The 126,381-nt window shown below is 50.5% G+C and overlaps 10 protein-coding genes and 1 long non-coding RNA gene across 38 annotated transcripts; 6 read left to right on the forward strand and 5 right to left on the reverse strand.

The window, feature by feature from the left end:
- Positions 1-138: 138 nt before the first annotated feature.
- On the reverse strand, positions 139-10,187 carry FUS (FUS RNA binding protein). Of its 4 annotated transcripts, none has more exons than XM_086374816.1 (15): positions 10,103-10,187; positions 8,523-8,547; positions 8,281-8,435; positions 7,425-7,566; positions 7,046-7,227; positions 6,639-6,843; positions 4,969-5,003; positions 3,423-3,455; positions 2,751-2,854; positions 2,123-2,252; positions 1,768-1,869; positions 1,510-1,633; positions 896-996; positions 636-783; positions 139-342 (listed from the first exon to the last, which is right to left on the reverse strand). In XM_086374816.1, exons 1-15 carry the CDS (start codon positions 10,113-10,115, stop codon positions 303-305), a joined length of 1,539 nt encoding a protein of 512 aa, XP_086230942.1. In that variant the 5' UTR covers positions 10,116-10,187; the 3' UTR covers positions 139-302. The 4 variants fall into 4 exon arrangements, with proteins under 4 accessions (XP_086230942.1, XP_086230941.1, XP_086230944.1 ...); XM_086374815.1 differs by having other exon boundaries at positions 7,425-7,569; XM_086374818.1 differs by lacking the exon at positions 4,969-5,003.
- A 22,553-nt stretch (positions 10,188-32,740) lies between these two features.
- PRSS36 (serine protease 36) lies at positions 32,741-41,526 on the forward strand. 3 transcript variants are annotated; one of them, XM_086374821.1, is made up of 15 exons: positions 32,741-32,937; positions 33,233-33,268; positions 33,457-33,492; positions 33,871-34,033; positions 34,469-34,749; positions 35,206-35,372; positions 37,886-38,135; positions 38,245-38,374; positions 38,720-38,976; positions 39,063-39,226; positions 39,492-39,729; positions 39,842-39,983; positions 40,247-40,512; positions 40,590-40,711; positions 40,975-41,526. In XM_086374821.1, exons 1-15 carry the CDS (start codon positions 32,901-32,903, stop codon positions 41,251-41,253), a joined length of 2,568 nt encoding a protein of 855 aa, XP_086230947.1. In that variant the 5' UTR covers positions 32,741-32,900; the 3' UTR covers positions 41,254-41,526. The 3 variants fall into 3 exon arrangements, 2 of the variants coding, with proteins under 2 accessions (XP_086230947.1, XP_086230946.1); XM_086374820.1 differs by having other exon boundaries at positions 32,758-32,937; positions 33,200-33,268; XR_015154529.1 differs by lacking the exon at positions 39,842-39,983 and having other exon boundaries at positions 32,758-32,937; positions 33,200-33,268.
- Positions 41,527-44,462: 2,936 nt separating this feature from the next.
- Positions 44,463-49,032, forward strand: PRSS8 (serine protease 8). 5 transcript variants are annotated; one of them, XM_086374826.1, is made up of 6 exons: positions 44,463-44,779; positions 45,079-45,096; positions 46,795-46,960; positions 47,190-47,461; positions 47,549-47,715; positions 47,848-49,032. In XM_086374826.1, the coding sequence occupies exons 1-6, from the start codon at positions 44,695-44,697 to the stop codon at positions 48,169-48,171; spliced, it is 1,032 nt and encodes a 343-aa protein (XP_086230952.1). In that variant the 5' UTR covers positions 44,463-44,694; the 3' UTR covers positions 48,172-49,032. The 5 variants fall into 5 exon arrangements, with proteins under 5 accessions (XP_086230952.1, XP_086230953.1, XP_086230954.1 ...); XM_086374827.1 differs by having other exon boundaries at positions 46,798-46,960; XM_086374828.1 differs by lacking the exons at positions 44,463-44,779; positions 45,079-45,096 and adding an exon at positions 45,811-45,923 and having other exon boundaries at positions 46,798-46,960.
- A 42-nt stretch (positions 49,033-49,074) lies between these two features.
- On the reverse strand, positions 49,075-58,762 carry KAT8 (lysine acetyltransferase 8). The gene is made up of 11 exons (XM_086374822.1): positions 58,531-58,762; positions 57,247-57,321; positions 56,997-57,172; positions 53,213-53,266; positions 52,949-53,113; positions 52,127-52,216; positions 50,297-50,437; positions 50,103-50,196; positions 49,865-50,015; positions 49,588-49,742; positions 49,075-49,250 (listed from the first exon to the last, which is right to left on the reverse strand). The coding sequence occupies exons 1-11, from the start codon at positions 58,739-58,741 to the stop codon at positions 49,186-49,188; spliced, it is 1,377 nt and encodes a 458-aa protein (XP_086230948.1). The 5' UTR covers positions 58,742-58,762; the 3' UTR covers positions 49,075-49,185.
- Positions 58,763-61,233: 2,471 nt separating this feature from the next.
- BCKDK (branched chain keto acid dehydrogenase kinase) lies at positions 61,234-65,488 on the reverse strand. Of its 2 annotated transcripts, none has more exons than XM_086374824.1 (12): positions 65,379-65,488; positions 64,420-64,789; positions 64,225-64,293; positions 64,019-64,129; positions 63,688-63,735; positions 63,488-63,607; positions 63,310-63,408; positions 63,043-63,116; positions 62,579-62,707; positions 62,400-62,489; positions 61,779-61,937; positions 61,234-61,686 (listed from the first exon to the last, which is right to left on the reverse strand). In XM_086374824.1, exons 2-12 carry the CDS (start codon positions 64,612-64,614, stop codon positions 61,542-61,544), a joined length of 1,239 nt encoding a protein of 412 aa, XP_086230950.1. In that variant the 5' UTR covers positions 64,615-64,789; positions 65,379-65,488; the 3' UTR covers positions 61,234-61,541. The 2 variants fall into 2 exon arrangements, with proteins under 2 accessions (XP_086230950.1, XP_086230951.1); XM_086374825.1 differs by having other exon boundaries at positions 64,946-65,488.
- Positions 65,489-66,483: 995 nt separating this feature from the next.
- On the forward strand, positions 66,484-69,975 carry LOC147345091 (uncharacterized). Its single transcript, XR_015154534.1, has 2 exons — positions 66,484-67,106; positions 68,324-69,975. It is a non-coding gene; the product is annotated as an uncharacterized LOC147345091 (long non-coding RNA).
- A 4,577-nt stretch (positions 69,976-74,552) lies between these two features.
- Positions 74,553-76,757, forward strand: VKORC1 (vitamin K epoxide reductase complex subunit 1). 2 transcript variants are annotated; one of them, XM_086374850.1, is made up of 3 exons: positions 74,553-74,742; positions 75,755-75,864; positions 76,326-76,757. In XM_086374850.1, the coding sequence occupies exons 1-3, from the start codon at positions 74,570-74,572 to the stop codon at positions 76,532-76,534; spliced, it is 492 nt and encodes a 163-aa protein (XP_086230976.1). In that variant the 5' UTR covers positions 74,553-74,569; the 3' UTR covers positions 76,535-76,757. The 2 variants fall into 2 exon arrangements, with proteins under 2 accessions (XP_086230976.1, XP_086230977.1); XM_086374851.1 differs by lacking the exon at positions 75,755-75,864.
- Positions 76,758-76,874: 117 nt separating this feature from the next.
- On the forward strand, positions 76,875-83,846 carry PRSS53 (serine protease 53). 6 transcript variants are annotated; one of them, XM_086374841.1, is made up of 13 exons: positions 78,729-78,816; positions 79,041-79,109; positions 79,753-79,773; positions 79,880-80,042; positions 80,360-80,418; positions 80,533-80,625; positions 80,764-80,918; positions 81,077-81,296; positions 82,077-82,227; positions 82,312-82,556; positions 82,643-82,776; positions 82,980-83,196; positions 83,496-83,846. In XM_086374841.1, exons 1-13 carry the CDS (start codon positions 78,759-78,761, stop codon positions 83,513-83,515), a joined length of 1,605 nt encoding a protein of 534 aa, XP_086230967.1. In that variant the 5' UTR covers positions 78,729-78,758; the 3' UTR covers positions 83,516-83,846. The 6 variants fall into 6 exon arrangements, with proteins under 6 accessions (XP_086230971.1, XP_086230966.1, XP_086230969.1 ...); XM_086374844.1 differs by lacking the exon at positions 79,041-79,109 and having other exon boundaries at positions 78,611-78,816; XM_086374839.1 differs by having other exon boundaries at positions 80,360-80,625.
- ZNF646 (zinc finger protein 646) lies at positions 83,771-93,402 on the reverse strand. 5 transcript variants are annotated; one of them, XM_086374836.1, is made up of 3 exons: positions 93,328-93,402; positions 85,663-91,091; positions 83,771-84,384 (listed from the first exon to the last, which is right to left on the reverse strand). In XM_086374836.1, the coding sequence occupies exons 2-3, from the start codon at positions 91,007-91,009 to the stop codon at positions 84,263-84,265; spliced, it is 5,469 nt and encodes a 1,822-aa protein (XP_086230962.1). In that variant the 5' UTR covers positions 91,010-91,091; positions 93,328-93,402; the 3' UTR covers positions 83,771-84,262. The 5 variants fall into 5 exon arrangements, with proteins under 5 accessions (XP_086230962.1, XP_086230961.1, XP_086230959.1 ...); XM_086374835.1 differs by having other exon boundaries at positions 93,208-93,389; XM_086374833.1 differs by lacking the exon at positions 93,328-93,402 and adding an exon at positions 92,957-93,095.
- Positions 93,021-102,499, forward strand: ZNF668 (zinc finger protein 668). 2 transcript variants are annotated; one of them, XM_086374837.1, is made up of 3 exons: positions 93,021-93,168; positions 99,702-100,370; positions 100,812-102,499. In XM_086374837.1, the coding sequence occupies exons 1-3, from the start codon at positions 93,143-93,145 to the stop codon at positions 102,022-102,024; spliced, it is 1,908 nt and encodes a 635-aa protein (XP_086230963.1). In that variant the 5' UTR covers positions 93,021-93,142; the 3' UTR covers positions 102,025-102,499. The 2 variants fall into 2 exon arrangements, with proteins under 2 accessions (XP_086230963.1, XP_086230964.1); XM_086374838.1 differs by lacking the exon at positions 93,021-93,168 and adding an exon at positions 93,496-93,566.
- A 301-nt stretch (positions 102,500-102,800) lies between these two features.
- Positions 102,801-121,222, reverse strand: STX4 (syntaxin 4). 7 transcript variants are annotated; one of them, XR_015154532.1, is made up of 11 exons: positions 120,912-121,222; positions 120,623-120,724; positions 120,410-120,509; positions 120,199-120,273; positions 119,403-119,473; positions 117,632-117,740; positions 117,472-117,548; positions 116,762-116,899; positions 115,752-115,862; positions 112,387-112,674; positions 102,801-104,028 (listed from the first exon to the last, which is right to left on the reverse strand). XR_015154532.1 is itself a non-coding variant. In XM_086374847.1 (10 exons), exons 1-10 carry the CDS (start codon positions 120,939-120,941, stop codon positions 112,633-112,635), a joined length of 855 nt encoding a protein of 284 aa, XP_086230973.1. In that variant the 5' UTR covers positions 120,942-121,222; the 3' UTR covers positions 111,368-112,632. The 7 variants fall into 7 exon arrangements, 3 of the variants coding, with proteins under 3 accessions (XP_086230973.1, XP_086230972.1, XP_086230975.1); XR_015154531.1 differs by having other exon boundaries at positions 102,801-104,135; XR_015154530.1 differs by having other exon boundaries at positions 102,801-104,247.
- Positions 121,223-126,381: the final 5,159 nt, after the last annotated feature.

Below are 126,381 nucleotides of genomic sequence, written 5' to 3' on the forward strand. Positions count from 1 at the left end.
AGTTCCTGCTGAGCGGGAACAAATTTATTCCAGTTCCCACAAGGCAGGTTGGTTGATATGAATAGAGGAAAAACTCCCCACGTTCTTGACCTGGACATTCACGCTCCAGGAGAGTGAAGAGGGGGAAAAGGAAGAAAATTTAACTAAAATGATGGTTTTTAATGGGAACCAGAGGTATGGTTACAGTTACATAGTCCGACACAAAAAACCCGTGGGTCATCAGGAGGTGGAAGGTTACAAAATAATGCGGGTAGTAACACTGGGTACAGGAAGAAAGCTGATCCAAGGCCTCAGGAGCCAGGCTAGTACGGCCTCTCCCTGCGATCCTGTCTGTGCTCACCCCTGCAAGAAAGAGCATCCATGAGGTCTGGGTTCCAACCTCTCTACCCACCCTCCCCCAAAACCCAACCTGCCCTGCTACCCACCCCGAGAGACAGCTCATCTCCCTGGGCACAGAGTGCACGTGGGCATCCAGACTAGCTCCCCCAGGTAAGTTTCCTTCCCTTGTTTCCTACCCAAGCGTTAGTCTCAGCTTTCCAACCCCGCCCTCAAAATGAAACCACGCTCCCCAAACCCTGCAATCCCATGACCTCTGGTCAACTGCTCTAGTTCCCTTTCAATTTAGTCTTACTTACCTGGAGTCCATCTTGCCAGGGCCGAAACCACCTCTGTCCCCACCACCCCGGCCCCCTCGGAAGCCCCCACGGTCCCCTCCTCGGCCTCGGTAGCCACCCCGATCATAGCCTCCTCTGCCACCACGACGATCATCTCCGTAGTTACCCCCTAGGAAAAAAAGAAACATGATTCAACCCTCTATGACATCCCCCAGACCCCTCCTCCCTCCCCTTGTCTAGCCTCCCTGCAGATCCCAACACCAGCTCTGCCTCTTCCTTACCCATATGAGAGCCTCCTGGTCCCCCTCCTGGGCCATCTGGTTTAGGGGCCTTACACTGGTTACATTCATTCCTCCAAGAGAAGTTCATGTTCTCACAGGTACTGAGGAAAATAAGACAATGTGTGTGGGTGGGGGGTGGAAATGGCCAAGACCTAGAATTATGAAGATTCCAGTGACCCTAGGGATACGTGAGGAGAATGAAGCCTCGGAAAAGCAAAGAGGCCTGTTTCTCAGGAGCGGAGACCAAGACTGCAGGTTACTGAGCCCAGTCTAGATGACTCCCGGCCAAACCTGTCCCCGTCAGCATAGCTTTGACATTAGTCAGAAACTACAAACTGTCGTAACATCAAGGTGGCGTAGTGCTGAAGAACCTGCCTGCCAATACAGGAGACATAAGAGGCTTGGGTTTGATCCCTGGGTTGGGAAAACCCCCTGGGGAAGGGAATGGCAATCCACTCCAGCATTCTTGCCTAGAGAATCCCCATGGACAGAGGAGCCTGGCAACCTGCAGTCCATGGGGTTGCAGAGTCAGACAGGACTGAAGCAACTTGGCACATAACATCAAAGGGCACACGTACAAGAGGGCTGAGGAAAAATTAAGCCGTTTCACTCACGGATTAGGACACTTCCAGTCCCCTGCTCGCTGCTGTCCTCCTCCACCGCCACCGCCACTGGGGAATCCTCCTCGGCCACCGCCGCCGCTGCCACCACCTCCATAGCCTCCACGGCCCATAGGTCCTAGAACAGAGCCAAGAACAGGTCTGCTCCCCTTCCAAGTGTGGTTAACCTATCTTTGCCACACAAGCCCTTACCATCCTCCTTCCCTCTTCTCTCCCCATCACTTCTTTACAGCAGCAGAAAGAGCTCCTCACCTCCTCGCCCTCGGCCTCCACGACCATTACCACCACCCCGATTGAAGTCTGCTCGCCGAGTAGCAAATGAGACCTTGATAGGATTCCCAGAGAATTCTTTACCTAAAGAAATAAGGGAGGTATAAAAGAGACTTCTTATTAAGACCTATGACCTGTGGGTCCAAAAGTATACCTGATACAATCAAGAGAAGACTCTGCCTTCTTACAAATGTTAACAATCTCATGAGACATAAGTCAATGTAAGACTACACCAACAGTGTAGTGCTATTAAGTCTTGGAAGACTCAAAGAAACCCTCAAAATGCAGCCTGTTTCCCCAAGCTAGCTGCCCTCTCCCCCAGCCTCCTCAGACATACCATCAAACCAGTCAATAGCTGCTTTGGCGGAAGGTGGGTCATCAAATGATACGGTGGCCTCTCCCTTCAGCTTGCCTGTTTCCCTGTCTGTGTACAGATTAATCATGGGCTGTCCTGTTTTCTTATTTGTCTGAAGAAAGCAACACGAGATCACATCAGTCTTAATACAGCACTATCAAAACCTACCTTCCTATTTCCCACATAACTTGAAAGAAAGCCATCGACTGTTAACTGCTTCTCCCTTCAATATTAAATGATAGAGATTACAGACTACAAACTCAAAAGTTGTAATCACCTTTTTAATCAATTGTGCCTTTTTATGTTAAAATGTGATTCCCTTTGGAATGGCAACAGTTAATGCTTTTTCCTCAACAAATGAAGCAGGCAACCATTAAGACTTCTAGTTTCACTAAGGTATGAAATCCCAAAGCCTGAAGCACTGATACAATGCACCCACTCTGCTCCAGAAGTACCTTTCTTTGGTCTTTCTTTCGGGGCTGGGGGGGACACAGCCACTTTCTTTTGGGGCTAGGGGATCTTAGTTCCCCAATGAGAGATCAAATCCGTGCCCTTGCAGTGAGAGGGAGAGTCTTAGCCACTGGACTGCCAGAGAAGTTCCCATAAGTACCTTAATGATACCAATCTGCTTGAAGTAATCAGCTACAGACTCAATTGTAACATTCTCGCCCAGCCCTTGCACGAAGATGGTGTTGTTGTCTGAATTATCCTGTTCTGCTTGCCCAAGACAGCAGGAAAAGTGGAGATAGGAAACAACCAAAGATACAACAAGTCAGTGACACTTAATAACCTGAACTTTGATACTTCTTAGCTTTCAAAGAAAGAAAATTTCTAAACCAATTAATATAAAGTACTGGTGGTGTAGGTCTGACAAATCTCCAACTCTACTTCATTATCTGAGTGCCTGAATGCTAGCCGCTTCACTAATTAAAATTTAGTTTTACAACTACCCCTTAAAACATGCTGCTATTCATAAAAGAAACCAGGGCTCAGGAGTTAATTGCCCAAGACCACACCAGTGTCATCAACTTTCAGTTGAAGACCCCGAAGACACTAATTTTACACTAAAATGCAGCATACAAAATGATCAAAACAAAAAGGACACTAAGTGCTTCCCTGGGTCTTTTCTGTTAAATACGCTGGTAAACACAGCTACTCCTAAACTCTCTCCCCACAGTTTCCTTCTCGAGCCCAACTCTTCTTCAGATTCCCTTAAGTTTGAACATCCAAGAAAAGTCCTGCTACCACTTTAGCCTTTCTTTCCCGCCACCTGTGGACTTACCAGAGTCATGACGTGATCCTTGGTCCCGAGGGCCTTAAGTGACATAGAAAAAAAAAAAACAAAAACAACAAAAAAACAAAAAAACAAGGAAAGAGGAGCCGTTAGTTAAGAGGCTGAGAAAGACAAGGAAAAAAATTAACACCAAATCCAAACTTTTGCAAAATATCAGGTAAGTGCTCACAGCCAGCCTCACTCCAAACCCTGTTCTGGGTTGCCTGCCCAGAGAAAACCCTAGGCAGGTCTGGCAAAGACACAGGCCCCTTTTCTTAAGGTCTGCATGTAACTTGAGTCCCCACAGGGACAACTCCACACTTCAGAAAATGCTGCCTCCCCCAGCTCAGGCTGGGAAATGTCCTCAGCACAGACTGGGAGGGCTAGGAGGGAGACCCATTGAAGTTAACAAACCAACTCATAGCTTGGCCCTCTTCTCTCGCCCAGAGAGAAATGGGCTCACCACCAGCAATGTGATATGCATCCATACAGTTTCTCCAAACTTTAGCACCAAAGACACTTATCCCTTGTGGAACAATTTTTAATGTCATCTTTCGAAACCAGTCTTAAAACCATGTTGTTTCCCCAAAAACCACATGAAAGTAAAAATCATACAAAATAGCTATTGTAGGTTTTAAGCATGTCCCAGGGAACAGACCAGAAATCTTATTTCCATAATGCAGCCTCTATTTTTTTTTTCCAGAGACCATCTTCGCCCAAAGTTTATCTGAATTCACCATATATAAATGTTGTACCCACACTCAATGACACCTAAATCATGAACCCAAGCCTTTGGCTTTACATGTTGAGACAAATCAAGAAACCTTTTGTTAGTTAACCAGACCAGAAAAGTTCCAGCTTACTAGGAGACTTCTCCAATTTGCCATTTTTCCATGAATTCAGTTTGTGCTGTTATTAAGACCTGATTATTTCCCACGAGCCACACATGCTCCCAACCTTTCTTGGAAGCAGTTCACACCTTCCTGCCCAGAGCTAGTTGCTATTTAGCCCATCTGAGTTGAGTTTAAATACATGTATGTAGGATTGCATTGACACCATTCAGTATTTAATACATAAATATGTACCAACTTCACCATCCTCAGGGCAGGGCAATACTTCATCCCTCGTCCAGAATTAAAACGTTTGGAGATTGTTACACATACACTCACATACACACAAGCCTCAGACACACTGATCAAAGGATCGATCCTAAAGCCAAGTTGGCACCACATGTTCCAGCACACTCTCCAGTTTCTCATAACGGTTGTCACTAAGTGCCGGTGTGGCGACACTCCTGTCAAGAGGCCTCCTAAACACCTCTTATTAACCTGGGTCAAACCAATTTGGTACCAGACGACTGCTGAGTCTTACTCCCTGCCTGCCTCCAGGTTAGCACACATCTGGCAGCAGGTGGCATTCCACCCCACCCCTTTCTGGAGGTGGTTATGGACACTCCAAAACTTTTGACACTTAAAACACGCTAAGACAACTGCAAATGAACAATCAGACAAAGCATTGCTGGGAGTTGGGAATTTTGGAAACTCTGTTCACTTACCACCAAATTTATTGAAGCCACCACGGTCACTTCCGCTGGAGAAGACAAGTTAGAAGAAAGGACATGAAGCTTCCAACGGCTACAAAAGGGCGGTTTTTGGTTTTGTTCAACATTCCCCAAACATAGGTAGGTGTTTCGGGAAAATGATAATGCAAGTTGCTACTAAAATACATTCCCCTTCCTGACCACCCCTTGTCTGACCTGTGAGCATGTCACACACACGTGTGCAATTTCTCAGACACAATTATTAAGGATTTTGCTTAAAAGTTTATATATCTATTTCCTCTAGGAAAAAAAAAAAAAAAGACCCATTTTCCTTGGCCGTTCTTCCGACGTAGCAGATGTTTTTCCTCTTGTCGCAAGCAGTTGCCAACCCAGTAGTTGGTTTAAAAAACCCTACCCCGTTTACCCAGAAGACACTTCACACCAGGCTGGGGTAGCCCTGAACACATTTTTGTGATTTTTTTTTTTTTGCTTTGAAAGCAGCAAGCAGACCCAACCCCATTCCATAAAAAGTCAAAACCAAAGGCAATTTCCCCTTAAAGCGAGACAAAACTTAGCTAAGCCCTTCCCTAACTACTGAGCTGGTTTTGATCTCTCCCCACCCCCGGGGTCACCCCTTCTACACTGCGAGAAGAGCGGAGTATTTTGCAATGTCACCTTTCATACCTGTGGCACATAAAATGCAGAGCAAGTTAACAGTCACATAACAGTTGCTTTTCTTTTTTTAAAGTTTTGCATTATAAACACACGCACACAACAGAGTTTTCCATATTTCTGTAAGGTTTTTGGCACTGCCCCCACCCCCCTCTGAATACTTACCATACACAAACTCTTTTTAAAAAACTTACTTTTTCCCCAAAAGGAGTAACACATTGACATTCCTCCCCTTCTCGAGAGAGACAGAGAAGAGTGCCTCCAGTTGTTATTTACCAACAGACTTGACAAATGCTCTAACATCAAATCTAAGGTTTTACTTCAGCTTCAGCAGGAAGGGGAGGAAAGAAGGTCCAGCTGGACAAGTAACCGGAGGAAGGGGGACAGTGGAGCAAGTGGGTGGGAGACCACTGTCGAGCGTACTGTACTTTGTCCAAAAGGTCTGCACACTTCAGAGAGCCCCATGAACCAAGTCACACACAAAATCATTACAGTCCGTCAGATTAGTACAAGTCAAGTTCGTGGATTCAAGTGACTATAGAATACAGGAAGAAAGAGTAGCCAATTCCTGGAAGCTCAAGTCAGGTTAACCATTGACAACTCCTTTAGAGGACACATGGGAATACAAGTAACAAGTTTCCCTATCACCAGGAGTGGGATCATCGGTTTCCCTTGCAGAGAAAGAAGCCTTTACTTCCATGGTTCTTGCCTAGGATTATCAATGACTCCAATCCACATACACCCCTACATTTCTCCTTTTTCTTTAGAGATGAAAGTTGTCAGTACTCAAATCTCTGTACAGAAGTGTGGGTAGAAGTTCAGGCTCCCAAGTTCTCACAAAAATAAAATGGGGATGGATGTACGAAAAAGAAACAGTCAAGATCCCCAATCAAAGCCCTTACAAATTCCCAGAATCAGACTAACCATGCACTACAGGACTAGGCTTCAAGGGAGACTCATGCAACCCTCCTCCCTTTCCACTGATGGTACTCCCTGGCTCACAAGACACCTACCCCATGCCGCCTCTGCCTCCACGGCCACCTCCACGACCTCTGGGTTCGTAGCCACCACTGCTGCGGTTGTAACCACCGCCACCGCCCCGGCCACGGCCCCCACGGTCCTGCTGGCCTCCCCCGTAGCCACCACTCTGGTCCTGGTTGCCATAACCACCACCACCGCCACCACTGCTCATGGAGGGCTGATCTTGGCCATAGCTACCTGTCAGGAAAGAAAAGTATGCCTTTAAAAAGGACAAAACAGACTGTGAGGTGGCATAAAACAGTTCAAGGGTGCCAGGGAATAAACGTCAATAGAAATACAGATAAAGCTAGGGTTTTTAAGAACCCTTTCAGGGTAACAGCCCAGAATACAATTTCTTGCGAAAAGCAGGGATGAGACAGAGCAGAAGGAAACCTCTCACCTCCGCCACCCCCTCCGCCGCCACCGCTACTGTTGTACTGGTTCTGCTGCCCATAGCCCTGAGGCGGGTTATAGCTCTGCTGCTGTCCATAGCTTTGCTGCTGCCCACCATAGCCAGACTGCTGGCCGTAGCCTCCACCCTGGGGCTGCCCATAGCCGCTGCTTTGAGAACTGCTACCGTAACTAGGGGAAAAGAAAAAGACAAGAGTCACAACGCCAGTGTGTCCAGGACTTCACTTCTGGTACATCCCATTCTCTGTCCCCAACAGAGACCACCTCTCCCCCATTACCCCTGATAATTACTCCCACTGCTAATCACATTATCATTCCTTACGGATTCACCCCTCATCTTTTCGGTCCTCTCCACACCCACTCCTTACCTTCCTGAGGTGCTGCTAGGAGCTGGCTGCTGGCCATAGCCAGGATACGAGGACTGTTGCCCATAAGATGACTGAGAACTCTGGCTACTGCCATAGCCACCAGCTGAGCTATATCCCTGGGGAGCTGACTGTGTGCTGTAGCCTGCTAAAAGGAAAGGAAAAGGAAAGTCACAAAAGCTATGAAGAAAGAACAGGCAGGGAGTGCACTGAGAACACTACTACGCTTCCCGTGCTTGATAAGGCAACTTCTTAGAAGGTGCTTGGCGATCTTGCAACTCATAGCTAAAGACATTACCTTTCTACCTGAAAGCTTTCAACTTCTATTCAAGTTCTGAATTCTAATCTCATCCCACACACCCCCAAAGCCAGCCTCCAGGACCACCACTAGTCACAGCCCAAGAGATCTCTCTTCACTAACAGCATTCACCTGCCCGACGCGTACAGAACAAATAAAGACAACGCGTTATTATTTACACTTCAGGGACCTCAGGGCAAATTCCACCTCCTGGTGTATCATGTGATGCCATCTGACTTCAAATATCTTCAAGCAAGTCATTTTCCCTCTTTAAAAGCCTAAAGCATTTCTCCCTCTGGAATATTCCTCCTGCCTTCATTTCACTTTCATGCTTTAGAGGAAATTGGGAAAATAGCAGCATAAACAGAAAAGTAAAAAGTCAGAAAATAAAAGGAAACAGGATTACAAACCAATTAAGCCTTTTTGTTTCAAAGGACTCAAAACATCAAAGAGCTTTAAGGGTCAAAGACTGGTTAAGGGGACTGTTTCAGCACTGCTTAGGTTTAAGAAAAGCAACATTCACAAAGAGCAGAAGAGGTGGAGTGACCCACTAAGACTCACTGTTCTGGGTCTGTCCATAAGAACCACCGTAGCTGCTCTGGCCATAGCCCGAAGTGTCCGTAGACTGGCCGTAGCCACCGTAACTCTGTTGCCCGTAGGGTTGATTGCTCTGCTGGGAGTAGCCCTGCCCAGGCTGAGTTGGGTAGGCCCCGTAGCTAGAGAAAAAAACAGTGCTCTCAGGAAAAGACACCTTAGCCACCCACGCCCTCTACAAACTCTGGAAGCCCAAAAGCGACACTCACCTTTGGGTTGCTTGTTGGGTATAGTCTGCAAAAGAAAAACAGGATTATATTACCTTCAGCCATTCCTCAGAACAGACTAGAGCTAAAAGACTTAAGCTTCGGGGTCCCCAGATAAGAAAATCAACAAAGGAGGCATAAATTCCCTTATGAAACTCTACTGGAGAGGGGCAGTCTGTGAGACCCGTCAAGTTTTCTTACAATAGAAAACGCAAAGAGAAAGCGCATTTCCACAGAACCAAAAGAGAAGCCTTAAGTACCTGAAAAAGCAAGAGTGCTAACGGACAGCAGCAACTGTCCGCAACTTCAATCGATGTCAGGAACTGCAAAGATCTACACACATTTCTATCTCACGCCCCCTCGAGGAGGAAGACACCGCCAAGAGTTAGGCTGAAATCACACAGCTGTTTCAGCAGGACAGGTTTTTAATTCAAGCCAGAGGCAGAATTGTGCCGAAGGGAGCCTCCGCTTTCTCAATCGAAACAACAAGAATGTCTTACAAAAGGCCACGCTTCACCCTTTGCCCAATCTTGGAGCCTGGAAATGGGAGCTTTTGGTGCAAAGCCAGCTAACCAAGGGAAGAGAGCATTCTGATCAGCACGCTGGCTGGCACTCAAGCCCCCAGCCCTGTGGCTCCCAAATGAGTGCGTTTTCCTGTCCCTCTTGCCTAACTCGGGGCTGCGGGAAGACTAGGCGAATCCAAAGAAGCGAAAGTGCTTTTTAAAGCGCCACATGGAAGACGCACGGGCCTGATCGGCTCATCTCCTCGATACAGGAAACGAGGCGCTTCCCCCGCAGTAAAGAGCCAAAGCACCGAGAGAGGGTGTGGCCTCAGGCGGCCGTTCTTTTCAGTTCCCACCTCTGTAAGAGGAAATTAGGCGGGATAGGCCCCGGGCCCAGTCCTCAAGACCGTTGGACCACTCCCCAGCCCCCTACCCCCAGCCGTTAAGCGGGCGCGCGGCCCAGACCCCGAGCCTCCGCCTCCGGCCGCGTGGCAAGCGAGGCGGGAACGAGGCGGTTCCGCCCCTTCCCGAAGGACCCCGGGGGCGCAGCCCACACCGGACGCGCGCCGCGGAGCCTCCAGCCGAGGGTCTCGCGACAAAAAGCAGGGCCGACAGGAGACCGGGGGGGGGGGGGGGGGGGGGCGGTTCGCGCCGCCAGAAAGGGGAGGAGGGGCTAGCAGAGCGCGTGCGCGCTCCTCCGAGTGCCCGGATGCAGCACTGCGACAAAGCGGGCCCGAGCGCGGGGCTGGGGACGAGGGGGGAGAAGAGGGTACGGAGACCGAGCATTTCCATCCGTGCCTCCCATTCCCAATCACTAAGCTGCGTCCCTCCCAACCCTCACCTCAAGGAAGGGGGCAACGAAGGGACGACCTCCCGCCCCACGCGAGGCGCCAGAGGAGCAAAACAAAATGGCGACATCGGCCTCCCCCTTCCACCCCTCTCCGCTGCTTCCAGCCAGTGGTGCGAGGAAACGATCCTGCACTCTACAGCCGCTCGGGTCCCACCGAAAAACAAAAGCCGGACTGGGAGGGAATGAGATCCGGGGCCGGCGCGCCACCACCGCCTCGCGCCCTTACATACCGTTTGAGGCCATGTCCGCGCACGCGCGCACAGGCCGACAAGCAACAAGGTTCCAACACTACAGAGCACCGACGCCTCGAGGACTGAGCAGCCCCGCCTCCTGCGTCGAGGTTTATGTAGGCCTCCCCGCCTACGTCTCCCAGGGGAACGTACCAACTACGGAAAGGAAAGGGGGAAACATGGCCGGACTCCTGGCTCTCTTCAGGGAATATAGAGGATCCTAGCAGGCAGAAAGGAAATGTATTAACTAAAAACTGTTCAGATCATATAGATAATCCTGTTTTTTCTGACAAAGAAATATTTGCTTTGCAAGACTAGCGCACGTTTCAGATCCGCCCCTAGGATGGCATAATGGTATGATCCGATTAACCCCTAGGGGCGGGGCAAGGGGCCCAGGGCTTCTGCGGGCGGAACTGTAGTCAAAGCCGGGAGTCGTAGGGCGGGAACCGAAATTCCTCTGGCTGGCCCCTTTCACTGGGCCTCACTTTCACTCGGGGCGTGGAGTTCCTGCGTTCCGTTCCCCTTACCCTTTTTCAGACGCGAACTCCCTCCGGCACACCCTCCCTCTCTGGCTCTAATGTTCCTCCCAAGACAACAGACACAGACCCTCTCTCAGCGTCTCGTTTTCACTCATCGTCTTTCTGGCTTACATCTCTTGAGTCCTTATCAGGGTTTGTAGATTGTGACTTTTGACATGAAAGAAATAAAGCAGGGAGTTTAGCCCGGACCCTTCGGTCCTAGTCTGATCAAGCACTGATCGCCCACCCAGCGTCCTCAAGGCTTGGCCCCTGACTAGCTGTTGGACGGGAAAGCCCAAACACTCCGGATCTCAAAGAGCGTTGAGATTAGATGAGGTATCTCCCACCCTTTCACAGATATTTTCCTGAAACTCTATCAAGAAACCAATGTGGAGATCCAGTAGTAACTGATATTTGTATAGAGCTGAAGTGGTTTCAAAATGCACAATTAAATGCTTTCCCAACACAGTCTTATGAAGAAAGTAAGCTATCCCCATTTTATAGATAAGAAAAATAAGACTCGGGCCAAGTACAATCCGTGATTATAGAACAGGTATCCTGATTTGAATCCAGGTCTGTGCAGCTGCAAAACACTCCTTTTGTTGGTTATATGAACACTTTGCAGTGTTCTGAAGTCTTTTTACTCTCTATAAGAATGCGGACAAAACGTGAAATTCAAATTAACTTGCAACTTGCACTCTAGTCAAAGTTCCTAGAGAAGGAAATTTGAAAGTATCTACTAAAACAAGACAAAGGAGGTTATTCCTAGTACATGTGCCATACAGATTTTCCCTCCCAATTTACCTTTGACCTGAGTTACCAGAACTTTGTTTGTAGACACGTTTTAGACACTTTTTTCCTAGAAAAATACTTATGGAGTAGGCCTACGAACTTCTAAGTTTCTGATTTAGGCCCTAACACCCTGTCACCCACCCCACCCTTACTGGAAGGGCACTGTAACACTAGAATGAGGACAAACAGAGGGATTCCATCACTCATTCATTCATTGATTCTGCAAATATATAAAAAGTATCTACAGAGTTCCAGGGACTGTTCTGAGTAACAAGGATGCTTTAGGGTGCAAAATAGATGAAGCCATTTAATAACAAAGATAACATCTAATAATAATAATAATAATATTTACAGGGTTTCCAAATCCACCTGCCAAGCAGAAGATACTGATTTGATCCCTGATCTGGAAAGATTCCACATGCATCGGAGCAGCCAACCCTGTGCGCTGCAACTATTGAGCCTGTGCTCTAGAGCCAGGAGCCATAACTACTGAAGCTGTGCGCCCTAAAGCCCATGTTCCACAACAAGAGAAGCCACTGCTGTGAGAAGCCCACTTACCCTAACTAGAGAGCAGCCTCCACTCGCCACAACTAGAGAAAAGCCTGCACACAGCCAAAAATAAATAAATACTAATAATATTTATATAGAGAACATATTTATAATAACATAGCACTTTGATAAGACTTTTTGAGTGTTAAGCACTGTTCTGAGTGCCGAGTATAGCTTGTTTAATTTTCTTCTTCACAGTAAAATGTTGACCTGAGGATTACATTTTACAGATGAACAAATAGGAATGGAAAGGTTAAAAACTGTGCCCAGGGCTACACAGAAAGTGGAAAAGCTAGGTTCCTAGCCCAGGCAACCTGGCTCAGAATTTCTGCCCTTAACTCCTGTGCTTTAGCAAACATCGCTTGAGCATAGCATAGTATGTACCAAGCCTGGGGCAGACCTAGAGAGGGAAGGATTAAAAAGGACCTTATAGCCTGTGGGTGAGATGCAGGTGAGACCCACTGAATCCAAAGTGTACTTGGATCAAATGTGGTAACTGATGTAACTTGAAATCAAGGACTGTGGAAACTTCCAGGAGAGCGAGTCATCCATCAAGTAGACAACCACAGAAGAGGAAAGAAAGGTGGAAACACTGAAGCCAGGGTAAGGGGGAGTTCACGAATCAGCCCAGGAAGTGCTGGAACAGGCAGAAGGGATGGCAGAGTCGAAGCCATGGGTGGGGAAGAGCATTCATAGAGCAGCCACGCTAGGGAGTAACAGGCTCAAACTGTGACTTCTGAAACGCTCCCTCACGTGACTCTTTCTCCAGGGTTATCTCTGTCAGTGAACCTCTTCTGAAACAAAGGGGCCTCTCACTTGTCTTTCAAAGCCTCCTTACTGGCCATCCCTGCTCCCCCTCCCACCTTTCCCTTTGGCCATTTAGCTTCTTCCCTGCCTTCTCCTCCTCTGCTCGCCCTGCAGATAGCAGTGAACCCCAGTACTTCAGAGTTCTGTCTTTTTTTGCTTCTCCCTCAAAGCCCCAAATGCAGTCTGGTAGTGTGAAATGCAGCAGCCCTCAGACCGGTTCTCTGTAGCCTACATGTTGTTTTTAATTTTTTAAATATTTACTTACTTGGCTGCACAGGGTCTTAGTTGCAGCACTTGGGATCTTCAATCTTAGTTATGGCAAGTGGGATCTAGTTCCCTGACCAGGGGCCTTCTGCATTGGGAGTAAGGAGTCTTAGCCACTGGACCACCAGGGAAGTCCCTCAAGCTTGACTGTTAACTTTCTCAAAAATGTAGTCACCCCCTATTATAATCCCTTTCTGCTTAAACTAAAATAAATCATATCATCTGCAACTAAGAACTCCGATTTATACCATTGCCACTGCAGCAGGGTCTATATATCAAAATATTAGAAACCACCTAAATGGTTATCAACAGAGAATCTGGTTAACTGAGTTATTATACAGCAAAATTTCTCAGTCTCAGCACTATTGGCAATTGAGGGCAGATAATTCTTTATTGTGGGAACTGTCCTGATATTGTTTCAGTTCAGTTCAGTTCAGTCACTCAGTCGTGTCCAACTCCTTGTGACCCCATGGACTGCAGCACACCAGGCTTCTCTGTCCATCACCAGCTCCCAGAGCTTGCTCAAACTCATATCCATTGAGTCAGTGATGCCATCCAACCATCTTATCCTCTTTTGCCCCCTTCTCCTCCTGCCTTCAATCTTTCCCAGCATCAGTGTTTTTTCCAATGAGTCAGTTCTTTGCATCAGGTGGCCAGAGTATTGGAGTTTCAGTTTTAGCATCAGTCCTTCCAATGAATGTTCAGGACTGATTTCCTTTAGGATGGACTAGTTGGATCTCCTTGCAGTCCAAGGGACTCTCAAGAATCTTCTCCAGCACCACAGTTCAAAAGCATCAGTTTTTCAGCATTCAGCTTTCTTTATAGTCCAACTCTCATGTCCATGACTACTGGAAAAACCATAGCTTTGACCAGATGAACCTTTGTCGGCAAAGTAATGTCTCTGAATTTTTAATATTGTTTGTTGTTATTTACTGTGTAATGTTTATTGTTGTTTAAATCCTAAGTCATGTCCAACTCTAGCCTGCCAGGCTCCTCTGTCCATGGGATTTCCCAGGCAAGAATACTGGAGTGGGTTGCCATTTCCTTCTCCAAAGGATCTTCCCAACCCAGGGATCAAACCAGGGTCTCCTGCATTGCAGGCAGACTCTTTACCATCTGAACTACCAAGGAAGTCCTGTGTCTGGTGTGATATTTAGCAACATTCCTGGCCTTTACCCACATTGGATGTTTGTAAAAACCCCAGTCCTAATAACCAAAGTCTTCTCTTGACTGGAGAGGGCAGGATACAAAGTCACCCTAGATTGGGAACCACTGTGATACAGCTATAACATGAGATTAAGAGAACGAGGTGAGGGACTTCTCTGCTAGTCCAGCGGTTAAGATTCCACGCTTCCATTGCAGGGGGTGCAGGTTCGATCACTAGTCAGGGAACTAACTAAGGTCCTGCATGCCTCACGTCATGGTATGGCCAAAAGTTAAAAACAAGAAAGAAAGATGGATCTAAGTGAACAGACACCACACCTTGAGACTTTTTTTTTAATGAGGTGGATCTAAACCCACAGATATAAAGACTATTTAATCTCTATTATTAATGGTGAGGGAGGAGCAAGTACTAAATAATACATGTGTAATATGTTATTTAGGTTTTAAAGTAAGGGGGACGCATTACTGATTTACATGTTTGTTTATGCATAAAATATCTATGGAAGAAGAAAAACAAACTAGTAACTGTGGTTATTTCTGGGAAAAGAATATGTGAAACTTGGGATTGAATGTATGAAGAAAACTCACTTTTCCCTGGATCCTCCTTCACCTTTTAATTTTTAAAAATGTTATTTATTTATTTGGCTGCACCAAGTCTTAGTTAGGGCATGTGGGATCTAGTTCCCTGACCAGGGATGGAACCCAGGCCTCCTGCCTTGGGAGTACAGAGTCTCAGCCGCTGGACCATCAGGGAAATGTATATTGACCAAATTGACTCTTACAAAGTGACAGTGGCAGTACGTGGTAAGAGGATATTGTAGGGTGGGACCAGTACTAGCTTCCCTGGTGGCTCAGATGGTAAAGTGTCTGCCTGCAATGCGGGAGACCCGGGTTCGATTCCTGGGTCGGGAAGATCCCCTGGAGAAGGAAATGGCAATCCACTCCAGCACTCTTGCCTGGAAAATCTCATGGATGGAAGAGCCTGATAGGCTACAGTCCATGGGGTCGCAAAGAGTCGGACACGACTGAGCGACTTCACTTTCATAGGCGGATTAGTTTGGCAGTGGTGTGGAATGGATAAGCCTTCCATGATGACTTTTCAGTTGGGAGTTTATCAGATGAACAAGGCATTTATCAGCCCAACAATGACAGGAACAGAGGAAGGGGGAGGAGCCAACTTGACTGAGAGCCTGTCTTCTGCGCACTGTGGCTGGGTCCCTGACTATAGGGTCCCAGCAGAAGAGCAGGCAACATCTATCTTCTTAGGGACTTTGATAGGTATGGAGTGGGGCTGTGGGCCAAACCTCGGCACTTCTCACCTGCAGTGCATCTTTGTGTGAGTTGAGAAGGCATCCCTTCCTCCAGGCCAGTACAGGCCATTCTGGGTCCAAGGCTTAGGGAGTAAAGTAGGAGCTGAACTTCACTCAGGGTGGGACAAAACCCTCACCAGCCTAAGCAGAAACCCTGAGGTGTGAGAAGACCCCACTACTTCCTATAACTCAAGGTAAGAATGAAAGAAAGTGACCTGGTAGGTCTAATGTCAATATCAAATGATATTTCCACCCGCAAATCACCTGTACCTCGGCCTAGAACATAAATGCATGAATAAATGTCCTTTTTCTCTCTCAGACGTCCTTCAAGATGTCTAGCTTCAAGGCTTCCCTGGTGGTCCTGTGGCTAAAACTCCAGGCTTCCAATGCAGGGGGCCTGAGTTCCATCCCTGGTCAGGGACCTAGATCCCACATGCTACCGTGAAGATCGAAGATCCCACATGCCAGAACTAAGAAGTAAGAGATAATTGCTTTATTATTTCCTTGGGCAATGCCCAGGATAGGGCATGTCTCTGTTGGCTACTCTGGTTTTGTATCTCCATAGGAAGTTGTCATGGTAAACAGTTGCTGTTGTTCAGTCACTAAGTCATGTCTGACTCTTTGCAACCAGCTAGAAAAGGGCCCCATGGTTCACTGGCTATGAGCAAGAATGGCAGAAGGCCTCCGAGGAGGCAGAGCCAGGAGGCAGAAAGGGCACGGGGTGAGGAGTTTGGTGGTTATGGTGGCATGAAACGACACGACTGTCCATTGGAGTGGCACATCCACTTCCAAAGGGGTTAGAGGTCCCTGGGGAACAAACCAGCCAAACCCAAATACTGGTCCCCGGTTCATGAAAATGAAACACGAAAGGCTCTGGTGGGATTTCCGCATCATTGCCTGTCAGGAGGGTCTCTCCCTCTGAAGACAAAGGAGAAAAGAGAAGGGCCAACAAAAGGCAGCAGGACAGGGGCTTCCGGAGAAAGAAGCAGAAACTCTAAAGAAACGGGTTTTTGCTTGACTTGTTTGTGCAAAGACCTGAACCCTGACGTGCCAAATATATTTTTTTTCCGATTCATTTGCATGTTTTGACAGGAAGTAAATACAAGTAAAAGTTCTCCTTACTTTCTTTGTAGGGCAACTAAAATGAAAACTACACATATAAAAATATATCTCTAATGAATGTGCAAAGGAACTATCTAGAGCCTTAAGATCCGCTTCTGTACTTTTAAATTTTCTAGGCCACATTTTAAGAAGTAAGGCGAATCAGTGAGCTATTCTGCACTATTATTTTTTCATCCTGTCTTCAGACCTAGTGGGTTAGCACTAGGACCTAGGCAAACTGCACTTACCAAGAATATACAAACCGTCAGACACACACACGCACACCTAGAAGGGCCTCTGTTATAATTTCCACGAGGAATTCTATTTCCTACTAAACAGCTTTTCTTTAAAATTCTTTTTAAGAATTTTACTCTAAGGCTGTCTCCTCTTAGCTGTCTAGAAACCAGAGAACTTAGCATCTCCTTTCTTTAGTGAAAGCTTCATATGAAACAACTTAGGAAAGTCTTACTTAAAAAAAAATGTGGAGACTTCCTGGTAGTCCAGTGGCTAAGACTCTTTGTTCCTATGCAGGAAGCCCAGGTTCAATCACTGGTCAGGGAACTAGACCCTACATGGCGCAACTAAGACCCAGCCTAGCCAAATAAATATATATCTATTTTTAAAGTGTGAAAAAAAGCATGGCATAATAGAATTAGATTTGCTTCTCATTTCAGGGGGTTTCCATTTTTAACATGCAGTTCAGTTCAGTTTGGTTGCTCAGTTGTGTCCGACTCTTTGTGACCCCATGAATCACAACACACCAGGCCTCCCTGTCCATCACAAACTCCCGGAGTTCACTCAGACTCACGTCCATCGAGTCAGTGATGACATCCAGCCATCTCATCCTCTGTCGTCCCCTTCTCCTCCTGCCCCCAATCCCTCCCAGCATCAGAGTCTTTTCCAATGAGTCAACTCTTCGCATGAGGTGGCCAAAGTACTGGAGTTTCAGCTTTAGCATCATTCCTTCCAAAGAACACCAAGGGCCCATCTCCTTCAGAATGGACTGGTTGGATCTCCTTGCAGTCCAAGGGACTCTCCAGAGTCTTCTCCAACACCACAGTTCAAAAGCATCAATTCTTCGGCACTCAGCTTTCTTCACAGTCCAACTCTCACATGCATACATGACCACTGGAAAAACCATAGCCTTGACTAGATGGACCTTTGTTGGCAAAATAATGTCTCTGCTTTTCAATATGCTATCTAGGTTGGTCATAACTTTTGTTCCAAGGAGTAAGCATCTTTTAATTTCATGGCTGCTGTCACCATCAGCAGTGATTTTGGAGCCCAAAAAAATAAAGTCTGACACTGTTTCCACATCTATTTCCCATGAAGTGATGGGACCAGATGCCATGATCTTCGTTTTCTGAAAGTTGAGCTTTAAGCCAACTTTTTCACTCTCCACTTTCACTTTCATCAAGAGGCTTTTGAGTTCCTCTTCACTTTCTGCCATAAGGGTGGTGTCATCTGCATATCTGAGGTTATTGATATTTCTCCCGGCAATCTTGATTCCAGCTTGTGCTTCCTCCAGCCCAGCGTTTCTCATGATGTACTCTGCATATAAGTTTTTAACATTATCTGTTTATTTTTGGCTGCATCGGGTCTTAGGTGCGGTAAGTAGGCAAGCTCTTCGTTGGGGCGCTTGGGCTCAGTAGTTGTGGTGTGCAGGCTCAGTCCCCACCTCCATCCCCTACCCCAGCACATGGGATCTTAGTTCCTTGACCAGGGATCAAGCTGGCATCCCTTGCATTGGGAGGCAGGTTCTTAACCACTGGACCACAGGGAAGTCCCTCAAGGGTTTTCTTACCTGCTGATCCCTACTGAAATAAGACATTTCTATGGGTAAATTTTTTTTTTAATTTTTGTACTTTACATTTTGTTTTTTTGCTGCACTGGGTCTTCATTGTGGTGCATGGGCTCTCTAGTTGTACAGCTTAGTTGCCCCGTGGTATGTGGGATCTTAGTTCCCTGATGAGATGGAACCAGCGCCCCCTGCATTGCAAGGTGGATTCTGAACCACTAAACCACCAGGGAAGTCCCTCTGTGGGTAAATTTGGCTTTAGCAGTTTTTCAGTGGAGCTGTATTTCTTCTCTGCAGTAGAAGAAACACACCATTGCATCACCCAGAAACCTAACCACCGTGGTATGTAAAATTGGAGATACAAGCATGGTCACCCAACTGTATTTAATTGAGGCTTGTTACTTTTTTTTTTTTTAACAGTTTCTCCTTTTGATGAAGTTGTTTTTCTGAATGTATTGCTGGTCAAGAGTCAGGTTTTCTAGTTTCAGCAATTTTTGTCATAAAACACCAGGAAGGACCTTTCCTGGGTGTAGTATCTGTTGTCAGAGGGTACACAGATTGGAAACCTGTTGAGGTCACATTTGGGTGACAAGAAGAGGAAGGAGGAAGAACTCTCAGAAGCTTCTAATCTAAAGTCTACATGTCATGCCTCAGAGCAGCTAAGCCCATGGCCCACAGCTGCTGAAGCCCACCCACCCTAGAACCCATGCCCCACAACAAGAGAAGCCACCGCAATGAGACGCCCCTGCGCTGCAACTACAGAGCAGCCCCTGCTCACTATAACTAAGAGAAACCCACTGCAACAAAGACCTGCAGAGCCTTCAGGGCTCTTCTCTGGTCTCTGTATGGGCCACCAAAACGTTAACCTAAAATAAACCCACTGCCCGATATTTTTCCAGCAAAGATGGGTTTATTTAGGATCAATGGCTGCACTTATCTCACATGCTAGTAAAATAATGCTCAAAATTCTCAAAGCCAGGCTTCAGCAATATGTGAACCGTGAACTTCCAGATGTTCAGCTGGTTTTAGAAAAGGCAGAGGAACCAGAGATCAAATTGCCAACATCCGTTGGATCATCGAAAAAAAGCAACAGAGTTCCAGAAAAACATCTATTTCTGCTTTATTGACTATGCCAAAGCCTTTGACTGTGTGGATCACAACAAACTGTGGAAAATTCTGAAAGAGATGGGAATACCAGACCACCTGACCTGCCTCTTGAGAAACCTGTATGCAGGTCAGGAAGCAACAGTTAGAACTGGACATGGAACAACAGACTGGTTCCAAATAGGAAAAGAAGTACGTCAAGGCTGTATATTATCACCCTGCTTATTTAATTTATATGCAGAGTACATCATGAGAAACGCTGGGCTGGAGGAAGCACAAGCTGGAATTAAGAATGCCAGGAGAAATATCAATAACCTCAGATATGCAGATGACACCACCCTTATGGCAGAAAGTGAAGAGGAACTCAAAAGCCTCTTGATGAAAGTGGAGAGTGAAAAAGTTGGCTTAAAGCTCAACATTCAGAAAACGAAGATCATGGCATCTGGTCCCATCACTTCATGGGAAATAGATGGGGAAACAGTGGAAACAGTGTCAGACTATTTTGGGGGGCTCCAAAATCACTGCAGATGGTGACTGCAGCTATGAAATTAAAAGACGCTCACTCCTTGTAAGGAAAGTTATGACAACCTAGACAGCATATTGAAAAGCAGAGACATTACTTTGCCAACAAAGGTCCATCTAGTCAAGGCTATGGTTTTTCCAGTGGTCATGTATGCATGTGAGAGTTGGACTGTGAAGAAAGCTGAGTGCCGAAGAATTGATGCTTTTGAACTGTGGTGTTGGAGAAGACTCTGGAGAGTCCCTTGGACTGCAAGGAGATCCAACCAGTCCATTCTGAAGGAGATGGGCCCTTGGTGTTCTTTGGAAGGAATGATGCTAAAGCTGAAACTCCAGTACTTTGGCCACCTCATGCGAAGAGTGGATTCATTGGAAAAGACTCTGATGCTGGGAGGGATTGGGGGCAGGAGGAGAAGGGGACGACAGAGGATGAGATGGCTGGATGACATCACTGACTCGATGGACGTGAGTTTGAGTGAACTCTGGGAGTTGGTGATGGACAGGGAGGCCTGGCGTGCTACGATTCATGGGGTCGCAAAGAGTTGGACACAGCTGAGCGACTAAACTGAACTGAATGACAAATTGCAGTTCAGGGTCGGCAACCACTGGGAGCCACATACAAGTCCCTGTACAGCAGGAGAAGGAGAACTCTTTTTCTAGAGGGGAAAAGGAAGTTGGGAGGGCTGTAGTAATCAAAGAACCCATGGCTTTTCATTGACTAAGTCTTTGCCAGAAAAGAAGAGGAGTCTTTCTTCTTTCTGATGGGCTCTCTTTCCTGTTGCAGACTCCTCTGGTCTCCCAACTCTATTTAATTGAGGTTTCTGTTTATTTTTTTAAAACCTGAAATAATGTGCTTGTTCTTTATTAATATAGTCTGAATGGGTTTCTGTTCCCTACAGCTTCTCCCCTCATACACACTCTCATTTTGTATGTTTAGAATTCAGAAAACCCAAAGAATATACAGGAGAAACATCTGCTCCGGTATGATTACCCAAGGTCCCACCTTGCTTCATCCCTCATCTTCACAGAAGGGTCCAGTGAGCTTTCAAACTCAGACCTCCAAGTCAAGGCCTTGTTGCCATGGTTGCTTCTCAAAAATCTTGCCCTCGGCGCCTCCCCCGTCATCTCCTGGCCTCCTCTCTATCCTCAAGGGCTAAAGCCCGCTCAGCCACACCCATCCAGTTTGGAGAGCCCCACAGCTGCTCTCCTCAGTGGCGGAGGATCTCTCTCCCAGACCCCAACCCAGATCCTTTCCTCTCTCTCAGAAACCACCCTACATGTGGCATATAGCACATCTCACTAAAACGAGTACTCTTGAATTAGGACTGCTCGTTTGAGACCAAAGTGCTGAGTCCTGGGACAATTTCTGTCTCCAGTACTCCTCGGCTGCTTGGGGGCTATACTGGAGGCAAGGATGGGAGACCATGGTGGTGACTTTGTGCCAGCGTGGTCCCTGGAGACCAGGTGATAGAGGCAGAGGTGGGAGGGGGTGTGTCTGGTAGAGTGAAATGGAAAGCAGAGAGGTTATGCTTTCCTGCCACAAGGGGGAGCTTCAGGATACTTCTTGACCATATTGTCAACTTGGCTTCTGGTACAGATTGAAGTCAACCCTGTCAGACTTGATTAATGATCTTTCAGATATTCTCACTCAGAGGAACACTCCATCCAGAAACATGGTATATGCATTTTAGAACCCACCTCCAGTTATTTTGGAGCACACTCCAGAAAGTCTCATTCTTCCGAGAGGCAATAATGCAGTAACTTAGCAAGACAATGTTATAGCCAAAGGAATAGGGTTGCCAAATTTAGCAAATAAAAATGCGGGATGCCTAATTAAACCTGAGTTTCAGGTAAACACAAATAAGAATTTCCTGATATTTTATGGGACATAGTTATACAAGAAATTACTCATTGATTATCTGAAATTCACATTTAACTGAACATCCTCTATTTTATCTAACAATCTCACCAGGGGTTACATCTACTTTTAACAGTTTTCCAAACTACAAAATGTTTGCAGCCTTGCTTTGTGATGGCACCCTTCTGGTGTGTGTTAGAGCAGACAGCCCAGATTCTTTTCCAATTTTTGCACTTCCTCTTTTCACAAGATGATGTAGCACTATCTGGCTTAGTCACATAGTGTATGTGGCCCTATCCTTAACCTGTTGAAACAACCTCCTGCTCCTTCTGCTCAGTTCAGTTCAGTCGCTCAGTAGGGTCCAACTCTGCGAGCCCAAGGACTGCAGCATGCCAGGCTTCCCTGTCCATCACCAACTCCCAGAGCTTACTCAAACTCAGGTCCATCGAGTCGGTGATGCCATCCAACCATCTCATCCTCTGTCATCCCTTTCTCCTCCTGCCTTCAACCTTTCCCAGCATCAGTGTTTTTTCCAGTTCTTCGCATCAGATGGCCAGAGTATTGAAGTTTCAGCTTCAGCGTCAGTCCTTCCAATGAATATTCAGGACTGATTTCCTTTAGAATGGACTGGTTGGATCTCCTTGCAGTCCAAGGGACTCTCAAGAGTCTTCTCCAACACCACAGTTCAAAAGCATCAATTCTTGGGCACTCAGCTTTCTTCTCAGCACCTTTCAAAAGCTTGGCTGACAGAAACAATACTTTTTTAAAGATTATCTGAAGAATGTCTTTATTTTTCTAGGTCAGTGATTATCAAGTATTTTAGTGAGAACACTGATTCAGAAAAACAGTAACTTGTTACCAAATTTTTAAAAAGAAGCTATCTTCTTTATCAGGAATGGAATATCAACGACTTTGTTTTAGTGTGCTTTTATTGTTTCTCCAGTCACTACAGGGCTTCATTCTTTTGGTTAAACTTTCAGAAACTGCATGGTATGCCAGCTCTGGTGTATCTAATGGAATGCGCCACCTTTTACCAAAGTCCATGGTCTAGGCAAGAATTTTTGGAGCTGGCTCAGTTGTTTTTCCTTAACTGACCCTGGAACCCACTTAATTGTAAAATGTGTTTTGTCATTGTTTATTCAGGCTAAATGACCATATAGTAAAATTGCATAAAGTGCGCTAAGTTTAAATCTCGATGAAATTCTACATTTGTATACATCTGAGTAACCACCACCTAGATCAGGATATAGAACTTTCCTGCACTCCAGCAAGTACTTTTGTGCTCTTCCTGGTCAATACTTCCACCAGAGGTCACCACTATTCTAACTTCTATAATCATTGATAAGTTGTGTTTATTCTGAAATTGCATATAATTGAATTCATACAGTATGATACTGATATTCACTGAACATAGTTTCTGAGAGATCCATTCATGTGGGCACACAAATCAGTAATTCATCCTTTTTATTGCTGCATGGCATTCCATTTTATGACAATATCACAGTTGATTTACCAGTTTTCCTGTCACTGGGCATTTATTTTGGTTCTCAGGTTTTGCTCTTATGAATACAGCGTCTACAGACACCCTGCTATGCTCACGTTTCTTGGTGCACTCATCTCTTACATCTAATTATAAGAGTATTGTTATTGGGTCATGATAGAGGTACACGTTCAGCTTTACTGAATACTACCAAACAATGTTCTACCCACCCTCCCCACCCCACAGCAATGTATGAGAATTACATTTGGTCCGCATGGCTTTTTTCAATTTATTTGGCTGCAACCGTCTTAGCTGTGGCACATAGGGTCTTCAGTCTTCCTTGGGGCACGTGGGATCTTTAGCTGTGGCATGCTCTTACTTGCAGCATGTGGGATCTAGTTACCTGACCAGGGATTGAACCAGGGCCCCCTGCATTGGGAGAGTGGAGTCTTAGCCACTGGACCACCAGGAAAGTCCCTATTTATTTAATTGAAGTATTTTGCCTCCCAGATGGCATAGCGGTAAAGAAGCTGCCTGCCAACGCAGGAGATGCAAGATTGTTCAGAGTTCAATCCCTGAGTGGACAAGATCCCCTGGAGTTGGAAATGGCAACCTACTCCAGTATCTTACCCAGAAAATTCCATGGACAGAGGAACCTGGCGGGCTACAGTCCAGCGGGTCCCAAAGAGTCAGACACAACTGAGCACATGAACATGAGAGCACATATCTGCTTTACAGTGTGGCGTTAGGTCCAGGTGTACAGCAAAGTGACTCACTTATATATGTTATATATAAAATATATATATAATATGTTATATATATATAACACATATAACATAATATATATAATATATATTATAATATAATTATATATTATATTATTATCATAACTATATTATGATATATTATCATATATAATTATATATTATACATAATGTAATATATAATATATATAATTAATATATTAATGTATAATTATATTATATAAATTATATATAATATATAATATAATATATATAATATATACTTAGATTCTATGTATTATTATATTATATAACAATATATTATTATATAATATTGTAATATATATAATTACTATAATATATAATATATTATTGTATAATATAATTATATTATAATTATAAATATAATACATTTATAGTTATGATATAATTATATTATTATAATATATAATAATATATAATGTATTATATAATAATATAATATATAATTGTGCTATTATATAATATAATATATAATAATATATTATAATAATTTATATAATCATATATATAATACAATGTGTGTATCTATTATATAAGAATATGATAATATAATTAATTTATTATAATTATTGTAATTAATTATATTAAATTTATATTATATATTAAATATATTATATATTAAATATTGAAGCAGAATATGTTTTTAATTAATATTTATTAATATATAATAATATGATATATATTATATATAAATGTATATTATATAGTTTATATAATGTGTATATATATATAAATATATATTTTGTATATTATGGTATATATTATATATAATCATATATAATGTATAATATTTATATATAACACTGAATATATATATATATTCTTTTTCAGATTCTTTTCTCTTATAAGTTATTACACAGTGTGGAGTATAGTTCCCTGTGCTATACAATGGGTCCTTGTTGTTTATCTGTTTTACACATAGTAGTGTGTGTATCAGAGAAGGCAATGGCACCCCACTCCAGTACTTTTGCCTGGACAATGCCATGGACGGAGGAGCCTGGTGGGCTGCAGTCCATGGAGTCGCTAAGAGTCAGACAGGACTGAGCGACTTCACTTTCACTTTTCCCTTTCATGCATTGGAGAAGGAAATGGCAACCCACTCCAGTGTTCTTGCCTGGAGAATCCCAGGGACGGGGAAGCCTGGTGGGCTTCCGTCTATGGGGTCACACAGAGTTGAACACGACTGAAGCGACTTAGAAGCAGCAGCAGCAGTGTGTGTATGTTAATCCCAAACTTCTCTAATTTATCCTTCCCCCTCTTTGGTAACCATAAGTTTGTTTTCTATGTCTGTGAGTCTATTACTGTTTTGTATATAAGTTAATTCATATCATTTTTTAATGGGTTCTGTTTTAAGTTACTAGGTTTGCAGATAGTTTATTACACACCAAGAGATAACTGAAACAAAATATTTGCTCTTTTTTTTAATTGCGTTGTTTTGTTTTTTTCCTTAATGATCCTTAAGGATTCTTTAAAACAAGAGTTTTTCCACTGCAAATAAGACACACAGTCATATCATAAAAATCAATGCCCTTGGGACCTTCCTGGTGGTCCAATGGCTAAGACAAGGGGCCCAGGTTCAATCCCTCATCAGGGAACTAGATCCCACATGTTACAACTAAGAGTTCACGTGCTACAACTAAAGCCCCGGTGCAGTAAAAAAATTAAAAGATAATACAGTTTCCCACATGTGTGCATTAGCTGTTTCATAAGCCATCCTCCTAACCTCCGAAATGCCTGGAATGAGTCAGTATGTTTTCATAGCCTGCATGATCAAGAAGTGCAGAATTAGGCTAATATTGGTGTCATGTGAATCCCAATTTCCCCATTGAATATCTGGGACTTCCTAATATTTGATCTTAGAATACATTGGAAAGACAAGTGACATAGTGGTCACCACTTCTCTGGTTGTGGTAGTCAGGATAATGGACCCCAAAGAGGTGAGGTTCACACTCTAATACCCCAGAAGCTAAATATTTTACATTACATGGCAAGAGAGGCTTTATAGATATGATTAAGAGTGAGACTTTGAGGACTGCCCTTGTGGTTCAGTGGTTAAGACTCCACACTTCCACTGCTGGGGACACAGTTTCGATTCCTGGTCGGGGAAATTCCACATGCAATATGGTGCGGCCAAAAAAAAGAGACAGTATGACCTTTGAGACGGGGAAATGGTCTTGGATAGTGCAGGTGGAGCCAGTGTAATCACATGAATCTTTTTTTCTTCTGGTTTTACTGAGATATAATTGACATACAGCACTGTATAAATTAAAGGTGTACAGCATAATGTACACATGAAACGATTATCACAATCAGCTTAGTGAACATATCCATCATCTCTATAGACACAAAATTAAAGAAATAGAAAAAATACTTTTCCTTGTGATAGGAACTCAGGATTTACTCTCTTATATTTCACATGTAACACAGGGGAGTGTTAATTATATTTATCTTGTTGTACATTACATCCCTTGTACTTACTTATCTTCTAAGTGGAAGTTTATACCTTTTGACTACCTTCATCCAACTCTCCCCACCTCCACCCAATCTCTGGTCACTGCAAACATGATCTCTTCTTCTATGAAAAGTTTTGTTTTTGAAGTATAATTGACTACAACACTATTTTAGTTCTTAGTACACAGTATAACTGGACTTCCCTGGTGGCTTAGATGATAAAGGATCTGCCTGAGATGCAGGAGACCTGGGCTCAATCCCTGGGTCAGGAAGAGCCCCTGGAGATGAGAATGACTACCCACTCCAGTAGTCTCACCTGGAGAATTGCATGGACAGAGGAGCCTGGCAGGCTACAGGCCATGGGGTCACAAAGAGTCAGATATGACTTAAGTGACTGACACATCTCAGAGGCAGCCTACATGAAGTCATAAGGTACTTGTCTTTCTCTGTATGGCTTATTTTACTAAGCATAGTGTCTTCTAGATCCATCCATGCTGTAAATGGCAAGTTTTCATTCATTTTTACGGCTGAGTAATATTCCATTGTGTATATATATATTACATATATACATTTTCTTTATCTGTTCATCTACTGATGGGCACTTGGGTTGCTTGCTATCTTGGCTATTGTAAGTAATGCTGCAATGAACATAGAAGTGCGTATATCTTTTCTTTTTTACTTATTTATTTATTTATTTTGACTGCCCTGGGTCTTTGCTGCTGCATTCAGGCTTTCTCTAGTTGCGGTATTCAGGATTCTCATTATGGTGGCTTCTCTTGTTGCAGCGCACAGGCTCTAGAGCATGGACTCAATGGACTCAATACAGCCCCTGCAGCGCAGGGGCTTTTTTGCCCCGAGACATGTGGAATCTTTCCAGGCCTGAGGTTGAACCCATGTCCTGTCCACTGGACCACCAGGGAAGTCTGCATATACCTAGTCTAATTAGTGTTTTCACTTTATTGGATAAATACCCAGGAGGAGAACTGACGGATCATATGGCAGTTCTGGGCTGCCCTCGTAGCTCAGCTGTTCTATTTTTAATTCTTTGAGGAATCTCCATACTGTTTTCTATACTGGCTGCAACAATTTGAATTCCCACCAACAGGGCACAAGGGTTCGGGTTCCCCTTTCTTTACATCCTCCCAAATCACATAAGTCCTTAAGCTCAGAGAACCTTTCCTGGTTTTGGTCAGAGAGAAAGATATGAAGACAGAAAAAGGGTCAGAGAGATGCTACAGTGCTGATTCTGAAGATGGAGGAGGGGACCCATGAGCTGTGAATACAGCCTCTGGAAGCTGGAAAAGTCAAGGAAGTGGGTTTTCCCTTAGAGCCTCCGGGAAGGAACTCAGTCCTGATGACCTGGTGATTTTAGCCCAGAGAGAGCCCTGTCAGACTTCTAACCCTCAAAACTGTAAGGTAGCAAATTTGTGTTGTTTTAAGCAACTAAATGTATGGTATTGTGCTACGTCAGTAGTAGAAAACTAACACAATAGCTGATCTAAACGTTCACTGCCCACCAAACACGTCAGCAGTGAACCGTGTGTCCATATGCTGCCTCTCTCACCAGAGGCATCCCCGTATAATCATTTTATTGATGATATTTGATCATGGTGTTATTCACTGACATTCTGCCATACTATAAAAGTCAACCTTATGAAACTTCTTGCTGTTTTTGCCAGAATGATACTATTGAGGGAGATTTCCTTACACCAAAGTGTCCTCTCCATGAGGACCTACAGGAGAAATTTATATTCTGCCCTAGTTGCTTGGGTTTCCCTCTTTGTATTGGCTATTGGGAAACTTAGAGCAGCGATTCTCAAGCTAGGGCATCTCGGGGTGGAGGAACTATCAGAATCACCAGGGCAGCTTTTGCAAACTGCACTTGGACTCCAGGAAATTCTAATCTGTCTCCCTAGAGAAAAATGTTCCCTCTACTTCCCACAAAATACATTGCTTTGGTGAGTTCCTGTCCTATTTAGAGAGGTAAGTTCTATTCCTCAGGCCTTTGGGGTTGGGGAAAGGGTAAGAATTATTGTCTTTTGGAGGGGGTACATCCTGTGTCAGAGAATTTTAGTTCCCCACCCAGGGATCGAACCCACACCCCCTGCATTGGAAGTGTGGAGTCTTAAACACTGGACTGCCAGGGAAGTCCAAGAATTAGTCTTTTTTTTTTTTTTTTAAGAATTATTGTCTTTAAGCAGCCTTTCTCAAGTATTCTTGGTAACCCCTGGAGAGACCCCAAGACCCTTTCAAGGGGTGTCCAAGAGCAAAACTATTTTCATGACATTAAGTATACAGTGTAGGTTTCCAAAGGATTCTTGACAATGATAACCCAATAGACTGGATGCAGAAGCAGATATGGGAATCCAGCTGTATTCTATTAATACAGCTAAAGGAGACACTAAAGGGAATTCCACACAGTCCAGTGGTTAGGAGTCTGCACTCTCACTGTTGACAGCTGGGTTCCATCCTTCGTCAGCCAACTAAAATCTCACAAACTGCCCAGCGTGACACTCTTATTAAAATCAGCTCTCAGTGGCTGAGCTGTTGCCAGGCAGGGAGAAAATCTTTCTTCCTCTTGCTGGGGGGTAGAAAAGTAGTGTCACTTTCTGCTGGAGATGCAAAATACTCTAGTGTCTCTTCTGGCTGGGACCTGTACAGACATCAAGGAGTGTGTGCGTGGGGCTTCCCCGGTGGCTCAGATCATAAAGAATCGGCCTGCAATGCAGGAGACCCAAGTTCGATCCTTGGGTCGGGAAGATCACCTGGAGAAGGAAATGGCAAGTCACTCCAGTATTCTTGCCTGGGAAATCCCATGGACAGAGGAGCCTGGCAGGCTACAGCCCTTGGGGTGGAAAAAGAACAAAAGAGTTAGACATGGCTTAGTGACTGAAAAACAATAACAAAGTATGTGCGTGAGAGCTCTCCCTTCTGGCCTCCCAACTCCATTTCAGTGAGGTTTCCCTTTATTAATGTTCATACCACCTCATTTACTTTCATTGCCAACCATGGATTAGCTAAATTTAGCAAGATTATCCGGAGAAGGCAATGGCACCCCACTCCAGTACTCTTGCCTGGAAAATCCCATGGACGGAGGTGCCTGGTGGACTGCAGTCCATGGGGTCACTAAGAGTCGGACATGACTGAGCGACTTCACTTTCACTTTTCACTTTCATGCATTGGAGAAGGAAATGGCAACCCACTTCAGTGTTCTTGCCTGGAGAATCCCAGGGACCGGGGAGCCTGGTGGGCTGCCATCTATGGGGTCGCACAGAGTCAGACACGACTGAAGCAACTTAGCAGCAGCAGCAGCAAGATTATCAGTTGAATCCAGTCAATTTTGGGGTCTCTGTATTTGCATTTCCTCTCCCTGATCACTTCTCATTTTCCCTAACTCTTGCCACCCTGGGATTGTACCTCCCAAAAAAGGAAAAGTACTTAGGCTTTGCCTAGACCTCCCAAAGAAAGGCAATGCCAAAGAATGCTCAAACTACTGCACAATTGCACTCATCTCACATGCCAGTAAAGTAATGTTCAAAATTCTCCAAGCCAGGCTTCAGCAATACGTGGAACCGTGAACTTCCAGATGCTCAAGCTGGTTTTAGAAAAGGCAAGGGAACCAGAGATCAAATTGCCAACATCTGCTGGATCATTGAAAAAGCAAGAGAGTTCCTGAAAAACATCTATTTCTGCTTTATTGATTATGCCAAAGCCTTTGACTGTGTGGATCACAATAAACTGTGGAAAATTCTGAAAGAGATGGGAATACCAGACCACCTGACCTGCCTCTTGAGAAACCTGTATGCAGGTCAGGAAGCAACAGTTAGAACTGGACATGGAACAACAGACTGGTTCCAAATAGGAAAAGGAGTACATCGAGGCTGTATATTATCACCCTGCTTATTTAACTTATATGCAGAGTACATCATGAGAAACGCTGGGCTGGAAGAAGCACAAGCTGGAATCAAGATTGCCAGGAGAAATATCAATAACCTCAAATATGCAGATGACACCACCTTATGGCAGAAAGTGAAGAAGAGCCTCTTGATGAAAGTGAAAGAGGAGAGTGAAAAAGTTGGCTTAAAGCTCAACATTCAGAAAACTAAGATCATGGCATCCAGTCCCATCACTTTATGGCAAATAGATGGGGAAACAATGGAAACAGTGGCTGACTTTATTTTTCTGGGCTCCAAAATCACTGCAGATGGTGATTGCAGCCATGAAATTAAAAGACGCTTACTCCTTGGAAGGAAAGTTATGACCACCCTAGACAGCATATTAAAAAGCAGAGACATTACTTTGTCAGCAAAGGTCTGTCTAGTCAAGGCTATGGTTTTTCCAGTAGTCATGTATGGATGTTAGAGTTGGACTATAAAGAAAGCTGAGCACAGAAGAATTGATGCTTTTGAACTGTGGTGTTGGAGAAGACTCTTGAGAGTCCCTTGGACTGCAAGGAGATCCAACCAGTCCATCCTAAAGATCAGTCCTGGATGTTCATTGGAAGGACTGATATTGAAGCTGAAACTCCAATACTTTGGCCACCTGGTGCAAAAAGCTGACTCATTTGAAAAGACCCTGATGCTGGGAAAGATTGAGGGCAGGAGGAGAAGGGGATGGATGACAGAGGATGAGATGGTTAGATGGCATCACCAACTCAATGGACATGAGTTTGGGTGACCTCTGGGAGTTGGTGATGGACAGGGAGGCCTGGCGTGCTGTGGTTCATGGGGTCACAAAGAGTTGGACACAACTAAGATACTGAACTGAACTGAACTGAAGACTGCTGTTTTTTTAGGAAAATTGGACAAATTGAGTATTTTTTAAAATCTATTTATTTGACTGCACTGGGTCTTAGTTGCGGCACACAGCATCTTTTAGCTGCATCATAAGAACTCTTATTTGCAGCACCCACACTCAGAGTTGGGGTTATGTGGGATCTAGTTCCCTGACCAGGGTTCGAAACCTGGTTGAACTTTGGGAGAGAGTCTTAGCCACTGGACCACCAGGGAAGTCCCTGGACAAATGGAGTATAGTTAGTAGTGTTATTAGTTTATATTATTGATAAGAAAATAGATGGATGTGTGTGGATACTGTTTGTTTGACCTTCCATTTCCACTCCCCATACTTCTCCATCCTGATCTGTCCCCCCAGAGGGTGACCTTTCTGGGCCACATCATGGGCTGTCTTGCACTCTGACTTCCGGTAGGTTTCAAGTAATGGGAGGAGCCGGCAGGTGACCAAAGTGTAAAAGAGTGAGATGGGGATTTTCCTTCCTCAGTTCCCTCCCTGCTGAGCCACTGGTTGATAAAGGTTTTTGTTTCTCCCCTGAGGTACTCCTATTGGCTGATCCTCTCCTACAGCCCAGCTCTCTCTTTCCCAGCTCTAATATCTGCTCCCTCTCTCTGCCTCTTCAGGAGGGGTTCTCCAATATTTCTGGCCCCCAGGTGCTTCACCATCCCTGATGGTTGCCCAGTTCCCTGCCTACGCATCTATAAATAGTTCCTTCCTTAACTGTCCTTGATTCCCCTTTGAAGCATCGTATTTCTTAAGTCGACTCCTACTGTACCTGGGTTGAGTGACTTTCCTAAGGTCATACGAAGTAAGTGGCACAACAGCCGAGAGTACTTACGTTAACACAAAGAAGGGTAGAGCCTTTTTCGGGCCCTACCAGCCTGCCCAGCCCCCTCCCAGAATCCTCTGCCCTGCCCCAAGCTGCTGGAATCTGTGATCCTTTTGTTGGGATGGGATTGAATTCCCTAGGGCTCCGGTCCCAGACCTGGCCGGCAACTCCAGTAACCAGAGCTGTGTGAGAAGAAAAGGCCAAGCCATTTGGGTAGCCACACCCCAAAGAGAGATGAAGTCTCAGGTGAGTCACGCCACTGAGGGGCCACCTTCCCTGTCCCAAGGGCCACTGCTGACCTGCAGCCCTGCCTCACCAGGGACCCAGGACTTTGGCCTCCCAGCCTCTGGCCGTCCTCCCCTTCCCCCCTTGGGGGTTCTCTGCTCTTTCCTCCCCTACCCAGTAGGTGTCCAGGAGCTAGGACCTCTGCCTCCCACCCCCACCCCAGGCCTCTAGAGATGTGAGATGCACATGGGGCTCTGGGTGGGGCCTTCAGGCTCCCTACTTCCTCCTTCCAGCCCCAGATCCACTCAGATTCCCAGAGATGGGCTCCAGCCAGGGAGGGCGGAGTTCTTTCTGGACCCTCAGGAGTCACGGGGTGCCGAGGCAGAGACAGAGCTATGTGGCAGGGAGTGGATCTTCACCCATCACTGCGCCTCCAGCTGATTCAAACGGACCATGTCCCAGCACCTGCTTCTCCCGCTTGTGATCCTTGGTAAGCTCAGGGGACAGGGCATGGCTGCAAATGGCCTGGGTCCTAGCCTCTGGGGAGCTGGAAAGCAGGACTCCAGGGGTCCACCTGGGGAGTAGGGTGTCAGAGGAGGACACCAGAAGAAGATGAGAGTGAGGTGTCGGGAGGGGCAAGAGGAATAGCCTATGAGAAGAAGGGGCATGGAGGTCTGGGTGCCATGGGGAGATGGAGTACTTGCAAAGTTTTGGGGGAGGGGGCCACGGAGGGCACATCGTCCTAACTGTAGGTCTCCAGCCTCTTCCTGCCTCCATCTCTCCAGCCATCAGCCCCATCCCGGAAGCCTTCCAGGACTCAGGTAAGGCAGTGCGACTGGGGGAACATCACTGGCAGAGGCAGAAAAGATGGGACGGGTAGCCTGGGTGCTGGCAGGGCGGCTGAGAGAGCAAGGAATTGGGGAAGAAGAGAGCAGGAAGGTGAGAGCTGGGCATTGTCAAGAGCTGGAGGTCACCAGTATTTTCCTCTCTTTACCCCTCTGACTTCCAGCTCTCAGTCCTACTCAAGAAGAACCTGAAGATCTGGGTAAGGAATGGGAGTGGGGAGGAGCCTCAGATCTTGAAGTTAAGGTTGGCTAGGCAATGAGGTTAGAGAGTATCACCAACTCAATGGACATGAATCTGAGCAAACTCTGGGAGATAATGGAAGACAGGGAAGCCTGGAGTGCTGCAATCCATAGGGTCGCAAAGAATCAGACAGGACTTAGAGACTGAACAACAACGAAAGGTGGTAAGCGAGGTCGAAGTGATCAGAAACTTAGAAGTGCAAAACTTCCGTTTGTTTCTTTCGCGGGGGACAGGGGGCAAACTAAGGGGAGTGGGCAATGGGGCTTTGTCCTGAGTTACCTGGGCCTCCGGCGTGGGGGGCGGGGACAGGCGATGACCTCCACGGTACCCCTTGCAGACTGCGGTCGCCCCGAGCCCTCTGCCCGAATCGTGGGGGGCTCCGACTCTCAGCCGGGCACCTGGCCGTGGCAGGTGAGCCTGCATCATGGCGGGGGCCACATCTGCGGGGGCTCCCTCATCGCCCCTTCCTGGGTCCTCTCGGCTGCTCACTGTTTCGTGACGTGAGTATTCGCGCACGTCCAATCCCTGTCCTTCAAAAAGCCGAGCCCGACCGGCAGCTGGACCCCGAGGACCCAAGCTTAACTTGGAGCCCGGCCGCCCCTGCCTCCCCACCGTCCTGACGCTAAGTGCTCTGCGGGGTATCCGGGTTCTGCCTATCTGGGGAGGCAGCCAGAGGACTCGCCCCGTCACCCCACCAACTATCCGAATCTGAATTCCATCTTTCCAGTTCTCCGCCCCAACACCTCCAAATAGCATTCGCTCCTCCCCCTTTTACGAAGCTAGCTCAACCCAGATCGCCCTAGCCCTAAATCTAGATGGGACGCACCCCTCCTGGGGTCTGGCTGACCCCACCTTTTCCCTGACTCCGAGCCCCCACCCCACGAGGGTCCGCCGCTCCCTCGGGTCCACCTGACCCCCTTCCTGCCTCGGCGCAGGAACGGGACCTTGGAGCCCGCGGCCGAGTGGTCGGTGGTGCTGGGCGTGCACTCGCAGGACGGGCCCCTGGACGGCGCGCACGTCCGCGCGGTGGCCGCCATCCTGGTGCCGGACAACTACAGCAGCGTGGAACGGGGCGCCGACGTGGCCCTGCTGCGCCTGGCCTCACCCGCCAGGTTGGGCCCCTCCGTGCGGCCCGTCTGCCTGCCCCGAGCCTCGCACCGCTTTGCTCAGGGCACCGCCTGCTGGGCCACCGGCTGGGGGGACGTCCAGGAGGAAGGTGAGTGGAAAAGGGGGGTATCTCGGGAGGTGGGTGACTGTGGGGTGGAGCCTACCAGGTGGATCCCTCCCCGGGTACTTGATGGGGCCATTTCTGTGATGATGATGTCCTAAGAAGAGCAGAGAGGAGCAAGAGGGGACATTGATTTTGGATGTGGTGGGTTTAATGCCATGGCGCAAGGAGACAGAGATGTCCAGGAGGCAGTTGCAGGGTACCTAGCCGTCATTGTTCAGTCGCTCAGTCGTGTCTAACTCTATGGGACCCCAAGGACTGCAGCACTCCAAGCTTCCCTGTCCTTCACCAACTCCCAGAGTTTGTTCAGACTCGTGCATTGAGTCGTGCCATGGCGCATGGGGACAGACGTCCAGGAGAGCCCCACAGGGAACCAGGCTAAGCCCTGGGGAAGAGGGGGCTGCATCCCTGCCTCACAGCTTTCTTCTCTGGTTCTGTCCACAGACCCCCTGCCTCTCCCCTGGGTGCTACAAGAAGTAGAGCTGAGGTTGCTGGGAGAGGCTGCCTGTCAGTGTCTCTACAGCCGCCCTGGCCCCTTCAATCTCACTTTCCAGCTATTGCCGGGGATGCTATGTGCTGGCTACCGGGAAGGCCGCAGGGACACCTGCCAGGTGAGGGCAGGTGCCTGCACCTCCCTGCAGAGCCAGAGCCCTGACCAATAGGAAGCAGTATGAGGAATAGACTAATCCTCCCTCTCTCATATTTCTGAACCTCATCCGCAAAAAGAGGGCAAGATTGCCAGCAGAAGGGATCGATGTGAGGATTACAAATGGACAGAACTTGGGGCTCAACAGATGGCCACTATTATTGATGGGCAGTATAGTGCAGTGGATGTCCAGTTAGAAGCTCAGCACCATTGCTTATGAGCTGTGTGGCCTTGGCCAAGTTATTTAACCTCTGTGCAGACTTTCTCATCAGAAAGATGGGGATGATAGCATTACCTACTTCGTCAGGAGGTTATAATGATTAAATAAATTTGTACATATAATAAGTATTTTCAGAATCCCTGATGGCTCAGTGGTAAAGAATTCGCTTGCAGTGCAGGAGACCGCCTGCAATACAGGAGACATGGATTCAATCCCTGGGTCGGAAAGATCCCTTGGATAAGGAAATGGCAAGCCACTCCAGTATTCTTGTCTGGGAAATCCCATGGACAGAGGAGTCTGGCGGACTATAGTCCATGGGATCTTGAGAGCTGGACCCCACTTAGCAACTAAACCACCACTGAAAAGGATTTAGAACAAGGTCTGGTCCTTGTGCATGCGTGCTAAGTTGCTTCAGTCATGTCCGACTCTTTGCACCCCTATGGACTGTGTAGCCCACCAGGCTTTTCTGACCATGGGATTCTCCAAGCAATTATCTCATACCATAGCCTAGAGCACAGCACCTGTTACTTCGTGGATACTCAACAAATAGTTCTTTTTAAAAGTGAATTAATCCTTCACAGAAGGGAATTTTCCGGATAAGGGGCTGAAGGCCAAAACATGATATATTTTAACCATTTTCCCCAGAAATGTTCCTCAAATGGCACATTTTTGACGGCACTCAAGCATGCATGGTGGTGATGGGAATTCAGGTTTGATGATTTTCAGGGTCCCTCCCAATTGATTTCAGGGTCCCTCCCCATTATGAAAAAAGGGGGTTCCGTGGTATAATGGTGAGCACTCCAGACTCTGAATCCAGTGATCCAGGTTCATGTCTCGGTGGGACCTTTCTGTTTGAGCTTCCCTGGTAACTCAGCGGGTAAAGAATCCGCCTGTAATGCAGGAGAACCCGGTTCAATTCCTGGGTCAGGAATTCCCCTGGAGAAGGGATAGGCTACCCACTCCAATATTCTTGGGCTTCCCTGGTGGCTCAGTCAGTAAAGAATCTGCCTGCCATGTGGGAGACCTGGGTTCAATCCCTGGGTTGGGAAGATTGCCTGGAGAAAAGCATGGCAACCCACTCCAGTATTCTTGCCTGGAGAATTCCATGGACAGAGGAGCCTGGCAGGCTACAGTCCACGGGGTCGCAAAGAGTCAGCACGACTGGGTGACTAAGCACAGCATAGCACCCAATTATGAAGTTCCAGGACCTATGGACATAATCCCTGCCTCTTGAACAGGATTGCTAACAACTCAGCTTCCTCTAGACCAGTGCTTCTGTCCAATAAAATTTATGATGATAGAAATGTTTTTCTATCTGTACTGTCCAGCATTATAGTCACTAGCCACACTGGCTATTGAAGACTTTTAAACATTTATTTATTTTTAATTGAATAATTGCTTTACAATATTGTGTTGGTTTCTCCCATACATTATTGAACATTCGAAAGGTGGCTAGTGTGATTGAGGAACTGAATTTTTAATTTTATTAAATGTTAATTAATTCAAATAGCCACAGGGGCTAGCACATGTATCATATTGGACAGTACAGTTCTGGATAATTCTGAGCTTTCTTTGTAACCCTCCTCAGGTCACAGAGATGCCTGACCTGGATTATAGTCATATCTTAAGGACAATGCCCCAGCAGTAAACGGTCCCAGAACCCTTGTTTTAATGTCTGTTTCTTGTAATTCTTCCTCCTTACTTATCTACAAACCATCCTTTCTTGGTGCTTTTCTAACAGCCTTTTCCTCCTGAATGCTGACATCTCTGATTTACTTTTTTTTTTTTTTTTGCTGCGCGGGTTCTTAGTTCACTCGGGATCTTCAATCTAGTTCCCTGTCCAGGGATTGAACCTGGGTCCCCTGCATTGGAAGCAAGGACTCTTAGTCACTGGACCACCAGGGAAGTGCCTCCGATTTACTTTAACAGTTTAACAAGGAATTCTAACAGCTTAGAAACCAAAGTCAGGGTTTAACAATTTATTGAGGAATCATTTGGCTCTGAATGAGACCGGCAGGCCTCTCAGACGTGGCCTTTACTGCATTAGCTTGGTGCTCGTGGCTTTGGTTCCTCATCAGCCTTTCTGTTCTACAAGGCTTTCTCCTGCTCAGAGCTGTAGGGGTCACAGAGGACAAGGCACAGCCCATGTAGGTTTCCAGGAGAAGGTGGCTGTGTGTAGGACCAAAAAGAAGAGGTGGTCCAGGATAAGCTGGTAGGTCCCTGGGCTGATCCAGTGACACTGAGTCATCTGTCATCAGGGAGACTCTGGGGGACCCCTGGTCTGCAAGGAAGGTGGTCGATGGTTCCAGGCAGGAATCACCAGCTTTGGCTTTGGCTGTGGACGGAGGAACCGCCCCGGAGTCTTCACTGCTGTGGCTCCCTATGAGGCATGGATAAGGGAACAGGTGTCAGGCTCAGAGCCTGGGCCTGCCTTCCCCACCCAGTCCCCGGAGGCCCAGTCAGGCCTCCCCGAGCCCACGAATGAGAATTGCACCATCGCCCTGCCAGGTGAGGAAGGCAGAACCCCTAGATGTCAGCTGGATCTGGGAGATTTGAGTTCAGGTGGAAACTGCCTGGGGTTCAGGAGGCCCTCTGACTCAGGCCTCTTACCCCTCAGAGTGTGGGAGAGCCCCAAGGCCAGGGGCCTGGCCCTGGGAAGCCCAGGTGATGGTCCCAGGATCCAGACCCTGCTATGGGGCACTGGTGTCTGAAAGCTGGGTCTTGGCACCTGCCAGTTGCTTTCCAGGGTGAGTGAAAACCCAGTCTTGGGCAGATTCTTGCTTAGTCTGAGACACTATCTAATTGGCCCCAGCTATTCCCTTGGGTAGGATAGGGGTAGGGGTGTGGGGTCCCATTGGAGGTGTATGATTCAGCTAAAAAATCGGGGTCCTAGTCTCTCTGGGGCAAATAGAGAGGTAATACAAATTCGACCCAGAATTGGGCGGAGTGGGTGGGGGAAGGAGTCTGAGTGCACAGTTCTCAGGTCAGGGATGCAGAATCTTGCCTGGAGACCCAGACTCTAAGCCAAGGGTGGAGGTTTAGAGCTGAGCTTGCAGGATCCAGCCCATGTCCCCAGTCTCCCCATCCCGCAGTCACATCAGCTCAGCGCGCCCGCCCAGCGACCTGGACTACTGGCGCGTGCAACTGCCCTCGCGCCCGCGCGCGGAGCAGGTGGCGCGCCTCGTGCCGCACGAGAACGCCTCGTGGGACGACGCCTCGAACCTGGCGCTGCTGCAGCTGCGTGCGCCCGTGAACCTGAGCGCGGCCCCGCGGCCAGTGTGTCTACCCCACCCAGAACACTATTTCCTGCCAGGGAGCCGCTGCCGCCTGGCTCGCTGGGGCCGCGGGGGTGAGCGGGGGCCCGGCGCGGGCCGGGCGGGACTGACCCGGGGCCGGACGCGGCGGGAGCGCTGGCTCCCTCCCTTTCTCTCGCAGAACCCGCGCCCGGAGCCAGCTCGCTGCTTGAGGCGGAGCTGTTGAGCGCCTGGTGGTGTCACTGCCTGTACGGCCGCCAGGGGGCGTCAGTGCCGCCGCCAGGAGAGCCTCCGCAGGCGCTCTGCCCCGCCTACCAGGAGGAGGAGGCGGAGGGGAGCTGCTGGGTGAGCGGCGGGGGCGGGGTCTAAGAGTTGGAGTAAGAAAGGGGAGCGGACTGTAGGCGGGGCCTCCAAGACCGTGGGACTTTTTAACTCCTCTTGGGTTTGAAGAGAATCCTAAAGTGAGGGCAGCCTTCTTACTCAGATTAGTGTTGGAGTCTGGCTTGGAGGAGGTGGATTTCTTATGTCCGAGTACGGGACAGTTTGGAGTCCAGGGAAGCTCCAGGACTTTTGCTGTCCCCTCATTAACACACAGACCCTCTTGCTACAGAACTACTCTCATTGGAGCCTGCTGTGCCGGGAAGAGGGGACCTGGTTCTTGGCTGGAATCAGAGACTTGCCCAGTGACTGCCTGCGTCCCAGAGTTTTCTACCCACTGCAGACCCACGGTCCATGGATCAGCCATGTGACTCGGGGGGCCTACCTGGAGGATCAGCTGGCCTGGGACTGGGGACCTGAGGGGGAGGAGACTGAGGCACAAACCTGTCCCCCTCACACAGAGAATGGTGGTGAGGAGGGGCCTTTGGGGCTTAGGGGCTCCTGGGGATGCTTAGATCCATGGTAGGGGCTTTGAGGGTCAGCTGTGGGGTCCCCGCTGAGGGGGTCATCTCCTCTCCCTAGCCTGTGGCCTGCAGCCAGAGCCGGCTCCGATGGGGGTCCTGTGGCCCTGGCTGGCAGAGGTGCATGTAGCCGGAGAGCGAGTCTGCGCTGGCGTTCTCGTGGCCCCAGGCTGGGTCCTGGCAGCCACTCACTGTGTCCTCAGGTGGGTCTCACCCATCTTCCTGGCAAGAGGGAGACACTGGAAGAGGGGCCAAAGGACAGTAGCGGGCTGTTCTCCCTTTAGGGCTTTTATTGCACCAGGAAATTACTCGAAGTGTTTTGAGACAGAAGAGAGATTTCAAACGAAGTCTAATGAAGGAGTTAGTGGAATGACCCTGGACATTCGTTCCATTCTTTCCCCTGGGCTGGGAAGGATTTATCTGCAATGAGGGGATCAGGAAGTGACCCTGGACCTTGTTTCTGCAGGCCGGGCTCTACAACGGTGCCTTATATTGAAGTGTACCTGGGCCGGGCGGGGGCCAGCCCCCTCCCCCAGAGCCACCAGGTGTCCCGGTTGGTCATCAGCATCCGCTTGCCCCGGCATCTGGGACTGCGGCCCCCCCTGGCCCTCCTGGAGCTGAGCTCCCGAGTGGAGCCCTCCCCATCGGCCTTGCCCATCTGCCTTCACCCTGGGGGTACCCCCCTGGGGGCCAGTTGCTGGGTACTGGGCTGGAAGGACCCCCAGGATAGAGGTGAGAGCCCTGGGTCCTGGGGACGAGAAGGGATAGGATGCCAGAATGCCTGGGACAACCTTCCTTCCTGTCTCTAGTCCCTGTGGCTGCTGCTGTCTCCATCTTGACTCCACGACTCTGTCACTGCCTCTATCAAGGCCTTCTGCCTCCTGGAACTCTGTGTGTCCTGTATGCAGAGGGGCAAGAGGACAGGTGTGAGGTATGGGGCCTGGGTATCCTGGTCGGGTCAGGGCAGAGGCTGTGCTGGGCAGCTGGACGCCAGGGAGAGAGCAGGGTGGGGCTTCTTAGGTGCTGGGTTTCAGATAGGAAGATGCAGTGCTTTCTGACTGGACCTCGGGAGAGACCAGGGGCCAAGATGCCTGAGGATGGAGAGGAACAGTGGTTTGTGACTGGGTCCTAGAAGGCGCAGGGGACCGGAAGGAAGAGTAAGGGCCCCTGTTGGTCTTGGCCCTGATGCTGCAGGTGACCTCAGCCCCTCCGCTCCTGTGCCAGACTGAGGGAGGCTCCTGGGTCCTCGTGGGCATGGCTGTTCGAGGCAGCCGGGAGCTGTTTGCTGCCACTGGCCCTGAAGAGGCCTGGATCTCCCAGACAGTGGGGGAGGCACCTTTTCTACCCCCCAGCGGCTTCCCCCACTGGCTCCCTGAAGGCAGCGACCTCTGTCCCCCTGACATGGCCAGGGCCTCAGGTTCCCCGCGGGCTGCTCTTTTCCTGCTGCTTCTGACCCCCCTGATCCAGGGCTGAGCCCCCCCCCCAACTCCGCCACCTCCCCAGCCCCCAGGGCCCTGGGCTATCTCCCCTTCACCTCCCCCACCCCCTTCCACCTTCTACTTCCCGCCCAGTGAGGCTGGAATGTAGCCCAACCGGCTCCCATTCCCTTACCCAGAACCTCTGGAGCGCTCCACCCACCTAGACTGCAGCGGCTTCGGATAATTGGGCCTCAGTGCCCAGCTATTTCGGGCTCTGGCATTCTTGAGGGCAGCGGGAGCCAGCGGACAATAAACATGTAAACACAGACACGTGGCCTTGTGGCACGGCTGGAGGCAGGCTGAGGGGGCCAGGGGGGGCCCCAGGGCTGGGCCTCTCCCTCCTAGGCCTCTGTGAGTCAGGCTGTGGGCAACCAGGAAATGTGTCTCCGATAAGGTGGCAGCTGTCCATTCCTGCCCCAGGGCGGGGAGGCTGGGTGGCCAGCTGGGTATGTGTCACATCCCCAGTGGAATCAGCGTCCCCGACACCTGCTGGCCACCTCAGCCTTGGCCCCGCTGCCCCTCGCCATCGAGACCAAAAAGGACTGAGGGTGAGGGTCAGTGGTAGAGTCCAGGGGTCTGGGAGTCCAGGGTCTGTCTGTCATATTCTGTACCCACGGGGAGCCTCCCCCATATACACACCCTGATGAATGGTGTCCCAGAGTGTACGCCTCCGATGTCCTCGTACACACACCACACTTGAACCCTTCAAGGGCCCACTACATCCTGCCCAAAGCCCCCATGGTCTGGACCCCATCATGAGTCCCTCATCTGTACACCTTACAGCCTCTTCCCATCACTAACCAGTGTGTCTGTGTGTGTGTGTGTTAGTTGCTCAGTTGTGTCTGACTCTGCGACTCCATGGACTGTAGCCCACCAGGCTCCTCTGTCTGTGGGATTCACCGGGCAAGAATACTGGAGTGGGTTGCCATTTCCTCCTCCAGGGGAATCTTCCCAACCCAGGGATCCAGCCCCGGTCTCCCAAATTGCAGATAGATTCTTTACCATCTTAAGCCACCAGGGAAGCCACAGCCAGTGTACCTCCATGTATTAATTCAACCATGTTTCCTGCTAACTGCTGACTCCTGGCTAACTCCAGCTAACTCTGGACCCTGCGCTGCCACTGCAGGGAATGTGGGTTCCATCCCTGATCAGGGAACTATGACCCCCGCATCACATGGAGCAACATGGCTGGGGCCTTGACAAGCCCGTGAAATGCTCCCAGCTTGGTGGGGAACACATGGACTGGGGGTCAGGAGAAAGCCCCAGAGGAGATGATGTTCCAGCACAGAATAAAAGCAAAGGAAGACCCATATGGGGCAGGAGGGTTGCTTGGGGTGGAAACCAGCCAAGGGTAGCTAAGGGTAGCAACGGGTGCTACCCCCAGTGAGGGCAGCTCTGCGGCTGGAGTCACTGTTTGCAGCAAAGGGTATGAGCAGATGGCTGAGTCACTCATATGCAGCAGAGGTTTGACTAGGCAGAGGGTAGGGGAAGACCTATAGGAAAGCTGGAAGTTCTTGAAAGATTGAGGGACTGACGAGATGGACAGAGGATCTTCTTTTCTTTCTGGCTGCACCAGGTCTTAGTTGCAGCACACTCTTCGCTGTGGTGCATGGACTTCTCTCTAGTTACGGCGCATAGACTCTAGAGGTCGAGGATCCAGTAGTGGGGGCGCCTGGGCTTAGTTGCCCCCACGCCATGTGGTATCTCAACTCCCTGGCCCGGGATTAAACCTGCACCCCTTCACTGGAAGGTAGATTCTTCCAGTGGTTAACTGGACCGCTAGGAAAGTCCCTGGACAGAGGTTCTTAAAGCACATGGCTTTTTTTCTTTTTTCTTTTTTGGCTATGCTACCTAGAATTCAGGGATCTTAGTTCCCTGACCAGGGATCACCTGACCATGACCACCTCCTGCTGTAAAAGTGCAGAGTCCTGACCACTGGATCACCAGGGAATTCTGGCGCCTGACTTCTTTAGCTGCCAGATCCCAAAGAGAATACTCCCCTGAATCTGTCTCCATAGGGACATACACCCCTATCTGTTCCCCATACCCAGTCAGTCATACATATGCCATCCTCCATAAACATTTAATATGCCCCATTCTCTACCCAAACCGACCCATCATGTCCAGCATCTTGCCTTCTCCACCTCAGCTTAGACTCCTTCCCAAGTTGGTCTCATCCCCTTTCCCAATCAAGGAATTCCCTGCCCTCCAGCCTGGGCCCTAAAGTCCTGGCTCAGAGATCCATATGCCTAGTTTCAGGGAAGGAAGGTGGGCAAGTAGGGCTCTCTTTTTCTAAAGCTTGAAGTCAATACACATTCCCAGTTGCCCGAATTTCTAGAGTCACAGAGGAAACACCTGACTCCCCAGACCAGGCACATGGGCCCCCGCACCCTCCACTAGAGGACCCTTCACCTGGACCACCCTTCCCCATCTTTGCCTTGTTAACACCTTTTCAAAACCCTTTGAGGTCTCAGTTTGAAAGGCACCTTCTTGAGGAGCCCTTCTTGATGCCAGCCTAGATGCCAGCCTCCTGTCAATGGCCTCCAGAGCTGCCCTCCCCCACCCACGCCACCCCCCCCACCCCCCGCCTCGTGCTTCTTTCTCCATCTCCAGCCTCGCCTGAAGTTATTCTGTAATTGCTTGTGTCATCCTGTGATTCAGGCCTGTCACCTCAACTTCACCATGAGCTCAGGGAAGGCAGGATGGTGCCCACTTTGTCTTCTGTACCTGGGACATATTAGGCTCTCAATAAATATGTATGGAATGATGAGCATCCCCGGACACGTCACCACACCTCACCACGTGCAGATGAGGTTGCAGGCTCCACAGTAGGGCCTGAAGGAGCCCTAGCCCCGGGGCAGAGCCGGGTGTCCCGGGGCTCAGACACCAGGCTACAGGAGGGAAGGAGGGAGCAGTAAGATAACAGAGGCCAGGCCGGGCCCTGAGGGGGCATAACAGGTATGGGAGATCTGAAAGACCTGGGCCCAAGAGCAGTTGGGTCAGGAATCCAGACATCCAGGTTTCCAGCCCTGCCTGGGGCTGCTTAAACAACAGCCTCCCCACCTTCCTGCCCACCACACACACAGCCTAGGGGTCACACACGCACACACACAGCCTAGGATGGTGAGAGAGGCCGGTGGAGCTGAGCGAGGGGGCGGGGCCAGGGGCGGGGCAGGCAGGTAGGTGCCCTTTCCTGAAGCTGCCACTCCGGAAGGAAGGTCGGTGCGTACCCAGGGCGATCTGGAGACCGGTCCTCACTGCCCGGCTGCAGAGACCCCAGCATTTCCCTTGCGCTCACTTCCTACCTTTGAAGCTAGCCTTGGACACCTGCTTCTCCTACCTTCCGCGATCCCGACACCTGGAGCTTGCCTTTGACCCCCTACCTCTGCCTTTGAGGTCCCTTCCCCTGGGTGCCCAGGGCACCTGGTTCTGGGCCATGGCCCGGAAGTCGGGCCTGGGGCCCAGGTGGCTGGAGGCTGTGGCCACTGTGCTTTTGCTTGGATTATTCCGGAATGGGATAGGTGAGTGTGGGCGTGGGCGGCCGGGAGCATGGGACAGGAGAGGGTGGGAAGGGGAGGAGGGGAGTGCACTGGGGCCGAGGGTATAACCCTTTTCAGGGGTACGTCCCTTATTCTGGGCTCAAGAACCCCATCTTCAGCCTCACTGGCTCTTGGCCTGTCTCCTCAGCTTTGGTCTCCTGGGGCTGAGGTGAGGGGTGGGGAAGCCTCCAGGAGAAGCAGCAGATTGGGGGGTGGGGGGCCTGGGATCTGAATTCTAGAGGCTTCCCTGCTTACCCCTCCCTCTTTCTCTCTCCCTCCAGGAGCCGTTGCGGCTGAAGGTGAGGCTCACCCGGGAGGAATGGGGAAGGGGAAGGTGAGGGGTGGGGCCAGGGGTTCAGATTTCCATGGAGCATTGGAGCACCTGACCCTCTCTGCAAAGCTGCTTCGTCCACTCCCGTTGTCCCTAGTAGCACTTGAGGTGGGGATGATAGCCTCAATCTTTAAGACAGTGACGGGCAGATAAGTGACTTGCCCAACGGCACACAGCCAGTAAGTGGCTGCGCTGGGATTTGAACTCAGGTCTGAGTCCAAAGGTGGGTTGTTTTGAGGGGAACAAACCAAGGGTTAGTCTCCTTGGCAGTCCCTGCTTCACCATGTACCGCTATGTCTCACGCGGCCAGTCCCCTCACCTCTAAAATGAAGTTGAAGGAATTCCCTGGTGGTCCAGTGGTCAGGACCCTGTGGTTTCACCGTCAAGGGCCCGGTTTGATCCCTGGTTGGGGAACTAGGATCCCACAGACCATGCAGCGCAAGCCAGAATAAAATGAAGTCAATCTGTCTACCTCCTGGGGCTGCTTGAGGAGTCAGGAAGATGAAGGAAGTGAAAGCCCCTTCAGGGCCTGGCATCGCTTGAACTCTTGGTCCCTAAATGGTAGCTATTGTCCTTTTTACGAGGAGATGGGGAGGAGCCTGGCTGGGTGGTTTTCCCTGCACCTGAGAAGGTGACTTTGCGAAGGGCATTTGGGTCCTGCTCCAAACAGTGGCCTTCACAGGGGTGGGGCTGTCCTGGAAATGAAATGAGATGCTCACACCCTGGGATCCAGGCTGTTCTGCTCATTTGTTCAACACATCCACGATCCATTCGTGTGCCCAGCAGCGAGGACGTGTGAGTCTGCCCTCGTCTCTGCCCCTAGGGAATGCCCAAGTTGGTTGGTTGAAGTAGATGGTGAGAAGGCAAACAGCCCTGTCCAGGAAGCATAGACCCTGGGAGCTCTAAGGCATCACCTATCTCAGCCAGCGGGGTGACGGCAGACTTCAGAGGGGCTGGTATTTGAACCACCACTATAGGCAAATGGAAGTTGTTGTATTCAGTTGCTAAGTTTTGGCCAACTCTTTGCAACCCCATGGACTGCAGCACTCCCGGCTCCTCTATCTACTATCTCCCAGAATTTGCTCAAATTCACGTCCATTGATGTCTAACCATCTCATCCTCTGCTACCCCCTTCTCCTTTTGCCTTCAGTCTTTCCCAGCATCAGGGTCTTTTCCAGTGAGTCAGCTTTTCCCATCAGGGGGCCAAAGTATCACCATTTCACATTTCAAATAGAAGTGGGGATGAGGAAGACTACCTTAGGTGGAGTGATCTGAGTAAGCAAAGGTCCAGAGGTCTAGTGTGTGGCCTGACGTGACAGTGAGTGTCCAGATGGGTGGCGGAGTGGACGGCAGCGCCACGGGAGGTCCGGAATCTCTCTTAAGGGCAGAGTGGAGCCAGGGAAGGATTTAAGCAGTGGTGTGAACTGGCCAGATATGTAAGGAGTAGATCAGATAGAAGACAGGAAGGCCCGAGAGGACAGAAGCTGGGTGAGACCTTTAATGAGCCAGGACAGCAGGTGACTGGTGAGCTGGGGGATGGGGACAAAGCCTGGCGGGCTTCTGTGAACTCACCCCTGAAGCTCCAAACCAGACTTTTGGGCTGTGTCGGGTGAGGAAGTGGTCTGCTGGCTCCAGAGGTCCTGACCCTCTCCCCTTCCTCTCCCAGCAGACTCTTGTGGTATGGTCCCTCAAGGACGCATCACAGGTGGTACCACTGCAGCTCGCGGCCAGTGGCCCTGGCAGGTCAGCATCAACCACCACGGCACCCATGTGTGTGGCGGCTCTCTCGTGTCCGATCAGTGGGTGCTATCGGCTGCTCACTGCTTCCCAAGGTACCCATGGGGTGGGGGGCAGGATGGGGAAGTGGGGCGGGGGTCAAGATTCAAGGATCAATGTAGGTCAGAGACTGGGGGTTCTTGCGTTGGATCTAGGGGGTATCAATAAAGCCTGTTAAGGATCTGTTAGGAGTGAAGGCCAGAGGTCACACGTCATAGGATAAAACTAGGATGCACAGTGGGACCCAAAAGGTCAGCTGCTCTGCCTTCACTCCTCTGCCTGCAGTGACAACAAGATAGAAGAATACGAGGTCAAGCTGGGCGCCCACCAGCTGGATTACTTCAGCACTGACACCCAGGTCCGCGGGGTGGCCCAGGTCATTTCCCACGAGAAATATTCCCACGAGGGCTCCATGGGGGACATTGCGCTCCTCCAGCTCAGCAGCTCCGTCACCTTCTCCCGCTACATCCGGCCCATCTGCCTCCCCGCAGCCAACGCCTCCTTCCCCAACGGCCTCCAGTGCGTTGTCACTGGCTGGGGCCACGTTGCCCCCTCAGGTGAGGGACAGGGCTGACGTCTAGAGACGCAGAGGGGAGCTGACTCAGGCTAGAAGACCCTGGGTAAGCATCTTTCGCCCCCCACAGTGAGCCTCCAGAACCCCCGGCCACTGCAGCAACTTGAGGTACCGCTGATCAGTCGTGAGACCTGTAACTGCCTGTACAATATCAATGCCAAGCCCGGGGAGCCCCACGTAATCGACCAGGATATGCTGTGTGCTGGCTACGTGAACGGGAGCAAGGACGCCTGCCAGGTAAATGCAGGGGGTCTGGGTGAGTGGGGGAGACGGGTGTGTCTTGGGAGATGAGGGCTTGAGAGGGCTTGGCCTGGATGGTTGGAGGCCTGGGGTCCTGTCCTGACAACTGTTGTGTGATTTTCTTCTCAGGGTGACTCTGGGGGCCCACTTTCCTGCCCAGTGGCAGGCCGCTGGTACCTGGCAGGCATCGTAAGCTGGGGTGATGCCTGTGGGGCCCCTAACAGGCCCGGTGTTTATACCCTGACCTCCGTTTATGCCTCCTGGATTCACTACAAAGTGGCGGAGCTCCAGCCTAAGGTGGTGCCCCAAATGGAGGAGTCCCAGCCCGATGGCCACCTCTGCAGCCACTACAAGGGTTTCAACTCTGCCCCAGCACAGGGCTTGGTGGGACCCATCCTTCTGCTACCACTTGGCCTGACCCTGGGCCTCCTCCGCCCACTGCACGAGGACTGAGCTACTCACTCCTGGGAGCTGCTTTGCTTCTGAGACCTCCACATCACACCCAAGGACGGATGCTGTTCCCGTGTTAGGCCCTACCTGGGACACTCTGGGCCCGGGGCCTGACTTGAGTCACTCCCTCCTCCCAGGACCCTGTGGGAGTTCAAGGCACCATCCTGAACTCTGAGCCCACTCTTCTGGATTGTTCTTTGGGACGGTAACCTCCACTCCAGGAGTTTATTGCCTGTGGTACTGGCTAGAACCTCTGGTCACTTCCATCTGCTGTCCACAAGCCTATCTGCTGGGCTCCTATGGAGCCCCCAAGGACCCTCTGCTACGAAAATGGGCCCTGGCTCCCCACCCATTTCTAGAAGACTGGCCAGCTGATGGCTACTGAAGAAGGACTGGCTCAGCACCTCACCTGCTCTGTCTGATGAGCCCCATCACTTCACCTTCTTCCTGTCTTCTGGGCCAGGGCTGCCTCTGAAGTGTGTAAGTCACTTAGTCATGTCCGACTCTTTGCAGCCCCATGGACTGTAGCCCGTCAGGTTCCTCTGTCCATGGGATTCCCCAGGCAAGAACACGGGAGTGAGTGGCCATTTCCCTTCTCCAGGGGATCTTCCTGACCCAGGAATCAACCCTGATCTCCTGCATTGCAGGTGGATTCTTTACCATCTGAGCCACCAGGGAAGCCTGGGGCTGCCTCTGGACAGCAGGTTTTCAAGGATAAAAAAGGCCCAAGTCTTGCCTCATTGGCTGCCATGCCCCCCTTGAGCCCTGACTCCTGGACTCCGGAGGACTGAGCCCCCACCGGAACTGGGCTCCAACATGCATCTGGGGTGGGGGGTCAGAAGGAGTAAAATGTTCTGAGCACAACTGGCTATGTGTATGTGTGTGACATGAATGAAGCCCATCAGCTGTGGGACACTGGCAGCACTTACTTTATTAAAAAAAGGATGACACACTTCTGTACATATTTACAGGCTGGGGGCAAGGAGGCGTGGGTCCAGGAGCAGAGGCGCAGGCCGCTCACTTCTTGGAGAGTTTGACTTGCTTGTGCTTGGGGGGTGCCCACTTGAGGCAGACGGAGTCCACTGCAGGGAGAAAAGACAGATGAGAGGCAGGACGGCCCCCACCCCGCTCCCCTGACTGGGCCGGTCACCCCAGCTGCTCTGCCCTGGGCCCAGGCCAGGTTTCACCTGCAGATGGGAACAAGGGCAGACTGATTCCTGGGGTGGGGGTAGGGGTGGAGAGGGAAGTCCAGAATGAGTGGCCTGCCTCAGGCTTGGTCCTGGGAGCTGGTCAGACTGGTTTGGGATCAGGTGACAGCAAAAAGGAGGCCTTGGCTCCTGGAGGTCCTTACACCTATACCCCACCACTCACTCACACACACACACACACACACCCCCCTAGGGCAGCCCCTTTACCCACCTGTGATGGGTGGTTTCTTATACTGAGCGCTTTTGAGGTGTTCCTCCACCAGCTTGGGTGTGACACAGATCACGTGCTGGCCCTTCCAGTACTTGACCATGTTGAGGGACTGGAGGGTGCTGATGATGTCATTCTGAGTGATGCTCGTCATCTGGCTACACAAACAGATTAGAGCAGATGCTGGAGAGAGGTCTACTTGAGGGATTTGGCTGGGAGGGGCCAAGGAGAGGGGATCACTGGCAGTCAGAGGAGAGTCCTTCCCTATGGGAGGACTTACCTAAGGTCCTTGATGGACAGGGTGCCCCGGAAGTCTCGCAAGATCTCCAGCAGGACCCAGGACCAGTAGCTGCGGTAGCTGAGCTTGCCCAGGTCAGACAGTGGCTTCTCTGGGGAGCCGACCGTGCTCTCCAGCTTCGAGAGCTCATAGCCTGGAGGTGGTGGAAACGAGGAAACTGAGGACCCACCCTACCCTGGCACCCCTCATCACTGTCGCCCTTCCTGCAGGAACCACTCACTGAAAGCAATGAGGAACTTCCCGTAGCCACGGCGCTGGTAGGGGGGCAGCGTCAGGATACAGGCCACGTTGTTCCCATCTGGGGACTCCTTCTCCTGCAGGGGTGGGTGGTCAGGGTCTCTGGGGAGACTCAGCCCCTACTCGGGTTCATCCACCCCCCGCCCCCCACCTCCCTCAACCTGGGCTTCCCAGCACCTTTGAGAAGTAGCCGACGATGTGGGCCCCCTGCCTGTCCACCTCCGTCAAGATGTAAAAGACGAACGGCTCCACATCAAAGTATAGCGTCTTATGGTCCAGGAAGAGCTTGGCCAGCAGACATAGGTTCTGACAGTAAATCTGAGGGGTGGGGGTGGGTGGAAGCAGGCTCAGCGGCAGGCAGAACGCCTCCACCTAGCTCCATCAAGGTCTGGGCAGGTACTATCACTCTGCCTGTTCCAAGTGCCAGGCTCCAGAGAGTAGCCAGTGCTAGCCCGGTGAGAAGTGGGAGCCTCACCAGAACGGCTGTGTTTAGCATTGCAAGGAGTCTTAGAGTCAATTTCTAATGGACAGGGAAATGGAAAATTAGATAGGTACAAGCACTCAAGGAGGTCACAGCAGAGCCGGGCTAATCACGGCTACTGCTGCTGAGCACTCAAGAGGAGTTTGATCTTTAGAGACACAGACTCTTCTATTTCAGCTCAGGAAACAGGCTCAGAGACAGTGGCTCGCCCAAGGTCCCCCACCTGCTGAGCGCCAGGGCAGGACTCAAGCTGGTGTGTGAGTTCTGTCTGCTCATAGCCGTGCCCTCAGACCTAGCACATGGCGAAGGGTGAACCTGGGGGGTTGGTAAATGTCTGCAGATGAACAACCCTTGAGCCTGACTCCACAGCCCAAACTATCTACCCCATCGGATGTGCCAGGCCAGAGACCAATGTCAGGAGGGCCAGTGGGACCTTGAGGTTGGCTGCATGGCAGACATCAAGGACACCTTTTACCACCACTCTCACCTGACCCGACAGCTGTGTGAGCCCAGCACCACTGACCCATTTTGCTTAGGAGGAAACTGAGGATCTGTAAGGGTGAGGGACTGCCTGAGGCCTCAAAGCTGTACAGGGTGGAGCTGAAAGAACACCCACGTCTCTGCTCTGTCTCTTTCTGCCCCTCCAACCCCAACCCCCACCCCACTGATGTTCAGGAAGGCAGAACAGGGGGCTCACGTGAGGCTATTTAGCAAGCTATTCATCACAAGGCTGGCAAAAGCCCGTGTTTACTAAGTTCCTGCTCAATTCCAAGAACTGGGCTAAGTACTTGACTTTGCTGTTTCATTTATTCCATTAACAAGTCTCGTAGGTAAATATTAGCATGACTCCTGTCTTAAAGAGGAGAAAACAGGAACAGAAGACCTTAAGCAACTTGTCCAAGGTCAGCAAGGAAGTGACAGGGCGATTTGAAGCCCGGAACCACTCAGAAGCCAGTCCCCTGCATCTTACACTCCGCTGCCCTTGCACGGGAACTGGGGACCCTCGGCGAGACCCTCCTAGACTGAGCAGGCAAAGGCCAAGCTGTCCACGACAGCAAAGCACGCCCCAGAGACCAGACACCGCCCCACTGAAGTCCTTCAGGAACAAGGAACTTGGCGTCAGAGCCACAGAGCTCTCGGGCAGGAAACCGCACACAGAGCAGTTTCCACCCAGGAAAAACAAACACCATTTCTTCAGGCAGAAAGAAAATGCAGGTTTGAACAATACCCTGAGGCCAGACAATCTACACTCTGGGTTCCAGAAGCACCTGAGCCTAAGCCACCCCCAGCTACCCCCTCAGAAGCCAAATCCCTCAGGGATAGAAGAGAAACCCAGAAGCTGAGGGTAAGTAAGCACCATAGGCAGCTTACTTTGCACAGAACACACGCTGGGTGCCAGGCCAAGCACAAGCCCGCAGGCCGCTTCTCATGCTAAGGCTGGCCTCTGCCCTTTATCGATGGTGAGGATCATCAGGAAGTGCCTAGCACGTCCCCCATTTCCATGGTAACTCTACCCAAGGGCTCACCTTGTGGTCTTTGCCATCCACTTCATACACAGAGATGTTGCTCTTGCGGTAGATCTCCTTTCCTGGGGGTTGCCGCCACTGGCACTGGCCCTGGGTGGGGGGTGAGAGAGGGGAGGCACAGATGTGGGGTCCCGAGGTTCCCCGCTGGGCACCCCATCCCCCACCCCGTGTGGCTGACAGCAGGCCTCCGCTTCTCTCCACTTCCCCAGTTGGAGACCCTGGGGATCCACCCTTCACCTGTATCAAGTAACTCACCCAACCATCTAAGGAGATGAATCCTTTTACAGATGGAGAAACTGAGGCACAGTAACAGGCCAGGTAACTGGCATAAACATCACACAGCAGGCTAATTACAAATCCAGCTCAGCCTGGCTCTGGAGGGCCAGCAGCCAGGACAAGGTTGTTTCCTAAACCATACACATCTGCCTAAAAATCCACCCTGTGGGAAACACCACCACGCCAGCCAGGTGGCTCCTGTGTGTGGCCAAGCATTCCAACAGTCCAGGAGTCGTGGTCCCATGGCTCGGGGCTGTGCTGACTTCCTCTTTTGCACAGAGGAACCTGGCACTGGACTGGCCTTGCTAAATATGTGGTGAGGGCCAGGGACCCCAGAAAGCCCCCATTCCACAGAAGAGGAACCTGAGGTCTGGGGAGGCTCCAGCCAAGGCAGAGTCAGGCCTGGAAGCCAGGTCTCTCCACCCGGGCCAGCTTTTCCTTGGATCTACAGCTGTGGGCCTGTCTCTCCTTCCCCTGGCCACTCTTTCAGGAAGCCCTAGCCTCAACAACCACCCCCTGCGTGCACCAGACCCAACCCAGCCTCACCAAGTGGAAGCGGTAGCTCTTCTCGTATTTCATATACTTGAGACAGTACTCGCAGAGCCAGAGCTTGGGCTGTTTCCCATAGTCTTCAGGGAATGGGGAGAAGTACCAGGCGTCGATTTCGTAGTTCCCAATGTGGATCTTGTCCACGTACTTCACCTTGGTAATCTGTGGGCGAGGTGGGAGTGGAGGGAAGGTGGGCTTGGTCGGGGCAAAAGGAGCAACAGGGAAGGGGCAGCTCCGCTTAGGATCCCTCCCCGTACTTACCGCCTCATGTTCCTTCTCCAAGGCTGCTGTTGTGGGATCCATCTCTGCATAGGTCTGAGTGAGAAAGAGCAGTGGATGGAGATGAATAGAAGGGGTCAGGCCACCTCTTCCGTTTTCCAGACCCCATCCCTTAAACTACAATAACTGGAGATCGAGCAAGCTTATTTTACCTGGTTTCGGAGCTGGCTGGTCCAAGTCCCTCTCCCATCTGCCCACCCACCCACCCACCCATCCCAGAGCCCCCTGATGCTCAAATCTGGACTGTTTGCCTAATGAACAGGGCTAGGATCAAAAGGTCTGGCTTGACTCCTTAGGTTGCTAAGAGCTTTGGTGTTTCCAATCGGATCAATCCAGTTCTGCCATAGTTGTTGGGAGACAGAGGAAATAACAGGTCTGGTCTTCTGCGCTCGTATCAGGAACCGGTAGGGACACCCCAGTGTGCCTGGACCTCCTTCCTGCACATGGGACGGCTCCAGAGGCCCCTCCCACAGGCACAGCGGGCCCCAGGTGTCCAGAAAGGAATTTGGCCTTTCCTCCTGCAAACCTGTTCATCCTCCTGGGTTCCTCAACTCACTGGGAAGCATCACCCTTGGGCCAACTGCCCCAGACCAATAATGAGCCTGCTCACAAGGCTCCTCCTCCTCGCTCAGCCTGGCATTCGAATAATGGCCACGTCCTGTCAGTGCTACCTCTTTGTCATCTCTGGAATTGGTTCCTTCTGCCCCACCCCGAATAGCCACTGCCACCATGTCAGGTCTGGACAGCTGCTGACAAGGCCTGGGCATTCCCAGCCCTCTGTCTCAGCTCAACCCTGCTCTGCTGTTGACAGTCCTGTTTCTGGTCTTCACGCCTTTGCGCATGCAGTTCCTCCCAGCCTCCATGTCGTTCCCTCTTCTACAGCTGCCAGAAAACGCTTACTCAGCCTGGTACCGAGCATGAGCCAGGCGAGTGCCTGACGGGGCAGAGCGTGGCGAGTGATCACGTGTCATTGTTTTTACTGTGCTCTTTCTGTCTTTGAAGGCCCAGCACCCTTCCCAACCCTATCCAGGAGGCCTGACTGGATTCTTCTGAGCCAGAATACATTCCTTCCCAGGTCAGGAATGCCTTGCTCAACAACAGTACCCACCGTCTCCCCCATCTTGGTTTCCCTATTTTCCAAGTCTTTGGAAGGCAGGGATATAACTCACGTGGCAATCATAGCCTGCCCAGGTTCTAGGCCAGAGGCTGCAAAGGGAACCAAGGCCAGCCTGACAAGTGACCCAGGAAAGCCTGGGACCTACACCAGAGAAGACGGCAGCCTTGCCTTGTGGTTCAGAAGGGAGACAGGGGCCAGTGTCTTACCCAGAGCCCTTTCTACCAAGCACTTGGCCGGATGGCCTCATTTAACCCTTTGGCAATGTGGAGACACAATATTCTTACTTCTGCTTTACAGAGAAGTAAACAGGGAGAAATGAGGTCATTCGCCCTTGGGGACTAGCCAGCTGCCATTTGTTCCAAGTACCAAGTGCTCACATCATAGACATTACTCAGCATGAGCCTGAGATGGGAGTGCTCACTATCCACACCGCACAGAAGAAACTGAGGCATGGAGAAGTGGGCTCACAGAACCGGGACCAAGCAGAGTGGGGCATGGGCCTCCGGTCTGTCCAACACCAAAGCTAAACCCCTGCAAAGATGAGGCAAGGGAGCTTTTCCTCCTCATGTGCCTCTTTAAAACACATCTCCCAATTCACAAATCAGTCCTCTTCTGCAAATGGGTTAAAGAACTACAAAAACACTACTTTTCAATAAATGCTGTAATTTATTTAGAATTAAACATTAATGAGGCCCTGGAGAACCTTGCTAATCGTTAACTCACTGATTATTCATTCTTTGGTTAACTTGCTGATTATTCATTCTTTGAGTAATCTGCTGGTTATTCACTCTTTGACCACCACTGGTCCACGGTCATCCACCATGCTGACTGCCAGCTTAGAAAGACATCTTTGAGGCTTAATTTACCAAGGCAACCTGGCTGGGGAGCTGAGCAAACCTTAGACTGTGATGTGGGATAAAGTAGCCTCTAGCCACAAGCAGCTACTTAGATTTAAGTTCATTACATTCAAAATAAAATTCAATTCTCAGTACATTTCAAGTACTCAATAGCCACAAGTGGGTAGTGGCTACTGTATCAGACAACACAGATATAGCACATTTCCATTTCCATCACAGGATGTTCAGTAGGACAGTGCTGCCTTAGATGGTGCTTTAGAGACATCTTTCAGGTTTTCTTCTCGCCACATGGCTTGCGGAATCTTAGTTCCCCGACCAGGGGCTGAATCTGGGCCATGGCAGTGAAGACGCCGAGTCCTAACCACTGGACCACCAGGAATCCCCGGTGAGAGATCTTTCTGATTCAAAGCATTTAAAAATAATTTTTTTTTTTAAATGACAGCACTGTTAACCAGTTGGCAGTCTGTGTATACACCCATGTATATTTACATGTGAAATAAGAACTTCTCAACTTACCTTTATTAAAGGACAATATACTGATAGTTTGTACTTTATCTTAGTTATTCCATTTTTTAAATTTAAATGACCACAACCCACTGAACTCATCTTGCTATCTACTAATAGCTGTGCCCCACAGTCTGCAAACCATTGCTGCAAAACCCACAATGAGTGCTCAGGATGCAATTGCTGGGTGAAAATACCAAAAATTTGGGTTCCTTAAGAGCTTCATAAAGCCTCTTCTCATCTGCACACTCCATTTCACAAATCAAGAAACTGAGGCTCAAAATGGGAGAAAAGAAACCCTCCAGGGGCAGGCTGGCTTCAAGAAAAGAACCCAAATTTTGCTTCTATTTTTTTTAGCCCAGAGGCATGAGAGATCTTAGTTCCCCAACCAGGGATTGAACTCACACCCCCTGCATTGGAAGGACAGAGTCTTAACCACTGGACCACTAGGGAAGTCCCCAAATCCAAGCTTTGGAAATAAATGGCAGGAGTTTTTAGGATATTTCCAAGTCAAGGCTAAGGGCTTTTGCCCCAAGTAGAACAATCCAATTGGCAAATCTAATTCCTGACTGGGTTCCTAAAACTACCTGCACCTCCCTTATAAACTGGGGATATAAAGTTTACCTCACAGAGTTGCTGTGAAATTTCAATGAGATCATGTTCTAGAATACTTTGCCTAATACTGTGGCTCACAAGCCAATAAATGTGCCATTATTACTCTAATTTCAGCCCACCCTTTTATATACTAGCTGTGTGACCTTAGGCAAGTTACTTAACCTCTCTGAGTCTGCTTCCTGCTTTCCTCAAAAAGAATTAATTAGCTCTGTGGCATTAAGTTGTTACAGAGGACCTGATGAGCTTATCCAGGCACAGCACTCAGCACAAGGGTTGGCAATTGCAAGTACCCCTAAATCACTTATTCTCTTCCTTCCCTCGGAACTTGCAGGTCTGTTTGTCAATGTGGCACAGCCAAGAGGGGCATAAAAGCTGCAAGAGGCCTGAGTTCCAGTCCCAGCTGTGTCAGTTCCTTGCCACAAGACTACAGCCAAGCTCTCACCCTCTCTGAGCCTCAGTTTTCTCGTCTGTGAAGAATACCTGGGAAGAGGTAGATAGTCCCCCATATACTGCAGGAGCTTAAGCAATGGGAGCTGCTGTGGGTGTGGCACCAGGACCCAGGTTAGTCAGAGAGGATGCTGAGCCTCCTGGGGCCCCGGGGAAGGGGAGGGACCCAGGGAAGGGGAGGGACCCAGGGAAGGGGAGGGCACTGGGGAAGGGAAGGGATCCGGACCTTCTGCACGTGGTTGATCTCATCATGCTTGCGTTTTTGGTTTCGAGTGATCTTGCGCTCCGGCTGCTCGGCCAGCTCGCTCAGGTACTTCTCTGAGTTCTTCTGCACAGCATCTTTCACTGTTTTGGTCAGCGCCAGCCGGTTCTTGTCGACCCATTCATCCAATCGCCGGTTAACTGTGAGGATGGGTCATGAAGGTGCTGCCCTTTAGCGTTCTCCCCCAACCCCGCACCCGGACCTGATTACTCACAGCCCACGTAGTGTACATAGAATTCCTCTCGGCCTTCTTGATCGTTCACTCGAGACTGGATCACTTCAGCAGAATCTGTGAAGGGAAAAGGCTAGGATCACTGAGAAAGAAAACGGGGCTGGAATGAGTGACAGAGGAGCAGGTTGCCAGATTCCGAAGCTAACCTCATCTGCTCACCTCTGCCACTCCCTTCAATCACTGTCTTGAAGTGGGCCAGATTGGGGCTCTTATTCTTATACTAGAGACAAGGAAACTGAGGCTTACCTATTTGAAAAGTAGGTATGCTCACTATTTGAAAAGTAGTAAGCACATTTAACCGAATTCAAGTCTGGCTCCAAATTCAAGGTCTGTATTACTATACTCAGTCATTCACTTGTTCAGAAGTCATGAGAGCTAGTTGTGGACTCAAACAGCCCCACTTCCTAGCTATATTTAACTGAACAAGTTATTTTGGCTTTCTGAGCCTCAGCGCTTTCATGTGTAAATAAGGATAACAGCGCCCCCCTCAAATGGTAATAAGCTTTCAGTACAGCACCAAATGGCGGACCATTCAACAAATGAGTAAGGCAACCACTGCAAGTCTGGCCCTGAGCTGGGCTGCTCCTGGGTACAGAAGATACACTGATGAATCATGAGCGGTCCTGCCCTCCAGAAGTTCACACTTTGATAGAAGACAGACAATGACAACACAATGGTACATATACCGTAGCTCAGGTATGAAGAAAATGTTGCAGAAATATACAGAAGGGAACGACTCACTCTGCCTGAAGGGAGTCAAGGGTGACATCACAGGGGATATGATGCTAAAAGGATGAGTGGGGCTAGCCAGCAGTAAAAGGCATATGGTCTTAAAAGCGTGGTCTGGTCCGTCAATGGCCTTTGCTAGGGGTGCTAAAAAACAGAGAGGTGACAAAGACGAAGGCCATTCTAACGTATTTGGGGGTTATTCTGGAAATGACGCAAAAAAATAGAAGGCAGGGGAAGCTCGTTTTTGTGTTCCGGGAGGTCTTCTCCGCTGGCGGCTGTAGGGGATGGATAAGAAGGGGAAGTCACAGACACAAGGGAGACCAGTGAGGAAGCAGGTTAACAAAAAAAGGGAATGAAGCCTAAGACTGGGCAAGGAAGTGGAATGGGGGCTCTAAAACACAGAAGGAAGACTGGCTAAAGCCCAGGCTGTGGGGATTGTAGGCGGCGCCGGGGCAAGTCCAAAAGACCGTGTTCTACCCCTCTCAGGCCCCGCCCCGCCCTTAGGCCCCGCCCCCTGGCCTTGGGCCCCGCCCTCACGCCAGGTGCTATCGGGCCGCCGGCACAGGTATGTTTCTCCGATCTCCACGGTGACTTCAGGCTCGCCGCGCGCCGGGGTCGGCGGAGAGATGCGGCCTGGGGACGGAGCGGTCCCCTCGACCGCCGCATTCTCCCCGGGTCCGGGGTCGCCCTCCCCCGCGACCCCTGAAGTCGCCGCCGCAACCGCCGCAGCTGCTCCCTGTGCCGCCATCGTTGTAGTGGAAGTGACGACAGAATATAGCGCCACGTAGCGCCTTTAGATCCGGGTCAGTGAAGCACGGCGGAGTCTGCAGCAAGCTAGAGGGCGGGGTCTGTGACGTGGCAGGACCTCGTTGGCTAGTGTGACTGTCTCCGCGGCGCCAGGCCAGATTGACGTTGACTGTGCCGGTTACCCTGGAGTTTTCTGTTTGGAATTATGGCTGCACCCTAGAGTTAAAAGAGAGGAGAAAGGCTTTCCTGATGTGATGTCTCAGCTCTATCTTTTTAAGACTTCCGGTGCCTGAGGAAGCCAAGATGTGCCAGTTATCGGGCGGCGCTGCCCCCAGTTTACCACGGCGGAGCCAGAGCAGCCTCCCTGGATGCCTGGCTTTAGGGCGATGAGCCTGAGGTTAACACCCATCCCATGCACTTCCACCAGCCAAATACTGGTCTCCCGTTTTTAAAGACTGAAGAAACTGCGTTCCTTGTTCAGGATGGGAAAAGGAGATCGGATTAGGGAAGCAGGTCCAATAAATCACTCGCACAGAATCAAGCGTTTGTAAAGAAATGACCAAGTTCCCTAAACAGAAAATAGCCAAAGGCCCTGGACATAATGGGCAGCGTCTTGGGCTTAATAAGTGAGGAATTCTGGGTTCTGACCCTACACTGTGAGTGTCCATTCCCAGAATGTCGTTAAATGTTACACTGTATAAACCATATAACCATAAAGATTGAACCATATATTTATCTCTTACGTATATAAAACAAGTGCATGTTGCACAATGCCAGACAGGGTAGGTGCTCAATAAACATTCCCTTTGGCCACTCTGAGTCATACCTGACTTGTAATTTGGCTATTGGGCTTTGAAACAATTCTAAGAGGAGTGGAATGCCCAAGGCCTAAGGATGAGGTTACAGATCAGGAAACATCTAAGTATCTGTGAGCGATGGCAGTGGGAAGAGCTGGTAACTTGGCTTTGGGGAAATAAAGAAGTTTGGAGGGAGTGGTAAATGCCCTTCTGGCAGCATATGAAACGGAAGAAATAAGTCAGGCAAGAAAAAAATTTAAAATTAACACTGTAGTACTTGTTCCCTCTCCACCCACCCTTAGAACTATGTTGATGATTCACACGGATCCCACAGAATCATTTTTTGTTGCTTCCTTGTGCTCATATTACCTTTGATGTGCTTTCAGAAGCCAGCACCAGAGGCTTGTTTGGTGAAAAGTCTCTCAAGTTAATGGAACTGTTTTGCTTTCAAAGAGCTGAAAATGGAAGTTCTCAGTCTGGGAGTTTTAAGTACCTGCCCAATCAAATATGGACAATAAACAAATGATCATCCAGCAGAGGAGTCCATCAATGATTGTGCCGCTTACCTCTCTTGCCTGGCCTCCTGCCCTTCCCTTTCCTGCCTCCCCTACTCCCTTCTGGAAGCACTTTCTCAACAAATCGCTTGGATACAAATCTTTGTAAGATGTGCTTCTAGGGAATCCAGGGCTTCCCTGGTGGCTCAGCTGGTAAAGAATCCACCTGCAATGCGGGAGACATGGGTTTGATCCCTGGGTTGAAAAGATCCCCTGGAGACAGGAAAGGCTACCCACTCCAGTATTCTGGCCTGGAGAAGTCCATGGACTATATGGTCCACAAGGTGGCAAAGAGTCAGACATGACTGAACAATTCACTCTAGGGAATCTAACTACCCTTCCTAGCTTCAAACCCTTCCATGGATCCCTGCTACCTCCAGGATAAAACTCACACTTCTTGGGCTGTAATTTCAAGGTCTTTCACCCTGATTACTATCTGCCTCTCCAGCCTCCCCCTCCTCCTCCCCCCAGCACTGCAGCAGCAAGATTTTCAGCCTGGCAAATCACTAGGGTTTCCCACCACCAGATACAATTCCTGTCTCCCCTCAGTCCCCCACTTCCATCACCAGTCCCACCAAGTAGGCTTTAAGCCTTCTTCCTTCCTGGCAAGATGGGTGCTAGGGGGGTCACCACCACCTGCTCCCTGGAGCCCTTTGCCCCCCCTACCCGGGCCCCACTGTCCTCTGGGGCCTGCCAGGGCACAATCCTGTGTGTTCTTTTACTTGGCAATAGCAGGCACGGCTGGCAGACAGTATTTTTAACCTTCCTTACTCAGGTTTAGGAATCAGGTGGCTCAGAAGAGTGCCCAGCTGGGTCACCTTCACCTCTATGACCTGTGACTGCTGGGAAGAATCGGAACTGAGGCCTGAAGCTGGGCCAACCTGGGCCTTCCATATTGTCTGGGAGGCAGAAACATTTGGGAAATGAAATGAATGAGAGGTTTGCACAAACTGCCCGACTCATCCCCACTCCAGTTAAATTTACTGTGCAGGAAACCCAGGGCCAATTCTGTTCCTGGTCTGCCAGGCAGTGAGGATGGTTAAGAGACCAGGACATGAACTAGTTAAACCCAGGGTCCAGGGGACCTGAAAGAGGGCAGAAACAAAGGTTCATCTGCCCTCCCCACACATGGGGCCTGAGAGGGCATTCAAAATGTGAACTTTAATAACAAACAGCAGGTCAAAGTGGGGTTCCCCAGGAACGAGAATGACGGAGCTGGTGAGGAAGACCTCGAGGGTCCCCACTTCCTCCCCTCTAAGGCCTGGAGGCAGGGAAGCAGTGGACCCTATGGAAGAGGGCCGGTGCCTGGCTCCATGTAAGTCCACCTGTTTGGGGCCCTAAGACCCGAGATGCAGCAGTGTGGAGCAGGGTGGTACCCTGCCGGGTCCGGGAGGTCCTGGCAGGGAGTGTGGCCCAGCCTGGGTAGGCCAGCCGGCCTAGGGCTGCGAGGTCAGATGCGGAAGCTTTCTTCCCGGCCATCGATGTGACGGAGCCGTAGGTAGACATCTGTGCCAATGCCCTGCAGCGACTGCAGCCGAAGGGAACCACCGAGGTACTCTGCGTAGGCCCGCGAAGTGGGCAGCCCGAAGCCAAAGCTGGGGGTGGGCGGGGGGACAGGACACAGGCTTCAGAGGCTTGAGTCTCCTGGGCCCTCCCACCCCTCTGTTCTGGCCAGATGGGGCCTCACCCGTGCATGGGTCCTGACTGGCCACCACTGTGCAAGTCCAGGTGGCCAAAGAGGGGGCTGATCCGGGGGTCCTGGGTGCTGGCCTCAGCTGTAGTGAAGTGGTAGTCCATCACCCGATCCAGGTCTTTGTGAGCAATTCCCCCGCCCCGGTCTGAAATCCTGGCAGGATGACGGTAACGGGGGTTTGGCTCAGCTTTGGTGGGGGTTCACTACCTCCCAAGCAGACAGTGAGTGCTAAGTCGGCCTTCCTGTCCCTTCCACCCACCCAAACATGGAATGTGGTCACCTGAACTCTTGGGCCTTGCTTTTTATAAGCTACTTTTCTCCACCCTCACTCCTGCCACTGACTGCTTAAACCTTCTCACAGGACTTGACATTTATTCTCTGCCCAGCACCATATTTCTGACTCTTTCCCTGCTCTGGGCCCCTCAGTTTCTGACAAAGGCAGGCCCCTGGGGCCTGCAATTGGCCCCAGATCAACTCATGTCCAGCTCCCGGCAATCTCAGGACCAGAGATTGTCCTGAAACACTAAGTCTCACTAAGCTTGAGGTCATTCAGCAGATCAGAAACAGTGCCCAGAAACCCGCATCCATACCACCCAACTCGCACCCAAGGCAAACCTGATGACGAGATCGATATCATTGTTGGCGATGGTGATGACGACATCTGGGACATTGTAGGGAGTGTCGAGGTGACTCTCCATTGTGGCTCTGTGCAAGGGGCCAAATACCAGTAGGTGGTGGTGCCCTGCCTCACCTCAGTTCCCATCTGCCCCCATCCAATACATCCAGCGGCCCACCTCATGGCGTTCTTGAGCAGCTCAGGTAGGATGTAGTCCAGTGGCATTGGGATGAAGGGGAAACGGGCAGCCACGTGTCCGTTGATGCGGACTCGGGGTGCATTGCCATACTTGTGCTCACACAGGCGTCTGTGGATAGGAGCAAGGGTTCAGATTCCAACCAGTGGGTCTCAACTGGAGCTGATTCTGTCCCCACCCTCCCAAGGACATTTTGCAATCCCTAGCAACATTTTTGTTTGCCACAACTGGGGAATATTACTGGCATCAAGTGAGTAGAAGCCAGGGATCCTTCTGAACATCCTAACAAGCACAGGCCAGCCCCTTACAGAAAAGAATAATCTGGCCCAAAACATGAACAGTACCACAGTTGAGAAATCCTGCCCTGGACCACATCCTGGGCAAGTGCTCAGACCTAGACCTTCCCTGCCCGATGATGTCCATTTCCTTAACCATTCTAACCTCACCTGGCAAAGTCCACCCACTTTTCAATAATCTTCTTCGGTGACAGGCGAGTGCAGATGATGCCAACAAAGTCGGGCTGGTAGGAGAAAGAAGGTCAGGACCAGAGATCACCTCTACCCACATCTTGGGCAACAAAAGCTTGTAAACTCTAGACTATGGAAGCAGCCCCAGGGCTCTCCCCAGACCCATGGACCAGGTCCCCAGTCCAACGGGGCTCCTGGCTCAGCTCCCTCTGGTCCACTTGACATACTCAGGTCCCGGCGCCCCACCTTGTCCTCATGTAGTGCCAGATGGTGGGTGGCCAACATACGGATCCCAAGCCTTGAAGTCAACGTCTTGTCTAAGAAGTAGCGGACGAGCTTCTCATCCTATAAAGAGCAGGCCTCAGAAACCTGGTGCCTTTCCCAGGACCCTACCAGGTCTGGGCCCACATTGTGCTGCCCTCACCTCTATGTACTTCCGGCTCTCACGCAGGCCTTCCGCTAAGAGGGTCACCACGTCCTTGTGGTCATCCAACAGCTGTCGCACCAGCTGGCAGTATCGGGCCTCATCCGCCTGGTCCTTGATCTGCAAGCCACGTAGTCGTGAGCGTGGGTGGTCCAGCCCTGACCTCTCAGCCCCTCACCCTGCCCTGGCCCAGCCCTCACCGGAGGGAAGTCTGTCAGCTTCTGGAAGGCACGGATGTACAGCTCGTGCTGCAAGGAAGAGGTGTTGGAATTCACAAGGATGCTTTGGGCACAGGTAGAGAACAGTCAGCCATGACCACCTATGGGGACTGCCATCCACCCCAGTTCATTGGGTTCCGAACCCATCATGGTCTTTCAAGTCTCCATGAAAGCTTGGGCCGAGTCCTCTAGGACTCAGAAACCTTTAGGCAGGTAGGTCTCTACCACTCTGGTTCCCTCTCCCTATCTGCCCCATGGGTGGTGGGCACACTGACTTAAGGTCCTTTCCTATGCCCCCTTGAGGCCATCTTACCACGTGCAGTATGGTGGGGTTGCAGCCAATGATGAAAGGAAGGCTGCGGAAGCCCTTGATGCGGTGAGCGATCCTCACTGGCAACTCCTGCTGCAAGTAGCGGGCACTTTTCTAGAAGAAAGAGAAGAGGGAAGTTAAGGCCAGGGGCTGGGGGGCTGGGTCAGAGCTCCAGGGCCCAAGAGCAAAACAAGAAGCAGGAATCTTACCAGGAGGTGACTGCCATCCTGAGAGCGGCCTGAATAGAGCATCATGGTTGGAGTGAGACGGACTGAAGGCTGAAGGGACAGAGGGCCTTTGAGCATAGTATCTCCAACGCCCTGCCCCCGGCCATATTAGCTTCACCCCTTCCCGGGACACCCACTCCAGCTCCAGACCCAGGCCTCACCGCCCTAGCTGCACACCTTCTCCGCTGCGACGTCAATGGCTGACTGGTTGTAAAAGGAGGTGACGGTCTTAGAGCGCTCCCGTGCCATTTCCACATGGTGGGTATCAGTGGCTGATGTGGAGCGGGCCCGGAGCGAGAGTGCGGGCCCCAAGAGAGGCCGGAGGGGTGGCCCGCCCCGGGGTCCGCTCCCCAGCACCGAAGCCAGTATCATCGTTCTGTTCCTTTGAACTGGACTGGGTGGCCAGTAGGGCTGAGGACCCGATAGACGGAGGCGACCCCAAAACTGGGCAAGAAGGATGTGGGTAGGCAGGGACTCTTCTCTGACTTCAGGGGTGAGCGCCGGTTGACGATGCTGACCAGCTCAGCCTCCGGGGAGCAGCTCCCATCTACCAAGGCGGGGAAAGGGGTAGTTGTACGGATCTGAATCCAGAAGTGCCCTCTCTCTACGTGAGCACAGGTATAATCAGATTTGACCATCTCTGCCCAACCCCTTCAACCATCTCCCCAAACACACACACACACACAGGGAGAGCCTGGATCACCTTGCTTTCTGGAGTTACTATTCTTCAATCTAAGGCTCTATCTGGTAGCTTGGAGGGGAGGGGATCCTTAGACCAGTCCAGCCCGAAACCTTGCCCCTGATCTCTCGGATCCGCTGCACCTCGTTCAAGGGGCGGGGCTGACCCCTAATCCGGCCCCTTCAGACCCCGACTGGGGTCTGGCCTGCATACGTGTGGCACAAAGAATTGTGCACCGAGGTTTGGCTGCGTGGAAGCAGCGGCTCGGGAGTCCCCATCTAGGTCCCTCCCTCCGCAGGGCCACTTGGTTCAGCCCAGATCTCCCCCATATGCTAGATGCTGGTCCCCCCACCCCCGCCCTCCACGCGCGCTCCAACGATCCAGGGCAAAGGCGGAGGGTGCGGTCAAGTGATGCGAAGCCTTAGCGGGCATGGTCTGCGCAGGTCGCTCCCCTTACCGCTGGGCCAGAGCCAGGGCCAGGGTCCGAGCGGTACAGGCCAAGAGTCGACCGGGCCGGGCGAGCCTAGCCGCCTGCGCCCTCTGCCGCCGTGACGTCGCGTGGGCTATGGGCGCCCGGTGCCTCCTGGGAGTTGTAGTTTGGAGCAGAGGACTCGCACCCTCGCGCCCAGCCCGGAGAAGTTATGTCCCTGCTCCTAGACCCCCCAAATAACCCCAGAGTTACCTAGTCTCTCTGGGAAGCAGGCCCTCGGGAAAGAAATGGGACAGGGCGAGAATACCCTGAGATGCAACGTGCACAGACCAAACGCTATCTGGATTCCCTCTCTGAGGTCTGGTCCTTCTTCTCAAGGTCTTGACTCATTTGTGGAAAACCAAAGTGCCTGGTTCAAAACCCAGCTCAGTCATTCACTATCTGGGGCAAGTTACTTAAATTACTCAATACTTTAATTCCTGTCTTGGTAAAATGAAGTTGTATCAACCTTGGGGTTGTGTGGTTACATGAATTTATCCATGTAAAGTGCCTAGAATAGTGCTGGGCATGGAATTAACACTATATTAGCTATTGTTATTAATATTATTACTAATTAATATCAGCAACAAACACTGATTAGGTGACATTCTGGGCTAGGAGAGATTTGGTCTTGAGTTAATAGACCCTTCTCAACCTGTAGAGGAAGATAGACAATTGATGGACAATAGATAGACAATTGATACACGTGCAGTGTGAATAGGACTCAGCCACGCCTGGGAGCTGGAATGGGAAGGGCATATCATGACAGAGAAGAGCATGGAGCCATGTGGAGTCTGAGAGGAGAGGGGCTGAATGAGGGGACCAGACCTGTATTTGTCCTGAGGTAGTAAGAAGTTATTGAGGGATTTTAACGGAATAGATCTGCGCCTTAGAACCCTTTGGCTACAGTAGTTAGGATGTGAGACCAAATGCAGAGAGCCTAGTGAAAAGACAATTTTTTTTTTTTTTCCCAAGCAGGAGATGATGGGAGAGAGACTTTTCAGTGTGTTTATGTGTGCTTGAACTGACTGGATTCTAAATATTTTAAAAATTTAAAGAAGCAAGTAAAGCGGGAGATGTCTTTGAAGCTATCTTTTTTTTTTTTTTCCTTTTTCAGCTGCGACCTACCGCTTGCGGAATCTTGGTTCCGGGACCAGGGATTTAACCTGGGCCCTCCGCAGTGAAAGCTGGACCCTTTACCACCAGCTGGCCTGCCTGAGGAATTGGCTGGAAAGTCTGCACAGATCATGAGGAAGGGGCTCCCTGAGTCTCTGGATTTCCCCTTTGCCCCTCATCTCCACACCATTCCCACTCTCTTTTCCCGAATCCTGGCGCTATCCTGGAGTGAAGCCGGAGGAGGCTGGAGGCAGGCAGGGCTTGAGCCAGTAGAAGAAGGGAGAGGGGAGGATGCTTCCGGTGGGAGGCCAGCGTGCCCACTGAGGCAAAGAAGTGCTTGTAGTGTGCCAGAACTCTGCGCTCAAGTGGCCGCGGCGAGGCCGGGAATGCGGGAGACGGCTGCTGTCAGAGTCTGCAGACATCCGGGAAGAGCCTCACCTCGTTTGACCCTGCACGCTGGCCCAGAGCCCGGCCAGGACTCGCTGCTGCCTCCCGGCGGTGGAGGTTGGACATGCACCACCACGAGTGCCCCCTTCCAGTCAGGCCCTTGTTTATGAGATTGACATGTGTTCGTTTCATCTTCGTAACAGTACCTCTGAGGTAGGTCCTATTAATATCCTCATTTTTCACAGGACGGGATAGAGGCCCAGAAAGATTATACGGGAGATTTCCCTGATGGTCAGTGGTTAAGACTACTTGCTCCAGATACATGGGACCCAGGTTCAATCGCTGGTCAGGGAAAGAGATCCTGCATGCCAGCAAGGAAGATTTCATCGTGCCCCAACTAAGGCCCAGTGCAGCCAAATAAATTTTTTAAAAAGAGATTAAATAACTTGTCCCCTCCTTCCTCTCTGTCCTTACCTCCCATTACACTGGCACACCTATTTCCCCCTAAACATACTTAGGCACATTCCACCTCTCAGGAGCTGTTTCCTCCGTTTAGAACACCGTTCCCCTCCACATAGCTTACTCCCTCACCTCCTCTAAGCTTTTGCCCAAATGTCAGTTGGACAAAGCCCAACTTGATAATCCGATTTAAAATTGCAATCGCCCCCATTCCCCTCTGGTTAGTATGGCTTCCCGGGTAGATCAGATCAGATCAGATCAGATCAGTCGCTCAGTCATGTCCGACTCTTAGCGACCCCATGAATCGCAGCACGCCAGTAAGGCTAGTGGTAAAGAGCCTGCCTGCCAATGCAGGAGACCTAAGAGATGTGGGTTTGATCCCTGGGTCGGGAAGATCCCCTGGAGAAGGAAATGACAACCCACTCCAGTATTCTTGCCTGAAAAATCCCATGGACAGAGGAGTCTGGAGGACTACAGTCTATAAGGTCCCACAGAGTCGGACATGACTGAGCAACTTAGTAGCAGTAGCAGCCATTCCCCTCACACTGCTTTACTCAGTTATTTATTTATTTGGCTGGACTTCAAGGCTTTTGGGCTCTTAGTTCTGGGACCAGGGACTGAACCATGACCCCCTTCAGTGAAAAATGCTGAGTTCTAACCACTGGACTGCCTGGGAATTTCTTCTGCTCTACTCTTTATTTCATCCAGAGCATTTATCACCAACAACATATTATATGAATTTATTATATTAATTACTCGTTTTTTTCCCTGAAATGTAAGACCAATGTATGAATATTTGTCTGCTATACTGATTTATCTTGTGCCCCTAACACAGTCTCTGGCATGTAACAGGTGCTCAATAAACATTTGTTAAATCAATGAAAGAAATATTGGGCTTTCTTCTCTGAGCTGTTGAAAGGCAGAGTGACAAAGCTACATCTTTATTTTGTTTTTTGTTTTTATTTTTAAAGGATCACTTTGATTGTTGCATGGAGAATGTATGTTGGGGTGACGGACAAATATCTGAGAGACCAGAGAGGAGGCTACTACATTTGTCTAGGTAGGAGCTGATGATGGTTTGGGTCAAGGTAGTGGTCTGCATAAATTACCAGGAGTGAGAGAGATGTCCAGGAGGAGTGGTTTGGGTGGACTGGGGGAGGCCAAGGTTAAAATGGGAAACCCCAGAGAAGAGCCAGATTTGGAGAAGGTAAAGAGCTTAGTTTGCCCTTTGTAAACCGTTCAGATTTTGTTTATCTTTTTAAACTAATTTTTATTGGAGTATAATTGCTTTACAACGTTGTTAGTTTCTACTATGCTGCTGCTGCTAAGTCTCTTCAGTCGTGTCCGACTCTGTGCGGCCCCATAGATGGCAGCCCACCAGGCTCCCCCATCCCTGGGATTCTCTAGGCAAGAATACTGAAGTGGGTTGCCATTTCCTTCTCCAATGCATGAAAGTGAAAAGTGAAAGTGAAGTCGCTCAGTCGTGTCGTACTCAGTGACCCCATGGACTGCAGCCTACCAGGCTCCTCTGTCCATGGGATTTTCCAGGCAAGAGTACTGGAGTGGGGTGCCATTGCCTTCTCCAGTTTCTACTATACAGCGAAGTAAATCAGCTATATATTCTACTATACAGCAAAGTAAATCAGCTATATGTATACATACATCTCCTCTTTTGGGGATTTCCTTTAGGTCACCATAGAGCACTGAATAGAATTCCCTGAGCTATACAGTAGGTTCTCATTAATTATCTATGTTATGTGCATGAGTGCTCAGTCGTGTCCAACTCTTTGTGACCCCATGGACTGCAGCCCGTCAGTCATCTGTCCGTGGGATTTCCCAGGCAAGAGTACTGGACTGGATTGCCATTTCCTCCCCCAGCGGATCTTTCCAACCCAGGGATCAAACTCGGGTCTCCCATGTCTCCTGCATTGAGGGGGATTCTTTACCACTGAGCCACCTGGGACTCTATTTTTATACACAGTATCAGTAGTGTGGGGCTTCCCTTGTGGCTCAGTTGGTAAAGAATCTATCTGCAATGCAGGAGACCTGGGTTCGATCTCTGGATTGGGAAGATCCCCTGGAGAAGGAAATGGCAACCTACTCCAGTATTCTTGCCTGGAGGATTCCATGGACAGAGGAGCTGGGCAGGCTATAGTCCATGGGATCGAAAACAGTCGGACACAACTGTGTGACTAACTTTCACTTTTTCATCAGTACTGTATATAGTCAATCCCCAAGTCCCAATTCATCCCACCACACCCCCTTTCCCCTCTTGATGTTCATATGTTTATTCTCTATATCTATGTCTCTATTTCTGTTTTTGTGTGTGGGGGGAGGGTTGTTGGAGTTTTTTGAGCTGTGATAAGTCTTCATGATGGCACATGGGCTTTTCGTTACACTGACTTCTCCTGTTGCAGGGTTCGGGCTCTCTAGTTGAGGCATTAGGGCTTAGTTGCCCCACGGCATGTGGAATCTTAGTTCCCTGACTAGGGATCAACCTGGGTCCCCTACCTTGGAAGACAGATCCTTAAACTCTAAACCACTATATTGTTTTGCAAATAAGATCATCTATACCATTGTCTAGTTTCCACACATATGCATTAATAAATGATATGTTTTACTCTTTCTGACTCACTTCACTCTGTAAGACAGCCTCTAGATTCATCCATGTCTCCACAAATGACCCAATATCATTTCTTTTATTGCTGAGTAACATAGGAGCTCAGTTTTGAGTGTGTTGCATTTCATCAGATTGACCTGTGAGAATATCCAGATGAAGAGGTCCTAGAATTGTTTCTACTATGGGGTTTGGAACCCAGGATCAAGATCTGGGCTCAGAGCTCAGAAGCTGTAATCTGTATGGAGTAAGAGAAGACGTGGGTGGAGAAAAATCTGCCTCATGTGGCAGTTTGTATTTCCCATAGATGCTGCACCCCACACACCCACATGAACTTCTCTTTTTTAAAAAATTAATTAATTATATATTTATTTATGGCTGTACTGGGTCTTCAGTATTGTGCATGGGCTTTCTCTAGTCGAGGTGAGCAGGGGCTACTCTTTGTTTCGGTGTTCTGGCTTCTCATTGCTGTGGCTTCTCTTGTTCCAGAGTACGGGCTCTAGGGTGTGTGGGCTTCAATAGTTGCAGCACGTGGATTCTAGAGCTCAGGCTCAGTAGTTGTGGTGCCTGGGCTTAGTTGCTCCACAGTATGTAGAATCTTCCCAGACCAGGAGTCAAATCTGTGTCCCTGGCATTGGCAGGTGGATTCCCATCTACTGCATCACCAAGAAAGTCCCTGAACTTCTTAGTTTATGATTTTGAGCCTTCTCTTATCAAGAGGTGAAGTTCTGATTTCCTTCCCATTTGTTCTAAGCAGATTTGTGATTACAGTGGAAGGGATACTAAATGATGATGTATGAAGCTAGATCATAAAAGATGATACAGCTTCTACTTGGTTCCCTGGAGAACTTTTACTGGAGACCTGAGTAGTCACATAAGCAATCTAATTGCCCTGTATTTTTTAATTATTTATTTTTTGGTAGTTATTATTTTGGCCATATAGGACCCTAGCTCCCCAACCAGGGATCGAACCCATGCCCTCTGCATTGGAAGCACATAGTCCTAACCATTGGACTACCACAGGAGTCCCTGATTGCCCTGTATTAATTATCTGTTGTTGTGTGACAAATTACCCTCACAATATAGCAGTTCAAAACAATAAATATTTATTATCTCACACACTTTCTTTGGGTTAGGAATTAGGCAAACATGGCAGCTGACTTCACCCAGAGTGGGTGATCTAAAAGGGAGCAAGATGGAAGCCACAATATCCTAATAACAGCCTCCAAACTCATAAACCATCATGTCTGCATTATCCCATTGGGCCAGGTCAGCCCTATTTAGGGTGGGAAGAAATTACACAATGGTATGTATACCAGGAGGTGGAAATCATGGAAGACAGTTTTGGAAACTGGTTGCTGTGGCCTGGAGTCTGCCATGCTGTGAGGAAGCCCTAAGTAGCCCCTATGGAGGAGTGGCTACATGGATTCACAGAGAGTCCCTGAGGCTACACGAAGGGGAGGGGGCATAAGTCTTCGGTAGCTCAGTGCTAAAGAATCCCCCTGCCAGTGCAGGGGACACGGGCCAGGAAGATCTATCCCACATGCCACGGAGCAACTAAGCCCTTGCACTACAACTCCTGAGCCTGTGCTGTAGAGCCCTCGCATCACAATTATTGAAGCCTGTGAGCTTAGAGCCCGTGCAACAAGAGAAGCCACCATAATGAGAACCCCTCACACTGCAACTAGAGAGTAGCCTCCATTCGCCACAACTGGAGAAAAGCCCACTCGCAGCAACAAAAACCCAGCACAGCCAAAAACAAAGAAGAGAGAGAGAAGCCAAGTTATCAGCCTCCCATTGCTCCAATATTAGTCATCATCGGACTGCAGTTATGTGAGCCAGTACTGCCCAGGCAAAATTCTCACCTCGAATTCCTAACTCCTAAAAACTGAGAGAAAATGAAAAGGTTGTTTCTCTTCAGTCTTTATTTTTGTGGTAATTTGTTAAACAGCAGTAAGCCCTCAATGAGTCCCACCTCCCTGTATTTATATCCCTCTGGAGTCTCTTCCCACATTGAACAGAGCTGACCTGACCCAGTAAGATAAATGACAACGTGTGACTTTCAAGGCTGAGTCATAAAGATACTGTGGTTTCCACTTTACTCCCTCTTGTGAAGTCGTGAAGTCGATCAGTGGTGTCCGACTCTTTGTGACCCCATGGACTGTAGCCCACCAGGCTCCTCCATCCATGGAATTTTCTAGGCAAGAGTACTGGAGTGGGGTGCCATTGCCTTCTCCAGGGGATCTTCCCAACCCAGGGATCGAACCCAGGTCTCCCACACTGTGGGCAGACGCTTTACCATCTGAGCCACCAGGGAATTTTACTCCCTCTTAGATCACTCATTTGGGAAGAAGTCAGCCACAAATAATAGGAACACGCCAGAAAACTGTGGAAAGAGCTGAGAAACTGGCCTAAGTCATAGTGCTCTGTACTAGATTCCTATTGCTGCTATAACAAATTATCACAAACTTAGTAGCTTAAAACTACATGAACTTATCTTATAGTCCTGGAGTTCAGAAGTCTGGCATGGGTCTCACTGAGCTAAAATCAGGATGGCAATAGTTCCTTTCTGGGGAAGTCCCTGGAGATCCAGTGATTAGGACTTTGCCAGTGGTTAGGACTTTGCACCTCCACTTCGGGAGCAGGGATTTGGTGCCTGGTTAGGGAACTAGGATCCTGCAAGCCATGTTGTGAAGCCAAAAAACAAAACAACAACAAAAACTTCCTCTCTGTAGGCTCTAGAGGAGAATCCATTTCTTTAACTTTTCCTGCTGCTAGAGACCACCCACATTCCCTAGCTCATGACCCCTTTCCTCCATGTTCAAAGCCAGCAACATTGATCTCTTTTTGCTTTTCTTCAGTAGTCACACCGCCTTCTGACTCTTCTGCTGCTCTCACTTTTAAGGACCCTTGTGATGACATTGGACCCATAGGATAATCTGTTTTAAAATCAGCAGATTAGTAGCCTTCATTCCACATGCAATCTTAATTCCCATTTGCCATGTAAACTAATATGTCCACAGGTCCCAAGAATTAGGGCACTGACATCTTTGGGAGCCTGGAGAAGGGAATGGCAACCCATTCCAGTATTCTTGCCTGGAGAATTCCATAGACAGAAGAGCCTGGAGAGCTATAGTCCATGGGGTCACATAGAGTCAGACATGATTGAGCAACTGATACACACACAACACACACACACATCTTTAAGAGCCATTATTCCACTGACCACATTGTCTGGAAGAGGAGTAGGCCTGAGAAGAAGCAGCCAGGGAGGGAGGAGGGCCATTTAGAAGAGTGAAATATAACAAAAGCCAGAGGAAGACAGGGTTCCCAGGAAGGATTAATACTGTTGGGAATCAAGCATGATAAGAACTGAAAAATATTCGTTGAATTTAGCTTCCTGGTGATACTAGTTATCAGGGGAGTACCAGGGGCAGGAGCTAGTTTATGTTGTGTTGGGCAGCAAGGAAAATGTAAGGAAGTAAAGACTGAGAGTGTAAAATCTTCTGGAAAAAAAAAACAAAAACAAAACTTGATTGTAAAGGGGTATTTATTGCAGCTTCTAAAATGGGGCGGGGGGGAAGTTCCAATGCAAATGGAAGGAAGGGGAGGTATAGATGAGGTGTGTGTGTGTGTGTGTGTGTGCCCTCAGTCGTGTCCAACTTTTTGTGACCTGTAGCCCGCTCGGCTCCTCTATCCATGGAATTTTCCAGGTAAGGATACTGGAACAGGCTGCCATTTCCTATTCCAGAGGATCTTCCCGACCCAGGGATGGAATCTGGGTCTCTTGCACCTCCTGCATCGGCAGGCAGATTGTTTACCACTGCGCCACGCGGAAAGCCTATCCCGGGTGAGATGGCTCGTTAATAAATACTGTGTGTGAAAGGGAGAGGTCAGCTAGCCCGTCAAAGCCTTCGAATGGAGGGACTGTTGGGTTGATCTGGGCTCAGGTTTCGCCAGGTGGCGCCACAATAGAACAGAGGTTAGGATACTGTCCAGGATATGGCGAAGCTGATGGAGCTGGGAATGTAGGAGAGAGACGTAGATATCGGCCAGCAAGAGGCGCTGGTGCAGCAGGAAGGAATGGCTGGGCAAACTAGGCGGATTGGAGGCTATGCTGTCAGATAATTTTAGGGAAAACGCTTGGTTCTTGATGAGATCGCAGTATGCCCTGGATTCCCTGATCCACTGATCTCTAGTTCCAGGATTCTCCAAAGTTAAAACAGGGCTTGGACTAGAGTAAACGCTATATATTGTTAGCCCGATTAATATAACTTGTAAAACTCCGGAGATTTCATTATCCTTGAGGCACTGCAGCCGCCCGGACTACAATTCCCATCATGCCTGGCAGGCCGTCAAATCCGTAAATACCCATGTCCCTTAATCGGTTTTCCAGTCCCAGCATTCCTCAACTGTTTTCCTACCGCGGCAACACGCTTGCCAAATCATAGGAACAACCAATTAGATCAGGGAGTGCGAGACCAGTAGGCCAATCGTTCAGTCAGAGGGGCGGGAGCGGGCGTGGTCAAATCCGGCCCCGCCCCTGCCCCGTGGCCAGTTAGTTTCCGGCTGAGGCTTCCTTCGGGCAGGACCTGAAGACATGGGCGCTACCTGGCGGAGTCCGGGGTGGGTGCGGCTCGCGCTCTGCCTCGCGGGCTTAGTGCTCTCTCTCTACGCGCTGCACGTGAAGGCGGCGCGCGCCCGGGACCGGGATTACCGCGCGCTCTGCGACGTGGGCACTGCCATCAGCTGTTCGCGCGTCTTCTCCTCCAGGTACACGGAGAGTGGAGGGCTTGGGGGACCGCTGCTCGTGGGAGCGGTGCATGGGGTCCAGGTGTGCATGGCAGCCAGGCTGCCAGATCAATCGGGGGTTGGGGTTCCCGGGGAGCGGACGCGCGGGACCAGGCTGCTCAAGGGAGCGTTGCCTGGAGAAACGAGTGTGTCCGAGATAGGAGTGTGGGGCTAAGGGGACAGATAGTTCTGGGGACTGGGGTTATTCGAGGGAATACATGTGAATCCTGATAACAAGGAATAACAGTGACCGGGCAGGATACAGGGAGATAGGGTCGAGTGTAGGAACTGATTATGGTCTTAAGGATGGGCGTGCCTGGCGACAAGGTGGCCAGGTCTGGTTATGCTTGAGGATACAGGGTTTGTGGGATGACCTGAGACAGAAGAGGGAAGAGTGTGGAGGGGGCGCTGGAGATTTAAGGGTCCAAGGCAGAGAGATTCTGTCTTGGTTTCCCAGTCTCTGGTAACTCTGTAAAATAAGATGAAGGGTTATACGCACCTTACCATCCTAGGATTTATTGAAAGTCTAGGATGAAAAGAAGAGCCTATGGGAGAGCCATGGCCAGGCCTGACCTGGGGATGGGGGAGGACAGGGGCAGTGACATGGAATCCTGCCTTGGCCAAAGAAAGGCTATGCTCGGAGGTCACTGACCCTTGGACTCATGTAGGGGTTGGGGGAAGGGTGAGATGGGGAAGGACAGCCCAGCTGGCTTCTTGGAAATAACCCAGGATAGGGCTCAGAGCACTGAGTTGATACTCCTAACTTAGGCCCTCCCCTCCACCAGGTGTGGGCTTCCCTGGTAGCTCAGACAGTAAAGCGTCTGCCTACAATGAGAGAGACCCGGGTTCGATCCCTGAGTCGGGAAGATCCCCTGGAGAAGGAAATGGCAACCCACTCCAGTATTCATGCCAGGTTCCGAGGAGCCTGGTGGGCTACAGTCCATGGGGTCACAGAGTCGGACACGACTGAGTGACTTCACTTTACTTCCACCAGGTGGGGCCGTGGCTTCGGACTGGTGGAACACGTGCTGGGCAAAGACAGCATCCTCAATCAATCCAACAGCATATTTGGTTGCATCTTCTACACACTGCAGTTGTTGTTAGGTGAGTGGCCTCACCCTCTTGTGACAGCCCCCTTCCCCTCTTGGCCAGCCCAGCCGAAACTCTTGCAGTCTTGGTGACCCAGACATCTGATGGCCAACTAACTGCGCATCACTGAGCACCAAGGAGGTGGGAACTTATAGGGGTCTTTACTGTCAGAACCATAGGGCCCTTAGAGATTTCCCAGGAGCCCGGTTTTCTAGAAAAGACTCCCTTCTGGGGGGAACCCAAGGGTTGCTGTCTCTCATCTCACGTAGAGCTCAGCAGGAAAATTCACTATTTTGGTCCCAGGGATCGTTGAACACGTAGGAGAACCAGGGTCTTGGTGAGGCCTGTCTGAGCTGCTCGTTTTAGAGGCTCTTGCCCCAGTAGCCCCTGCTGTCTGGGCGGCACCATGGAGTCATGGCATGTTCTAGTAATGGCTAGTTGCCAAAGCCTACATCTGCCCCTTTTCTGCTTTACAGGCTGCCTGCAGGGCCGCTGGGCATCTGTTCTACTGAGGTTGAGTTGCTTGGTGTCTCTAGCTGGTTCTGTGTACCTGGCCTGGATCCTGTTCTTCGTGCTCTATGATTTCTGCATCGTTTGCATCACTACTTATGCCATCAATGTGGGCCTGACAGTGCTCAGTTTCCGGGAGGTCCAGGGACCCCAGGGCAAGGTCAAGGGGCACTGAGCCCTCACCCCAAGCCAGAGTGACCTTTGCCCAAGAAGGCCACGTCTGGGTCCTTGGAAGAGTCTGCACGTTGCCCCTGCCATACTCCGACACAGGACAATGGACCAAACATGCCACAGTTTGCTACCTTAGTGCCTCTGTTTCTGTTCCCAAAGCTGATTTCCAAAGCTCCTGCTGTTGCTCCAGGAGGGAAGTTTCGGAGCAATAAAATTTCTTAAGTAAATTGGCCAAATCTGAGCCATCTGTCTGCCAGGGACCTTAGTATTGGGCTTCCCCTGATCTTTCCTCCTCTGGGACTGGAAGATATGAGTCAGAGGGAGAGTGGAGGGCCTGCCTGGGAAGGGTGATTAGTCCCTTCTCCAGTATGTGGAGTCAGCAAAACCTGGGGTGCCATCAGCCCCCACCCCCAGGAAACAGGCTGGCAGCTTGTGCCTGCTACCCACAGAAGCCAGACCTCATCTTCTTGGGCAGCCAGGTATGTGCTTGCAAGGGTGAGCTGACTTTCTGGTTCTGTGCAGACATGCCTGGAAGTTCTTCCTGTAGTCTAACCTTAACCCCTCCAGCTCCCTTATCTACCACTAGAAGCCAGTCTTGATAGCCCTGGAAGGACAAGGACAGGCTGTGTTTTTGTTTTGTTTTTCCTAATGTATACTAAGTACTTATCCACATGCAAAGCACTAAGAACATGACATCTGTCAACTCATTTAATCCCTATAGCAATTGTATGAAGTAGGTATTATTACAGTCATCCCTTGGTATCCATGGGAGATTGGTTCCAAGACCCACCCCACTTCCCAAACCAAAATCCAAGGGTGCTCAATTTCCTTATATTAAATGGCGTAGGGAATTCCCTGGCTGTCTAGTGTTTAGGACTCCACCCCTTCACTGCTGTGGGGCAGGGTTCAATCTCTAGTCAGGAAACTAACTAAGATCCAACAAGCCATACAGTACACCAAAAAAATAAATTAAATGGTGTAATATTTGCACATAACATATACACATCTTTCCATATACTTTAAGATATACTTTTAAGTCATCTCTAGATTACTTATAACATCTAATATAAATAGTTGTAAATACAATGTAAATGCTAGGTAACTAGTTACTAGCAAGCAGTGAACTCAAGTTCTGTTTTTTGGAACTTTTCTGGATTTTTTTTTTTTTTTTGATTTGCAGTCAGTTGACTCTGCAGATGTGGAATCTGTGGATACAGAGAGCTGACTGTATGTCTTGAGGAGGAGACTTGAAGTTCAGAGAGGCTAATTAGCCTAAGATCACACAGCTAGTTTGGGGGAGGGGTTAGGAAGCCCCCAGGGCCATATAGCTCCAGTGTCTGTGTTCTTAACCCAAGCCACAGCTGCCTCTTGAGTTGGGGTCATGGTTCCTGAAGAATCTGGGCTGGTCTGAGTTAGAAGTCAGAAAGAGAAAAAGGATGCACCCTGAGTATTCTTGCCTCCTGATTGAGTTTTCCAAAATCCAAGGATGCTCAAGCCCCTTAAATGTTGTAGGGAATTCCCTGGTGGTCCAGTGGTTAGGATGCCACACCTTCACTGCCATAGGCAAGGGTTTGATCCCTGGCTGGAGAGCTAAGATCCCACAAGCTGCACAATGCAGCCAAAAAATAAAAATAAAATGGTGGGGGAGGTGGACCCCACATAACCCTGTTTCCCAGGAAGGTGGCAGAAAAGCATTGAGATTTGCTAGCTTCAGCCAGCAAGAAGCAGAGAGTCTGACCTCTTGACACCCAGACCGGCACATACTGCCTCTGAAGCAAGATGGGAGAAGGTATGTGAAACCCACTTGGACCCTGGCCTGGGAGAGAGGTGCGAAAGGCCTGCCAACCGTGCTCTTCACCTGTACCAGGTTCCCTGCTGGTAGCAAGTTGACTCTGACAGGCTGCGGTAAAGGCATTTTTTCGTCAGCTCTGAGCTTTTCAGACAGGGCATGAGGAGCTAACTGTCCAAAGTCATTCACGTGTTAGGGGGATCTGGGATGTGAACCAAGGCAGCGAGGACACGGCTCAGGCCCAGGGAGAGATGCTGAATAGCCCAGGGTCACACAGCCACAGCCCCAGAGCTAGAAACTACTGGCCCTCTTCCAGCCCAGCAAAAGCAGTGACACCTGACTCCTAGCAAATTGGGGGTGGGGCAGAGGTGGAGCTAGGGAGACCCAGGTGGCCTCTCTTGCGAACCAGCGCACAGGCAGCAGATTGACCTGGGGCAGCATGAAGCAGAGCTGGAGACTGAAGCTGTTCATCCTGGGAGCCGTGGTCCTCACAGAGGGTGAGTCACCCGGGTTTGGGTCGGGGGGTGATGGTTTGGGGGCTGTCCTCTGCTGGAGCAGCCCCTGAAGCTGGGTGTGTGGGAGGGAGCCTGCCTGGGGGGGTGACAGTCAGCCTGTGGCAAGGTAACTGTGTCCGTGTGTGTTGGTGGGGGGAGGTGTATGTGGCCGCCTGTGTCCAAACGGGTGTGATTTCCTTGGTCTGGATTATAATCTGTGTCTGCAGGAACTGTCATTATGCCTGTGTGTGTACCCTGTGCCCTCGTTGGCCTCTCTCCTTCCACAATGGCTTTAGGCAAGTTCTGGGGCCCTTTGGTCCCAGTCTCCCCTTCTTTACGTACGTCCCATCTCTCCCATGTTCAATGGGTGTGTTTGTGTGTGTCTGTGATGGGAAAGACGCAGGGCAGGGAACCCTTTGATAGAGTCTCTTTCTAAAAAGATGGGGGAGGCCGAGTAGTCAGAAGAGGGATGGGGTGAGTCTCAACTCTTGATGCCCTCCCCAACTTGGACATGACGCAGGCCTCTAATCCTTCCTCTTAGGCCTCCACAGCCCAGGGCACAATTAAGCTAATGCTCTCCACAGGCACAGGCTGCTCCCTGACTCAGCGGTGGGGGCAGAAGTTGGGGGTTCTGAAGCCTGGAGGAAGGTTGGCCTGGTCCCAAGCTGAACCCCAGGTCCTGCCACTCAATGCCCAGGAGTGCTGAGCACAGCTGAGAGAGGAGAATTAATGACTGAGTGTACACTCTGAATAGCTTCCAATAAAAGCTGTTTTTTGACCTCATATAAATATTTTCATTCTGGGAGGGGCCAGTGAAGTAGCCACAGACAGAGTCATAGCAAGGACCCAGGCCAGTCCCCCCCCAAACCTGTCCCCTCCACCAAGTCTGGGCTGGGCAGGTCCCCTCTCCAAGGCTCACCTGCGTCTCTCTCTTCCCAGGTCTTCAAGCAGCTCAGCGTGGTAAGTTCTGGGGCTGTGGGGCCTGGGCCTTACTTGGGTCTGGGTCGTGCTGAGGGTGAGGGCAGGCCAGGGCCCTGCTGTCAGCCTGATTCCTGCCTCTCCACAGCATGCGGGCAGCGAGGCCCTGGTCCCCCTGAGCCTCAGGAGGGCAACACAGTGCCTGGCGAGTGGCCGTGGCAGGCCAGCGTGAGGAGGCAGGGCATCCACATCTGCAGTGGGTCCCTGGTGGCGGACATCTGGGTCCTCACTGCGGCCCACTGCTTTGAAAAGTGAGTCATGTCTGCAGTCAAAAGATTTCTGGCTTTGGGGTGGGTGATTTGTGCCCAAGCCCTGCAAGACTGAGCCCTGCCCCTAGAGTAACAACCGTTTATTTAGAACGTGCCACATGCCGGGAACACACTATCAAGTTAATGTCAAACTTTCGTGGTAGAAGTCTTACAAATCTGACAGCTGAGGTTGGGAGAAGGATGGCCCTTGTTCAAAGCCACAGTTTTGTCCATCTGTCACCTCCTTGGGCTATCTCCTATGGTGTCACTGTCTCTGTTGGCACTCAGTGTTTGGGTCTTGCCCCCTCTCCCCCTTCCAGGGAGGCAATGACAGAACTGAACTCCTGGTCAGTTGTCCTGGGTTCTCTGCAGCATGAAGGTCTGAGCCCAGGGGCTGAGGAGGTGGGGGTAACGGCTCTGCAGCTGCCCAGGGCCTACAACCACTACAGCCAGGGCTCAGACCTGGCCCTCCTCCGACTCGCCCACCCCATAGCCCACACACCCCTCTGCTTGCCCCGACCTGCCCATCGCTTCCCCTTTGGGACTTCCTGCTGGGCCACCGGCTGGTATCAGGACACCAATGATGGTAAGTGCTGGCCTGAAGCCCAGAGAGGTACTTGGCTTGCCCAAGGTCACACAACCTCAGCTGCTAACTGTTCCCATTCCCAGTCTCCCTTGCTCCTCTGGGCCCAGACTTCGGCCCCAACCCCCTCTCTTTTGCCAGCTCCCAGGACCCTACGGAATCTGCGCCTGCGTCTAATCAGCCGCCCCACGTGTAACTGTCTCTACAACCGCCTGCACCAGCGGTCACTGGCCAGTCCGGCCCGGCCTGGGATGCTGTGTGGGGGTCCCCAGCCTGGGATGCAGGGGCCCTGTCAGGTCTGAGGAGGAGGACAGGGGAAGGGAACAGAAGGGAAGGGGGCCTGCCATAGGCCAGACACTCAATCCACAGGGATGGATGGAAGGGCGGCCCATGGAGGGTGTCCACCCAGGGCTGGGGCTCAGATGTCTGTCTCTGACAACACTGCCTGCTCCAGGGAGATTCCGGCGGTCCTGTGCTGTGCCGTGAACCTGATGGACACTGGGTTCAAGCAGGGATCATCAGTTTTGCATCAAGCTGTGCCCGGGAAGACACTCCTGTCCTGCTGACTGATATGGCTGCTCACAGCTCCTGGCTGCAGGCTCGAGCTCAGGGGGCAGCCTTCCTAACCCAGAACCCAGAGACCCCGGAGATTAGTGACGAGGACAGCTGTGTAGGTATGAGCAGTGGGTGTCAGGAGTGGGATGCGGGGGAACCTCACCTTGGGCTGCATGAGGACTTCTAGGGAGGTGGGAGCCACAGTGGAATAAATTTCAGTTCAGAATAGAAAACTGATTAATGAGGCATCCACACACTGCCACGGGCTAACAAGGGGACTTAAGGGACCCTTTCAGACCAGGATGGGAACAGCTCCATTTATGGCTGAGAGACACAAACACTTCAGAACTTTATGCATTTGGGTTCAGGTAAGAAGAGGAATTTCTGGTACCTGGCTGAAAGTCTTTGGGGTAAGATGCAAATTTTCAAGCAGGGACGCCACAAGATTGGAGAGGGCAGGGTTCCCACTCAGTGGGGCGTAAATTCTGGCGTTAAGTGACTAACATGCAAATGACATGCAAAATAGTTCCTGGGAGGAAGCTCTATCTTGATGGTAAGAGAAGCATCAGTGAGCCAGGAGTTCTGGGGCCATTCCAAGCCCAGAGGGGTGCAGACAGGCGGGGTAGAGGAATGAGCGGGCCACTCCCATGATGCTGGACCATCAGGGTTAAAAGCTTAGGCCCTGCGTTTTGAATCCCAAGTTGGCTACTTGCCTGTGGTTACTGAGCTAGAAAGTTACTGAACCTCTGGAATGTTGGTTACTGTTGGTAATGAAAATAACAAAGATTCAGCTTAAAAGGATAATGTGAGGATATTCGACAGCACACGGGAAACTCTTAGCGCAGGCCTGGCATGCAGTGAGCATTTAGAGGGCAGATGATGTAATGCATCTGTTTCAGCCTGTGGATCTCTGAGGAGAGAAGGCCCTCAGGCAGGAGCACCCTCCCCATGGCCCTGGAACGCCAGGCTGAAGCACCAAGGGAAGCTGGCTTGTGGCGGAGCCCTGGTGTCAGAGGAGGTGGTGCTGACTGCTGCCCATTGCTTCATTGGGTGAGCCCTGACTCCCTCGCCCTTGTGCCCCAACTTCTGATGGTGGCCCTGCCACCCAGTGCTGTCAATGCCGTCCTTGCACAGGCGCCAGACCCCAGAGGAATGGACGGTAGGCCTGGGGGTCGGACCAGAGGAGTCGGGCCTGAAGCAAGTCATCCTGCATGGGGCATATACTCACCCGGAGGGGGGCTATGACGTGGCCCTCCTGCTGTTGGCCCAGCCTGTAACCCTGGGCCCCAGCCTGCGGCCCCTCTGCCTGCCCTACTCGGACCACCGTCTGCCTGATGGGGAACGTGGCTGGGTCCTGGGGCTGGCCCGCCAAGGAGCAGGTATGTGGACAGGAGAGGGAGCCCAGCAGCTGGGCATGCAGCCTGGAGGCTGAGGTAGCAGCTGGGTCTTCTCCCACACCCTGCAGACACTGGCTCCCCTCAGACAGTGCCTGTGACCCTCCTGGGGCCCAGGGCCTGTAGCCGCCTACACGCAGCCCTTGGGAGCATTCTGCCAGGGATGGTGTGTACCAGTGTTGTGGGCGAGCCACCCAGCTGTGAGGTGAGCCCCACTCCCCCTAATGTCACCCCACAGACCCCTCGCCCTCCCACTCACAGCCTGACCTCTCACCTGTAACTCAGCCTTTCTGCCAACTGGCTCCCAAAGAGCCAGACCCCTCCAGCCCCGGCCCCTCCTGCCCCATGCAGCTGCCTAGGGAGAAGAGGAGGTCAAAAAGCAGTGTCCCCTGACCTGACCCCTTTCAGGGCCTGTCGGGGGCACCGCTGGTGCACGAAGTGAGGGGCACATGGTTCCTGGCTGGACTGCACAGCTTCGGAGATGCCTGCCAAGGCCCCGCAAGACCTGCTGTCTTTGCGGCACTCCCCACCTATGAGAACTGGGTCAGCAGTTTGGACTGGCAGGTCTACTTTGCTGAGGAGCCTGAGCCCGAGCCCGAGCCCGGAAGCTGCGCAGCTAACATGAGTACGTGGCCCTGGGGCCTCCTGCCAACACCTGCCTCCGCAGACCCCTTCTCTGCCGGCCTGGGGCCATCTGTCCCCAGCCACCTCCAGCTGCGGCGGGTGGAGCCATGGACAGAGTCATGGGGATTCAAGTACTGGCTCTTGTCATTGACTGGTTAGGAGCACACCTCTTAACCTGTGCAGCCCTCACTTTTCAAATCTGTCATAGGGGCTCAGGGGCACCTCCTTCCTCTTCCTTTGAGGGAGGGAGGGAAGCTGTGAGCTTGAGACCAACCCCACCCTCCTTCCTCTCCCTGACAGGCCAGCCAGCCAACTGCTGACAGGTGGCTCTGGGACGCTGCAGTCACAGCAAGGCAACTCCCACGGAACTGCCTCTCTCCCATCCAGCCCCCGACCTTTCCCAGGCAGGTCCAACAGTGCAAAGGGCTCTGGGAAGGAACTTGCCCTGAAAGCTCCACCCTGCAGGACAGGGAGATGTCGCCCGTGGATGCCCCCCACCCAGCTCTGCGGTCCAACGCAGGCGTCCCAAGCTTTTCCTATTCTTCATCCCTCCAGATCCAATGACACCAGCCAAGTACTTTGAAAATTTCTTTTTTTGGGGGGAGCAATTTTCCTGTTTTTTTAAACTTAAATAAATTGTTACAAAATAGACTTTAGAAAATAAGTTACAAATTGTAGTAAAAGGCTCCCCTTCCACAGGCAACATTTCCACCTGTGGGGGTGCTCTCTGAATCTGCCTCTCCCTGGTGTTGGAATCTGGCTGGTAAGGGTGGCCCAGCATCGTGGCCAAGCCGGGCACTGGGTTTCTTGGTGAGACTGGTCACAGGAAAGAACCTGGTGACAAAAGCTGGGGCAAAGGAGGTCCCTCAAGGACAGGACAGAAGGAACATCTCACCCCCTCCTTGGGAAAGAAGCCAGATCTGGGTCCTCTTCAAAGGAGGAGAGGAGAAAAGAGCTGGGGACGCCCAAACTACTCCTGAGCAAAGCAAGGAGATCAAGCCTTTCCCTGCAACTCACCCTGACACCCCACCCCCCACCCCATATTCTGATCTTTGGAGACTGGAACTTCAGAGGGAGAAGCTGAGGTCTGTAGGCCACTGGGGTGAAGGGTCCAGGAGTGGGGCCGTGGGGGTGGGTGGAGGCGGCAATGACAAGTCCCCTCTGCCCGCCGCTGGTGCCTTTGAGGTTCCTGGGGAGAGAGAGAGGAGGTGACTGAGGGGGCAAACCCCACAGAGCATGTACCCTGCTCCCTACCCTGCAGGCCGCACCCCACAGTCCTGTATGCAAATTCCCAATTATTTTCCCAGACCTGGCTAATTAGCTCCTTGCTCATTCCCTTGGGGTCACAAGAAATCTTTTATCCTAAAAGCCACCTTATCAGCACTCTCAAGGGAATCTCACCACTGTCCCCACCTGCCCTGATGATCCCTGGTCAAGGGGATCATCTACTCTCTCAGGGACACCCACGCACTAGATGGAAGGAGTCTTGGGATAAGGGCTACCGACCCCTAGAGGAGGTGGAGAGTGAGCCTGTGACATGCAGAGAGAACCGGCCCTCCCATTCCTCCACAAGTCTGGGCGGAGGTGACTTTCCATGAAGATTCCCGATAGAGGACGGGAGATACGGGCTAATGACTGTTGTTGCCACAGCTGGGCCTGGCTTCAAAGAAACAATTATCTGTGACTCAGTCCTCCAGTTAAAGGTGTGTTGGCAGGGACGGGGGTGTGCAGGTGGAAAGGTTGGTTTGGTTGGATCCCAAAAAGGAAATGCATAGCACAGAGAGAAGGATGGATAAAGGGAAGAAGAGACGTGGACCAACAGGGGTGGGCGAGGGCCAAGGGTCCAGTTTCTAAGAAAAAAGGAGGGGAGCGGAGACAAGATATGGGGAAAGGGACAGGGCGCTGAGTGCCAACAAGTGGCCTGGTTTCCCCGAACAAGTTGGCATGGAAGCCACAAAGCAGTCCAGTCTGGGGGTGCCTCCTATGCCCCCTTCCTCATTCCCAGGATCCTGGCCTACTCTAAGAAAGAGCAGAACTGAGACCATCCTTTTCTCCAGAAATCATTACTTAATTGGCTGGATCATAAGAGTTTCCAGAGGTATCTATAATAACCAGATGGTAGTTGGCTACCAGTCCTCCCCAAACAGAAGACCATTGCTCTTTGGCTCCGGCACAGCAGGGGAGCCCTAGCAGTTGCCTTGGCTCCGACCCTGCCACCCCGCCACTGCACCAACCCAGGATGCTCCCTATATACCTGACTCAAGGTGTCAAATCTCAGCCACTCAAAAGGCAGCATCCTCGACCTAGCTTTCTCCCTATCCCAGCCTGCGCCGCCTCCTGGAATCCCCATGATCCCCTCACTCCTTGCTTTCCTGCCCACCATGGAGCCAGTGTTTACTCTCTACTGTGTGCCCACCTCCTCCAAGACCCTTCAGCCCTCTGCCCAAGCCTGCTGGTGCCCCCATACCGGAGCTGGCCACCGTCCACTCTTCCTGGTGCTGCTGCTCATGCTGCAGGAAGCTGATGCGACGGCGGAAATGGCGGGGACAGTGGGGGCAGGAGAAGGGCCCCTCCCGGGGCGCGTGGACCCGCCCATGGCCTTCCAGCCGGGCTGCTGTCCGAAAGGCCTTGCCACAGATGCTGCAGCGATGGCGCTTGGGGTCCGTGTGGGTCCTGCCATGGTTCTTAAGGGACAGCAGGTTGGGAAGAAGTTTGGGACAGAGGGAGCAGGGGTAAAGTCCCGTAGTGTGAGCCTTCTGGTGGTTCAACAGGCTACCAGCATGGCGATAGGAACGCCCACATTGGGCACAGCGGAAGGGCCGCTCCTCGTGCACAGCCACCGCGGACTCAACACCCTGGCCTCCATTAGCTCTCCCCACATTCTCACCTGGGGCCCTAGGGGGTTCTGATGGGGCTTTCCCTTGACCAGGGAGTTCCACTTCCTCCTCCTCAGCCCCCGCTTTGGGGCTTCTGGCCTCCACCTGGGGTGACACCTGACTGAGGCCCCTAGCATGAGTCTGCAGGTGGCTGGCAAGTTCATGGTGGGACTCAAAGGCCTCGCCACAGTCAGGGCAGGAGAAGGTGTGGGCAGCTATGTGGTTGCGGCTGTGGCTTTTAGTGGCCTCAGGATTCAAGAACTCTTTGGAGCAGAGCAGGCAATAGTGACGGTCAGTCTTGTGGGTGCTGTGGTGGTTCAAGGGGCCCTCTGACTGGCAAATCTTGCCACAATGGCTGCAGGAAAAGGAGTGGCTCTCTGGCTGGGGCTGAGGGCCACAGTCTCCACTGTCCCAGCTGTCCACCGGAGTCAGACTAGGTCCATTGGGCTGGGTGTTGCCAAGGGGACAAGGACTTCTGGGGACACTGTCCCCTGACTCGTCTTCTGGCTTGGTCAATACATGACCCCCAGGAACCCAACCTCCATCATGATTCACCGGTCCCCGGGCTCCTCGCCACCCATCTGCTTCCCCCATGCCCCAGGAGGCTGGCTCTGTGGCTTCTAAACCCGCTGCCCTGATGGGGCTCTGACTTGGCTCTGCTGGCCTTGTGGCTCCATCCTCCAGCTGAGGTCCCGACTCAGTACCACCCAATCTGTCCTCCAGTCCCTGGTCATCAGCCAGATTCCCTTGACCACACTCTGTGCCGTCTGGGCCTCCCTGACCACCTCTGGTCTCTTCCTCGTGCTCTCGCAGGTGCCGTTCCAGGGACCCTCGGCCAGGGAAGCCCCGCCCGCAGAGGGCGCAGCGCACAGCTGCCCTCCGGGACAGCCCGGCCCGCCGCCGCCGGCTCTCCGAGTGTAGCCTCTGGTGGTCCCTCAGGGCCATGCGGTTGGAGTAGGTCTTGGGGCAGGTGGGACAACTGTACTGGCCTGTCTCATGGCTGCGCCGGTGGTTCAGGAGGCTGCCCGCATGGCGGTAGGTCCGCCCGCACTGCCCGCAGCGAAAGGGCCGATCTTCCCGGGACAGCTTGCGGGAGCCCCCACCCCCACTGCGCTCCAGGTGGACCCGCTGGTGGCTGGCCAGCTGCTTCCGCAGGCGGAAGGCCTTCCCGCACTCAGCACAGCGGAAACGCCGGGGATCGGCGTGGATGCGCCGGTGGTTCTTGAGGGACATGAGGTTGGAGAAACCTTTGGAACAGGCCTGGCAGCCGAAGTGGCCGGTCTGGTGGCTCTGCCGGTGATTGATGAGGCTGCCAGCGTGCTTGTAGGAGCGACCGCACACCTCGCAGCTGAAGGGCCGCTCAGAGCTGGCTTCTGTCTGGCAGCCCTTCTCGGCTGTCTCCAACCTTGGCTCCATCTCCTCCCCCTTCACAGTCGTCTCCTCCCCCTTCACAGTCGTCTCCTCCCAGGCCTCTTCTTTCACTCTCGCCCCCTCTTCCAGGGGCTCCACTTTAAGTTCTTTCTGGAACCTCTCCACTTCGGCCTGCTCGAGGCTCTCCTCTGCCCGAGTCTGGGCGTCACTGCTGCCTTTTGCCTCTGGGACGGGCCCCACCTGGGGCTCCGAGCCTTTGCAGCGCGGGTGGTTTCGCAGGTGATTGCGGTAGGCAGCCAGGTTGGGGTAGCAGCGGGAGCAGACTGGGCAGACAAAGTCCCCGGTCTGGTGGATCTTGCGGTGGTTCACCAGGCTGCCCCCATGCCGATAGGTCTTGCCGCACAGGTTGCAGCGGAAGGGGCGGGGCTGGGTCTCCAGAGAACTTTCCTCACCCTGCCGGCAAAGGCTGTCTGCAAGCGTGGCACCTACACCCTCACCCGGCTTTGCATCCCCACCCTCTGCAGGGAGAGAGGTCACCGTGCCCTCAAAGACACCATCTGCCACCACCACCGTGGCATCACCTGACTCTGCTGGGTGATGCATGAGACTGGGAACCTCGTCAGTGGTGTTCCCGGAATTCCGGCTTTGGTGGTGACGCTCCAGGCTCCCCAGGTCATCGTAGGTCTGACCACAGCAGCCACAAATGTGGCCATACCCAGCGCCATCCAGCGCTTCCACCTCCCGTTGCAGCTGATTCAGCAGCTCAGCTTCTGAGAGCTGCAGTGGGGGGCTGTGGGTAGAAATTGCCCCTGCAGCTCCTTCCTCCTCCCCCTCCTCTTCCGAGCCCTCAGTCATGCCAGAGTCATGAGCCTGGCGCCGGTGAAGCCTGTAGCCAGCCCGCCCAGGGAAGATCATGCCACAGAGGCAACAGAGGAAAGGCTGGGTTGAGATGGCCTCCCCAGGCCCATGGTTCTGGAAGTGGCTGCGCAGGGCAGGCAGGGAGTCAAATTCCTTTGGGCAGAGGGAGCACTGATAGATGCCCGGTGGGTGGCAGGGCCGGTGGCTCAGCAGACCAGTGGCGTGGGGGAAAGAATGTCCACAGTCAGAACACGTGTGAGAGATTTCAGCCGGCCAGGCAGCAGAGCTGGCAGAGTGGCAAGGGGAGCTGGGCTGGCCAGGGGCTGGTTTCTGGTCTTCCTCCACCCCAGGGAGGCCATCACAGAAGTGAGTCCCATTGCCTTCCTCAGCGCCTGGGATGTCCACGTTGTCAAGGAAACTGGCCTCCATCCTTTCCAGTCCTTCCTCAGCGCCTTGGCTCTCTTTATCACCCTGGAAACAGGCCTCATTCCTCTCAATCCCACAGTTGTCCCTTTCGGCTGCAGCCTGCAAACAGCCCCCACTGCTTTCCACGCTGCCTTCGGCTCCACTCGGACTTGCCCTGGAAGAGTCTCGGGGACAGCCCAGGCCCTCACTGTCCGCTGGCTCCGGGGCCCAGTTCCCGTCTGATGGGGGTTTGGCTTCTCCCCCGCCGCCGGCACTGCCAGCCCGCCTCCGGTGCCGCCTGCTCCGCCGTCGACTGTGGCGACGCAAGTGGTTCTTCATGGCAGCCATGGTGTGGAAATGCTTGGCACAGGCCCCACAACTGAAGTCTCCCGTTTGGTGGGTCTGCCGGTGGTTGATAAGGCTGCCTGAGTGGCGATAGCTCTTGCCACAGTCTCGGCAAGCAAACACCCGAGGAGGTGACTCCTTGGCCTCGGTCCTGCTCTGTGCCCCTTCCCCGTGGGTCCGCCTGTGATGTTCAAGGCTCTCAGAATCTTCAAAGAGCATCCCACACATGCTACATATCTGTGGTGTGGTCCGATCTGCTGCTGGGGGAACAGCAGGAGCCCCCTCTTCATGTTTGCACCCAGGCCCTTGATCCGAAAGTAGAGCTGTCTCTGGCCCCACTGGGTCAGGTGGGAGTTCCACCTTGAGGTGGCTGGGGGGACCCTCGGCCCCTGGGCCTGTGCTGCGGCGAGCAGCCTTGCAGTGTACCCGCACGTGGTTGCGCAGGGCCATGAGGTTGGGGTACTTGCGGGGACAGAGAGAACACTGATACTCTCCTGTCCGATGGCTGTGGCGGTGGTTCACTAGGCTCCCCCGGTGCCGGTAAGCCCGACCGCACTCATTGCACTTATAGGGGCGGTGGTCTAAGGTGGTGGTGGGGGCCTCTGTTTCTTTGTGGGTGGACTCAGCCAGAGGCAGGGGAGCTGGCAGCACTGATGGCTGCCCATCCTCTCCGGCTCCTTGCCGGGGCCTGTGATGAGCCCGCACATGGTTTTTGAGGGCAGCTGCATTGAACAGCTGCTTCGAACAGATGGAGCAGGGGTAGACACCTGTCTGGTGGCTCTTTCGATGGTTAATGAGGCTCCCAGCATGGCGGTAGGTACGGCCACAGTCCCCACAGCGGAAAGGCCGGTACTCCTCCAGGCCGATGTCTTCCAGCTCCCCAGATGTGCTCAGCTCCCCTGAGCCATTCAGCATCTGTGTCCCAGGGAGCTGGTCCTGGCTGCTCTCATCTGTGTGCCCGTTGGTGGTGGGCATCCCTTTCTCTTCCCATGGCCGCTCCTGACTTTCACCCTCATGGGACTGCTGGTGTTCCAGCAGCTCTCGGGGGAGCCGGAAGGCACGGGGGCAGTGGGGACACTGGTAAGGCCGATACTGGGCATGGAGTCTGGAGTGATTCTTCAGAGCCATGAGATTAGAGAACTCCTTGAAGCAGATGGCACAAGGGTAGACACCCAGGGTGTGGCTCTGGCGGTGGTTGGTGAGGCTCCCAGCATGCTTGTAGGTCTTGCCACATTGACTGCACTTGTACCGCCGCTCCTCCTCAGCAGGAGGGGACTGGGTGGGCTCCTGGCCCCCAGTAAAATTCACTACTGATTCAGCCAGATATTGTTCCAAATTGCTAAGGAGACTGCTGGCTGGGGTGGGGAGTGGAGTGTCTCTGGCAGAGTTGATGGTGGGACCCCAGCCCTCTACACCCTCCTCAGGATCAGGCTGGCTTTCCCAGCCTTCTCTTTGTCTGGTGGGTGGATCTTCCCACGTGCCCAGAGTTGCCCTAGGGTCTGGCCCAGACTCACAGCCAGATGTCTCTTCAATATGTTTTTTCTGGTTTTCCCAGCCTTCCCCAGGGCCAAGCCTCTGGGTCCAGGAGTCAGTGGACACTGTCTCCCCCTGGAGGCATGGAGTGGCTTCCTTCGGGCGGGGAGGCCTGCGCCTCCGACGGCCTTCAGGAGCATGAGTCCTCATGTGGCTCTTGAGCGCCATGGGGTTGGTGAAGTCCTTGCCACAGGTGGTACAGGGGAAAAGGCCAGTTTCGTGGGTCCGGCGGTGATTGACCAGGCTCCCTGGGTGACGATAGCCTCGCCCACACTGCTGACAGCGGTAGGGCCGAGGGATGCTGTCAGCCTCGCTGCCCTGGCTGGAAGATGGATGGAGCAGTTCTCGGTGCCGTGACAGTTCTGGGAGGCTAGGAAAGTGGCGCTGACAGTCAGAGCAGCTGAATGAGGTGGGCGTGTCCTCCATGGGGCAGTGTGGCAGAAACCTGGAGGTTCAGGAAGAGCAGGCAAATGGCAGCAGCATCTTCCTCTGATGGAGGGTCCAAGGCCTAGGAAAAGGGGGCAGTGGTCAGAAGGAAGGCGTGAATTAACTTTGCCTCTTGACTTTATGAGCAGCAAGTTCACCAGAGGTCACAGTTACCCCCAAGTAGCAATGCCCAGAGACCTGCTCTCTACTAGATCTATTCTGGAAATACCATTTAAAATTTCTCTGAATACAGGTTCCCCAAATATGAAAGCTCCCCTAGGCCTAACTCATCTCTAGGAGTATATATAAGGAAACTAACATCTAAAGAATTGCATCCCATCTCTAATCACAAACATATTATCCTGCCTTCAGACCAAGTCCCAAAAATCTTACTGTCCCTAACCCTCTACTCTCTATAATTTTGAAACAAACAACCTATCTTACATGACATCTTAAAAGGAAACTTGTACCTCTCTTAGGACCTTCAATAAGATAAGTCCAATCTTCTATCTTTCACCCCTCAGCTAAATAGAGTAGCTTAGAGGCACTCAAAGGGCTTCCCTGGTGGCTCAGACAGTAAAGAATCTGCCTGCAATGCAGGAGACCCAGATTCAATTCCTAGGTCAGGAAGATCCCTGGAAAAGGGAATGGCAACCCACTCTAGTATCCCTGCCTGGAGAATCCCATGCAGAGAAGTATGGTTGGCTACAGTCCATAGAGTCACAAAGTCGGACAAAACTGAGCAACTCTCATAGAGAGGCACTGAAAAAGCAGCCTCTTTCTCCAATAGACAGCCTAGGACCTGAGAAGTGAGGTTAGAGGCCTCCTACAGAGAAAAGGGCTGATTTGTTCCCCCTTCTGCCCTATTCCTTTCAGGGTCACAAAATCTCCTTTCTGAAAGACTCTCTCGGGTTCCCCGGATTCCAAACCATCTTCTATCTTCGAAATCCCATCTCCTTTCTGGTACTTCGCCCCCTACCTTTTTCTTTCCCACTATTTATCACTTTTCTCTCTCCATCCCTTCTCGGTTTTCCTTCTACGTTCTCTCTTAATATTGATGACAACAGCTACCCGTACAGCCTAAGCACTACCATGTGCTAGGCCCTGTGCTAAATAAAGAAAATTCGTTGTGTCACCTAATTCTCACAACTCATTACAATGCCTCTATTATTCCAGTTGACACACGAGGAAGCCCATTCACTCAATCTTCTTTCCAAAGCCCTTACTCCATAGCAGGCCCCCGTGCCTCCTACATGACCTTGGCCTTCTCTGACTCGGACTCTTCCCCCTCGCCGGGGGCCCCCATACAACTCCTATCTCCGACTTTAAACCTCCTTGCTGAACCTGCTCCCAGAATTCTCACTTCTCACAAAGCCCCTTCGCTCAAGAGTCTCCTCTCCGAATCAACTACGAAAGAGGTCCTCTCGCCTCATTCATCTCTTCAGCCAGTTTTCTCTTAGGACCCCTACCTCACACCGGTGGCCCCTTCTCGTTCCCGCCGCGGGTGCGTCCGTTGGGGACCGCGAACGGGAGTGCGCCTGCGCAATGGGACCCTCACCCTAACTGCAGCCGCGCGCCCCAAAGGGTGGTTGTGCGAGGACTCTCGCGCTCCCACACACGCACACTCTGCAAGGGCTCAAGGAAGTGGAAGAGGAGGGAAAGAGGGAAAGGAGAGGGGGAAAAGGAAGGAGGTAGAGGAAAAAGGGCGCAGCTGGCACTAACCAGCCGTCTATCGCCCAGCTCCGCGGACACTTCCTATTGTTACTAGGAAACAGGAAGTGTCCTAGCCTCAAAAGCTTCCCCACGAAACTTCCGCCTTAAAAATGCTTCTGACCCGCCTCCAAGCAGCGGTTATACAGACACATTTCCGGTGCTAGGAGAGCGGCAACTAACGCGCGACTCCGACCCCGCCCACGTAGGTCAAAGAGCGCGTTGTTCTGCACTAACCTTAGCCACACTTCCGGGAAGATCCGCTAAAATCGTTCCGGTGCATATTGACTGAGCGCAGAAGAGGGGGAAAAAGCGTTCTGCAGCCCTGACCTCAGTACTTGGGCGACACTTATCGTGGGGCTCCCTGAAAAACTTCTCAAGCCAGATGGAGGGAGCGTCACTTACTGCTTTCTATTAAGGGAAATGTTATGGAATATAAGCGGATTTAGGTACTACAAATCTTGGGCATGGCCTTTCTGTCCTCCCACCTTCCAGTTCACGGTGATCTAGCGCCACGCTAGCAATAGTCGGTGCATCCCGTAAACCTATTCCCGTGTCCCTTGTCATTAGCACCCAGAAAGACCCCTTGCAAGGTGTTTCTCCGCCACCTTCTGTTGGGGCTGCTCCGGTGAACTCTGTCTTCCTCCCTTGCCGGGAAAGCTCTCTCTCACTTCCGTTCGCCGGCCCCGCCTCCTGTCCCTCCCCTTCTTCCCTCCCCCCAACCGCCCCCCCCCGCACCCCCCCCCCCCGCTGGGTCCTAGCGCCTGCCCCTCCCTGGCAGAGTCCCGGGCTCTGTCGGTGAGAGGAGCTGCAGCTGACGCCACGGAGCCAGCCCAACTCTCTTGAGGTAGGAAACGCCGGCGGGAAGATGCAGAGATCCCTGGGCAGCCCCAGTGGAGACGGAATCCGAGCAGGCCTCAGTTTCCCTTTGGGTGCCTAGGGCGGATGGGGTTGGCCTGGCCCGAGCGGTGCGGGCGGGGCGGGAGGAGTGCGGCCCCGGGAGGGCGCGGACGGGCTCCAGGCCCAGCGGGTCCTAGAACCCGCCGGCTGTCCCGGCGGACCGGCAGCGGCAGACGCCTGGGCTTAGGCGGCACGGCTGCCCGCGTAGTGCCTTGCGGACCCGAGGGTCCTAGAGCCCGCCATGTTGCGGGCTTTTGTCCCAGGCGCGCAGCCCGCCTAGCATGGTCCCTGGCGCCGGCGGCCCCCCCGCCCCGGTCGAGGTCCTGGCCGCCCCTCCCGCGGTCCTAGAGAACGCCATCTTGCAGGCCTTTGTCCAGGGTCTGGCCTTCGGTCCATTCATTTGTTCATTCTGTCATTCTTCGTTCACCTTTTTGCTGTGTTCCCCGGGGCCACGTTTTCCCAGGGCATTTCCTGAGAAGAGCGAGCCCAGGGCCCTGCCATGTGGGGTTGTCTGTCTGGCAGAGGCGCCGACACGTAGACAGTTGCAGGGAGCAAGAAGCGCAGGGTTTCCGCAGTTCTTGGCTCTAACGCCCTTAAAACTCCCACATGCCTTAGAGACCCCATTTTACCGATGAGGAAACTGAGGCCCAGAGCGCCATGGCGCTCTTACCTCTACTGCCTGTTAAGTCTTCCTGAGGACATTGGGGAAGCAGGTATTTGACGAATGCAAAAAGAGCTTTCCCACTGGAGAAAGCAGAGGGAACTGCAGATGGAGATGGATTTAGGTGGGGAAGTTTGAGAATTGTAGCTGGAGCTGAGGTCGCTGTCGGGAGGGGCACACTGCCGCTAGAGGTGAGGCCGGAAAAGTGGGTTGGGATTACCTTGTGGATTGACCAGATTGGATGCCTAGGAGACGATTAGCTCTCATCTCTGCGTGGTTCACAGTTTCCCATCTGCCATCTCACCGGATCCCTCATGGCCTGTGAGGCCTTTTGGTGACTACTTGTTTAGACGTCTGGAGACTGAGGTCTGAGAACATTAAAAAAGTGGCTCTTCACTGTCCCTGCCCGCAGGGTTCTAGCTTAAACTCGGAATTAAATCTCTGGATCCCTGGAGATAAGAGTCTGTTCAGGCAGCAGGAAGTCATCCCCCTCCTAAATCCAGTAGTAAACAAAGATAAGGCTCCCACACCAGAGCAGTGAATCCACTGGGATATTTGGACCTTGTGAACTTGGAAAGGCAGAGAAATTCAGTACAAACTCCTGTTATTGGGGAGGTGGAAGCTAGAGACCTGGGTTCAGATACTGTCTCAGAGGTTGATCTGTTCAGTTTGTTTTGGGGCACCAAGCATGGTCCTATTTGTAGAGGATACAAAATAAAGGTACCTAGCTCTGTGCCAGCCTAAATGCTTGCGCTAGAGACAGAGAATTAACAACTGAACCATAAGATGTGTAAGTGCTAGCGAAGCAATAATCAGGGGACAGAGCAGAAGTTTGGGAGGCAGACCTGGCTTTGAGTATGGGCTGTGACCATGACTTATTACTTCCCTTCCCTGTGCCTCAGTATCCTTGTCTGTAAAATGGGGGAAAATGGGGAAAACACTACTTAACGTAGTCTGTTCAGTATATAACAGACTGTTATATATAACAGACTATATATATATAACAGTATATATAACAGTATATAACAGACTGTTATATAACAGACTACCAAGTCTGACTGTAACCAAAACAAACAAATGATAGCAGACTGGGGGCACAATGGAAGTTTATTTCTCATGGTTCTGGAGGTTTAGGTGTCCGAGATCAAGGTGCTGGCTGATTCAGATCCTGGTGAGACCTCCTTTCTAGGATTATATATGTGACCACCTTCTAAGTTCTCACATGACCCTTTCTTCCATGCCTGCACATATTCATTCATAACAAACTCCTAGGCAGTTGTGAAGCTTAGCTTGAGTAGTACACATAAAATGCTTAGAATGATACCTGGCCCTTGGTAAATTCGCCAGAAATGTTATCCAGATGAACAACACGAAGGAGATTAAAGAGGAGGGGAACAAAGAGTGATTAGCAGGGATGCAGATAGCACTAAGAAAGGTGGTCAGGGACTTCCCTGGTGGCTAAGACTGTCCTCCCAATGCAGGGGATCTGGGTTCGATCCCTGGTCGGGGAACTAGATTCCACATGCCGCAGCTAAGAGTGCAAATGCCACAACTAAAGATCCTGCACGCCACATATAACACCTGGTGCAGCCAAGTAAACTTAAAAAAAAAATTTTTTTTAAGTGTCAGGAAAACCCTCTCTAAGGAGGTGACAGGGAGCTGAGACCCAAATGGAATCAAAGAGATAGCTACACAAAGATCCTTGGGGAATAGTGTTTCTAGCAGTGGACATGGTTAGTGTGAAGTCCCTGATATTGGAAGGAATTTAGGTCTTTGAGGGTGGAAAAGGGGGAACCTGTGTAGGTGGAGCCTAGTAAGCCAAGGAGAGGGGAGTGGGAGATGGGATAGGCAGGACTTAGGTAGTTAAGGGCCTTGCTGGCCATGGTCTTTGTCTTGGGAGCCCTGGAAGGTCTCATGGTTTGGCTAATAAACCTTAAGTAAATGAAGAACACTAGAGAAAGAGCCCAGCCCAGTTCAGTTCAGTTGCTCAGTTGTGTCTGATTCTTTGCGACCCCATGGACTGCAGCCTGCCAGGCCTCCCTGTCCATCACCAACTCCCAGAGTTTACTCAGACTCATGTCCATTGAGTTGGTGATGCCATCCCACCATCTCATCCTCTGTCATCCCCTTCTCCTGCCTTCAATCTTTCCCAGCATCAAGGTCTTTTCAAATGAGTCAGCCCTTTGCATCAGGTGCGAAGAAGAGCAGAGAAAGAGCCAGCCCAGGGACCTGCAGATTTGGGTTTGAGTCTGGGTTCCTTGACTAGCTATGTGTCATTGGGTAAGTTTTTTCGCTTATGGAGGCCTTAATCTCCACATCTGGGGAAAAAAAATGTTAAAAATGCCTCTCTCCTGGAAGCTTCTGAAGATCCATGGATGTGTCCTTGGTTCTTAAATGTTAAATGTTAGTTGGGATGACATAGAAAACATGTTTAGAATAGGTTTATGAATCCTACCCCATGTTCCCTGGATGATTATTCTCACGCAGGGAGCTCGTAGAGTCATCACTGTAGGGAGTGGTGGGTGGAAGAGTCCTCTGAACAGGGAAGTGAGGAGCTGATGGTGGGGTTTTAGACAGGGCCTAGCCTACCTGGCTGTGCACTGTTGCTGGAGCTGATGTCTTCTGGGACTTGCCTGGTGCTCCCCTCCCATTTTCCCTGGGCAGTGCCTTAGGACAGGTTTACCCCTCCAGCTACCTGGTTCCTGGCTCAGAGGGGGAGATTGAGGCTCAAAGCTCAGAACCCCCAGGTCCAGCCCTCTGAGAGAGACAGAAACATAATGGGAGCTGGCTCTGGTCTCCAGGCAATTCTACAGGGATGTGAAAAGACCAAGGTGTAACCTGAGCTCAGAGTTCTGGTCCCCACAGGGTTGGCCCAAGCAGCAGACAAGTCTGGGAGGGTCCAACAACCCAAGGCAAATTAAAACACCTGGATTTCAAGTCTGCTGCATGAGTTATTAGCTATGTGATCATGGGTTAATCACTAACCTTCTTGGAACCTCAATTTTGTTTTTAATAAATTTTATTTATTTATTATTTTTGGCTGTGCTGGGTCTTTGTTGCTGTGCACTGGCTTTCTCCAGTTGCGGCAACTGGGGGCTACTCTCTAGTTGCGGTGCTCGGGCTTCTCATTGAGATGGCTTCTCTTGTTGCAGGGCACAGGATCAATAGCTGTGGCGCACGGGCTTAGTTGATCTGAGCATGTGGGATCCTCCCAGGTTGGGGATCGAACCCACGTCCCCTGCATTGGCAGGTGGATTCTTAACCACTGGACCACAGGGAAGTCTAGAACCTCAGTTTATTCGTCTGTAAAATGAGAATAAATAATCCTGATCTCAGAAAGCTATGAGAGAATAAGGTAGCACATGCAGCAAAGTGTCTGGCTCTGATAAGATTCAGTAATTGAGGGTAGTAATTATTATCTCATTGAGCCCTGCTCAACCCTGTGAAGTAAGTCCCCTCTTTTTTCAGATGAGAAAAATTGACGTCCTGGAGCAGGAAGTACATTGCTCAGGGTCAATGTACAGCTAGGAAGCGAGCAAGCGAAGATTCAAAGCCAAGCAGTTTGACTTCAGAGACTGCACTTAACCACAAAGCTACATTGTTTTTCTGGACCTCAGTCCCTTATCTGAGAAAGAAGGGTAATGATAGAACTTATCTCCTGGTGCCCATGTGAAGTTCAAATGAGTTAATGCATGTAAAGAGTTTAGGATATTGTTTGTTATTTAGCAGGCGCTCTGTACATGTGAGCTCTTATTTTTATTAAGGAGAGTGTTCAGATTGTCCAGAAATGATCGGGAAGGGAGGTTGTGAGAGCCTCATCCAAGGATAAGCAGATCCCCTGAAAACTGTAGGTGGGATTCAGCACTGGGGAAGGTGGGGCCTCAAGCCCTTAACTCACCTTCCAGTCCTAGGATTTAGTGGGGAAAGTATGAAAACCAAGCTGGGGTGGAACAGAGCTATGTAGGATGGGGGCCAAAAACCAAGGGGAGATGTAGGATGAGCTTCCTTTGGGGAGTAAGGCTCCAAAAGGAAGGATTGGTGAGATCCATAACAGCCAGAAAGGACCCGGGAACTTGTGTGGTGTGATGAAAGCCATGGGAAGTTCCTGAGTAGGGGACCGAGCATTACATGGCACCTTAGGGAGAAGACTCTGGCTGCCTGTGCACACTAGACTGTGTATGTAGGGGACAGGAACTGAGGCAGGGCCACTAGGCAGAAGGATGCTGATTCTAAAGATGCACCCCTTGCCACTCACCCTCAGGGACTCCTGCATCCTCCCTGAGTCATAAATTAAAGCCACCAATCCATGAGGTATACGGATGAGGAAACAGGCCCAGAAAGGAGAATCCTGACCTCCCACCTCCCGGTCCACCTTCTGGGCACACCTGACTCCCCTCCCCTCTCCATAGCATTGTCCTCCTCACCTCACCCCCCACCCTGGCTGCCCCCAGCGGCTGCTGCAAGCACTCCTTAAGTGGATCTGCTATAATCCTCTTCCCTTCATCCCCCAGGGAGGATGAGCTGGTGTTAAGACTAATATAGCCATTAATCCTATTTCCTCCCAGCCATGATCCCCAGGAGCAGTTGGGTGGAGGGTGTCTGGACTCTGAATGGAAAGAAAAGGGGCTGTGACTACAGCCGGGTGTCCCAGGGGGCCAGGCTAGAGCAGATACATTGAGTAGGAGACAGAGGCTTCTAAGTTCTGCTAGCAATGGCTCAAGCCACTTGGAGAGTGTCTGAGCTCCCCATTACCAGAGTTATGGGAGCAAGAACCAAAGGGCCATTCCAGAACAGAGGGTGGACCAGGATTCCTATCTGGGGTGGAGTATCTTACAGCTGTGCAAGGCCAGAATTCTGTGTGAACAGTTGTTCCCTCAGAGAGCTAACCAACCAGAAGGGAAAGACAAAATACACATGCTGGGGACCTACCCTTCCAGACAGATGATGCCAGTCACCACATTTAGCCCGCTGGCTCTGCCCTCCTCTGGATCCTTGTCTGTCTTTCCTGAGCACTTAGAGACCTTCAGGCCAGACTCACATCTGGGTAGCCTCCATGCCTGCAGCCTGGCACAGGTCTTGGACGCTGAGGTCAAGAACGTGAAGATGGTGAGATGGACCAAGCCTGGGGCTTCTCGGAAAGCCACAGGGCTTGGAGAAGCCCAGAAGCTGGGGAGAGAAGTGCCAGTGAACATTTGGATGATCCCAGCTTCCCCCCTCAACTCCTCTGAAGTCACCTAGTCCAGCCCCTTTCATCAGTGAACGGACCAGAGGGGCAACAGGAGCACAGAGACAGAAAGGATATGCACCCGGGTGGGACATGCAGATAAGAGTTCCTTCTGAGGCCTCAGAGGGCTTTGGTGAGAAGAGAGCCTTTGGAGAATTCGGAAAGGGGTGTGGCTCCTAACTTTGCTTCTCTTGCAGAGAAGATCCGCCCATCGAGGCCATGGAGGTAGAGTCTCCTGAGGAGCGGTCCCCAGCCCCGGGCTACAAGCGCTCCGGCCGACGCTATAAGTGCCTGTCCTGTACCAAGACTTTTCCAAATGCACCCCGGGCAGCACGCCATGCTGCCACGCACGGGCCTGCAGACTGCACTGAGGAGATGGCCGAAGCGAAGCTGAAGCCAGAGACAGACCCCAAAGCGGAAGATGCCAGCGGGGACAAGGTGTCAGGTGCAGCGGCCAAGCCTCGGCCCTATGCTTGCCCGCTGTGCCCCAAGGCCTACAAAACAGCACCAGAGCTGCGCAGCCACGGGCGCAGCCACACGGGCGAGAAGCCCTTCCCTTGCCCCGAATGCGGCCGCCGCTTCATGCAACCGGTGTGCCTGCGCGTGCACCTGGCCTCGCACGCTGGCGAGCTGCCCTTCCGCTGTGCGCACTGCCCCAAGGCCTACGGCGCGCTCTCCAAGCTAAAGATCCACCAGCGTGGTCACACGGGCGAGAGGCCCTACACCTGCGCCGACTGTGGCAAGAGCTTCGCTGACCCCTCGGTGTTCCGCAAACACCGGCGCACGCACGCAGGCCTGCGACCCTACAGCTGCGAGCGCTGTGGCAAGGCCTATGCAGAACTCAAGGACCTTCGCAACCATGAACGGTGAGGGAGGTGGACTGGGTGGGGGCGGCTGAAGGGTTGGGAAGAGTGCACCAATAGGGTAAAGACGTTGAGTCCCAGAGAGCGGAAGGAACCAATGGGAAGGCGAGTGAGGCGGATCTATGGGAGCTGGAGGGTGAATCTGGGATCTGATTAGCCTGGGTTCCTAGCGTGCAGGGAAGGGGGCGGGGCTTGAAGTTGGGCTGCTCCTAGGATCTTTGGTCCAGTGCAAGAGGTGGTGCGAATGGGGTCCAGGTCTGTTGCATGCAGTGACGAATCTGGAACCTATACCTGTCCTGAAGGCTTTTTACTCTGGGCTACAGCGCTGTGGCCCATAGACCAAGGCCCCGGAGAGGTTAGGGGGCCCTAACTTACAGTGCAAACAGGCAGCGGGGGTCAGGCGATGGGCTGCCACCTTCACACTGGGTCTCTGCACTCCCACAGGTCCCACACCGGCGAGCGCCCCTTCCTCTGTTCAGAGTGCGGGAAGAGCTTCTCCCGCTCTTCCTCGCTGACTTGCCACCAGCGCATCCATGCGGCGCAGAAGCCCTACCGCTGTCCAGCCTGTGGCAAGGGGTTTACGCAGCTCAGTTCCTACCAGAGCCACGAGCGCACGCACTCAGGCGAGAAGCCCTTCCTGTGCCCGCGCTGTGGCCGCATGTTCTCCGACCCCTCAAGCTTCCGGCGCCACCAGCGGGCACACGAGGGCGTGAAGCCCTACCGCTGCGAGAAGTGCGGCAAGGACTTTCGGCAGCCGGCCGACCTGGCCATGCATCGGCGGGTGCACACGGGCGACCGACCGTTCAAGTGCCTGCAGTGTGACAAGACGTTCGTGGCATCCTGGGACCTCAAGCGGCACGCGCTGGTGCACTCGGGCCAGCGGCCATTCCGCTGCGAGGAGTGCGGGCGAGCCTTCGCCGAGCGAGCCAGCCTTACTAAGCACAGCCGGGTGCACTCGGGTGAGCGCCCCTTCCACTGCAATGCCTGCGGAAAGTCGTTCGTGGTCTCATCCAGCCTGAGGAAGCACGAGCGGACCCATCGAAGCAGCGAGGCCACAGGGGCTCCCCCGCAACAGGAGCTGGTGGTGGGGCTGGCACTACCGGTCAGCATGGCTGGCGAGGGCCCAGCCGCCCCAGCATCAGGGGCGGCGCTCGGAGACCCTCCAGCTGGGCTGCTGGGGCTGCCCTCGGAATCGGGTGGTGTGATGGCTACCCAGTGGCAAGTGGTGGGCATGACGGTGGAGCACGTGGAGTGCCAAGATGCAGGGGTTGGTGAGGCTCCTGGTCCCTTGGGGGCGGCAGGTGAGGTGGGGGGTGAGGAGGTGGATGAGAAACCACCCCAGTTTGTGTGCCGGGAGTGCAAGGAGACGTTCTCTACGCTGACATTGCTGCGACGGCATGAGCGCTCACACCCAGAGCTCCGGCCCTTCCACTGTACCCAGTGCGGCAAGAGCTTCTCAGACCGGGCTGGGCTGCGCAAGCACAGCCGCACCCACAGCTCTGTGCGCCCCTACACCTGCCCCCACTGCCCCAAGGCCTTCTTGAGTGCCAGCGACCTGCGCAAGCATGAACGCACCCACCCTGTGCCCATTGGAACCCCCACGCCCCTCGAGCCCCTCGTGGCTTTACTAGGAATGCCTGAAGAGGGACCAGCCTGAGGTCCAGGTCCCTCTGCCACACTCCTGGGAACCCTGCCCCTATGAGGTGCTTCCCAAACCCCCCTTTGCCGCAGATCACTCTTAGACTTCAGATCCATCTCTGTGCCCAGGCAGCTAGCTCATCCTGACAAAGCTGGGGACAGTGGTGGCTGGTAGCAGTTGGCAGGAGACCTGGCTCGCTCCAAGCACCACTCATTAAAGCATTCAGTTGACACTGGGTTGTCTTCTGTGTTCTGGTTGGGGGTAAGTAACAGAGGAGTTTGGGCACCTGATAAGGTTTAGTGGAGATCCCTGGACTGACAAGTTAGAAACTAGAAGGGTCTTTGGGTGCATTGTTTTCTCTAAATATGTTTTCAGAATATCTTGTGATGAAGGGTTCCAGGATCAAGTGAGTACCGGGAATTCCTGTACCTTCTTGGGAATTCTTGGTGATCAAAGTATATTAAAGTCATTGATAAGTCCTGCAATGAACAAATCTGTTTAGCTTCTTTAGCCCATACTTATTTAACCTTTTACTGAGAGTTCTACTTCTGTCTTTTTACAGATAATAAACTGAGGCCAAAGTTATTATATTTCCTATAAATTATAATAACAGACTAGAAAATATACTTGGAGTCCCATTCTCAGTAACAACAAAACCCATAAACTACAAAGAAATAAAGCTCACACAAAAAACACAAATCCTACATGAAGAAAATGGCATCTCTATCCTGAAGGATATAAGACCTAACTGAATGAAGATATACCATGTACCTGAATGGAAAGATACTATTAAAAGCTGTTGATTCTCAGTTTAATCTTTAAGTTCATTGCCATTCAAAAGGATATTTTTAACAGAACTTGAAAATCCTAAATTCCTGTGCAATATATATTTTTAAAAACTGGAGGTGATAATTAACACTAATTTTTCAAAGACCAAAAATGGAAAAACAAAAATGAGGCCCTACAGTGTAAATTGGTACAGCCTCTTGGAAAGATGATTTGATGTTTATCAAAAGTTAAATGCTTTGTGATGTATGTGATCATTATGCTGTACACCTTAAACACAGTGCTGTATGTCATATCTCAGTAAAACTGGAAGAGGAAAAAAGAAGCAAGCAAACACATTTTTTAAAAAGTAAAAGGACTTCCCTGGCAGTCCAGTGGTTAAGACCCCTCACTTCCAGTGCAGAGGGTATGGGTTTGATCCCTGATTGGAGAACTAAGACCCCACAAGCCATGCAGCACAGCCAAAAAAAAAAAAAAGCATACACTTTTTGACTCAGCAAACACACCTCAAAGAATTTACACCACAAATTTCTTTTTCCAATTCTGTGACAAAACTGAAAATGAAAGACTGTTCAGTGCAGCAAAATATGTGATGACTGGGAACACCCTCTATGTCCATTGCAAAGGTCTAAAAGCCACTGTAAAATATATTATGCAACAGTTTTTAAAAAATTAGACTTGTCAATCTGTGTCGTTGAATAATATCCAAAAAAAAAGTCAAATGAAAAAGTGCACAGCAGTGTGGTTAGTATTCTCCCATTTGGGCCGAATTACTCGTAAGCGCTCAAATCCAAGTGCACGGAGGAGTCCGGTGGGCTGCAGGCCACAGGGTCACAGAGTCGGACACGACTGAGCGACTTCACTTCCACTTTTCACTTTCCTGCATTGGAGAAGGCAGTGGCAACCCACTCCAGTGTTCTTGCCTGGAGAGTCCCAGGGACGGCGGAGCCTGGTGGGCTGCCATCTATGGGGTTGCAGAGTCGGACATGACTGAAGCGACTTAGCAGCAGCAGCAGCAGCAGCACAGTATTTCTAGAAGGATACTCAGGAACTGATTCTGAACTATAAATTCCAACTACTAGGGCCTTTCACAATTATAAGACAAACCAAAGCCAAAGGTCGCAGTGAACCAGATCCTCCTTTCCACACTGTCACCTGTAGACTTGGGGGCCACCAAGTTGGCAGCCTTAGGAAGTGTGGTGTTCAGGCTCCCTCCAGCCCATGTGCTGCTAGCACCTGAAGCAGAAGTAGTAGGTATCACCTTAGTGTCAGGGACCTCACGTCCATTCTCCATAGCAGAACAAGGGGGCCGCGTGGCAACAGCAGGGACCAGGGTGTAATGGCTGCAGAAAGAGGGCACCAGTTTGACCAAGGACACTCACTGGCCATACTCACACCCAGAGCAGGATAAGCACTGTCCCTGGGCCTCCTTTCTGTCCAGGCTGGGATCAAAGTCTAAGGGTCCAGGAAAGAAACAGACATCAGATGGGGAGATTGAAAGCAGGAGAACTTTTGTTTACTACTGACTTGATTTTTGAACTCGAGCAAGATGCTTTATCTTGGGGGTTGGGGTGGCACCTTTTAAAAATATATTCTTGTAAAGATACCATATGGGCTTCCCAGGTGGCACAGTGGTAAAAAAAATCATCTATCAAACAGGAGACTCAAAAGGCAGTTTCCATCCCTGGGTGAGGAAGATCCCCCAGAGTAGGAAATGGCAACCCAGTCTAGCATTCATGCCTGGAAAATCCTGTGGACAGAGGAGACTGGTGGGCTCCAGTTCATGGGGTCACAAAGAGTATTGGGCACAAGTGAGCACGTGTACATATACACACATACACAAAGATACCATATACACTAATCAATAGATCTCCCTGGCTATGTGTCTACAATGAAGGATGGAGTGGGTTCCCTGAATGTTTAGAAGAGATTCACAACTCCTGCTCCCTTTCTGGGCCCAGACAATCCGCCCATCCCTTGGGCCCCCTTCTCTGACACCCCCAGCATCCTATACCAAAGTTCCTGCTCCCTGAGGACTCAGTTTGACTTTCAAAAAAATTAACAGTGTTATTAAAATAAAATTCATGGAGAAGGAAGTGGCAGTCCACTCCAGTATTCTTGTATTCTTGCCTGGAAAAGCCCATGGACAGAGGAGCCTGGGGCAGGGGGGTGCTGCAGTCTATGGTGTTACGTGACTGAGCACATGCACACATGAGGAGGGTGGAGGGAGATGGATTGGTAGCAATATACTGGTAAAACTAAAAAAAAAATTAATATACCCTACAATTAACCTGTCTGAAGTATATAATTCGGGGGTTTTTAGTATATTCACAGAGTTATGCAATCATCATGATCTAATTTTAGAATATTTTCATACCCCCCTAAAAGAAACTCCATAGCTGTCACTTCCCATTGATCCCAAGCCCCCATTCCCTGACAATCCTTTACCCTCAGCTCTAGGCAATGGATCATTTGCTTTCAGTCTAGATTTGCCTGTTGTGGACATTTCATGTAAATGTAGTCATACAATATGTGGTCTTTTGTGACCAATTCTTTTACTTAGCATAACATTCTCAAGGCTCATCCATGTTGTATTGATAGTTTGATCAGATCTTCTTTCCTTTTTATTGTCAAATAATATTCCATTGTATGGCTATACTACTCTGTTTATCCATTCATCAGCCGAATGACATTTGGGTTTCCATTTTGGTCTATTATGAGTAATGCTGCTGTGAACATTCATGTACAAGTTTTTGTGTGGACATCTTTTTAAATTCTCTGTGTATATATCTAGGGATAGAATTGCTGGATCATATGGTAACTCTATGTTTAACCATTTGACCAACTGTCAGGCAGTTTTCCAAAGTGACTGCACCATTTTATATTCCCACCAACAAGGCATGAATGTTCCAATTTCTCCACATCTTCATCAACAGTTGTTATTATCTTTTTTATTACAGCCCTCCTAGTAGGTGTAAATTCGTGGTTTTGATGTGTTTTTCCCTGGTGGAAAATGATGTTGAGGATCTCTTCATGCACTTATGGGGCATCTGTATATCATCTTTGGATAAATGTCTGTTCACGTCCTTGGCCCATTGTTTTCACTGGATTGACTCTGTTGAGTGGTAAGACTTACGTATTCCAGATATAAGTTCTTTATGATTTGCAAAAATTCCTTTCCATTGGGTGGGTTGTCTTTTTACTTTCTTGATGGTACCCTTTGAAGCACATTTTTAATTTTGAGCATGTCCAAATTGTCTATTCTTTTTCTTATTGCTTGTGCTTTGAGAGGGACTTCCCATGTGGCATTAGTGGTAAAGAACCCGCTTGCCAATGCAGGAGACTTCAGAGACATGGGTTTGATCCCTGGGTCGGGAAGATCCCCAGAGGAGGGCACAGCAACCCACTCCAGTGTTCTTGCCTGGAGAATCCCATGGACAGAGGTTACTGTCCATGGGGTCATAAAGAGTCAGAGACAACTAAAGCCATTTAGCGCCACACACTCAGGCCTGTGGGTTTTTGGTTTTTCTTTGAGTTCCAACAAAACTTTATTTAAACAAGCAGGCAGCAGTGAGAGGGTAACAGGTAGCAAGGCCAGAGGTCCCCAAGCAGCAAGAAGAAATAAGCTGCAAGTGGCAGACATTTTCCCTTCCCTACACAAAATTAAAGAGTGCCCAACTCTTTGGGACCCCATGGACTGTAGCCCACCAGGCTCCTCTGTCCATGGGACTTTCCAGGCAAGGATACTGGAGTGGTTTGCCATTTCCTTCTCCACAGGCCTGTGTTTTGAAAGCCATTATCTAATAACCCATTTTCTAATTCAAGGTCATGAAGATTTATGTCTTTGTTTTCATCTTAGAGTTTTAGAAACATTTACAAAGTTTATAACTTAGTTATAAACTTAAAAGTTTAAAATGCATAAAAGTTTTTTTTAATAAATTTTAAGTTTTTATAGCTAAAAGCTCTTCTGTTCAGATTTTTGATCCACTTTGAGTTAATTTTTGTATATGGTTTGAAGTAAAGGTCCAACTTCATTCTTGTGCATATGATATCCAACTATCCCAGTTCCATTTGTTGAAAAGAGTATTCTTTCTCCATTGAGTTGTCTTGACTTCCTTGTTGAAAGTAAACTGACTATAAATATGAGGGTTTATTTCTAGACTCTCAATTTTATTCCCTGGGTATATATCATTCTTTATGCCAGTATCACACTGTTTTGCTTACTGTAGCTTGGTAGTAAAATTTTAAATCAGGACATGTGAGTCTTCCAACTTGTTCTTCTTTCAAAATTATTTTTGTTTTTCTAGATCCCTTGCATTTCCATATGAATTTTAGGATCAACTTGTCAACTTTTGCAAAAAAGAAAAGGAAACTGGCTGGGATTCTGATAGGGATTGCACTGCCTCCGTAGATCAATTTGAGGAGTATTGTCATCTTGACAATATCAAATCTTTTGACCCATGAACATTTGGGTGTTTTAAATTTTATTTAGATTTTAATTTCTCTCAACAGTGTTTTATAGTTTTCAAGAGTATAAGTCTTACATTTCTTTTGTTAAATTTATGTAGAAGTATTTTTTCCTTTTGTTGCTTTTGTAAATGGAATTGTTTTCTTTTTTGGATTGCTCATTGCTAGTGATGAGAAATACAATAGATTTCTGTACACTGTTCCTCTATTCTGCAACCAAAATATTTCATATTTTGTTCCTATAGTTCATGCCACCAAAAAAGAAAAGAATGAAACAAGTCATGTACTCCAACATGCAATCCTAGGACATGCATTTTTTGTTGTTTAGTCTCTAAGTTGTGTCCCACTCTTTTTCAAGAGTGCTGAGCTGGTTTATTAGCTCTAACTTTTTTGTGTATATGAATTCCTAAGGACTTTTTATATACAAAATCATGTCATCTGTAAAATGAGGTTGTTTAGTTCCTCTTTTCCAATCTGGATGCCTTTTATTTATTTCTATTGTGTTTATTTTTACAATGTTAAACAGACATGATGGGAGCAGACATCCTGGGTCTGTGGAGGGGAAAACATCCAGTCTATCATCATTTAAGTATGATGTTAGCTGTGACTTTTTCATAGATGCCTTTTGATAATTAGCAAGTTATGGGAATTCCCTCTTATTCCTAGTTTCTTAAGCTTTTTTAAAAATCAAAGTTGTTGGATTTTGTCAAATGTATTTTCTGTGTCTATTGAGATGACCAAAAGGTTTTTGTCCTTTATTCTATTAATAGTCTTTATTATTACTACATTAACTGATTTTCAGATGTTAAACCAACCTTGCATTCTTGCGATAAACCTCACTTGTAGAGTCATTTTTATATATTGCTGGATTTTGTTTGCCAGTATTTTGTTGAGGACTTTTACATCTATGTTCATAAGAAATAGTGAGCTGAAGTTTTCTTTTCTTGTGATGTCTTTGTCCCCATTATCTGGATAATTCCAGACAGTCTGACTTCTGGCCCTCACTTTTCTTCTGTCCCAACTTCCTTTAATCCCCTGACTCTGCCAGGACTGTTCCAGGTAGTGAATGCATCTTGGGAATGCAAAATCATAGCCCCCGCTGCTAGGGCAATAGCTGACATCGCTCCTTATTATGGATTGCAGTCATCATCCCCTCCCCAGCCAAGTGGCTGGATAGATTAGAATTCCTCACAGGAGAAAACTCTAGCACCAGGGCCAAAGCAGGGAAGGCAGTAGGCTCTGTAGGTGGGGCAGTGATTCTGGATTCAACCAAGGAAATTTGGTGACTTGTTCTCAGTTACTTATGCATAACCCACTCTCAGGCCTCCCAAATGGTGCTAGTGGTAAAGAACCCGCCTGCTAATGCAGGAGACTATAAGAGTCCCAGGTTTGATCCCTGGAGGAGAGCATGGCAACCCACTCCAGTATTCTTGCCCGGAGAATCCCATAGACAGAAGAGCCTGGCAGGCTACAGTTCATAGGGTCTCAAAGAATCAGACACAACTGAAGCAACTTAGCACAGACACAGACAGCCCACTTCAACAAAAATCCCTCTCCCTGGAGCCTGCCTTCCATTCAAGTCCTATCCCAGTTCTGACTAATCTCTTACCTGTTCCTTACACTCAGCAGGCTCCAGCCATGCTGACCTTCTGTTGATTTGTTTCTTCTCCGTCATGGAACCTTTGCACTTGCTCTTTCCTGGTGATGGAACCCATCACCCTAAATTTGCCCATGATGTTTTCTGTTCTTTCACATCTCAGCTCAAATCTTGCTGTTTCTACTGCTGCATAATAAATGACCACAAACTTAACATCTTGAAAACAACATCTATTTCTTATACTATGGTTCTGTAGGTTCAGAAGTCCAGGCTCTGACTGGGCTTCTACTTAGTGTCTCACAAGGCTGAAGTCAAGGTCTTGCCCAATGTGAGCTTTTATCTGGAGGCTCTGGCATAGAATCCACTTCCAGACTCACCTGGGGGTATTAACAGAATTCCGTTCCATTTGCCTGTAGTACTAAGGTCCCTGTTTCTTTGTAGGCTGTCAGCCAGAGGTTTGTTCTCAGTTTCTATAGGCTGTCTATATTCCCTGGCTAGGAGCTCTTCCCTCTTCAAGGTCAGCAATGGTGCATTGAGTCCTCCTGCTTCAAATTTCTCTGACTTCTGTCTTCCTCTTCTGTAGCTAGCTGGAGAAGCTTCTCAGCTTTTAAGAGCTCATATGATTACATTTGGCCCATATGAATAATTCAGGACAATCTCCCTGTCTCAACTGATTGGTGAACTTAATTACATCTGCAAAGTCCTTTTTGGCACATAACATTCATAGAGATTAGGGCATGGAATCTTTGGGGGCCATTATTCTCCTTACCACAGTTCACCTTCTAGGCCTCAAAGGTGCACATCTGTCCCACAAGCAAAATGCATTTACTTCCTCCCAAGGTCCCTAAAAGTCTCATCCCATGGCAGCATCAAGTCAGAGTAAAAAAATAAAAAAAAAAAAATCTCATAAATCTCATCAAACCAAAAGTCCCAAATCTCATTATCTAAATTAGATGCAGATGAGGCTCTGGGTATAATCCATTCTGGAGTACAATTCCTCCCATCTGTGGACCTATGAATCTAAAAAAAAAAACAAGTCATGGGAACTCCCATGGCAGTCCAGTGCTTAAGACTCTGTGCTTCCAATGCAAGGGGCTTAGGTTCAATCCCTGATTGGGGAATGAATATCTCACATGTTGTGCCATGCCACCAAAAAAGAAAAAGAATGAAACAAGTCATGTACTCCAACATGCAATCCTAGGACATGCATTTTTTGTTGTTTAGTCTCTAAGTTGTGTCCCACTCTTTTTCAACCCCATGGACTGTAGCCTGCCAGGCTCCTGTCCATGAGATTTCCCAGACAAGAGTACTGGAGTGTGCTGCCATTTCCTTCTCCAGGGGATCTTCCTGACCCAGGGATTGAACCTGTGTCTCCTGCACTGGCAGGCAAATTCTTTACCACTGAGCCACCAGGGAAGCCTGGGAATTGCATCAGGTGATAGAAATAGACATTCTGGTTAAAAAAGAGGAGAAATGGAAAGCAAAAAGGAGTGACTAATCCAAAGCAATTTCAAAAACCAGCTGAGCAAATTTCTTTAGCTTTTCAGGCCTAAAAACAATCCTCCATGGTTTTATTCTGCTTTCTGAGCTGTCAGTTCTGCTCTTTGAATTAGTCACCTTCCCTAAGAAGCCATTCCTGACTATCTTTTAGAACAGCCCCTGTAATTTTTTGTCACAACACACTGATTAATTTTTTAATAACACATATCCTGGTTTGGAGATGTCTTGACTGTTTGTTTATTTTTACTATTTATTTGTTCATTTTATTTATTTGCCTGAGCCAGGTCTTAGTTGTAGCCCAAGGGACCTTCCTTGCATCATGCGGAATCTTTCTTTGCTGGGGATTAGCTCCAGAGCGCATGGCGCCAGTAGTTGTGGCTTGCAGGCTTAGTTGCTCTGAAGCATGTAGAATTTTAGTTCCTTGATTAGGGATTGAACTCATGCCCCCTGCCTTGGAATTGCAGACTTAACCACTGGACCACCCAGGAAGTCCCACAAAGATGAGTTTTCATGAAACTTTGTGCCTTAAGGGTCTTGTCAGTTGCATCTTTCACTGGTTAAAAATTTGGATCAGGGAATTCCCTGGGACTCTTCACTCACAATGCAGGGAGCACAGGTTCAATCCCTGGTAGGGGAACTAAGATCCTGTATGCTGCACAGCAGAGCCAAAAATGCATTTTTTTTTTTTTTTTAATCATTTGCCTGGAGTTTCTATATTCTCTTCAATTTCTGCTTAAAAAGTGGCCAATTATTTTCTGAGTCATTTTTCTTATAGTAACTTGTCAGATGCACCCAACAGCAACCAGGGCATGCTACTAATATTCTCTTTCCCCATTTTTTGGCCTAAATCTCTAAACTCAGTTGGACATTATTTGTACTCTTAGTTCTATTTCCAGCTTACAGTTTAAACAAATGCTTCACCATTACATAACACACATCACCATCTTTGCAACTTCCAATGCTAGTTTCCTCACCAGCCACTGTCCAGATCCAAAGTTAATGACACACAACTCAGGTTTTTCTTTTTATTGTAGCAACGTCTCACTTCTGGGTACTAGTTCTGTAACAGCTGAACTAGACTTATGATAATTTGGTAAAAACCAACCTCCAAATATCAGTGGCTTCCAGCAGGAGAAGTTTCTCATTTACATCACACCTCATTTTACAGGTGAGCTACAGATCAGCTTCATGTCCTGTTAATTCTGGGGTCCAGGCTGAAGAAGTCTTCATCTGGCAATTGACAGGTTCATGGCAGAGGAAAAAGAGATGGGAAACTGCCAGACTACTCACTGGTGCTTAAAGCTTCTACTTGGAAGTGGTGTCTTAATATCTACTCAGATTCCAAAGCATGTTATATAGCCAAGCCTATTGTAAGTGGGCATGAATGTATAATCCTCCTCACGTGAGGGGCCCAATAGGAAGAACAGCATATATGTGGAACAGCAATATAATCTACTACAGGGCTGTACCAGAAACGTCAATCACTGAGTTCATCCATTCTTCCTTCACACACACTGTGCGGACGCATTTTGTACCTTGTAACATCTCTCATACATCCTGTGTATGCGCTAAGTCACTTCAGTCGTGTTCAACTCTTTGCGACCCTATGAACTGTAGCCCACCAGGTTCCTCTGTCCCTGGGATTCTCCAGGCATACACCTTGGTCAAGGGTAAAATCTTGACTCAAGGTAAACAATTCCCAAGTAGGTCAATGTAGCCTGACCTAAACCAATCAGGTCTCTTTTCTTAAGAATCTGAACCATGAAATATTCAGTGGGTGAGGAATAAGTGGAGAAGGCTGCAGCTGAAAGGTTGTGATACAAGATGGATTTGGAAAAGCCACAATTCACGCAGACGGTGTTCCTTAAAAGTTGGGCTGACAGCACCCAACTTTTCAGTGAAAAAATTTTCCCATAGCCCCTCACTCAGGTTGGTTTCCCTCACAGAAGGGGTATACACAAGGGAACTTGTAAAAGCTCCAGTGCCTGGGTCCACTTGCCTACTAGGTCTGCTCCAAACCTGCCACTCACCTGTTCAGAAACCTTCCATGGGTCCCCACAGCCCATCGGAAAAATTCAAATTACTGAACCCGCCATCCGAGCCCTTGCTCGGCCGTCTAGCCAACTCTTCTGAGAAGTTCTGGATGGCGTCCTGAGACAAGTAAGCAGCCTCTCGGGGGTGGCGCTGTCCAGCACTGCCGAGCAGAAGGCACATGCCCTACGTGGACACCCAGCTGCGTAGACGTGGCAATCTCCGCGTCGGTTTGACAGTCTCTGTCAGATCCCGGTAGGCGCCACGGGTTGCAACTTCAGTTGATTCTGAAGGCAGAAAAGTGAGAGAGTGGATAAAGGCGACCAACAGGACAGGATTCCGCTGAAGAAGCAGGCCATAGGGGAAGAGATGGAGAGTGGAGAATCATGGAAGCCCAGAGTCCAAATCAGTCTTCTACTGAGGCAGCATCCATCCGGTCTCGCAGTTTCCCCATTGGGTGGACATCTAGAGTGTTTGCACGCTGCTAAAAACGAGGGCTTCTTCCTGCAGGCGTCTAGTTTCTTCTGTACACGGGACACAGGACCTCAAGCAGGACTAACGCGTAGGTACACTCCCGGAATCTCTAGCAGCCGCAAGTTCCGGCTGCTAGGGGGCGGGACCCGGCCACGCCTTCTCATGTGAGGTCCTGAGCCCCTACCCTCACAGGTCTCTCCCAGGCCAGCCCCCTTCCGCCTTATTAGGCGTTTGATCACGCCCCTTTCGCTGTGTGATCCAATCGCTTTTCGGTGCGACTGAGGTCTCGCTCTGAGGCCCCGCCCACACCTAATTGCAGTTTAATTCCGGATGCTCACTCCTTCAGGACGCCCTGCGGACCAATCCTGATGCTCTTCAGGAACAACATTTAGGTCCGCTGGCCAATCCGAACGGCCCGTTTTCCAAGTGTCAGCCCGGCCAACCCCTCAGCCACGCCCCGTACGCTCGGTACCAATTGTACCCCTCGGACCTGGCGCAGGCCCCGCGCAACCGCCGCTTCCGGGCCACAGGGAGGCGCTGCAGGAGGGCGCCCAGCTTCGGGTGGAAGCCGGGCAGGTCCGATCGCACGCCACTGCGGCCCAATCCCGGCCCCTGGTCCCTCCCCCAGCCCGGTTCCAGGAGCTGGGTCCAAGTCTGCACCAACTTCCACTGGCCCATCCCTTCCTTGGCTCGCGTCGCCCCGGCGCCCACGTGTGTACCCCATACTTGGCGGCCGAAGCAAACGGTACAGCTGGGCAGCCAGGAGCAGCAGCGGCAACCAGTGGGATCGAAGGTGGGATGGGACAAGGCGGCTGGAACCCCGCCCCCAGACCTTGGTCAGGGGTCAGGCCCTCCCCCATTCCTACCAGGCTTCGGAGGCAGGAGCCCTGAAACCAAGTTTCTGGAAACAGGCGCTACATCCAGCTCCAGAAACCAGGCATGGGTCTTGGAACTTTTAGAAATTTCGAGCTGGAGTCTGGAACTCAGGTGAATCATAGAAACGGCTCCTCGGCCTCCTCTATCCGCTTCAGCCACAAGACCCCTGAGAAACAAGGTGTGGGCTGATTCTGAGTGCCTCCCTCTCTAATCTGAACTCTTATATAAAAGGCAATGCCACACCAAGTGGGGAGAGGGAGCGGTGGGCGGGTGACTGGGAGATTGGCACTGACATATATACACTATTGTTTTGGGGTTTTGTTCAGTTGTTCAGTCGGGTCTAACTCTTTGCACCCCATGGACTGCAGCAGGCCAGGCTTCCCGGTCACTATTGTTACACTATTGTTACTATGTATAAAATAACTAAGAGAACCTACTGCATAGCTCAGGAAACCCTATTCTTTGCTCTGTAGTGACCTTAAATGGGAAAGAAATCTAAAACAGAGGGGATAAACGTATACATACAGCTGATTCACTTTGCTGTACAGTATAACATTGTAAAGCAACTATATTCCAATAAAAATTAATTTAAAAAATAAATAAATAGGGACTTCCCTTGGTCCAGTGGTTAAGAATCCGCCTGCCAATGCAGGAAACACGGGTTTGATCCCTGGTCTGGGAAGATCCCACATGCTTCGGGGCAACTAAGCCCTGGCACCCTGGAGCCTGTGCTCCACAAGAGAAGCCCCAGAGAGAAGAAGCCGGTGCACCACAGCTAGAGAGTAGCCCCTGCTCATGGCAACTAGAGAAAGCCTAGGAGCAGCAACAAAGACCCAGCACAGTCAAAAATAAGTAAATTAAATAAATGAATACAAAGAAAAGAAAAGGCAATGCTTTTTTCTGAGCACAAGGCCTGGCCTGTTGAACCCTCTGCCTGGCAATCTCTTCACTGATTCTTCCTGTAACTAGCCATTGGACTCCCTGCTTCCCATTGGACTCAAATATGGCCACCTCTGGGACAGGCCCTTCCTTGTCCACTGTATCCAAAGGAACAGACTCAGTTCCTTTTTCAGAGTGCCTCTTCTGCTTGGCCTCAGGAATGCCCCTTCTTCTTGGCCTCAGGAATGCCCATAGACGCCACACACACATCCCTCTGTGTCTCAGCCTGGCCTGGCTCAGCCTCACTGTTTTGGGCTTAGGTCCTCACAATGCTCTTTCCCAGTACTGAGACAGTACTGAGGGACAGTACTGAGCCACATGTGGGTGTCATCTCTTCCAGGCCCCACCCATCTTCATGGGAGAGTAGAAGGGCGCTGCCAGCCTGGCGTGGTCACCTGAGACAGTCTGATTTGAGTCTGCCTGGGCTGGGTCTGTCCCCCAGGGTGGCGGGGAGGTGAGCAGGCTGGATACCTGAAGGCCCTGGACCAAACTTTTCAAGGACACGCATGCACAGGGGAATCTCCAAGGTTTTTTGTTTTTTTTTTTAATTTCTTACAAAACTACATGTCTCTGCCAAACAGGACATTGCAGGCCTGCCCCCAGGCACTGTGACCCAGGGGGGAGGCCCCCATGGATGAGTGGCTGCCGACCCCAGAAGAACTGTCTGCCCCTCTGCACAAGGCCACTGTGAGGAAGGGGTCTGGCTGGAGGCTCTGTCCAGCCCACCCCCAGCTGCTGGGAGAGAAGGCAGACCCTGGGTCCCTGGTGCTCTTAGTGTCTGCAAGGGAAGGCGGCAGAAGAGGGTCTGAGAGGAGAAAAGGCTGGGGTCGGGTATGGGGCAGGCCAGGGGGCAGGCCCACAGTATTTCACCAAGAATATGCGGCGCTGTCAAACCAACGTGGAGATGACAATGATGACCACCAGAATGAGGACAGTGATGGACAGACAGATGGCAATAAAGACTTTCTTCTGTGGGAGAGGAAGCAGGGTAGGGGGGGTGGGTGTCAGGGAAACTCAGGAGTGGAGGGAGGGCCACCCGGGGGGAGGGGTGGCGGGGGGAAGGGCGGAGGCTCACCTTGCGTGCCTTCTTCTGGTTCTCCAGGGCCACCTTGACATGTTCCTGCCCACGTTCCACATAGTCTGCTGAGCTCAGAATGTTCTTCTCAATCCGGTTGATCATCTCCCCCTGCTCGGAAGAGGAGGCGGTTCAGGCAGGAAGGAATGACTGGGGGCGGAAGGCCCAGCAGCTCCTCTGCCCACCCCAACCAGAGGACTGAAGGACACTCCTGGCAGAAAACGGTGCACTAAGGAAGAGGTGGGGACAGGACCGCATGTGACAGAAGTCCACACGCCTGGGGATGGCTTCCAGGCTCCCTCCTACCGTATGCTCCCTTCTGTCCTGCACCCTCGCCCCATACAATTTCTACTCGCAGTGCTGGCTGGGAGCGGAGCACCTTGAATGGCTCATATGTTTTCACAGAGGGTGATCTTTTGTCCCCTCGCAAACCTGTCTGAAGTCCCTTGTTCTTTAGGCCTGGCTCCCAGCTGCTGGGAAGCCCTCCCTATCGCTGCCTCCTCACAGTACCACCAGCCTTCAGATCCTGGACTCCTACAGAGTGAAATCTCTCCCCCAGGACTCCCAGCTGCAAGAGGGCACTGGGGTCAGCTCCTCCCAGATGGACCTGGAAGCTCCCTTTATCATGAGATAAGGGCCGGGGGAAGAATACCACCTCCCACCCCACCCTTGTCTACATTTTAGGAGGCAGGCCCCTCTAGGGGGCAACTGAAGAGCTCTTAAGTGTACAAGAATGGATTCTGTTGCTGGAGGAGGAGCCAGGGTTGGGGCCATACGTGGTGTGGGCTGCAGTTCAAGGATGGGGTACAAGGTATAAAGCAGTAATTATCGGAGTAGCTACTGAGGAGGATGAAATCTGGGAACACAGCTAAGGATAGAAGTAAGGGCCAGTCTGGAGGGTAACAAAAGCCTTGGTGAAAGAGGCTAAGGGTGGAAGCAGGCTGACAGTCATGACATGCTCTCACATCTGGGGACTGGATCGAGCCCAGCCAGCAGCCTCAGGCACCCACCTGCATCTCCACTTCAGTGGCTAAAAAAGTGAAAATCTCATGAAGTTCACGGATACTGCGCTCCAGCTGCTGGATCTCGCTGTGCCGGGCCGAGATCTCATTTAGGGCCTGTCGAGTCACTTGTGTATCCTTCAGTATCTGCAGAGTGGACAGGAGTGATGGGACAGGTCACAAGGAAATCAGCAGCACGTTTAGAAGTTCCTGTTCAGCTCTGGGGCAGCCCTCGGGCCTAGAACTGGGGCCCAGGCCCTAATGAGGGATGCCAGGCAGGCTAATATGTTCCCTTCTGGGCCTCAGGATTCCCTCCATGAAAAAGGGCCAGGAGGGCTTCCCTGGTGGCTCAGTGGTAAAGAACCCACCTGCTAATGCATGAGATACCAGTTCGATCCCTGATGGAAGAAGATCCCACATGCTGCGGAGCAGCTAAGCCCGTGTGCCACAACTACTGAGCCTGTGCTCTAGAGCCCCAGAACCACAACTACTGAGCTCACGGGCTGTAGGGCCTGTGCTCCACAACAAAAGAAGCCATTGCAAGGAGAAGCCCATGCACCGCAACTGGAGAACAGCCCCTGCTTGCTGCAACTAGAGAAAAGCCTGCACAGCAACGAAGACCCAGCACAGCTAAAAATAAATAAATAAATAATTTTTTAAAAAAAGGACTCAGAGAGGATGGGGGGCCCAGCAGAGAGAGGCTGGTGGGGGCCACTCACATTGGACACAAACACCTCGCTCTGCCCACTGTCCAGCATCTGCTCCAGCTCCTTGTCAGACACCATTCCAGCATTTGCTGTGAAGGAAAAGGCCAGGCTCAGAGCTGGTTGGGTCAGCTGACCCTGTGTGCCGGGCACCACAATGGGCACCACAACTCACTGATCTTCAGCTGCCTCCGAATCCGCTCCACGTTCTTCTCCCGGTATTCAGACTGCATTAAGTTGCACTTGTTGATGAGCTCCACAAATTGCTGGGACAGGACCCCGTGCTAAGGAGGGAGAAGAGAAGCTGGGGACCCCTGGGCAGATCCCTGCCTGGTCTGGGCCTCAGCAGCCCCTTGGGTACAATGAGCAAAGAGCATGAGCTCAGAGGTACCTGTGGCCTTGACCTCTTTGAAAGGCTCCCGTGGTCTCTCAAAGTAAAAGCCATAGCCTTTCCCAGGGCCTACAAGGCCCTACAGGACCCACCCTTTCCCACCTTCCCTCTCTCATTTTATGTCCCCACACTGTCTCCCTCTCTCCTTCCCTCCAGCCACAGTGGGCTCCTGACTCCTCCCTGATCAGAACACAGCCCCACGTCAGGCCTCTGCAGTTGCTATTTCTTCAGCCCAGAATGCTCAGGCCCCACAGAAGCCTGGAAGTCTTTGTTCCAATGTCACCTTTGGAAGTTTTCTCCACCTTGTTGGAACCTGCCTTCTCCTGCTGTTCTCAATCCCTCTTCTCTTTTCCCTTAATACTTCTATGTTCTACAATAATTGACTGATTTATTATGGTGACTCTCTCTCCCCACTGGAATGAAATCTCCAAGAGGATAGAGATCATTTGTTGACAGCTGTTTCCTAAACAGCTAGAAAAGGGTCTGGCATACAGTAGGCCCTCAAAGAATATTAGTGGAATGCTGGCTGAACACCACCCTCCCTGCTTAGACTAAAGGTGTGCCAGGATACCTGGCAGTCAGCTGATTGCCCAGATTTTGCAGGCCCACCTGGGCACTCAGCCTCTCACACAATGACTACCACAAGCCCCTCACCCCTCACCCCCCGGAAATGCCTTCCCTGCTTGTCCATTTTCCTGATGTCTAAAATCTGCTCATTCCTTGGAGTTCCTTTTTTCCAGGACACATCTGCTATCCTGGGTTCAGCTGCACCCTTTCAAGATGCCCAAATTGTAGGGGGGGCAGTTCTTGAGGCACCAACCTACTGTGTTCCCCTCTTTGTTTGGCAAAGTAATAAAGCTACTCTTTCCTTCTCTTCTATTAAAAAAAAAAAAAAAGCCCAAATTGTTCAATCTTCAATCTGGGATCTTTGCTGAGTTCTGGGCCCCCCTACTCCACCTCTGATCTCAAAGAACTCCAAACCATGCCTCTCTGGGCACCCAGAGGATACTGCTCAGACCATTTCAAATCTCCTTATTAAGATGATGATACTGTGGCCTTCCCCCAACACACACACCAGGGAAGTTCCTCTTTCTGACTTCTTGAATTCTGTCCTTGGGGCAGAGGATGTCCCCATCACATGGGTAGGGAACCACCTAGTCACTTGACTGCACCCTCTTTTTCCCTGGGCAGAGCCATTAACTACCAAGTCCTACCTGAGTAATGTCTTTGTCATCTATGCAAGCTTAACTCCCCATCTTGGCTTCTAGAAAGTATATCTCCTACAGCCAAGCCCAGATCATGTCTGGGGTCTCAGCAACTTCTCACTGAATGGAGGAGAAGAAGGCAAGGTGTTATAATGGATTGGAAGTCAGAAGACCCGGGTTCTTGACCTTGGGGTAAATCCTTTTTTTATCTCTGAGCCTTAGTTTCCTCATTTGGAAAATCATCAGGTTGGATTTAATGATCTCTAAGAGCCCTGCCTTCTTACATCTGCCATCTAATGATCTACTGAACACTTGCTGAAATGTCCTACTTCTGGGAATAATGAACCCACCTGGGTTTTTCTCATTCTTGTGTTGACGGAGTTATAATTCTCATCAGCTTCCTCCTTCTGGGGCTCTATGGCTATGGAAAGACACAAAAGTATTGGTAGAGGAAGGGGTTTGACCTCTGGCTTCTGAAATTCATTTGGGGACTGGGACCCAGCCACCCAGCCATACAATAGAGATACAATATCTCCACAGGGCCTTTTTTTTTTTTTTTAATAAAATTCATCATAAAATGACTACTTCTGAGCCTCTGACAGGCAAAAGTATATTTTTCTTTGCAATAAATACATCAGAGAATTCCCACATGTTTGGAGAAGGTTCCTAACAAAACCCACATCTTCCCACCCAAAGAATACACACTGGGCAGCAAGAATTGTAGGAGTACAGATGATCCTTGCATAACTGTGTGGGTCCACTTATACCCAACTTTTAAGAAAATAAATGCATACTACAGTACTACACAATCCACAGTTGCATGAATCCACCCTTGCAGAACCTGGGATGTGGAAGGCAGTCTATACAGTTATATGTAGATAATGACCTGAAGGTAGCAACGCTAACCTCTGCCTTGGACAAAGATCAAATGGAAATGGTTTCATTATAAATAAGGGAACCTGAGAGGCAGGCATATGCTGTGGAAAGAACTTTGGACTGGAAGCCAGGAGATGGAGATTCTAGACTTTGGCCTGCTGTGTGACCTGGATATATATCACTGGCCTCTCTGGACCACACACTCCCCAGATATACCAGGAGTTGGGCAGGATCAGAGGAAAGTATCTGGCTGAGGTCCTAGGAGCTCACCCTTCAGCTGCGCGCGGATGTCCCTCCCTAGCTGTTTGATCTCGTCGCGCAGGTTCTGCAGGTCCTGCTTCATGCCTAAACAAGAGAAAGCCATGATGCCCAAATAGCAACCTCTACCTCAACAAATCTCCCTGGCCGCCACCTGTGTGGAACTACAACCCCCACAAGCCCTCTGGTTGAGCATGCGTTCTGCACCCAGGGTTTCACTCACTCTCCTCGGGAAGGGGCGTGGCCAGGATGGTGACCTGCTGCTTCTCCAACTCTCGGACTTTATTCTCTAGCTTGACGATAGTCTGCCGAATTGTCCGAACCTGGGGACGATGACCGAGAGGGCTGAGGGAGATATGGGGGGTGCTCCAGGCTGCTCTGCTTCTCGGGCCCTCCAGCCCCCTCGTGAATCCTGGCTGAGATTCCAGCCTCTTACCTTCTGGAAGAACTCATCGTCCGGGCTCCCCAGCCGTGCAGTACCCGGGTGTACCACCAGCGCGACTCGCTCCTTGTCTTCATCGTCCGAGCTGTCATCCCCCTGCCAGGGCCGGGGTCACTGGCATCACTTCCTTGCTACTGCTCTCCCCCAGTAGAACTCACGGGCTTCCGGGACTTTCCTTCCTACCCCACAGTCATCCCTCCCGGCCCCGAGGACCAGGAGTCCTGCATTCCGGCAGACGCCATCCCGTCCACCCGGCCCCAACCCTGCTGCGCCAAATTCTCACCTGCCTCAGCTCGTGGGTCCTGTCCCGCATGGCGGCCCGAGATCCCTCTCGCCGGCGCCGAAGACCGGCGGGCCTCAAGATTCTAAGTTTGGAACTCCCGTACCCAACTCACACTCTGACACTCCCCTCCGCCCTCACCCTGCAGACCCCAAACCCTCCCCCAAGAGTCGCTAGAGGCTCTGTCCCTGGCACCATTCACAGTTTCAAAGGGAAGGAGCCGACCTCGGGGACCCCCAAGATTCCACAGGTTGGAATTCCCTTTTCTTTCCCCCCCCCCCGCCCTCTCCTGTAGCCTCGGCCCCGCCCCCTCTGGAAAGACTGGAGCATGCGCACCGGATCGCGTCTCTTCCCCACCCCAGGGAAAGGCTGAGATCGGAAGCCGCAACGCCCCGAACGGAAGCGAAATTGCCAGGACGTGAGAACCCGCCCCCTTTGCCGGAACTATCGCGTCTTCCAGCGGAAATCTAGTTGCCAAAACGGGTGGGAATGCGTCATTGGTACGTGATCTGTGAGGCCCCCTCATCTCGCATCACACCATAGTGCAACCCCCCCGCTCGCGTCATGTGACCAGCCTGGTCCCAGTCTCAGACCACAGAACGTGACGCTTCGACTGTCACATGTCTCGGCCCTGTCAACTCCATCTCTGGAACACCTATCTCCCCACGACGTCCTCGGCACCCCGCGCCCGAGATACCTCCCTTCAGAACCCCCGCGAGGCGGGGAGGGGGCGCTGACTACCCCCAGAGACAGTGGGTGGTAGGACCCAAGCTGAATCCGGCTTCCTTTCTTTTGGGTCTGCGAGTGTGGGCAGACTGACGACTTCGAATTTGGAGCTGTCAACATCATGAGACCTTGAAATTCAGAAAAGAATAAGATCCAGCGTCAGAGAATTGCAAGGTTTTGTAGGCAGAGCATCTGGGGGTGGGAAGTGACCTCACCCGAGGCGGAACTCTCTTCTCCCGCATACTCCTGGCACAGTTTCTGACAGGTGGGCGGCTGGCTGGCGCCCGGCTTGAACACTGCAGTCCCGCTGCACTCACCACCTTCAAGCAGGGCATTTCAGGGCAGCTCGGGCTAAGAAAACGGTCTGTTACATTGAGCAGCATGTCACTTAGACAACCCCCTCCCCAGACCCCCACCTTGCACTGGGGTATGCCCTCTGGAACCCACAAAAATATTCCATATTATCGTGGCCTGTGAGTTACTAAAGTGAGGGCATGATTGTGGACAGAGGAGCCTGGAGGGTTACAGTCCATGGGGTCACAAAGAGTCGGACACGACTGAGTGACTAACACACACAAACTGTAGCCCACCAGGCTCCTCTGTCCATACAATTTTCCAGGCAAGAATTACCAGAGCGGGTTGCCATTTCCTCCTCCAGGGGATCTTCCCAACCCAGGGATCGAACCAGCATCTCTTGTGTCTCCTTCACTGGCAGGCAGATTCTTTACCACTGAACCAACTGGGAAACCCAGCACATGTTAGGCCCTCAGTAAATATTTGTTGATAGAGTCTTAGCCTCTTATATAACTGAAGATGAAACTTATGGTTCCCTAGTCTCTTTTATGCTTCAGGGTGTTGGTAACACTTCCCTAACCCTAACCCTGTAGACATTCATTCATTCAGTGGATATTTATTGTATGGGCCAGACACTGTTTTAGGGCCAGAGATATATCAGGGCAGACAAGAATGCCTTGCCCTTTTGGAACCCACCTTCTATAGAAGGACACCCCAAAGTCATTCAGTGAGTCTCAGAATAGCTGAGAGGAATATTAGTTTTCCTGGATCCCAGGATGTCAACAGCCAGGGTGTCTCTGCCAGGGATTCCATGCTGCTACTCCTCCAGGGTCTTTCTTCCCCTCTTCATCTCCTGAGCCCCACCATGCACCAGATCCTTGCCAACTCCTGCCCATCTCTCATGTCTTCACTTGGATCTGACATACCATGTATTTTGCTAATTTGTGTTATCTATTGTCTGCCTCCACCCCTCCTCTCCACCCTACTAGAATGTAAGCTCCAAGAGGACAGGGATTTTCACCTTAATTATTCACTACCATGTTCCCAGCGCCTGCAACACTGCCTGGCACATGGTAGCTGATTAATGAACACTCGTGAAGGAATGAATTTTTTTTTTTTTAACCACACCATGCAGCTTGAGGTATCTTAATTCCTCAACCAGGGATGGAACCCAGATCCTTGGCAGTGAAGCACAGAGTCCTGACCACTGGGCTGCCAGAGAATTCCCAATTTCTTTTGTTTTTTTTTAAATTAATTTATTTGACTGTATCGGGTATTAGTTCCAGCACTCGAGATCTTCTCTGTGTCATGGAGGATGTTCTGTTGTGGTGCATGGACTCTCTAGTTGTAGCGTTTGGGCTTCTCTTCTGGTTCTTTGGAGGGCTCCAGAGTTTGCGGGCTCAGGAGTTGCCTCACGCGGGCTTAGTTGCCCCACAGCATGTGGGTTCTTAAGTCCCCAATCAGGGTTCGAACCTGTGTCCCCTGCATGGCAGGGTGGATTTTTAACCACTCAACCACCATGGAAGTCTGCCCAATTTCTTTTTAATTGACATTTACTTAGCATTTACTGTATGCCAGGCACCAATATAAGTACTTAATAAAAGCTTACTCATTTCAGCCTTATGTACATTCTGTGAGATTGGTACTGTATTACTGTCCTCATTTTACAGAGGAGGAGGCTAAGACACAGAGGCAGTAAGTAACTTGCCCAAAGTTACACACTAGCAAATATGAGAGCCAGGATTTGGAACCAGAGAGGAAGCTCCAGACTCTATGCTCTTAACCAGTACACTATGATCCAAGAAAAACACGAGCCAGGAGTGGCTCCCTGTGTCCCACCCACCCCTGGGGGACTTGCTGCCACCCATTAATGCTCTACTTTGGATCATCTGGTGGGGAGGTGGGGGCCAACAGCAAGATGAGTCTCTTCCCTTCCCCCATCATGAGTCTCTCTCCCACATCTGTTGGGTGGGAACAGACTGCTAGGGAGGTTGTTGGTCCTCTTCTCATTCCCTATGTGCTGTCTTCCCAAGAGCCAAGGGCTTTCCTAGTGGCTCAGACAGTAAAGAATCTGCCTGCAATGCAGGAGACCTGGGTTCGATCCCTGGGTTGGGAATATCCCCTGGAGAAGGATATGGCTACCAGTTCAGTGTTCTTGCTGGGAATATTCCATGGACAGAGGAGCCTGGCAGGCTACAGTCCATGGGGTTGCAAAAAGTTGGACATGACTAAAAGACTAAGCACACATACACACCGAGAACCAAAGATATCCATGCATGGGTCACATAGGGCTTCTGTGCACCCTCAAATGTCTCTGAGGCTGGTTTTGTACCGAAACCCCAAGGGCTACAGAGATGAAGCCCCACCACTCTCTCCTCATGATGTGTCTTGAGCCTGACCTTAATCATGCCCTAGAGCACCACCTGGGAACCTCTTGTCTCTCATGGCTTTAATCGACATCCATATTTGGCTCCCAAATCCATATCTCTAGCCCCCAATTTTCTCCGAACCTCTAGACCTCTGAATCCACTTGCCTTCTGGACATCCCCTCCTGGAGTTCCATGAATGTCTTAAACTTACCATGTTCCAAACACCACACATCGTCTCCCCTGAGAATCTCCTAAATTAACTTCTTGTTCCTCCTGTTTCCTTTCCGTGTGGATGACACCAGGTCACCTGTGCCATAACCTTGGCCTGGAACTTCATTCTGAAGATGATGCATCACACAGCTGGTTAGGATAACCCCCAGAGAAATTCTAGAAAAACAAATGGACAAAATTCTTTATAACTCAGAATGAGGAAGGCCTTTCTAACTACAACTCAAAATTTAGAAACTACACTCAATAGTCTATAATTACCTATAAGGAAAGAGAATCTGGAAAAAACAGACATATATATGTATAATTGAATCACTTTGTTGTACAGCTGAAACTAACACAACATTGTAAATCAAACTTCAATTAAAAAACAAAAGTACGTTAGAAAGTGAAAGTCGCTCAATCATGTCTGACTCTTTTTGACCCCATGGACTACACAGTCCATGGAATTCTGCAGGCCAGAATACTGGAGTGGGTAGCCTTTCCCTTCTTCAGGGGATCTTCCCAACCCAGGGGTCGAACCCAGGTCTCCCACATTGCAGGCAGATTCTTTACCAGCTAAGCCACAATGGATATAAAAAATTCAGAAAATGTAAAATAGAAGATTAATATACTTGTCTACATGAAAAAGTTTTACATGGCAAAAAAATGAAAGAACAATCAAAAGACAAATTGGGAAAATAATATTTGCAATTCTTATCATACACAAAGGGCTAATCTCCCTACTATTTAAAGAGCTCCATGTAGTGATAAGAAAGACCAACAGTTCAATAAAAAAACAACAGCCAGAGAACATGACAGATCACAAAAAAAGACAATAAAGACTTAAATATGCAGATGTTCATTTTTGCATGTAAGAGAAGTGAAAATTAAGATAATACTGAGATATATTACATTAGCAACATTTTTTTTTTCTTTTTTGGCTGGAATGCCAAAGTTTGTGGGATCCCAGATCCCTAACCAGGAATGGAACCCATGCCCCCTGCAGAGGAAGCACAGAGTCTTAACCACTGGACCACCAGGGAAGTCTAACAAAATTCATGTTTGGCAACCCAGTCTTTTGGCAAAACTGTGGGGAAACAGGGACTTTCACGTGTTGATGGGGCGTGCAAAATGATACAACCTAGACCATATTTTATGTCAAAATTCTGAGTGCATATACTGTTTGTTTTCTTTAATATTTGTTTATTTGGCTGAGGTGGGTCTTCATTGGGACATGCAAAATCTTTTGTGTCATGTGGGATGTAATTCCCTGACCAAGGATCAAACCTGGGCCCCCTGCATTGGGAGTGCAGAGTGCTGGCCACTGGACCACCAAGGAAGTCCTCGTATACTGTTTCTGAATTCTGAATGCATGTATTGTTTCTCCAGATTCTAAGGACAGCTGGGTGGTTTTTCTGCTGGTCTCATCTTAGATTTTTCAAATAGCAACAATCAACTTGTACTTTGGCTGGAGTTAGGTGGCCCATGATGACCTTTCTCACATTTACATGTCTGGGACCTAAGCTCTGATGGTCCAGTTGACCAACACGGCTGAACCACACACTCTCTCTGTGCGGTATTTCAACCTGGGTTTCTTCAGAGTATAGTGGCCTCAGAGTTCCAAGAGGGTGCGAGTAGAAGCTGCAAGGTCTCTTGAGGCCCTGCTCAGAAGTTGCACACTACTGGCATCATATTTTTAAGTTTTAAGTCCATAAGGGCTGCAAAGGGTGAGGAAATGGAATTTTAAGTCACCAGATCTGCATCTGTGTAAAATGACACATACATACATCAATGCTATTCATTGGGTATTGTTTGCAATACATCAGAAACTTGTCCATTAGTGGGTATGCAGCCATAAAAAAGAATGAAGGCAT

The sequence above is a fragment of the Bos grunniens genome, chromosome 25 (genome assembly GCF_055505025.1).
Source record: "Bos grunniens cultivar Pamir isolate PY7600 chromosome 25, Bosgru_T2T1.0, whole genome shotgun sequence".
Taxonomy (NCBI): Eukaryota; Metazoa; Chordata; class Mammalia; order Artiodactyla; family Bovidae; genus Bos; species Bos grunniens.

Excerpts from the sequence above, each read along its gene's own strand:
- FUS (XM_086374815.1), bottom strand. Across the intron at positions 6,844-7,045 it reads CGGCGGAGGGGGTGGCGGAG|GTAGCTATGGCCAAGATCAG; the intron begins GTGAGAGGTTTC and ends CTTTCCTGACAG. Across the intron at positions 997-1,509 it reads GACTGGAAGTGTCCTAATCC|TACCTGTGAGAACATGAACT; the intron begins GTGAGTGAAACG and ends TATTTTCCTCAG.
- PRSS36 (XM_086374820.1), top strand. The coding sequence starts at position 32,901 with ATGTCCCAGCACCTGCTTCTCCCGCTTGTGATCCTTG. Across the intron at positions 32,938-33,199 it reads TCTCCCGCTTGTGATCCTTG|GTCTCCAGCCTCTTCCTGCC; the intron begins GTAAGCTCAGGG and ends TCCTAACTGTAG. Across the intron at positions 35,373-37,885 it reads GCCGCAGGGACACCTGCCAG|GGAGACTCTGGGGGACCCCT; the intron begins GTGAGGGCAGGT and ends ATCTGTCATCAG.
- PRSS8 (XM_086374826.1), top strand. The coding sequence starts at position 44,695 with ATGGCCCGGAAGTCGGGCCTGGGGCCCAGGTGGCTGGAGGCTGTGGCC. Across the intron at positions 46,961-47,189 it reads GCTGCTCACTGCTTCCCAAG|TGACAACAAGATAGAAGAAT; the intron begins GTACCCATGGGG and ends CTCTGCCTGCAG. Across the intron at positions 47,462-47,548 it reads GGGCCACGTTGCCCCCTCAG|TGAGCCTCCAGAACCCCCGG; the intron begins GTGAGGGACAGG and ends CGCCCCCCACAG.
- KAT8 (XM_086374822.1), bottom strand. The coding sequence starts at position 58,741 with ATGGCGGCACAGGGAGCAGCTGCGGCGGTTGCGGCGGCGACTTCAGGG. Across the intron at positions 57,173-57,246 it reads CTATGTACACTACGTGGGCT|TTAACCGGCGATTGGATGAA; the intron begins GTGAGTAATCAG and ends CCATCCTCACAG. Across the intron at positions 50,438-52,126 it reads TGGATGGCAAAGACCACAAG|ATTTACTGTCAGAACCTATG; the intron begins GTGAGCCCTTGG and ends CCCACCCCTCAG.
- BCKDK (XM_086374824.1), bottom strand. The coding sequence starts at position 64,614 with ATGATACTGGCTTCGGTGCTGGGGAGCGGACCCCGGGGCGGGCCACCC. Across the intron at positions 63,409-63,487 it reads AGAGCCGGAAGTACATAGAG|GATGAGAAGCTCGTCCGCTA; the intron begins GTGAGGGCAGCA and ends TGCTCTTTATAG. Across the intron at positions 63,117-63,309 it reads TGGCACTACATGAGGACAAG|CCCGACTTTGTTGGCATCAT; the intron begins GTGGGGCGCCGG and ends TTCTCCTACCAG.
- VKORC1 (XM_086374850.1), top strand. The coding sequence starts at position 74,570 with ATGGGCGCTACCTGGCGGAGTCCGGGGTGGGTGCGGCTCGCGCTCTGC. Across the intron at positions 74,743-75,754 it reads TCGCGCGTCTTCTCCTCCAG|GTGGGGCCGTGGCTTCGGAC; the intron begins GTACACGGAGAG and ends TACTTCCACCAG. Across the intron at positions 75,865-76,325 it reads CACACTGCAGTTGTTGTTAG|GCTGCCTGCAGGGCCGCTGG; the intron begins GTGAGTGGCCTC and ends TCTGCTTTACAG.
- PRSS53 (XM_086374840.1), top strand. The coding sequence starts at position 78,759 with ATGAAGCAGAGCTGGAGACTGAAGCTGTTCATCCTGGGAGCCGTGGTC. Across the intron at positions 78,817-79,752 it reads AGCCGTGGTCCTCACAGAGG|GTCTTCAAGCAGCTCAGCGT; the intron begins GTGAGTCACCCG and ends CTCTCTTCCCAG. Across the intron at positions 80,919-81,076 it reads GGATGCAGGGGCCCTGTCAG|GGAGATTCCGGCGGTCCTGT; the intron begins GTCTGAGGAGGA and ends TGCCTGCTCCAG.
- ZNF646 (XM_086374836.1), bottom strand. The coding sequence starts at position 91,009 with ATGGAGGACACGCCCACCTCATTCAGCTGCTCTGACTGTCAGCGCCAC. Across the intron at positions 84,385-85,662 it reads GTGGACGGTGGCCAGCTCCG|GAACCTCAAAGGCACCAGCG; the intron begins GTATGGGGGCAC and ends CTCTCTCCCCAG.
- ZNF668 (XM_086374837.1), top strand. The coding sequence starts at position 93,143 with ATGTTATGGAATATAAGCGGATTTAG. Across the intron at positions 93,169-99,701 it reads TGGAATATAAGCGGATTTAG|AGAAGATCCGCCCATCGAGG; the intron begins GTACTACAAATC and ends CTTCTCTTGCAG. Across the intron at positions 100,371-100,811 it reads GACCTTCGCAACCATGAACG|GTCCCACACCGGCGAGCGCC; the intron begins GTGAGGGAGGTG and ends GCACTCCCACAG.
- STX4 (XM_086374846.1), bottom strand. The coding sequence starts at position 120,941 with ATGCGGGACAGGACCCACGAGCTGAGGCAG. Across the intron at positions 119,474-120,198 it reads CATCCGCGCGCAGCTGAAGG|CCATAGAGCCCCAGAAGGAG; the intron begins GTGAGCTCCTAG and ends GTCTTTCCATAG. Across the intron at positions 115,646-115,751 it reads ACCAGAAGAAGGCACGCAAG|AAGAAAGTCTTTATTGCCAT; the intron begins GTGAGCCTCCGC and ends CCTCTCCCACAG.